The sequence below is a fragment of the Eublepharis macularius genome, chromosome 3 (assembly GCF_028583425.1).
Source record: "Eublepharis macularius isolate TG4126 chromosome 3, MPM_Emac_v1.0, whole genome shotgun sequence".
Taxonomy (NCBI): domain Eukaryota; kingdom Metazoa; phylum Chordata; class Lepidosauria; order Squamata; family Eublepharidae; genus Eublepharis; species Eublepharis macularius.
In genome coordinates, this window is record NC_072792.1 from 68,272,436 (window position 1) to 68,375,738 (window position 103,303).

Here is a 103,303-nt window from a genome sequence, read left to right on the forward strand (position 1 = left end):
TGACTGTATGGTGGCTTTTTAAAAACATGTTACAGGATATTGTGTCTTTTGGACTGTGAGGGCAATTTCATTTTGAGTTTTCACACATGTGCAGGTGTAATCCCCATGAGCTATTTGGTTTGGCCCAGTAGGGCAGAGGCAGAATCTGGAGTCAGGCAAGAGGCTGGTTGCTGGGGACCTTGATAACATTTTATGTTCTCATAACCTTGAATAAGGGCTGCAATTCCCAAGCTGAAGATAGGAGCCTGGGCTCCAGTTTGTGAAGCAAAGGATTCTGGCACTTGACGGGACTCAAAAAGTTGGACTTTGCTTACTCTGAAGTGGTTTCAACAGACAACTAGTTACTTGGCTGAACTCAAAGACATTCTTGACTGCAAGTTTCTGTTCTTTTTAGTATGTACCTGTTCTTTTGGTTAAAAAAAGTTATATTGTTCTGATTGTTGAAAGATTTGGTTTAGAGACATAGCACCCACACAGAAAGAGATTATACAGGCACATACATATGCAGCACTCATGAAGAGATAAAAGAAGGGAGAGAGAGCAGCTGCATGAGGGTCTTATCAACACAGGGAAATCTTTGATCCCATTAAAAGATGATGTCATAGCATGGGATGTATGCATAGGAAGACCATGCAAGCCAGCTAGTCTGAAATATCCCCCTTATCCCATGTTTGGATTCTAGTGTTCTGATCCAAACCCAGGAATAAAAGCACAAGACACACACAGGTTCTGGCACTTTGCAGCCTCAGGCATTGGAAAATACCTTTATTAAAAATTCATTTTGGGGAAGATGTGATATTGGTTAAAGATACTCAGACACGGAACAAAAAACTGGCATGAAACTGTTCAGTTAGACAAAGCCCACAAATTGGGGGGGGGGGTTCAACCTTCTCTTCACCAGGAAGGCCTATTTGCCCCAGTGCTAGAGACAGAGTTGCCAACTCCAGACTGGGAAATTTCTGGAGATTTTGGTGGGGGTAGAGCCTGGAGAGGGCAGGGTTTGGGGAGAAGAGGGACCTCAGCAGGATATAATACCCTGAACTAACTATGAACAATGCTGTGTTTCTCTCTTCATTACTAGAGTGATAACTAGAGGTGGGCACGAACCAGAAAAAAACCAAACCATGTGGTTCGTGGTTCATCAAATGTCATGAACTACAAACTTTCACGAACCTGCCCCTGGTTCGCGAACCGGTTCATGTGGTTCGTGACAACGTCACACCCAGGTCAGAAAATCATCACTTCCGGGCCAGCAGAAGTTCACTTCCAGGTCAGCAGAAGGTCTGCAGAAAATTCATCCCCTGTTGCCTAGGAAACTGATTGATTGGCACCAGGCTGTCTGCAGTGACGAACCAAAAAACGAACCAAATGAACCAGCCTAAAGTTCATGGCGGTTTGTCAGAAATGGGATCTGACGAACCGTGGTTTGCGAACCACAAACCGGCCTGGTTCGCACTTAATTTTGGTTCGTATTTCAGTTCGTTCGCATCTCTAGTAATAACTCATGTCCTGGTCCATAGGGATCTCCCACTCCCACCCTCCACCCCCTGCCTCCGCTCACCTGGTCAGCAGGGGGGGAAAGGTGTGAGAACAGGCCTCCCAGGCCCCAAATGGAAGTGCCATCACCAGAAGTGAAGTCATTGCGCAGGCATGGGAGCAAAGAGAAACTAAGTGCTGGGTCCCCCACTTCCTGCTGGGAAAGTAAGGGGAACTGGCAACCCTAATCCTGGAAGGGACACATCTAGCCCAAGGAAGGGGTAAACAGGCCCCCACAGCCCTTTTTACTGGCACAATCAACATAGGGTGGAAGCCTGAAGCCTCTTCTCCTAACTCACAGCATTTGGAACTGCATAGAGCAACACAATGCTTTCAAAGTGTGTTATATACTCATCCTGTGTGTGACAACATATAGTGTATTTTGGCCTCCAGAGGGGCTGACTTTTGCATAGGATTGGAATGGTGTACTTATTATCTTTGCAGAGGCATTGTAATCCATAAAATGTTTCAACAGTTGTACCTAGAAAATATATCTGCTACCTACCTTTGACTGTGTGATGCTAGTTTGCTTGATATTACTTTCTCCTTATTATAAAATCTCAAATTTTTGTTTTCTGCTGCCATAGATATAACATGGAGGTCTCTTAGAACATCCTATTCTATGCAGATTAGGAATCTTCCATGCAGCGTGCAAAGAGCAGAACAAATGAAGTGCTAGGGGATGAAGGAGCCAAAGCTCTATACAATGTTACTTAGGAGTTATTTAGAGAATAACAAAATTACTTTGACCAGTGATCTTCCATGAGAACCGGGACCCACTTTTAAACCCAGGTAGTAGCATGGGACTCCATAGGGTTGCCAACTCCAGGCTGGGAAATGCCTGGAGACTTGGGGGTGGAACCTTGGGAGGGCCCCCTTCCTTAATTTTTTTTTTAAACTAGGTACTTGATTTCAGTAGGATCCAAGGTGATACCCTGATAGTCCCCTCTTCCTCGCCTAGTATGTGTCTTTACACTTAGAGCTACATGGTTGTGTATGTTTTCTGAAGTGACAAAAGTAGCTGTAGGGTTGACAATCTCAAGCAGTGGCTGGAGATCTCCTAGAATAACAACTGATCTCTAGGCTACAGAGATCAGTTCCCCTGAAGAAAATGGCTGCTTTAGATGGTGGACTTTATAGCATTATACCCCGCTGAGGCCCCCCCCTTCTCCCAACTGCCCACTGTCCAAGCTCCATGGCTAAAATTCTGAGGAATTTCCCAGCCTGGAACTGGCAACCCTAAATGGTTGCATTGCACGCCCCACGTGTCTTAAAAAGAATGTGTTCAGACTTATTCTGTTCCTTGGAGAATATTACATATAAATCTAAAATATGAGATGAGAAAATGGTGATCAGAATACATACAAAATGATTGAGAGAAGGGGAATTATTTGTTTATACAATCAGGAAAGTGAATATTCTCTGGATAGTTATTTTTGTGTTTCTAATGTGCAGCATTTACATTTTTGATATTTCTGCATTACCTACGACTCCTGTGTTTGAAATAACACCTTTTTATAGACCTGCCCACCAACTTCAGGAGGTTCATTTGGCCTCAGATCTTGGCCTTCATAGGTAGAATGGTATACCTTTTGGCAAAATATGTTTTTTTGGTTTTACTGCATTGTTTTTTGATTTCTGTAATCCAGTTTTGTGTTTATACAGTTTTTATTGTTCTCTGACTTGGTGATCCAATCTTATTACAATGTTTTTACTGTTTTGGTTGCATTTAGCATCTATGACTACATAGTTGTTCAATATCAAGGGGACAAATTCTCAACATAAATCATGATCACAAGCCACAAGTTAATAAATGTGCAGCAAGGGTAGCACAAAAAGAATTAAGATTCAAATATTCTTTGTTTGAATATTCAGAATATTGGGGATAATACAAAGTTATGTCATAAATTGTCTATTGCCTTTAAAATGTGACAAAATTGTATTTCGTCCACAGGGAGAAATGGCATTGTACTGTTTCCTGTTGTCTTACTAGAACCAGTACTGAAAAACAAGAAATACAAAGTATTTAGACCCAAAACCATTTTGGGGACTCCTAAAGAAATTATTCTTTATTTCCTACAGTTAAGTCAGTATCTGAGGAAGTTGTTAATAAAACGAATGCTCTCATGATAAACAGTAGATGGAGCTATAGGACTATAAATGTTCTGTATAATTATTTTGTGGTGCCAAACGAAATGGAAAGGTTTATTGGCTACTTACAGTAGACCAATTTACTTCAAAGCAACATTAGTGAAAATGGGCAGTTAATTGCCCCTAAATCTAAAAGATTAGCATCTATATGGTGATATGTTGCAAGTTACTTCCTTTCTTTTACTGTAAAATATAATCCATTACCACTCTGGCATGAATTTAAGGTACCTAATGGCTGTAACATGAAAGCCATTTTTCAAATAGCATTTCCTCAGACTAGTTTATCTAAAGGGAGCCTTGTGGAGCAATATAACCATTTGGCTAAATGTCGAACCTCTTTATGAGGAATGCAGACCTAGCTCTTATTTACACTGAGGTCATTTTAAAAGGTGATTGAAAATAAGGACAAATATGATGGCTTTTTTGTTGTGAATTCAAAACTGGCAGTGGTGGAAAGGGCCATCAAGTCAAACTGACTTATGGTGACCCCTGCTGGGGTTTTCAGTACAAGAGACTAACAGAGGTGGTATGCCATTGCCTATTTCTGCATGCCAACCCTGGTCTTCTTTGGAGCTCTCCCACACGATGACCAAGATTGACCCTTGCTTTACTTCTGAGGAGATTGGGCTTGCCTGAGCTATCCAGGAATTCAAAACTCCCCTGTAAAACAGAATCTGACCCCGAGGAACAAAGATACAGTTACAGGATCATATCAGCAAATATACAGCAGTTCCAAATTCCACCCAATACAGTGAAAGTCGCTTAATTTAATGGCAAGTTTTGCTAATTCCCATTCCATGCTTTAATGCCCAGTGCAGTTCTTAAGTGTTTCTGGTCTGCCAGGAGCAAAATTTCAGGGAGTTCAGTATGCTACACTAGAAAGGGGAGTAGGTAAAGGTAAAGGTAGTCCCCTGTGCAAGCACCGAGTCATTACTGACCCATGGGGGGATGTCGCATCACGACATTTTCTTGGCAGACTTTTTATGGGGTGGTTTGCCATTGCCTTCCCCAGTCATCTACACTTTACCCCCAGGAAACTGGGTACTCATTTTACCGACCTCGGAAGTATGGAAGGCTGAGTCAACCTTGAGCCGGCTACCTGAACCCAGCTTCCACCGGGATCGAACTCAGGTCATGAGCAGAGCTTGGGCTGCAGTACTGCAGCTTACCACTCTGCGCCATGGGCCAGAGTGGTAAGGGGAGTAAGAGCAAAGAAATCTTGTTCTATGAATTTCACTTCATTCTCAGTACTTCACCTAGACCAGGAAGGCCCAGGCTAGCCTGATCTCATGAGATCTTAGGAACTCAGCAAAGTCAGCTGTGGTTAGTATAAGGATGGGAGTCCAATGATGAAGTCCAGAGTTCACAACACAGAAGCAGGCAATGACCAACCACCTCTTAAATATCTTGCCTTGAAAACCCTCTGGAGCTGCCATGAGTCAGCTGTGGCTTGATGCCACTTTATACTGTAGCATAGTGGTTAAGTGGTTGGGCTGTGAGTTAGCACTGTGTTGGTTCTCACTACTGCCATGAGTTCAGTAGGTGGCCTTGAGTAAGCCACTCCTAACAACCCCAGTTTCCCAGCTGTATTGTGGGGATAATAACAACACTGATTTTGTTCAATGCTCTGAGTAGGGCGCTAATCTGAAGAGCGGTATATTAGTGCAGTAGTTGTTGTTATACACACAGTAATTTGGATCTAACCCAGAACCAATCTATAGTCATGAGATGTCATTCAATATGATTTTCCTGAGGGAGAAAATGAGAGCTAGATATTTTTGTTTTTAATTGTAAAAATATGTCTGAACAGTGCAGAAAGTATGCCTTGCTGAATAGTTTTTCTAAAAATACGCCACAAGTTGTTTTATTGACATATGGACACAGTCTATAGATAGATAATTAGGTCTTCTATGGATTTGGGTTACACAAAGCTAAGCATGAGTTTTAGCAGATTCTCTCTGTTAATGAAGAGGTCTACCCACATAAGGAGGTACTTGGAGCAAAGGTTAACATATGGTAATACTAAGAGAGAAAGTAATACAGATTCTGCGCTGCAACCTTTGAAATATGTATGCCTCATTGGCTACAAATCACATCCTTTCCTCTTTCAGTACAAACCAGTTTTGATTCCTCAATTTAAGTCTTTTATTGATGTTTTCAGTGAATACTAATACAAGAGGCTGACATGTAAAATGGATGACAGGGCATCATTTGTAGATCCCATCTGTCTCGCCTGATGCTCTAAGTGGAGAGTACTTTGTAATAAGCCCAGAAGAATACCATTATCACCTTCCTGAAGTTAACAAAGATTGATAGTTCACTGTGTGGTTTGCATGCATTAATCCAAGCAGGCCTTGTAGGGACCACAGCAAAATTCATGTTTGATGTCAAAGCTATTAGACAAATAAAGTGTCACTGATTTAAACTGAATCGTTGTTCATTTATGCTGGCCACAGGAAAACATAAAATTCTAAATATTGAAAAGCTTGTCACTTTCAGTAGGTCAATTAAATTGGCTTGAGAACTAAAATTCATGAACTCTTTCATACAAACAATATTTTTGGATCAACAATTCCACTCAGTTTCACATACCTATTGGCAGAGCTGTTTAGCTCAGTTTGCATTGCAAAAAGGGAAAATTACTTTAGGAATAAAGTTCACCAGAAATAGAAGTTCAGAAGTGGGAGACCCTCAAGAACTTGTGGGGGCATCTCATTTTTCCCTCCCCTGCCATGTCCTCTTTCCCTTCCCTGCCCCCATAACTTCTCCTGTTTTCCTGTTCTCCTTCCCACCCACCTTTGTCTGCTGCTGCCTTCACCCTTCCTCCAGCAGCCTCTTCCCACGGCCCAGTTGCATGGTGCTAGCAGAACTAGGCCCAGTTGCATGGTGAGGAATCTGCAAAGACTTGCTGGAAGTACTTCACTTTTCCCTGTATCTCCTTCCCCACATTATTTCTTCTTTCCCTCCTCCCGGCAATCTCCATATGCTCACCATTCCGTATGTTCTTCTGCCCTTGAAACCCACTAAACAATTTACATTTTATTTGCACCCCATCTTCATCTTCATTTATTAATTGACTTCATTTATATACTGCCATTCTTGCAATGGGGACCTAAAGCAGCTTACATCATTCTGGCCTCAATATTAACCTCACAACAATCCTAAGAGGTAGGTTAGGCGGAATGTGTGTGATGGGATCAAAGTGGACAACCTTAAATAAGAAAATAGAAACATCACTAAAATAAACCATAATTTCTTGAAGAAGAGAGGGGAACAAAACTACTCTAAACATCTGATCCTTTGATTGTTTACTGTGTATAGGAACCACTTACTTGCTCTACCTGCTGAATAGGTAACGACACACTATGGCTTCACGCCAGTTAATAATCAGGTCCAAGCATTTTGCACCAGTTGAAAAAGCTACATTCAAAAGCAGCTGTACAGAGAGCCCAGAGATCAGAGAAGTGTCTAGGTCTGCTGATTTTAGAAGAGAGGAAATCTTCCTAATTTGATGGAAACAAGTGGAGAACCTGCATTTGTTCCCTTCCCTCATCGGGTCACCAGTTTACCTTTAGCCCTGCCCCTTATCTGTTCTTGGCCCCGTTCTCTGGGTGGTTTGATCCACAAAAGAGCGAGGTTCAGAATTAAGTGGTGATGATACAAAACTGCTCATAGAAACTGTACCAGCCAGAACATCAAAGACCAAGGCTGAGTCCAGGATTACTCCCCATCTCTCCTCTTAGTCTGGTAAAGATAATGGGGGCAGATCAGTGAACAGTTGCTAAAGTCATGTTACACTATCACTTGATAAAACCAAAGGAATGAGTTATCCACATATCTTACTTTCAGATCACTTCATATTATCTCAGACATAAAACTATTCAATGCAGTCAGTTCACCCCCTCAGGTGCTGTCATCAAGTGTACGGAAATCAAGGGATTTATATACATGTGTGAAGCTACCTATGTGGGCATGCAGGTGTACCATCAAGGCACAACTGACTTAAGGCAACCCCAGCAAGGGGTTTTCAAGGCAAATGAGAGGCAGAGGTAGTTTGCCATTGCCTTCCTCTGCATAGTCTTCCTTGGTGGTTGCCCATCCAAGTACTGACCCTGCTTTGGTTCCAAGATCTGACAAGACCAGGACAAGACTGTGCTGACTTCTCTCCTGAAGCTACCCGTAGCGGCACAGAAACATTAGGGCTTTTTGAATGCAGATCATTTACATTATGTTTATCCACATAACAGTAACTGCTAGAATCTTGCTTCTTTCTTTTTTAAAAGCTGAGAGAATAATTCAGCTGTGCCAAATAAGAAGTTTCTTTGTGGAGCTTCATGTGTATGTGTGATGGACTACACTTTTTAAAAGCCTGGCTGTACAAACAGCTGAAGGACTGTTAAGGGTTAATCTCTCACAGACACAGAGAGTGACAGGTTACTCCAAAGAACCTGATTGGGTAGCATGAGCTGGAATTAAGAGGCATTTTTCCCCATCCCTAGCTGAGAGGAATCAGTGTGAACAGCTGGGACATGGAGTCCTAAAAAGAAAGCAGTTTAACACCAACAGGAGAACTGGGGAAGAATTGGCAAGGAAGTTTGGGAAGTAGGTGTGGACTCCCATTCAGGCCAAAGAAAGGGAATAGATCTTGAGTTAAACAGGGAGGTAGCTTTGGGGAGTGGAGAGATCCCTGGTTGGGTGTGGTTGGAAACTGCCTTTTGGAGACCTTAAGATTCAGTCAAAAACTGAAGGAAAGCACTGGTGTTTGAAGAGAAGGGGTTTGGGGTACTAGAAAGTGGGTGCAACTATTCTTAAACCCAAAAGAGAAAGAGGATCCTAAAAGAAAGTGCACTAGAGTGTTTGGGGAAAACAGGGGAACAAAAGCCTCTAAACATAAAATAAAGGATCTGTGAAGAGCATAAAAACTAAAGTGAGTACATGTACTGATTTTACCTCAGATATTTCTGTTGAATTACTTCAGAAATTTTCAACCCGATTTCACCTGACCTTTCCTCTCTAAAACATATAAAATAGTTAGTTACTTTTGAATTTTTTAAAAAAATGCCTCTTGTGCCATTTCTGCAGTTTAAAGATGAAGAGAGAAAGAGGAGGAGGGAGCATTATAGTATAGGATGAACAATAAAACCTTACTGTAGTTTCTTCTCTGTGACTAAGATTGTATGTCAAATGATATATGGCAATATGCATTTATTAACAATCGTTGCTTTTATTTTCCTATATACATTTTAAATATGGAACATTAATGGACAGTAGTTCTACAATAAATCTAGATAATAAAAAACAGACAGTAGATCAAATAATTCAGTGCTGAACATATTAGGAATACAAACTATAGAAGTTTGCCCTAAAGAAATATGCTGAATAACATCTGCATGTTGATGATGTAGAACTATTTTCTTTTGCATTTTATAAATGCTGGACGATGAATGTCCTCCTGCAACAGCCATCCCCGTTTCTTCTCTGGCAGTCATGATGGATTTTGGTCTTTTGAACATCCCTTTGCAGAACAAGAATAATCTGTTGCAACAGACATCCAAAGCCAGGTGGAAATGTCCTTGCACACCCAGTCATCATCTTCATAATGAACACAGATTGGATTTTATTTTATTTTCACTGTCACCCATATCCCAGGATTATTATAGTTGAATAGCTTGTGGCAGACAGCTATTTTGCAAAGCAGAGTGTGCATGTTTTGTGCAAAGGATAACGAAAACTTGATCATGGGTTTTCTTTGCTTTGGGAACCATGAGTGTTTCTTCCCCCCCTGAGGCAGCGACAGTGCCTTGAACACACTGGCTTAGCCGTCGGGCACGTTCTGGCCTGGAATGGGCATTTGTCTTCACAACTGTTTAAGACAAAAGAGAAGAGGATACAGTAAGTAAACATTTCTGCATCACACAATAGGAGTTAGAAGCAATTGTTTAGAAACCATATAATCCAACTTGTTTCATAAAGCAGGGACACCTTCACACCAACCCTGCCACCCCCCGCATATCAGTACCTGTATGGTTCCCTTGAGCCATTTCACATTGGAAAAATGGTAGCGCAAAGAGGCTTAACTCCATGTTTTGGTCCTGATCTGAATTGGGACCTCCACACCCCTGATTTTTAGGTGGGAAATGACTGATAGCTCCATGCATGGAATTCCCAACATCACAGCTGTTTGAGCACCAAGTTTCTTCATGTGAATGTGGCTCCCTCAGAAAAAAAATGTTTGGGGACAACTTCCAGGAATGTTCTTCATCTTGCCTTCAAACTTTGTTCCCTTTTTCTTAAATATGACTTTACATATGTCCATTGGTTTACATTTGCATATGTCCATTTATTTGCCCTATATAGCTCACTATCCAGAAATTAGTAAGTGTAGGTGGCACAGGAAATGCATTAAAAGTTGCACCAGCTAAAAATTTTTTTTAAAAAAAAGTTGCACCAGGATGTTGAGAAAGAAACAGAAACATTAAGAACCAAGGGGATATTACTAATGTGAGCTAAGTATGTCAAAATCCTATTGGCCTATAGTAGGAACATGCGCACTGAATCATTCACAAGACCAGGAATCCTTTGGATGTCCAGAATGAGAGGACAAGCAAAAATTTTCTTAAGGTTTGAAGAAATGGTTGTGCTTGATTATCTGTAGGCACATATATCCTAACACCAGACCTATTACAGCAGGCAAAGCAAACTAAGTGAAAAGAGAGCCAGTTTAGTATAGTGGATAAGAGCGCAGGACTCTGATCTGGAAAACCGGGTCTGATTCCTCACTCCACCACTTCAAGTCATTTGGGTGACCTTGGGTCAGTCACAGTTTCTAGCAGCTCCCTCAAACCCACCCACCTCACAGGATGATTATTATTGTGGGGATAATAATGACATACTTTGTAAACCACTTTGAGTAGGTGTTAAGTCATCCTGAAGGGCGGTATACAAATCAAATGTTGTTATATTAATTCCAAAATGATATAAACTGATATTTTACTCTTGATACGTTTCAAGTTGAAGGCTCTGCTTTAGAGGAGTATGTTTTAACAAAGCTGTTAGCAAGACCATTTTACTCTCACTCAAACCTCATCATTCAGCATGAACTTCAAGCTTAGGGTAGGGGCAGATCCCTCAGGTACATTTGTAGGAACTGAACAGGCTGTTCTTGGAACTGGAATGCAAGGAGATGCTTACCTGCATGTTTCTGCATTAAACGTCTTGTGTTTCTGAAGGCAGCTGTCGTGATTCTCTGCACACAAGTAACAGCTACAATTCTCTTTGTTCTGAAATAAATTGCCAGTGCACTTCCATTTACAGACACATTCGCAGTTCTCTTCATCAAAGTCCATATTTGGTGCACACATAGCAAGTTCAGCAAGTGGAGGAAGTCCTGGCACAAAAGACGCATGTTTAGTAGTCTAGAGACAGGGTGATTTATAAAGCCTTTCCCCACTGAAAGCCCTTAAAATGTTGGCAACTTATCACTTTTCTAAAGGTTACAGAAACAAAGTGTAACTCATAGGTAATATCTTGCAGATTTACAAGTCATCTTCAACTTAACTTATAAAATGGTCCATCTACTCAAGATCTAGGACTCCCAGAGTTTGAATTTTCAGCAATAAATGACTAGAAGTGAGAAACCCATTGCTTGAAAATAACATAATATTGTGACATTATTATCCCAACAAGAATTAAATGCAGAGCCTGCACTATTCTGATGGCCAGATACCATGTTTTAAAATGATTAGTTCTGGTTAGTATTTGCTGGGATCCAAAGTACTATTTCAGGGATGTCCAAGGGCTCAGGCCTACCTAATGCATTTTTTTTTACTTAACAGCAAGCCCCTTCTGACATTGTCACAAACTATTCTATCATGTTTTTATTTTACTTTTCCTCCAAGGTGCTCATTCCAGTGTACATGCTTCTTCCCGCCTCAGTTGTATCCTAGCTCAGGCTAGCCTGATCTTACCAGATCTCAGAAGCTAAGCAGGGCCAGCTCTAGTTAGTAATCAGATAGGAGACCTCCAAAGAAGAAAAGGGTCACCATGTAGAGGCAGGCAACAGCAAACCACCGCTGGACATGGTTTCTTGCCTTGAAAACACTGGCAGGGGTCACTGTAAGTCTGTTATGACAGCAGTGGCCACCACCACAACTGAGAGAAAGTCAAAATCACTCAGTGAACTTTATGGCTGGGTGAAGATTAGATTGTGAGTGACTCCAGTCCTAGTCCAACACAGGAGCAGACTGGAAAGTGAAAACAGCAAGCACTGCAGGGCCACTCAGGTCAGTAGGGCAGACAATGAGCATTAGCTTATTAGCTCAGCCTCTGCATCGTCCCCAGATTGGAAGCAGTGCAGGAGGAGATGGCTGGTGAGCTGACATTACCTGCCACTAATCATGAGGGTCTGGGCCACGTGGCCCCTGAGGCTCAAGCAGAGTTGACGGGGCTTGGCTCTGGACACCAGAGGCCCCATAGGGCAGTGGCCAACTGGGAAATTTCCTTGTAAGTTAAATGGCCAGTCCATCCTGGTTCTGTACACTCTCTAATCACTATACCACATTCACACTTAAACTAATTTTGAATACTATCTCACAAACCTCTTGAAAGTTCCATCAATTTCAAAATGGGTTTGCTATTTACTACGGGGAGCTGTTTTTCATGAAATTGGTCCCCTTGAACATGCAGAACTAGATCTTGGTCATTAACAATGCAATCCTACGAAGAGTTACTCCATGAAATCAGTGGGCTTAGACTGGAGTAACTCTTCTTAGGATTGTACTGTAATTGTCTGAATTGTACCTGAAGAAGGGCATTCAATAGCATTTTAGACATTTAAGTCTTTAAAGTATATTGAATTGTACCAAGAAACACACTGAAAGCAAGTGAAGATCTTTAAGTACTGTACTTTAGAAATATGCTGCTTTAACTTCCTATAAGCAATCTGACCACTGTATTCTGGATCAGCTGCAATTTCCAAAGATTTTTTCAGTGGCAGAACAACATATAGTATAGTAACCAAGCATGAGCATTACTAAAACATGGACACCACAGCAACTTCATCCAAAAGTGACCACAGTTATCACACCAGCCAAGGCTGGTAGAGGCCAGGGCTCTTCAAACTACAGATATCACTGGTGAAGCTGCAGGATCTAATACTGCTCCCAAGCACCAACTCTGATCTTTTAGAGAAGTGCAATGCAGCATCAGTAGAATGCCACCTTTAAATTTATTATATTCAACCTATCCCACTACCAACGCCAAGCTCCTATTCAGAATGTCCACTACCTTAACGAGATTAAATGAAAAGGAGAAACAGCATTGATGATACTTCACCCTCTAGATGACAAGCAGGAGAAAATGAAGCCCTGCAAAATTCCATAGCATAAATAGCATGCATGCCACAGTCCTCTAGCACCACTGTCTGAAATACCCTTGTCATGTAAGAGTGGAGCTGCTGGAGCACAGTTCTTCCAACTACTAAACCCGCTATTCTAAGCGGTTATAATATCCAGGAAAACCAATGGGACTGCACACCACTCCCTTGTCTATCTTCTGAAACAGATCATGTCCCAATGTGAGCAAGGTAGTTTCAGTCCCAAAACTGGACCAGAAGCCAGGCTGAGATGGGTACAGATAATCCACATCAGAAGGCCTGGGGTTGCACCACCTACTTGAGTTCCCAAATAAGAATATTAGCAACTGGCTAACAGAAATACTGTGGATTCTAGGAGGATTTTTAAAATAATCTAGTTCCCCGGTAAGTACTGTTACTGAGTTGGCAGAGGAGCTCTCAGGTGTGGTGCTGGAGTCACCTAAACTAATTGTTCTGGATGACTTCAACATTCATGTTGAATGCTCCTCTCCTGGGCTGGCCTAGGATTTTATAGCTTCTTTGGCTGCCCTGGTCTCTCTCAAATAGTGACTGGCCACACCTTGGACTTAATGTTTTGCACTGACCTTTTAAGGGGAGGTCTTTGGGAATTGGGGATTTGGCATGAGCCATGATCTGACCATTATCTGCTGAAAGCAAGGGTGAAGATGGCCTCAAAACCCTGCATAAAGGGAGAACCCATTAAAATGGTCTGCCCACAGTGGCTCATGCACCCTTCTAGATTCCAAAATGCTCTGGGGTGTTTTAGAATTCCAGATACATTCTCTGTTGAGACCACAGTGAGGGCTTGGAATGTGAAGCTCCTTGAAGCTCCCTGAAGCCATTGACAAGATTGCTCCTCGTCAACCTCTCCCACCCTTAGAGGGGAAGCCAGGCCCATGGTTTACCACAGAGGTGGTGACCTAAAGAAAGCTGGAAGAGGTCTAGAAATATGCTGACAGAAATAGTGATTCTGATACAGTATGATATAGAGCCCGTTGGAAGGCCTATGAAGTGGCAGTGATAGTGGCAAAGATTTGCACCCAGGGCTCACTTTGAATTTCTAGACTTTACAATTATTTCTTTGATATTCTTTTATGCAGACTCCTATAACTATTGCTGTTTGGCTAGCCAAAGGCAGGGAGCCTAATCCCCTCTGCTGGCTCGAAGGCTGCCCTCTCCACTTTTCTCCTCTGCAACCAGCCATCCTTTTCCTTGGGACCTTCACAATCCCTGCCTGAGGTCCTCCTCAATCTGGACAATCAAAGCAAACCTTGTACTCTACCCAGTTCAGCAGACTGAGGAAAGGTAAACACCATCTCTGTTCACTCCTTTCCTCTGGATTCCGCACCCCCCCCCCTTTTCTTCAGATCTCTCTCTTTTCCTTGTGGCCATTCCCAGGTGTAGAATTCCCTCTCAGCCAGAGGCTTGGTTCTCTCTTAGTGTCACTTTTCTCTTGTAACTCTTCCTATGCATGTCCCTTTGAACACAACAATTGCACCTATATCTCCCTCAATAAATTCTAAACCTTGCTTTGGGGAAGATCTGGTTGTTTCATGGTTACTGGTAGCCTATTAGAGGCACTTTGAGCTTACCTGCTCGCTATCCAGGTGAAAGATCCCTAAATCATATGTGTGCCTCCCTCTGATTGGCGAGTGTGTCGTTTTTCCAAGCCAGCCAAGCTGTGGAAGCAGGAAGAGGTTTCCCCCTGGCACTGAGCTTAATTCCTCCAAATTGGTTGTGGTTCTGGGTCAGAGTCCCAGACCCAAGTTAGATTATTTTGCACAGTATTTCCACATGTCTAAGGAAGTATGTAAAAGGGAACACATGTGGTAACACAGGGCAAAGTAATCTATTGATTTAGAATTTAAATGTACATTTTTCACGGAGCTAAAATCACCTTGTTTTTCATGTGGAAATACTGTGCAAAGAAAGCCATATGTAATTGTCAAACATAGGGTTAAATTACATTTGGACTTCAAGTGCACAAGCCATTTGTCTTGTCAAAACTGCTCCCTCCAAGGTGCTTTTCATCCTATGGGGAAGATAGGAGTATTTCCACAGGGCAAAAAGGAGCTAGAAATAAAAAAAATGAACTTCAGGGAAAGAGATAAACATCCCCTCTTGCAGGTAAATTTCAGCTGACTTGCGTAAAAACAAATGCACTCATACTTCAATTAACGCATTCATGAGCCAAACATCCTAGTCCTTTACTTCACAGATAAAGGTAATGCTATGCTACCCTTATGAAATAAGTCTGTGCGATGAGGAAAGAATTCTAAAAAAACACTGGAAAGAATTCCAAAAAATTACACACAAAAGTAAAGATGGATACTATTCAGCTATTAGCAATATAGTACATATACCTTGTCTTCTGCCAGGATGTTCTTCATCTTCAACACATTCACATTTATTGATGTCCCATATCCAGCCTTTGTGACATAGTTTTTTAATATGAGAACAACTAGGAGGGGGGGAAATGTGGATTTAAAAAAAAAACCTTGAGAAAGTAAATCAAATATAAACATGGTAACAAATAAGATCCAACTCATTGGTGGCTGTTTAAAAGGAGAGGACTGATGGTCTGTTCTGTGAGTTTGTTGAGACACTTCTGTATTTAGGCACAACTTAAAAAAATGTCCAACTTTAAAATCATTCAACAAAATGTCTCATTCACATCAAAAGAGCAATTCAGGGAATTATATTTGCTAAGCCATTAAGCTCGTACCACAAATTATGTTCTTTCTGCCTGCTGTTTCTTAATTTGCCACAGCTGTCCATATCAAATTAGATTTCCCCCCTTTTTAAATATCATAGATGCCATGGTAATTAAAAACTGCTGTGAAACAAGCCTGTTCTTATAACATATTTTACATTGTCTAAGTAATCTTACCATTCTTCTTTGTTTTAAAAAATAAATACTACGTTCTACAATATTAAGGACCCAGTAGCCTTCAAATAATGTTTGGACAATCTTAGAAAAGCTTCACGGTTATTTGTTTTTTAAGAGATAGGGATATAAAGAGGGGGAGAGAGGGGGGGAAATAACTACGTTTCTTACCGATCTTCCTCTGGATACTGGACAGATCTTCGTATGATGGAATATGGTTGGTGCTGAACATTTGATAAACACTTACAAGCTGTGTGGTTTGCAATTTTAACTTGGATTGGGTCAGGCACATTTGTTAAAGGAACTGAAATCTCAAAGAGCTAGGAAGTTGAAACACAGTATTAATTATTATTATTATTAATTCACTTAATAGCTCACCCAGCTCCCCAAGACACACATTTTCTCTCTTTGGATAAGGAAAATTGGGGCTTGCTTCTCTTATTAAGTAGGAGTGTCCTTAGATACAACTGCTGAAGACATGCAATAGAGACTTGAGTCTCTGGGAAGCCACAATCAGCCATAGCTACCTTGTGTGCCTCTCCCACATATCCTTAACTGGGTGGAGACATGGGTCAGCCCTTCATATTTTACCTACAGTGCAATCCTAAGTATAGTCACTCCAGTTTAAGCCCACTGAAATCAATGGTCTTAGTCTGGAGTAACTCTGTTTAGGATTGCACTGCTAGCACTGCACACACTAGTGTACCTGTAGCTGATAAGCCTCCTTGTATTGTTTGAGCAAGTTACTATCTCCTAGCCTGATTTATCTAGATGAAATAATCCACTACAGAGGGGTGCTTGTGAGCTGAAATTGTATAAAAATGACACAATACTTGAAACAATAAAAAGTATAACAAAATAGCCATGTATCCTAGACTATCGGGCAAATCCAAATCCCCTTTGAGGCATGGTGAACTTCTCTGAGCCTCATTTTTCCTTTATGTCAAGGTGCTGCAATCACAGAAGAGTAGGAAAGGTCTGAATACCATTTTGGAAACATAAGATGTACTTGTGTTCATGCAGCTCAGGCTCTCTTCATTGCAGCAGCCTCCACATCTGTATACATTCACACAAGGGGGCTTGAAGAATTTGTTGGTGGTAGTACCCAGCTCCTTAGCCACTTCTACACAGGTCTCCCTTGGAACACACTGAGTTCTTTGCCACTCCTCATCTATAACTGGAAAATACACAGTGGTTCTAAAAGTGCAGTAGTCACAATTGAATTCACAGTTGTATCAGCAGCATGCCCCTGACCTTGCTTCAACTGTGATAGAAAGGACTGTGCAGCTACATGAACACTTCTATTAATAATACAAACAATATTGTTTTATGGCTTGCAAATCAGGCTCTATGGCCAATATAATCATATCATTTTTCCCTCTAACCTTTTTGTGCCTTACAGTGAAGTCTGTGGGACCCAGAGAGAATTAAAATTGGATCATCCAAGAAATTCTCTTATCAGGATTGCCAGCCCTCATGGAAGTACAGGATGGACGTAGGAATTTACCTTGTGAACTGCCAGGTACACAATTCCATCTTTTATTAAACAATGCTGATATGACAAGAGATCAGGGTTGACCACAAACCAAGAATAATACTGGCCTGACCTGTCTTTTGATATGCAGCAGTTGGCAGGTAAAGCTTTTCATGGCATGGATCTAAATCTTATCACCTTCTAATGTGACTTAATATCGAACTGCAGCTTCAAAGGCACCCCTAGGCCCAGTCAGAGGGAAGGAACTACCATATTCATTACTGATCTGTGAACTGGATCTGAGGGCCAAGCTACAAGTGATGCCTGACACAAGTTGGACACTTGTCAGCTTCCCTCAAGTTTTGATGGGAAATGTAGGCATCCTGGTCTTGCAGCTTGGCTCTCCAACTTCTCTCCAATGGACTTTTCAACTGTCACTTGTCCAACATTCCACCAAGCTGCCTACATTTCCCATCAAAACTTGAGGGAAGCTGACAAGTGTCCAACCTGTGTCATTTGTCACTTGTAGTTTGGCCCTGAGATATCATTCTTTTCATTATTCTTGACTCTACTTCCTTTAGGCACTACCCAGCAATGTCCAAGATAATGAGGTGTTTTATATCAGGACACACCTCATAAAAATAGGAATTTAAATGTTTGTTCTTCAGCTTATTTGTTTCTGGGCTGTTGGCAAGTTCTGTGTGTTTGCATACTGCTGTTGGCAGATAAGTCAACTACACTGAAATGTTACTGTATGTTTACTCCCTTTTTTAAGTGGAAAAATCCATTATTTAAAGCAAATATCCTTTGGACTGTGATCAGACAGACAGACAGACAGACGCTTTGACCATAAAATCCAATGATCTGACTCAGAAAGCTGCTTCCCATATTACAATTTTCAGATCTGGGATGGTCATCAGATTCTTCAAATCAAAATAGCTTCTCAGAATGTGTTTCACATACGCCTGACTCTCAGCAGAAATGTGAACTCAATAACTTCATCCCTGGCCAGCGTCCATTCAAAATCGATTTCATTTTTTTTTAAAAAAAACATCTCATGTGCTTATTCTCGTGAGACTTTCCAGATGAGCATTTTGCAGTGCCATCCTACACCGAGTTACACCCTTCTAATCCTATTGACTTTAATGGGCTTAGCAGGGTGTAACTTTGCTAAAGATGGTACTGCCATCTGTGCAATAAATGCACAGTTCTTCCTTTTTTGTGGCTGGGGTGTGTGTGTCATATGTTCTCATCAACACATTTAACCTTTTGATTTGCTGAACAAATGTCATTGCCCCCTACCCAATACAGCAGTTGTGAGACTGTGGATGCTATGTGGGCATCTATTGACTGGTGCCTGTAGCATCACTGTAATTGAGGATGCACTGGCTTCTACAATACCTGCACCATTTTTTACCATTTAAAAATACTCTTTTTTTTTTCTTTTAAAACACTCTTTAAAGTCTGAGAGCTACAGGCTGCTATCATTTAAGAGCACCATGTAATAAATAAATCAAGAAACAAGAAACAAAACTCAGCAACGTATATATTTCAGACCCAGAAATAATCCTGAAGCGTCATCTCAGGTATTTAAGATTAAAATAAAAAACAGCAGAGTGTATTTGAACACCCATCAGTATGCTTTCCACCTACTTTTTAGTATCTCTATATCATAAAAAGCAGCAGCAAATCTTGTGGAGCGATGTGACGCAGATCTGGAATCCAGTGCGGCCACACTCTTGAGTTTTAGACGGCACTTCCACAGCTTCCAGTCCTCAGAGTGAGTGATTCGAAGGAGTTCTTCCAGACTGGAAGCTTTCCTGATTTGCTGCTCTGACCATTCCAGTGCAGAAAGTGATCTCTAGGAGGAAGGAAAGCAATAGGGCAAAATGGGCAGAATGCCAGTCTTGTGCTTATCTAGATCTTCTGTTGAAAGTACCAGTGTGACAGATACAGTGCCAATGTGACTTTAATAAAAGGGAATGTTTCTTGGACATTAATACTTTTCAAGATTACAATCCTTAGGATTAGTTTTTTGAAAAACTGAAGGATCAAAACCCAGACCTAGATACGGCTCACCAGTGCACTTCTGCAGACCATCAACCCAGCCAGTAGGCTTGTATACGTGGGAAGGATTTCATGACATTTCAAGATATCATAAAATGTAATTGCCCGCTACTGCCCAAATCATAGCACATTTCATTCATATTTTCCGTCGCCCTGATAGGGTATTTCATCAGCATTATACCATGCACCTTTCTCAGATGTTCTCCTCTCTCTTTTTTCTCAGATAAAAATTATCTCAAATTACTTCTAGGATAAATTTGAGCACTGAATTTGCTTCATGTTGCAACATTCTGTCCTATAAGCTGTTCCTGTAGAGATCAGAAAATGAGTCTGTGGACCAGACATTTTAAAGAGCCATAATGCTGAATTCTGGATGTTAACTCATTCTGGATGATAATCAAACTATTTTTTTAAAAAGGTTCTCATCCAGAATGTATATTGTTTCAACACCAAATATATGAATGGCCAAGTCCAATAAATGTATCTGTACTGCATTCCATTCTCTGGGCAGAGTGATCCAAATGCATTCTTAGCCACAACATAAAACCACTTTGCTGTGAACTTTTCTTGGGCTTTTTCAGACTGTGCCAGTTCCTTTGAATCAGAACAAAATGGCTACTTTTCTAAGAATCAGAACTAAGCAGACACATGGGAGTTTCCTATTTTCCTACAGGGAGAAGAAATGTCTTTCCTCTTCCTTCAAGGAACCCACAGAGTTTACATTTGGGCAGAACCACTCGCTGAGGAGGGAGAGTGAATTGAAGTGACTGTTCAGGACTCTATACTCTGGGAGTTATTGACCTTCCCCAAACAAACCCCTGATTACTTGGGTGCTTTGATCTATTCAGGGCCTGCCATTGGCAGTGGGAGCTACCTAGGGGGACCAGGTCTCCCACTATAGCGAAAGATCTTCCACCTTCTGCTTCTGGCTGCCAGCTGCTGTCCAGGGCAGCAGGAGGAAAAACGGGAGGGAAGTGCTAACATGCAATATCACGATGTCACTTCCAGTTGTGTAATGAGAAGTGACAGCACGCGTCACTAGGACGCTCTATTAATCTCTCAAATCTTTCTTATAAAACCACAGAGTTTGGAGGGGGGGTTGCCAAAGTGTCCCAGTGATATGTGACATCATTTCCAGTTACACAACCAGGTTTTGTTGAGGTATTGCATGACACTGCACAATGCCCCACCCTGTCCTACCTCTCCCCCCAAGCTCCCTGGGTTGCCAGTCATTGGCTGGCAACTCTAGTACTACCTGATGTCAGGGTTGCCAGGTCCGTCCCCCAAGTTAAAACTAGGGGCATGGGGTACTTACCTGTGTGATTGAACCCACATCCACCAGCAATTACATCATTTCTGCTATGACCCAGGAGCAGCAGGCTATACCGGGGCTGATTCTTTAAAAACAGGCCCAAAGCATAGCCTTTTGTCTATGCTTTGGTCATGACCCATCATTCTAGGCTGTGCCAGAAATGATGTAATCGCCAGGGGACGTGGGCACATCTGTCAACTTTCTTCATTGTCCAACTTCCACATTTATACACAGCGCTGAAGAATGCCACTTTATGAATTATCTTGATTGTAGTCCCCAGTGACACATCATTAACCTTCAGTCCACTTACCCCCACAGATGCTGACAGAACTCCAATGTCTGTAAGGCCCATGACCTGCTCGTTGGACCCTGCCCCTCTTGGTTAGTTAAATCATGCCATGATATGGTGGCAAGCCTCTTGTAAGCAATTATTAACTGTTCTCTCATGTCGGGCCAATTTCCTAGTACCCTCAAGGGGGCGGTAGTGATACCTCTGTTGAAAAAGCCTTCCTTGGATAAAGGGGAGCTAGCCAATTACCTCCCAGTGTCGAATTTGCCTTTCCTGGGTAAGGGTCATTGAGAGGTTGGTGGCTGACTAGCTTCAGGTTTTTTTGAATGATACATCAGCACTTGATCCATTCAGGTCGGGCTTTGGGACTGAGACTGCTCTAATAGCTCTGGTTGTTGACATCTGGCTTCAGTTAGATAAGGGTGGTTATGTGCTGCTAATTTCATGAGATCTTTTGGCAATGTTTGATCCAGTTGACTATTTGGTCCTGGTCAACCGCCTAGCCTCACTGGGTTTGCCTCTTTTTTCCAAGGACACTTGATGAGTGTGGTTGTTGGGGATGAGGGTTCATCCCAATGGAAGCTACATTGTGGGGTCCCTCAGGGATCGATCCTGTCCCCAAAGCTTTTTAATATATATATGTGCTCTCTATGAGATGTTGTTAGGAGTTTTAGGGTTGGATGCCACTTGTATGCTGATGACACCTAACTCTACCTTCTAATCGATAAGTGAACAGAAGCAGGTATCTCTTCCCTGGCCTAATGCCTGGATGCTGTGGCTGAGAGGTAGCTGACTGAAATTAAATCCTTTGAAAACTGAGGTCTTGTGGGAAATTTGTCACTCCCATTACTTGACGGAACCCTGCTTTCTGCTGCAGACTCCGTGAAGAGTTTGGGGGTTTGACTTGTTTCTAAGCTTTCCATAGACAAACAGGTGTCCATGGTGGCTAGAACAGCATTTTTCCATCTTCGCCAGACCTGTCACCTTTTTCCATCTCTCTCTCAATCCAAACTTGCTTCATTAATTCATGCGACAGTCGCCTCTTATTTAGACTACTGCAACTCACTCTATGTAGGGCTACCCTTGAAGATGCTCTGGAGACTATTCCAGTGTGCTTTTGACATTTAGTACTCTTACTATGAGGTAGAGCTGATTGCTGTATATTATATCTACTTGCAGTATTACGTTATCTGCAGGGTTTTATACTCTGAGGTTGGGACCAGAACAGTTTAAGTATTTGTACTATGCTGTTGTTTTATTGTGATTTTATTGAATATATTATGCTTTGCATTGGTTTTTACTGAGGTAATTGTTGTAAACCGCTATGAGCTCTTAACTGAAGAAAAGTTTTTTAAAAATAAAATAAATAAAACCTTAAGGATCTTTTTTAGTTCCTTCATGGCTGCCATTCCAAGTATCAATCTCTTTCTGATTTCTTGGTTGGTCTCCGTTTGGGTTGATGAACCCAATGAACCAAGGAATAGAAAGTCTTTAACAATTTAAATTTCTTCATTGTCAGGCTTAAAATTGTGTAATTCTTTGCTATTCATTATGTTTTTCTTCTTAATGTGCAACTGTTATACTGCTTTGGCACTTTCTCCCTCCACCTTCATCAGTAGTCATTTCAAGTCTTCACGATTTTCTGCCAGTAATGTAGTGACATCTACATATCTCAAAACTGTTAATGTTCCTTCCACTAATTTTCACTCTGCCTTCACTTAAATCTCATCTAGCTTTCCTTATGATATGTTCAGCATACAGGTAGAATAGAGAATAAATATCCTTGTCCAGGGGCCATTTTGTAGAAAAAGAGCTGGAGGAACTCATTAGCATAACTCATTAGCATAACTCATCAGCATATGCCACACCCCTTGACAGCACCGTAAATGGTTCATTAGCATAACTGATTTGCATATGCCACACCTCCTGGCATCACCTATCCTGGCTGTTTTGGACCCAATCTTGAACATTCAGGGCCAAAATTGGGCCCCAAATGGTAAAAAGGGGCTGAAAATGGCCGAAAAGGGGACCCAAATGGTCAGGATCTGGCTGCTGCTGAGCAGGAGAGTGATCCACCACCCCTCAGAGGCCCAATCCAGGCCATTTCAGCCCCAATCCAGGACGAAACGGGCCCAAAATGGCTGAGAGTCAGGTGGGTGGGGCCACCTGACATGTGACCTCTTTGAGGAACTGCCGGAACTATGTTCCTGCGCATTCCCCCTCGAAATGAGCCCCGTCCTTGTCTGAACACCTTTTCCAATTGGAAACCATTCTGTTTCTTCATATTCCATCCTCTTGTCCAGTGTACAGGTTGCAGATCAAAGCAATCAGAAGTTGTGGCACACCCACTTCTTTTAATATCATCCATACCTTTTCATGACCCATACAATTGAAGGTTTTCATGTAATCTATAAAATACAATCTGATTTCTTCTGAAATTCTCTAGTACCTTCCAGTAACCACCATAAATTTGCAATAAGATCTAATGCCTCTTCCTTTTCTGAATCCAGCTTAAACATCTTGCATTTCTTCTTCCACATATGGTAAATTTTTGAGCTTCACTTTGCTTGCATGGGAAATTAATATAATTGTTAGTTGCTGCAATCCTTAGCATTTCCTTTTTTACAGAACTGGAATGTAGATTGAAAATTTCCAATCTGCGTGCCATTTTTTGGTTTCCTATATTGCTTGACTTATTTTTTAAGGTTTTGATGGACTCAGTTTCTGTAGCTTGAAATAGCTCTATTAATATCCCATCTTATTAACAGCCCATGTAAAAATGTCCATTCCTTATCCCATGCTCAATACTGTACAATAATTGGCTTACAATAATCAGCAATCAATAGAACAATTAAATATGGTTGCCAACAAAGCTGTTTTAAATGCAGACTTAGTATGCATGTGCTGCCCTATACCTAGAAGCAAGAAAGCAGTTGCATTTTTATTTTCACCCATTCTCATGGATTTGGTCTCAGGTGCTCCTGATCTAGTCCCTGATTTCATTTTTGAACTAACTGGCCGGAAACAGTAGCTAAAGCAGCTGCCTCTGATGGCTTCATTTTACATACCAGGCATGTTCCAGTGATGTACCATCAGGAAAACAAACCAAAAAAACTCTCAACAATGCAGAAAGTGTTCTTCAGTGTTAAAACTGCCATTCTTACCTCAGCTCAGAAGATATGTTCTCCAACCTGTTATTCCCTGTGATTATGCCAGTGTATTTATCATATGACACAACGTAAGAAGGATTTGCTGGATCAGACCAATGATACATCTAGTTTAATATCCAGTTTCCCACAGTGACCAACCAGATACCATTAGAAGACTACATTAGAAGACGCATAGGCCAAAGCCTCCCCCTTGTTACTACACCAGCAACTGGAATGTAGAAGCATGCTGCCTTTGAACATGGCTCCACTAAACCACCATCCCCTGTAAAGCCATATATTCTAGTAGCCATCACCATAAGCATCATCCTGGTGCAGTCATTCCACAAGTTGATGAATCACTATGTGAAGCAATACTTGGCTTGGCTTTAATTGATTACCTAGAAACTGCACTGTATGCCTCCAAATTTGTAATATTATGAGAGAATATTCTCTATCCACTTCCACCATGCATAATTTTATGTCCTTAACAATTATCATGCCCCCACCCCCAAAAACACTTGGTGTAGTGGTTAAGAGTGGCAGGACTCTAATCTGGAGAGCCAGTTTTGATCCCCTCCCCCCTTGAAGCCAGCTGAGTGACCTTAGGTCAGTCGCAGCTCTCTCAGCTCCACCCACCTCACAGGCTGACTACTGTGAGGATAACAACACACTTTGTAAACTGCTCTGCGTGGGCATTAAGTTGTCCTAAGGCGTGGTATATAAATTGAATGTTGTTGTTGTTATTAAAAAGCCCCAGACTCTTTAGGTCTTTCCTTAAGGTGAACGTGCTTCATCATATTGCTCATTTTGGTCTCCTTCTCCACATCTGTTCCAGCTCTACAACATTCTTTATGGTGACTGTAACTGTATAGTGTATTCCACATGAGGTCAGATGATAGACAAGGGTATTGGGATACTGGTGGGGGTTTGTCATTGTTGTTTTGTAATTATGGGTGTAAAAATTTCGACAGGGTTTCTCTGTGAACTTTCAAACACAACAGGACCCCAGTGTGGCAGAATCTTGCAAGTGCCTTAACATGACATCTGCATAGGCTATGAGCAGCATTGGTATCACTAAAATCCCTGAGATTAAAAACAAATATCCTAAATGTTAGTCTAGAGATAAAAGAACCTTGCTGATGATTAACATAAAGTATTTCAACTATTCATACATCCTTAGCTACTGTCTTGAGTATGTTTGCTAGGTCACAAGTTTGTCACATCATGAATGTCCAATACAAACAATTATATTCCTTGTGAGTATTGCATAGGCAAAAAGGGAGTGTTTTCTCTCTGCTCATTCTCATGAACCTTCTTTCCCCCTCAACTGACAAGGAATGCAGTCAAGGGCAGATGCGCTGTGGGAGAGTAATAATATGCTTTTATCTGCCTTTGCTATTTTTAAACAGAAGGCTGAAACAAACCGCCCTTCTTTCATGAGTTGCCAGAAAACAATTGCACTTTCCACGAGAATGATCAATTTCTAGAAATAGGGACCTTTATAAATTATTGCTAATCATTTCAGCCAGTGAAGCAAGAGACACAACAGGATTACAAAAAGGCAATAAATGTATTTATCGATAGTGTGTATACTTTACAAAGTTTGCTAACTCTTAAAGAAAGACAGGAACACACACTGAGTCATAATTGGGAAGACAGTTCTCAGCAGCCTTGGAACACTGTGTTGGCTTTATTCCCACTTGTTGTATTTATCTCTTGGAGAATGAAAAACAAATTCTATGACCTAGCAAGCTTGAAAGATAATTTTTTTCCTGACTAATCAGGAATCTGGATTGGGTTGGCAAAGCCAGCAGTTTGTTTGGACTGGGGCCTATTGGGCAGCCACATAAATGCACAGAGTTGGAATTCAGCCCTCAGAATTGGCACTGCTTTCTGTTCCTCTTCAGATGTAACTCTTTTGAGAATCTTTGGTACTCCTCCTTTCTCAGACAAGACTTTGACAGCTCCCCCTGCCACATCTGCCCCCATGGGTCCCAGACAATAGTCCTGCTACTGCTTCTTTGCTTTAGTGCTCTGCACCTGAGAGAAGTCCCTCCCCTTTTTTTAGTATTATGCCTTGGAGATGTACTGCAAAGTATGGCTTTGGTGAAAGGAAAACATGGGCTGTCATTCTTTTTGGGCCCAACCAGCTATAGAGCTGACAATGCAATTTCTGTTAACTTCAGTAGAACAGGATTTTGGTTTGTAGGGACACAATCATGCCATAAGAAACAGAAGCAGCTCCCCAACTAAGTGTGTTGTCTTCTCTGACTCCTGTGATGACCTGTGTGGTATAGTTGTTAGATAAGAGACTGGATTCAAACCACACTTGGCCATGAAGCTCACTAAGGGGCTTTGGGCCAATCACTCTTTCCCTTTGCCTGTTGTGATGATAAAACAGAAAGGGAGATTCACTGACACTGCCTTGAGTTCCTTAGAGGAAAGACGGGATAAAAACCATGATAAACTGATTCCTGAATGCACCGAGATGCTATGGAGAAGCAGGAAAAAACTGCTTCCCAACAGCACAGCACTGAGCTGGGCAAATAACCCATCCGTATATAGCCCCGGTAAAAAGTATTAAAGTGCAGTTGGAGAGGCCAGAAGCTCTGGATGTGGATTTTTACTGCAACAGGGCTCTCTCAGTGGTAGACCAGAGGGATCCCAGAGGAAGCTGAGAGTCACCCCTACTCTTAACTATATTGAACAATACTCCCCAACCTCCACAGCAAAGAATTTGATTGACCAGCAGTGTAATGAAAAAAAAATACTGTGTATTAACTAAGAGTTGCCAGAGTAGACTTGACACTGCATACCTAAATGTAGTTATATCCTTCTAAGTTCATTTAAGTCAATGAGCAGAGAAGGTTCTATCCAATGAAGTTACAGGGTGTAGAAGGATGATGCTCTGGCTAAGGATCATACTGTTAGTCTACTTGTTGTGCTCTCCAGGAAAGTGTTAAATCTCAGGGTGAGAAACTAGATGAAAGTGGGCAAAGAATACTCCACAGGGCCAATATTCTTCAGCCTTCTCCCTCAGCCATTCCAAAGGTCAAACTGTCCGGCTTTTCCTGCATGTCCTCCCAAACTCACCTTTCTTTCTGCAGGGAGGAGCAACCAATAGGTAGACAGATACCAATATAAGAATAACAGCTGTATATGAAGAACATAACAAGAGCCCTACTGCATCAGACCAGTGGTCCATCTAGTCCAGGATTCAATCTCACCAACCAATTGCTATGGAGGGCCAACAACAGGGCATAGAGGCTGAGGTCTTCTCATGATGTTGCCTCCTAGCACAGGTAATCAGAGGATCACTGCCTCAGATTGTGAAGATTCCCCTGAATCACCATGGCTAGTAACCCACTGATAGACCCATCCTCCATAAATCTGTCTAATCCCTTTTTAAACTATGCCTATGGCCATTGCTACATCCTCTGACAGCAAATTCCACATTCTCTGGTGGTCCTAAGGTCTGGCGGGAAGCAGCTCCTCCTCTCCTAGGCAGGGCCAGTTGATTCAATCGATCCCCAAGGAGAGGGGCTTTTCCCTGGCACACCAGTTTTTTCTGGCTCTGCACTGAGCAAGAGGTCAAATTTTTGCTCATGAGAGCAATGATCCCTAAACATCGGAGGAAGAAAGGGAGAAGAGAAACGTTTGCAGGGAAATAGGAAGGGCTTGCCCCCACCACCTGATCCATGAAGAAACGCAAGGCAAGTAGCAGAGCTGATGGATCTAGGTTTCCCTAGAACCCGGCATCTGCAAGGACACCCAAGGGGTTCCGCTAGCCTTCGTGCAAGAGTGATTTTAACCACTTTCACTCTAAAGAGTAGTTGAGTCTTTGATCCTAGGCATTAGCAACGCTGAGTCTTTTCAGCCACCAGGAGCTCAGCCTGGCCGAGCCGGTATCAGCAGAGGAGCCTACAACACCACACTGCCCCCCTGAACCCCAGTAAGCAGCACCTCAGGGGCACCAATGCCTAATGGGGTTTCTTGTGAGTATAGATGGGCCTGGGTTAAGCAATCCAACAATTCCTGGGAGTCCTTGTCTCTTTTGAAGCCAGCAAAGCTGCCATTCAGTTCCCCCTTTTTTGTTTTCTCTCTCATCTCTTCCCCCCCCCCCTTCCTTGTCTTTTAGGGAGAAAACCATTTTGGTGGGAATGGTGGCCAAGGCAGGCCTGGATTCATCTAGAAGTCCAGAGGGAGCCCTATGTAACTTGGATTTACCTAGCTCCCTTGTTTTCACTCAGTCACTTCAGTTCCCGGATGGGATGGGTAAGGAGACTAGTGAAGTAGATCTCTCAGGCCAGGATGCTACGTCCAACCTGCTCTCCTGGCTAAAATCAGAAGAAATAATTTAAAGAGGTCATTAATGAATTTAAAGGGCAGGACACAGTGTCTAGAAGGGGTGGAAAAAAGTAAGTTCTCATTAAGAACAAAAGAACTGAGACCTCTTCCCTCCCTCTCGAATCCAAAAGAAGGAGAATGGAGGAAACCCAGAGGCAGAGAGATTCCAGCCTCTCAGAGGACTTTCATTCTGAACTGGGTAACGCCTGGCCATTTAAAGGCCGCTTGCAACCAAAGTCCAGAAGTGAGAATCGACCATTCACCTTTCAGAAATCCGGAGAGCAAGCAAAAGGACCAAAGAAAGGACACTCAGCATGACTACAACCAACACGTGAAGGTCATACAAATAAGAGGATTACAGAACTTCTCCAAAAAATGGCAGCAGATGACTACAGACAAATGGGTACTGGAAACAATATTTATGAGATATTCTCTGGAATACCACCACAGCACCTCATCCAGCTTCCGAGAAACTCATCGGAACAAAGTGCTAGCAGGCTCAGAACACCCATTGCAGAAGTTCCATTAGAGACAACTATCCTTTGGATCTTATGTTATAAACCTATGCCATTAAACCCTAAAAATAGCATCTAAAGTTCACTTGGACTAGCCTAATCGCATGGAAAGTGCCATCTGTCCACTGTTGTGCACTACTCTGCCCCTAGATACAACCCACTGCATTGAACCATCCCACTGTTAATATCATGGATGCTTTCAAGACAATCTGGCTAACTCGTGAGAAGAATTTTACCAGTATTACACCTTCTCTTAGGAGTTCCTGTCAGGTATAAGCAGTGGCAACCATACTGTTCACATCACAGGAAGCAGGCCTTTGGAGATTATATAGAGTTTCAGAAGAGCCACATCACTCAGATAAAGAGCTTCCCTTGCCTCAGGGACTCTCATGTCTCCCAAACTGTGAACAGATCCAGTAGGGTTTCTGCAGTTGGTTCTAAAATGGGGCTTGGAGTCTCTGAGAGGATTAAACTCCCAATTTCTCTCTCTCTCAGTGTTAATTGATTGTTTTGCTAGTCCAATAAGGGGTGTATTAGTTATCCCTAGGACTCACCCTCTTAATGGCCCCCAGACTTCCTCTGCTGGCTCTGCCCCCACTGCTCAGGCATGTGGGAGGGTGTCAGCCTGAACTGGGCTAAGCCAGTAGCTATGGAATACACCTTGGCTCAGTTGTAGAGCTTCTGCTTTGCATGCAGGAGGTCTTGTCTTCAATCCTTGGCATATCCAGTTCAAAGGAAGGATCAGGTAGTGGCTGGTGTGAAAGATCACTACTTGAGACCCTGGTAATACAGACCTTGAGACACCAATGATCTGAATCAGCTTCGTGTGTTGAATTCTCACGGTCACGGTTCTCCTCTTTTGGTAATAAGCGCAGCATCCAGTCCTTTCTCAACAACACTGGAAGCTGCTAAACTAGTGATACTCACTCATGGCACCTGTGGCTCTTCTGAACACTGTTCTCCAACATGCTACCTGTCCCATATTTCAGGAAAGTGGGCATGGCCATTGTCCAGTGGAGCTTGTGGTTAGCAGGCTGTACCTACCTTGAGCCAATCTAAGGGGCAGGATTCATGTCAGGGATGGAAGTAAATGTGGCATAGTGGTTAAATGGTTAGGCTACAAATCAGCACTCTGTTGGTTCAAATCCCACTACTGCCAAGAGCTCTGCAGATAGCCTTGGGTAAGCCACTCCTCTCAACCCCAGCTGGATTGTGGGGATGATAATAACTCTGACTTTGTTCATTGCTCTGAGCAGGGTACTAACCTGTCTAGAAGAGCAATATATAAGTGCAGTTTTTATTGCTGAAGATAATTGTGAATGTGACATTAGAGTAAATACCACAGTACTAAACTCAGGGTTAGAACATGTCTGTACATTATATCCCTTCAGAGACCACTCCAGAGATCAACTCAATAGGCGCTACTGGACAAAGGCTTATACTGAACCCTACAACACCCTGGTCCAATTGCTACACTCTTTCATCTGTTTGCACACAGAGGCAGACTCTCTGTCTTTGCCTTGCTAAACACATGCCTGAACTTGTTATTATGAGAGAACATGCTGGGCTTCTGTAAGCTTTGCGAAGTTTTCCTGAACAGAGAATGTGTCCACTGATTTGTAATATGATTTGTAATACTGTGGGCACATTGTAAATGAGACAATAAAGGGTATATTCCACAAGGAGGCGCTCCAAGGTAACTGGCTGCACTACTGAAGAAGAATCAGCTAAGTATAGGATCTTCTCTATAACACAGCATAATTGCTAATTAATCCTATTCCGGGATCCATTATTCATAAAGTAGTAATAGCTGGATTTGAGAATAGCCTTCCACTTAGCTGACAGTGTCACAGTCTGAGAATGTATAACAAATTATGTGAAATAAGCAAACAATAGGCATGTTATAAATGAGTAATTTGAAAACCTAGAGAGATTTAACCAAATGCACAAAATAGCTTTTTCTTATTTCTTGGATGAAATTTCTTAACAGACCAATCATGTGCTGAAGGAAATCCCACTTTGTTTAGCAGGAATTAAGCACCCATAGGATTGTAACTTTAATCTTATTGCGCAAAGGTAAAGTAAGAGACCTTAGAATACCAAAAAAAGAAACGATTTGTGGGAGAACAAACAAAAGTTAAGGTCTGCTGTATTATGAAGAAATGAACTCAGGGAGTCTTTTTTTAGATTGACCAATCCTAAGCAGGTCTTCTCAAAAGTGAGACCCATTTTATTCAATGAGACTTACTCCCAGGAAAGTCCCATGTCTCCCTGCTGGTTCTGGAATACAATTGCCATTCTGTTCTTATGCTGCACTGGTGCCCTGGGGCCTGACTGCCTCACTCTGTAGCCAAATGCTAATCTAATTACACTTGTATTTTTTCTAGCACAGACAGAACAGGATGATCACATAAAAATACCTAGCACTTTAAAAAATGTAAATGTTGTACTTTCTTTGTAAGCACTTGGAAGTCATAGCAAGGAAACTGTTCATTCATTTTCCTATTTTATTAGCTATTTCAGAACTTTGATACGCAACGTTCTAGCTATCATAACAACATTCATTTATTCTCTAACATCTTGGATCACTGCTAAATTCATTTTTATGACTCATTGAAGTTTAAGGCCACCCAAAACCCTGGATTTTTCTCATAAGGAGTAAAGGAAATGCAGGAGTCAAACAAGACCTTTACATAACAAAGAAGCTAACAGAGCATTGAGTGGTCAGGATATAAATTAACTCTAGCAGGTACTTCCTTCCTATGTTGTATTTGAAGGCAAAGAATTAAAGCCAGATAACAGTTTAGTCATTATTCTATAGACTAGACAATGCCTGTTTCTCTAGAGGAAAAAAAGAATACATGTTAAGATCATGACATAAAATTTCGGAGATACAAGTTAAAAGCAGTAGAAAGGGAATCAAGTGCGGTGTAACAGTTAAAAGTGTTGGACTAGGATCTGGAAGACCTGGGTTCGAATCCCCACTATGCCATGGAAACTTGATGGCATCGTTGGACCAGTCTCAGCCTTTCAGCCTAACCTACCTTACAGGGTTGTTGTGAGGATAAATGGAGGCAAGGAGAACAATGTAAATTGCTTTAGGTCCACATTAGGGAGAAAGGCAGGGTATGAATGAAGTAAATAAACAAATAATAAAATAGTAGTAGAAAGAACAGCACTAATTGATTATTTGGAATAGAAAAGCTAAAAACTGTACTGATACTTTCCTAAGCAGATCAGTAAAAAAACCCTGTGCAACAAGACAGCAAAATCCTACATGGAACTTCAAAGTTCTTCTTCCAGAAAAAGAAAACTTACTAGTTAAATGCCACAATACAACATTTGCTGTTCAAGCAGATTAATGGAAGACTATATTAGAACTAAAAGTCTTATTGCATTGGGCTCTACAAAAGCATTTCCATTTTGTCATACATCAATCACCATGAAATACAGTAAATTTCTATTTAAAACCTTATAATTTGAAATTGGCAAAAAGGCAACAGCTGTACACATGGTTTCATTAAAAAAACACACAGGCAAAATTAAGCAAGATTTTAATGAGATAGCTAAATATTCCCATAATTTTTTACCCACTAAAATCAATGAAACTTAAACGTGCTTAACTTTAGATGAATCAAGCACAAATGGAAGTTGTCCTCTTTCTTCTTATCTATCTGATATACACAATCTAATGCATTGGATTATATGTTTAAGAAGTAACCAAGCCCCCAGGAGAGTTCAAAAGATATCTCATGTTAGCCCTACGGTCATTTATGGACAGGAGCATCCATAGTCTCAGAATACACGGAAACACTTCAACACAGAGTCCTAATAAATTAAAGGCAACCTACCTTTACAGACCCATACTGAGAACCTTGCAGCAGATGCAGAAAGGACACTATGAAAATGTTCACAGCTGTCCACAGCTTGTACATCCTTGTGTTTAAAATCCAAACTTCGCTACACAGTTGATACCAATACAGCTGGTGAAGAAATCTGTTTCAAAATGCATTTCTCTATGATCTGTTTATGAAAAAATGAGCACACGTCCAGAATTTTCCTCCGCTCTGTTGACAACTATGGCACAGGAATTTGTTAAAAGTAGAATTTACTGAAATGTTGGCATTTTATGTTCAGTTGATACTTTTAAGATCAAAAAATAGTTTTAAAAAACCCAGTATTCCCAGAAGCAAGAAAATAAAGGTTCCAGATCATAAACACAATCCATCTCCCACCTGGACACAACAGAAACTTGGTATTTATTTGTGGTTCCGGAAATGTTCAAATCTGCTGGGGCTTTGGTGCTCCATGTTACAGCTGCCTTTTAAGTCGGCAGTATAACAGCCAATGTTTTGAGCTCGAGAGAGCTGTAATCCAACTCTGTAGTGAAACTTTTTTTCCACAGGCTTCATGGAAGCCTGCAGAAGCATGTGTCTTAAATCAGATACAGACACTGGCAGAAATCAAATACAGTCACATTCTGGCGCTTATCCCATTTCACCCTACCAATAGCATAGCATTTACTAAACTAATTGATGCAATGTAGGCTGCCACTGCTTTAAGGACAATTATCTAAAACATCAAATTCCCACACACAATCTTATATAGCGAACATATTACAAATGCCCTAACAACACCACTCATCTAGCAGGTCTCTGTTCTCTCTCTGTGTGTCTGTCTGTCTCTCTCTCTCACACACACACAGTATTTTCTGCATTGCAAAACACTTTTCACCATTTTTCAGAGTGATGTTAATTTATTAAAAGCCTTTTAAAAAAACAATCTGTAAATGTAAAATGAACATGAGGAGAAACAGAAATCATTTTTTCATATTATAAAGAAAGTTACATATATGCCCAGTGTTGGCAGTCGTAATAGCCTATGGCTTTATACATATTGTAGCTTTATACTTGAGGACTCCACAAACCCACGTGATTAGCTCCAGCAAAGCCAATAGTGCTGCTCATGATGCAAGGCAAGATGGCTCAAGATATACAGCTGCATATATGAAGCAGGCCCATCTCACTTCTACCACTGCCATAGTTAGTTCCCGATCTTTGATTTCCAAGTGGTTGCTCTTTCAAATCCATTTCTAGCATTTCTGAAGTCGTCAATGGCTTGCAGAATTTCCTCCTGTGTGTTCATCACAAATGGACCTAGGACAGGAAAAATAATTTTGACTCCATTCTTCAGTTTAAAATACTATTTGTTATATTATTATAGTCTTCAGGCTTTACATTCAAATCAGATCTTGTCATCTTTCTCCCCCTTCTCCTTTTGGTCTCCAAAAGTCCATTTACAAAGCTCAGCTATATTGACTGTGTTGATATCAATATCACCTTCGCATAGGGAAAGAACATTATAAAACACAAATGTTCCTTTCACCCCTCCTATACAGTAGAGGATAGTCTCAGGGGATTTCTCTATCTCTCACACACACGCACACAAAAGAGTAGTTGGAGAAGGGGGATTTTCCATGCTGTCGATAAAAATAGTGAGGACCTTCAATCGTTTGCAGAGGGAGTATGATAGCAGGAGGTAGGTGGTCAGCTCCCACCCCCACCCCCACCCCCACCCCCAATCAGTCTTTACCTGCTGTTTAAAGGACAGGAGTTCTGTGTGACCTATCTCACTGGACCTACTGCAGAGTAGATCCATTAAAACCAAACAGAAATTCTCATACAAGTTTGCATTCACATCCTCTCTACAAAGTAAAACACTTACATATGGTCTGAGGATATGATCTAAAGGCATAATTCAGCAACCCTCCTGCACAGACTTTTGACCAGACGTACTGGGAGTTGTGTGCTTGGAATTTAGTTCCAAAGTGTACATAGGCCAATTCATATTGCAGTATACATTCACTGTTTTTGTAAAATGGCCCTGGAGAATTGCTGTTTGCGTCTTTAGAGAAACTCATGTGTAGCCCCCACTGGTACATATGTGAGAAAGGACACAGTGGGGAAGGCTTCTCTCTATGCACTACATTCCCAGTCTAAACTGGGAAGCACGGAACTCTCAACAGAACACGCCTGATCCCTCACGGACTTCATAATGCATGACAACTTCAGTTATTCCTCCTCCCCTTTTCTCTTATCAAATTCTATGCTATCCAGCAGCTTCTTGCAATGCTACTGGGACACTTCTAACAACAATGGTTGTTGCCATAATGGTAATACCAACCATCCAGAACCAGGCCTGCTTCTTGCCCAAAGTATATGCTAACCTAAGCCTGCTTGGCTATGACCGAAGAAGGATCCTAGGTAACTCAGTGAGACTTAACAAAAAGTAATTCCCAGAGAGATATGCCAAGACAAGTTTTGTGGAACACATGTGCAAGTGAGATCATGCAGGCACCAAGGCCAAGCAGCTAGATGAAGGATTGTTCTCTGCATTCCATCTTGTTAAGCTTATCCCAGGTTTGGGATAACTGCTCTAATGTGCAGCATGACTCAGCTGCAGAGAGACATGACTAGGGATTGTAATCCAGGTCTGGGATTCAGAGTAAAGGCCAGATTTTAGCCAATCCAGCTAAATTCGGCTTTCCTGGATCAAATCAGAGAATCCCAGATCTGATCTGGGCACCCAGATCAAGACCCCTGGGTAAATCTAGGTTAATCCAGGAATTGCAGCTTCAGTCTCTTGGCTGGCTGTTTCCTGTGGCATCTCCCATGTTTTTCCCAGGGGGAAGGCGTGAGACAGAGACAGGAGGGAGGGAGAGTAAGGGGAGTGAGTAGCTAATCCATGCAGGAGCTCTTGTTGTCTGCCTGGCTTCTGCGAGTGACACTAGTTCACTTGGACTAAGTGGCAGCAGGTGTCCCTTGCTTCAGTTTGGTTTGGGTGAAATTCTCTGCTTTGACATGACTCTCTGGTTTGATGTTGGTCTCCTTAATTCACTTAGGTTCTGGGAATATTTCATTCCCTTGCTTCAGTTTGGTTCTTTGGGCTTTCTCTGAGTTGAGCTCACATTTAGGAGTGTGCTTTTCTGGGCAGTGGCAGCCTTGCCCCTGTGATTTTTTGTCTGAGAGCCAGCTTGGAAATGTTTCCCCCATAGGAAACAACAGAGAGTTGCTGGGGGCACCCTTGTTCAGGGACCCATGGAGCTGGAGCCTGGGGTCCAAGCTTCCTGAAACCTGAGACGTCTTTAGACAACAGTCAGGAGTAGATTACCTGCAAATTTGGTGGTGTTTTCTTAGAAAACGACTCCCCCAACCCCCTGGATAGCCTCTGGATAGGTTTCCCTATACAGAATAATGGCTGGATAAATCTAGGATTCTCTAATCTGTTGGAAATAGATCAGAGAATTTTTCCCGGAATTCAAATCCAGATTTCCTGGTTGTTGTTTTTTTAGTACACACCCCTAGCCATGACCACGTGTTCTAGAACAGCCCTGATTGGTTCCTAGAGTCTGCCCATCTTGCTGGCCAACATGGGATAAAAATGAAGTTTTGTACAGTTCTTTGTTCCTGGAAAGGGTGTCAGTCTTTGACCATCATGTTTTGTTTGGAGCTTTGACGGTGATTGCAGCATAACTTCTACAAACTAAACTTCTTGCTAATTGGCAGAGGAGCCTGTCAAGTATGCTAGGACTTTTATTTTAAGTAGCCTTTACTATTTTACGTACCCTGTCTTGCACACTTTATAAATACATTATCTTTTATGCACAATTTTAATAAAAATTATTCTTTAACCCTATGTGGGGTTTCTGTGGTTTGGATTTCAATTAGAAACCAGCATCTTGGACCACTGGCCTAGCTAACCTATAATTGTTTTGTAGAACTCAGCAGGCAAGTGGGCTACCTTGCAGAGCTGATTTCTAGGTTAACACCCAACATGGCTCGAGACATTATTTCCTTTGAGCTAAGCTACAAGAGACAAATTACATGAGGAGGTGTATGTGAGGGAGTTGCAATGTTAGCCAGGAAGCTGAGTTTTAAAAGAGATCAGAAGGCTTTTTCAATTTCCCCTCTCTGGAGAGCCAGCACTCCTCAGAGCATTTGCTAGTTTCCTCTTTGCCTCTTGAAGGCTCTGTCAGTTTTACTCCCCTTCTAGGAGGCGAAGAGGAAATAAACAACCCCTCTGAGGAGCAATCTTTGCTGGCTATGTAGAGAGGGGAAATTGACAGAGCCGTCTGATCTCTTTTAAACCTCAGCTTCCTACCTGACATTGCAACTCCCTTCACGTGAGCATCCTCATGTAATTCGTCTCTTGTAGCTTAGCTCTCAGTCTCTGAACTCAAGAGTTAACTAGAGGAAATTGGTGGCAGTTCCCTACCCTAGTGTACATGGGCTTCCTCACCCCACTCCTGTTTTAACTATGTTGAACCTGGGTTAGGGGACCCAATGGTGACACCAACCCACACTGATGCCACCTGGTATTCAGAACTGACTTGTGATGGTACCACAGCACTCCAGATTGTAAGTATGGGCTAGTGTAGCAGTCAACTGTGCACCATCCTTGGCTCAAAGGACTCAGGTATTAGGCTTTCATATATAGTAGATGCTTTTAAAGTAGGGCATTTGCCAGCCAAGGCATTTGTTTTGACTTGCCTCTTTAGTATTCTGCTTGCTTGCAGCACAGTAATTCCAATGAACACTAACATGTCTTAATGAAAGCTGGTGTGCATGTTCAGCTTTCAACTCTGAAACTCCATTTCAGCTTCCACATTCATTTTTAAAAGGTCCTGGAAAACCCAGTACAATACGATTGGAATGAATGACATTCTGGAATGTCATTCCAGAACTACAAACTGGAATAAAAATCAGTGTACATATTTATACTGCCGTTCTATAGTTTGGTATCAAATTCATACCTCAGAACCCATTTTCAAGGGAATAGAAAATATGTATCATGCTCAACTATGCAATGTTTTACTTGAGAATCACAATATTATGAGAGATCAAAATAAAACGTAAGTTGATTGGCTCCGACATAACACAAAACCACGGTTTATTTTAACTATGGTTGGTTTGTGAAACCTAGCTTAATTTCACAATTGCTCATATACTGGTTTGCCTCAACAAACACTGGTTTCATTTCCTTTCTGTTGCCCGTGGGAGCACTGCAAGACATTAAGTCATCGTGTTTGCAATCAGAGATCTCATAAAAGTAACTGAAGAAGCCAATTACATATCATGGTTTGAGACAGTCACACAAACCATAGTTAGTTTAATTGAACCATTATTTCATGCAATGTCTCAACTGAGCCAGCATGTACACTTAAGATACAACTTCTCCAACTTGACCTCCCATACACGTGTTACTAGGAAGGGCAAGAGAAGAGATGCAAAATGCACTGAAATGTGGGTTAAAATGAGGCATCTCTAACACTACTTTGCCCTTCCGTTTTAAATGTAGCAATTGTTTTTGTAATGGAGAAGGCTGTACCTTAGTGGTAGAACACGCTGTTTGTATGCTTAAGGTCCCAGGTTCATTGCTTATCATCCCTGTTTAAGGTTTTGTTGTGTGTGGCTAGGAAGTACCTAAGTGCCTTGAGAGCTCCTGCCAGTCAGAGTTGGCTGGGGCCTGATTCAGTAGAATGCAATTTTGTGCACTAAGTTGAGGAAAGTGAACCATTTGGTCTAACTAATCTGACACTCCATGTTGGAGGGTGTGTATGTAAGTGTACCATGACAACTCTCTTGAAAGAGTAAAGAGTCCAGTAGCACCTTTAAGACTAACCAACTTTATTGTAGCATAAGCTTTCGAAAACCACAGTTCTCTTCGTTAGATGCAACTCTCTTGAGCACTGAGATATTGGAATGACACTTGATAGAATACTATGTTGGAATGAAACTTGATAATACCCTCAATATCACATTTCATATTTCAATACCAAGTTTACCTCCTCACTTATTTTCAAAATGGAAGGGAGGAATGCAAAATATACTGTAATACGGTATCTACCTTGAAGAATGAAATATAAAAATGAGTGTTTATACATTTAAGACACATTTGAATCTCACCTTCAGCCTGAACACCGCTTTAGGAAAGTTGTCTGAAATATGATACTTCTTAAAAGCATGGAGTCACTAGAATGTTATTTTTGTATATGTTCATGACATAACTCTCTGTTGGAACTTCAAATACTTTCTCAAACCCTGCACGTATTTTTAAGAGCAGAAATTAAGAAACAAAACTGAATACAATATGAGATCTGAACATCTATCTATCGTATCATGCTTCATTAGTTTTATGTATCTTACATAAAAATTTGCCTGACCTGGATAGCCCAGGTGAGCCTGATCTTGTCAGATCTCAGAAGCTAAGAAGGATCAGCCTTTGTTAATAATAGGATGGGAGACCTCCAATGAAGACCAGGGCTGCAAAGGGAGGCAATGGCTAACCACCTCTGTTAGTCTCTTGCCATGAAAACCCCACTGGGATCACCATAAGTCAGCTGTGACTTGACAGCAATCTCCACACCACATAAAAACTTGTAGAACACAACACCAGAAAAGGTACTGATATTCAACAATGAATTTAGCAATGGAGGAAGAAAAAGGGAGTCCAAGATAAATGTATGGTTGACGAACATGAGATACTGTGTATCGCCCAACTTGATTAAAAAGGAAGTGATTTAAGTAACAACTGCTTACCGTGTTGTACTACAGCTTCCTTAATCGGCTCACCAGCAACTAAGACAAAATGGCTTATTGTTGGACCCTAAATCAATGAATGGAATACATCAATCATCTGTGTATATATATGTTTTTTTTTACATCAAATTTTCTATATGATACAGATTTTTCATACTTCATTATTAAGACTCATTTGAGAGGAAAAAACATGTGCCTTTTTTAATTGTTAGAGTTAAGGATAGACTAATCACCTTAGCTTTCCCAAGAAAACCAGAAAGGAAAGATTAGAAATAAAATTGTAGTGTTTCAAAAAAGACATTCTCAAAGGCTTTATTTTGCCAACTATTAATCACAGGAGCAAGCCCACTAATGTCAGTGATCCGAGTATCTATTTGCTCATGGCTTTTACTTTATTTTAGCCAGACTTCAGGCTAAGTCAATAAAATATGAGCTCTACGTTGTGTTAATCTAAATAATATGACTTTCGCTACTTTAAAATCTTCAAGCTCTCAAGTTGTGGTCCAGAAATCTAAACAGCAAATTAATTTCAAGCTAAAATTACTAAGTATGTATTAGGTTATCCAATGACATATGGTAAATTAACACACTAATTTTCACAGAGTTATAATACAATATACACATTTTGCTTACATGATGAAAGATATCTGGTTTCTTACAGTGATCAAAATTAGATATTATAGGGTTGCCAGTCTCCAGGTGATGGCTGGAGATCAAGAATTACAAATGATCTCCAGCCACAGAGACTAGCTCCCTTCAAGAAAATAACTGCTTTAGAAGGTGAACTCTATGGCATTATTTGCTGCTGAGGCCCCTCCTCTCCCCAAACTCTACCCTCTCCAGGCTCTACCCGCCCAAATCTCCAAGAATTTCACAACCTTGAGCTGGCAACCCTATATGTGATACAGTAATTAAATTCTGAGTTTTGTCAATTTAAAAGATGCTAACAGTATTTTTATTTTATTTTTATTTATTTTTTATTTTATTCGATTTGTATTCCGCACTCCCCGCACCAGCAGGCTCAGGAGAGATTTAATTTTTAAGAGTTATTTCATAATTCTACTTTTACAGGGGATTGAATTACTAATTACAGTAACAGTTCCCAAAACTACTTTTGTAGAGGTGACACAATTGTACGAGAGAATCAGCAAAGGGAGAAAAGGGGATGGTTTAAGCCTTCCCAAATACATTTTTCCTCAGTAACCCACTTCCCTCAAGGCCATTTTTCCCCAGCCAGACTGAAAAATAAGTGAGGGAATTTTCAGGGGGAAATTTGGGAGCACGGGAAGGATTAAGCAACCCTTTTCATCTGCCAGATCCCCTTTGCAAATTTCTGCACCTGCCTAGTTCCCTAGCATTATAAGGCAAACACAAAGATGGGCATAACATGGGGCTCCACCCTCAGTAGTTACAGTAACCAGAAACAGCACTTTTGTGAATCTATGCCTGAGACAGGATCCAGATTTAAATACAATATTTTGGACCATATGAAAGTTGCTGTCAAATATACAACTATACATTAAAAATATGAACCAGCGGGGGAAATTGTGTATGTTTCACTCAATGACAGCTAGTAGCAAAATATAAATATGGAATGCAATTTGTTCATATTTTCTACATTGGTTTTCATAGAACTACAGAGTTGACTCATACTGCACAAAATCATTATCTTATACACATGGGGGGCATCGTGTCTCCAACCAACATATACAATGTACACTGTGACATTAATAACTGAATAAATTGACATACATTTCACATGAGCTTTACCCCTCAAACAAAGAAACAAACGTGTTTAGAGTGGGGTGAGGAACTGAACAAAGACAGACAGCATCAATTAGGCATACATGTAGATGCATGTATTATCCACGTGATGTGTGTTATGTGCCCACTGCCCCATAATGTGTAGAGAATTACTATTTGGTAGAATGTATGAACCAGTCTTCAGAGTTGAGAACGCTCAAAGTATCATGTACAGCAACGAGAGTCACTTAGCAGCTCAGAAGCCACATGTAGCTCTTTGGCATTCCTCTTGTGCCTCTTCTGAGTACTCTTCTGAACACTACACCTTCCCCAGTAAGGCCATTGCATGGAAGGCCTTGTGGCTGATAGGTGCTTTCCACCTTGGCAACAGCTGCCACCAGAAGAAAAAGTAAGCGGAAAGCCTACGTGAGGTGCAGACCTTATACCAGGGGTGGAAGAAGCTACGGCTCTTTTCAGTGAAGATGGTAAAATGAGCCAGATGTGTGATACCAGAAAGAGAAGTCGTCCCTGGCATAACTGTCAGAATGATGGGCCTTTATTATGTGGGGTTCACAAGAAGAATTCACTGGAGAATTTCTTCTGTTCTCCTGAAGACATGAAGGGCCTCTTACAGGCCACAGAGAAATCCAGTTCAGGACTTATGGCATGGGCTTAAGGACAACAAAGTGGGGTTGGCTCATCAGCAAAGGCTCACCACCACCAAAAGTTCTGGCTCACCACCACCAAAAGTTCTGGCTGTACTGAAAAAGCACAGCTAGATATTTAATAAGGAAAAAATTGCAACACAGTGTGATCTATTGCTGTGTTAGGGGCACACGTTGCTTAGTATTGCACAACTGTCTTGGGACATAAGGGTGTAACCCATACTAGAAAATAAACACAACTTTTGGATTATATTAGATACACTTTTCAAGGAAACGACAAGAACATGATTTTTTTTAACTTCACATGCATCTCAATGTGATTTCCCCCTTTTGCACTGAAGCACTCTTGCATAGCTAGAACGTACCATATTTTCTAGCCATCAAATCTTTACGATGAAAAAGAAAAAGGAGATTCAAATGAAACATAGAAGAAGCCAACATTGATCACACAATGTAGCAAAAATAGTAAAAATAATTTGGAAAAACTGGGGGCCTATTACAAATGGGAGTACAAGAGGCTGCCACAGGCATATGTCTCAAACATTTGCACATCACAACATTTCATGTTTTTTGTCCAAAACACCACTATTCAGTTTCTGTTTGCTCTGGTAAAGGACTTTGGTATATGTCTCAATGCGATTTGGAGACTACCTAAGAAACACACAACCCATCACCGTTTTAGAATCATTATGGAAAATGTGAAATGAGTAAGAATAAACAAAGCCTATGAAATGGTAAAGCTACGTACTTTACCATAGTTCAATAGGAGTCCAAAGCCTATGAAATGGTAAAGCTACGTACTTTACCATAGTTCAATAGGAGTCCATGACCTACTGAAGAGGAAGAGCTTCCAAAAAATACACCCAAGCAGTTTAATATCACCCATAAAACAGCAAAAGAAGGATTTAGATGGGAAGAGAAACATTCAGTTGCAGTTCTTCCTTTTATTTGCTTTTAGTTTCCTGTCATAGACTAGAGTTAGATGTAGGTGGAATGAAAATTGGTGGAAGGAACATCAACAATATGCTGATGACACCACATTACAGGCACAAAACAGTGACGATTGAAACATCTACTGATGAAGGTTAAGGAAGAAAGTGCCAAAGCAGGATTACAGCTGAATATCAAGAAGACAAAAGTAGTATCTACAGAAGAATCACACAATTTTAAGGTTGACGATGAAGAACTTGAAATTGTTAAAGATCTTCTATTCTTTGGCTCAATCATCAACCAAGAGGGAGACTGCGACCAAGTTATCAGAAGGAGACCAAGACTTGGAAAGGCAGCCGTGAAGGAACTAAAACAGATTCTGAAGGATAAGGATGTCTCTTTGGGGACCAAGATCAAGTTAATTCACACTATGGTATTCTCCATTACTATTTATGGTTGCAAAAGTTGGACAATGAAGAAAAATGAAAGGAAGCAAGCTGATTCATTTGAAATGTGGTGCTGGAGGAGAGTTTTACAGATACCATGGATGGCAAAAAAGACAAATATGCAGGTTCTAGTTCACATCAGGCCTGAATTCTCCCTAGAATCTAAAATGATATAACCGACACTATTGTACTTCAGTAACATTATGGGAAGACAAGACTCATTGGAAAATACAATTATGCTAGAAAAGGTGGAAGGCAGCAGGAAAAGAGGAAGACTCAATAAAGAAAGCCATAGCCTCCAGGTTGCAAGATCTAAGACAGGCTGCTAATGGTAGGACATTTTTGAGGGCATCAGTTCATGAGGTCGGAAGTGACTTGATGATACATAGCGCATATGCACGCGCGTACGTACGTGGCTCTTTATATTTGGTTTAGTAGTCTTAACACCAGGCTGGAATATTGGGGATAGATTTGGGGGTAGATCTTGGGAAAGGCAGAGATTGGGGAGGGGAGGAACCTTAGCAGGCAAAATCTCATATAGACTGCGCCCTCCAAAGACGTTTCTCTAGAGAAACTGATCTGTCATTGGAAGATCAGTTGTAATTCCAAATCTTCAGGCCCAAGCTGGAGACTGGCAACCTTAATTTTGATGCATTTCTGTCTATGAATATAGGTTAAATGCTACAAAGTCAACAAATGGATCAGTTGCAAATACCTTGTTTTCCACTTGCACACAGTCACCATCATCCAAAACAGCAGTGTGATGGGCTTCTACTTTTTGTTGATCATTACCAGGACCTTTGAAAATAACATATTTTAAATGTGTTAATAATCCCAGATAGTTAGTAGATCATTCTAAGATGTTTCTGTAACATATATATTTAATATCCAGTCTGTAAATTTGTCACACAATAATTTCACATGCATCACAAAGCAGAATTTTAAATATCTAAGGTATATTTATGGAGTTACTAATAATGCAATGATCATTTTACATAGAAAACAAATACACTTTAAAGTCATTGCTCGTTATAAGTTTTAAAAAGTATGAATTCTATTTTTATGAAAGCAAACAGAAAAATGTATACTTGCTTTTGGAAAAAAAACAGGTTTATAGACAGAATAAATTCTCTAAACTACTATGAGGATTCAACAAAAACTTACCAATGTATACATTACCAGAGAGAGTGTAAATAAATGCAGTCCAGCCTAAAATACGAGAAAATAAGTAGGATTTGGTTCACAGCATCCAATATTTGACTACATCAAACTATACATGTAAACCTACTGATATCACAAGTCAATCACAAAGCAGTATTTTGTGACCCAGAATGTCTCTGAGTTGGTCAGCACAGATCACAATTTAAATCCCAGCTTCCATAGATCTTCTAGCTGTGGTTAAAGGTCTGGTCACATGTGCACTAACCTCATGTGTGGTTTTAGGAAAGTAAACCACTCCTTTCAGCCCCAGCTCCTTAGCTGTATTGTGAGAATAATAACACTGACTTTGTTCACCACTCTGAGTGTGGCACTAATTTGCCCAGAAGGGCAGTGTATAAGCACAGTGTTGTTAACAACAACAACAAACTTCAATAGTTTGAAGACATTCATCAAGGTCACTTAGAACCTATATACTATGAGCAGAACTACAAGTGACAAAAGGCACAGATTGGACACTTGTCAGCTTCCCTCAAGTTTTGATGGGAAATGTAGGCAGCTTGGCGGAATGTTGGACAAGTGACAGTTGAAAAGTCCATTGGACAGCAGTCAGAGAGCCAAGCTGCAAGACTAGGATGCCTATATTTCCCATCAAAACTTGAGGGAAGCTGACAAGTGTCCAACCTGTGCCTTTTGTCACTTGTAGTTTTGCTCTATGTCTAGCTAGCACTTCCATTTGCAAGCCAAAGCGGGCACATTCCATTTCATATTTGGTAGCTGATGAAGTCTTCCTGTACTCTGATCCTAAACATGTTCACTTGGAAGTTCCTCTAAATTTAAATGTCAATTATTTGCCAATACATTTTTGGAGGCTGCAACCTCCAAAATGGTCACACAGATTCTGCTTTGCCAGATAGCACTACCAAGTTCACACTTTGATAGATCTCAGAGGGGTAGCCATGTTAATGCAGCCAAAACAACAGAGTCTTAAAGACACCTTAAAGACAAATTAATCTAAAAGCCTTTAGGAAGTCTCAGCACTCTTAATTATTTTGTCTTGATATATTGATTTCCATGGATGAAAAATACCACACAGAAACTCTGTAGGTGTCATCTACTTGTTAAAACAGTTTTTTAAAAATTATCTTCTAAAACAAGTCTACCTCAGAAACAACCACACGGATTTCAGAAACAGTAATTTTCCTTTCAAGGCTACAGCCTCTTCACTCTCTGGGCACCGATCCCAGAATAAGCAGATAGCCCTGTCATTTTGACAAGAAAATCCTGATAGGTAAAGCTCCTGAAGCAAGACCACCATCTTTCTCCATAAATAGACACATATACTATAGGAAGACATCTTAAAACAAACCAGCTGCCAAACAGCAGTCATAAAAAGGGTCAGAGCTGACTGTGACATACAGACAGATTATAAATGCACTATAGTGTTGATGCCCATTGAGGGCTCATGAAATTGTTCTGCACTGCCAGGTTAAATTCCAAATCTGTAAATGATCTCACTGGACCCAAAAAGAAGATAGTCCTGTGAATCTGACAGGAAAATTCTTATGAGGAAGTTTATTGATGTAAGACCACTATCTTTCTCAACAGATTGTTTTTGTGGTACAATCAGCAGAGTGTCAAAGAGTAAATTGGGAGACCTTTATAGTCTAGCTTCTTTTTCGTTTCTGCTTTTACAAATAAAAAGATATAAGAGATATGCTGTTTAGGTGTACAAATTAAGATTGCCAGGTCCCCCTGGCAACTGGTGGGGGAGGGGGGCAGTGGGGGCACCAGTTTCACTAAGTTTTGAGACAGCTCCTAAAGAATGAGCTCCTTTACAATGGCATTGCTTCCAGGTCACACCGGAAGTGATGCCATCAGCAGGTGCCATGAGTGTGTTCATGCCCATTTCCCCAGCTTGCCTCCCAGCCGTCACCAATGGTAGGAAATCTCCAGGCAGCCTGCCTCCTCCCACTGATTTCCAGCAATTGGCAAGCAAAGGCTACTGAGGGGACATTGCTAACCACTGCTGGGAACTTGGCTAGTACAGATGCATGCATAGAATTGTGCAAATCTGAGAGGAATAGTTGAGAGGAGGATTGTAGGGGGTCAGCCTCCAAAATGAAGGCCATATAGACATTGCTTTGCCTGACAGCACCTCCAACTTCATATTTTGATAAACCTCAGAGGGTAGTCATCTCAGTGGAGGATAGCTGGAAGTCAGCACCAGAAAGAGGATCACAATACAAGACTTTCATCTAGAACAGGGGTTCCCAACATGGTGTCTGTGGGTGAAATTGCATCCAACTCTTTTCCTGGAGTCCAACAAGTGTCTCTGGAAAGTTGGCAGGGCCAAATGGGGCTTTTACCCAGCTGGGCTTCTGACTGGAGACCTGATTGGCTGTGTAGATTTTTTTTAAATGTGGGTTTTGCAGCAATTTCAACCCCAGCACAAAGATCTTCACTATGTGACTGGCAGGTAAGCTGTGTGTATGGAAAAAAAGAGGCATTTTAAAAGAGCTTCTGCCTGAAATGTTGAAGAGTTACTATCAGAATCATGCATAATATCACTCCCTGACATTCTGTGGTTGGCTCTGCCTCCTACAGCAGCCATTCTATGGTTGCACCAACCACACTGTTTCAAAATTAGACTGGTGCCAATCAAAATGCACCCCCTCCAAGTGCTGTTGATTCTGCAAGGAAAATATTCATATTGATCATTGCTCTCCTATGTAATTTGACCATCTCTCCACAGAAGGCCAGCTGGCACCTGTGCTGGCAGGCCACTTCCCTGGCCTAGTGGCAGCACCGCACAACAACAGGAGGCTGGGCTCTGGGCTGGGCAACCAATAGGGAAGGGCCAGCCCAGGTGTCCAGTATTGGGGAATGTTTTCCAGGATAATCCCCCAATATATCGGACTGTCCTGCCCAAACCGGACACCTGGCAACCCTCTCAGTAGTTCTATATGCTTCCCACTGGACTATAATCCCACCAGTGATTCAACAAGTTCCTGTGGGTGATCATGCAGGATGAACTGACTATCTGATTTGAGCCTAGATACTGTATGTTTTGCTGTACATACCTACTAGCAGGGTTAGTCCAAGAATATTTGGGGTAAAACTTTTTAAAAAACGGAACAGCAACAGTTGTATTGCTATCAAGTATAACAGTGGTATGTGTGGTTTAGGTACAAAAAAATTTCTCTTAGACCTCTAATAAGAAAACTGTGAAAATGCTAAAATTCGAGTGAGTCATATTCAGGCTGAAGCAGAAAAGTTTCCATACTGACTGTATAAATTACCATATGAGAAATACGTGAAACTTATAGTTATAACCATTGCCCTGGACCTTTCACAAAATCTGGTCTCAAACTGTAGTATAGGTTTCCCTTCCAGCAGTGTTCACCACCATACTACTTATAAAAATTGTCCAAAGACAAGTGCAAATCTACTATGAACTACTGCACCACAATTTCTTTTTGTTCCTAGTGACTTGTGATATAAATGCTTACAAGACAGAACAAATTAATTTAAGTTCATAGAAGGAATTTAGGATTTCATTTCACTCATGTTTTGGAAGTTGAGATATGACAACAGTTACATGGGACAGAAACTCTTGTCAGTTTGAAGTACATAATTTTCTTTTATACACTTGTGGGAAAATCACTGCAACCTATAATATGAGAAGCATTCCCCACATGAACAATTCATCCGATGGCAATATACCATCAATGAGATTCAGATCCAGAAACTGCTTCAAATTCCTTATTGACTAGATGAAGGAGAAGTTTCCTACCTTTGGGAATTGCCTGTGTGTGCTTTGTTCCTTTGTCTAACTTGAAATCCAGATACAGTGTTGGAGTGCGAGTATACACCTTAGACTGAAGAGACAATAGCAAGAAAACCACAATTAAATTTACAAAGAAGTATATTCTCTGGCACTACACATCCCATCACAGCAAATAGGGATTTCACTAACAGTGCATTCTGATGATACGTTACATTTTTAATGAGCAGTAATCTTACCACCCTGCTTGCAGAGATGTTTATTATGAAAGGTTAAAATATATACTAAACAAACTCTTATGATCTATCTCAGCAAAACAGTGTTCAAAATAACATTTTGCAGTCTCTTTCAACCAAACCACAATTACTACAAATATTCTAAAAAGTTTCACAGAGTCAAAACAATAAACCAAGAGAATGGAGAATATTTATTTCCAAGATCTGGCAGAAGGAAAAACAGGGGGGAGGGGTTATGATGAAGGCCAATTCGGCTTTGAATGAAAGGGCTTTCAGATGACAGCAGCAGAACTTGGGCTCGGTTCTTATATTTCTTAGCATAGAGGAGCCACATTATGACACAAAGGGGGCTGGGTATACCACACCAACACCCCACCACATGGAGGGCCCCGTTCCCAAATTTCTCTTCTTCAACAATGACAGGAGAAGGGAGATGGAGGAAAATGGTATGAACAAGATCTCCAAGTAATCAAACATCTATAGCAGCAAGCTCACCTGTTATTTCTGTCACATAGCTATATTGACAAGAGAATTTTGCATGTATGAGCAGGGTGTGGTTTGAACCTAAAGAATTTTTGTCCGATGACTTAACTAGAAAGTTAAATAGCTAAGTATTATCTCATGAAAAAATGCTAACGCAAATGAATCCAGAAGGGAACCATGACTGATACAGATAAAATTTGAGTACAAATGCCTTAAATGCCAATAAATTTTTTCAGGATAGAAAATCCTTTGTGAGTCAAAGTCAGATATAAATAGAATGAAGATCTATCAGTCCTTATATCCAAGGGAGGTGTGTAACAAAGGGCTAGTTGAAGACAAGATGCAGAAGTACAATGAAAAATGTAATTCGCTTGATCAGAGCAAGGAGATACGCACTGAGGAGGGAAATATAGAAAATTAGCATCAAGAATGAGATAAGAACCCGATGTTCCCATACAGTCCTGGCGGGTGAATTTTCCTGAAGTTGTTAATGAATTCTAATTCAGCAAACTAACATTGTAATCTCTCTGGAACTGCCTACTGGGCCTTTGAATGGGTTTATAATTGAACATGGATGAAGCACATATAGACAGAAGTAGGTTTAAGGAAAACAGTATTGAAATGGCTTAAATCATTGCGTACAAAAGGCTGTAGCTGCAAATATGAAAACAGCCAAATGAGATTTGTCCTGTGTTACACCATAGGGCTCTATGTTAATCCCAATGCTTTTCTAATATCTACTAAATATTTAGTATCTACTAAACTTTGGAGAAGAGGAGGGAGAGACTGACTGTAACGTTGGACTAGGATGTCATCAGTATGCAGATAGCTCAGTAGCCGCTAGAGTTGGCCATCACTGTCTTTTGCCAGTATCCCCCTGAAATTCTGTTGAACCAGGAACTACTGGATACTGCTATGCAGAACCTGCTGAAAATGCATAGGCAAAATGCTCAGGGGTGCTTAACAGAACGGCGGCTGCTGTTGTTTTTGCTCCATCTCCGTCCTTGGCCAGTGCCTGAAAGGGAACAAATTTACAACATGGGAGTGATCCCTATCAGTAAGGCTACAGTGTACAGAGCTCCCTGCTTTGAATGGAGTAATGTTACCCATGCTTGAATCAAGGGTATGGAAGCAATGGTGGATGCAGCCCTCTTCATGGTCAAATGGGTTAATACAGTGGCCAAAAGCTCATTTTACCATCTGCCTATGGCATGAGAATTATCCTTGTATTTAACTCTGCTGACTTGGCCATGCTGTAGTAACCTCACAGCTGGACTACTGTAACACATTCTATGCAGCTGGTTTTGAAGATGACTCAAAATATGCAGTTAGTGCAGAATATGGAAGCTCATTTATTAGCAGGAGCTAGCTGTAATGTTCCTATTACACTTATTTTAAAAGCACTGCATTAGCTACTTCCTTGTATCTTGGCCCAATTCAAGATGCTGGCCATTTAATGCATAGGCCGTATCTACATACCCACCTCTCCCAAAATACTCCTATATGACAGCTCTGTTCTTCAGATCAAGCTTTGCCTGCCAATATGGATGCAGAAACACCTATCTGACAAGACAATAACCTTTAAAGCACCTCGATTTCATGTAATGACCTTTGCTCTTTGCTGTTATACTCATGTCACTTTACAACAGAATCATTCAGAAAAGCCTTTCAGATTAGCAGCTGTACTGATGACTAAATTAGGTGCATTTTGTTATCTATAGTTGCATAAAGCAGTTTTAGCATTGCATTTCTTGATTTTAGAGTTGCCAGGTCCCTTTACCCCCCACCTCACCAACGGGAAGCATGGGAACCTGGTATTCACCTTTTAGAAGACCTTTGCATGTGTGGGGCCCAAATCAGCCTCAAGTGAAGCGCGGAAGCATTCCTATAGCCAGCACAATGACATCATTCCAGGAAGTGACATCACTGCACCCCACTGGAAGCACACACATTGCGGGCTTGCCTGGGGGTATTCTTCCTCCCGGGGCCCATTCCTTGCACCTTTCCCTACTGCTGGCCAGGAGAGTGATAGAGGAGGCAGAGGGTGGGAGCAAGGGATCGCCTTCCTCCACCAGGGGACTAGCAGCTCTTGCTGATTTTAATTTTTTATATTCTGAATATATTTTAATTGACATCCATTAAGCAGAAAAGCAGGTCAAAATGCCTTAAATAAATTCTCTCAATGAAACACAAGTGTCCACACATTCTTTATCTCTTTACACACATACATACACTTCACTTTTTTTTTTTACCTGCAGAACAATATACTAAGCAAAGCATTTTAATATCTGTTGTGGAAATACCACCAGAATATCAATGTCAGCACTTCAGTCATACATAGGCCGTCGTCACACGGGCATTTACAGCATATAGCGTCCTACCTGTTATCGGCACAGTAACGTTTCTTTGGGTCACCTAACGGCTCTTCGCGCCACCAGTTGTCCACACTGAAGCACTCTGTTCTGTTCTCTCTAACCGCGCAGAAGCAGCTCCCCCCCCCTTTTTTCTTATTCGGGCGTTTAATTCCGCTATAACGGAATAACAGCATATAAACATTCCGTTAGAGCAAAACATTACGACCCTTTTGTTTTTCCAACTTTGAAATTATATAAATAGCCCTTTGCCCGCAGAAAACTCCCTGTCTGACGTGATCCCCATCGCTGAAGATTCTGCCATGGCAATTGAGTCATTTTTACTTCAGCAGAAAGTTTGCATTTTGTTATGTTGTTATGGCGTTATAAGGACATAATAAAATAAAAAAGGGGAGTCGCAGGAAGAAATGGATTCTGGGACTGAAGGGAGGGCACAGGACGTTGCAAGGCGAAATACATCGATGTGAGGCATTCACACTGAGGCACAAAATAGCGCGACTATCAAGCACAAAGCAGAAGAGAGAAAATCGCTAGTGTTGGAATAAGGTGGGTGTTTGCCAGGAAATAGCGCCATTTTAGCGCTAAATAAAAGCCCGTGTGACGACGGCCATAGGAAAGGCTGGTAAAAATAAATTGCCTCTTAAATAGATTTATTGGCAAAATGAGCATCACAACAAAAAAGTTAATTAAAAAAGAGGTTTCTTTTCTGTTTTTTGTCATTGCCAGCGCTTAGGTAACCTAATCCCTAAAAACCACACAGACTTCATTAGCCTCAGCAGGGAAGCCAGGGATTAATTTAGCTAAGAATAACCTCTCACCCTCAGAGGTGGTCGCTTCAGGAGAGAGAACTGTAATTCATTCACAACCTCAATGCAACGTGAGTGATTTTGGCGGCATGAAAACTGAACACAACATCAAACCTAGAAAAGTTTGCAATGATGGAATACGTGGCAATGGCAGAATTAACAAATAATCTAAATATAAGATAGAATAAAGAATTTGAAAAAAATGGGAACATTACTTTGTCTATTACAGATAAAGATGAGAAATAAAAGATATGAACTAACACTGTAAATTTGGACATGAGCCTTGACTAACAGAGGTTATATAAATGTTTATTTCAAGTTTCATATTTTCTGAAATAGAAACATATATTAATTAATCTGACTGATAATTAGCATAATTTGGTATATTAGGGTATAATATAGGTAATATTAAAAATGGTTAGATTATAATATGTTTTATATAATTAATTTGGAGGTAGAAAAGTATAACAATGAATATTGTTAAATACTTTAAAATACAATACTATATCTTTAATATTTACTAGCGAGATATAATAAAAGAGAGAGGAAATGTTTCCAAGAATGGTTGTAATAAACCTGCACATGATATTTATATGCTATATGGTTATTGTACTCTAGAAAATCTTTGTAATGGTACCTTGATTTTCCTTTAGTGTATTCCTGTTCCTTTTTTGTTTTGTATCCCTTTTATTGTTTAGAAAATAAAAATACATTTATTAAAAAAATAAAAACAAAGAAGCATATGCATAACATTCTTTACTCTTCATTTATCTTTCCATCAATCATTTCCATTTAACTTATACTAATATGTTGGGCTTCTGATCAACAATTGCCTTCTCACATGCCAAATCTTCCTGCACAATCATCACTTCCACACAGGAAACTGAACTAGTGTTGAATAGTTTACAAGTGCTGGCTAAGTTCATATTATCTTATGTGCAGCTATGACTTAATACATCAGATTAAAATTACATTGATGAAACAAATATTGCTTCAGTAATTTTTTGTTTCCAGTTATTCTATAGTGTTTCCTAAAAGTATACCATCCACCTATATTAAATCATAAATTGTACAACCCAAATCCATTTTGGTTTTCATATTAGAAAGATTACCTATTCCAAGAGGAACAAAACAAACTAAAATGGCAGTTACTTCTCAGTATGAAATATCAAGTTGTGCTTCAACCAATACACAAATTATAATGAACCACAAGTGTAAATCCACTGTGATGAATGAAAACTGTGCCCTCTGAAAAGAGAACATTAAATCACAAATGCATTTAAAAGAGTACTGCAAAGTATTTACGGAAATATTTGAAGCCATATGTTGAAAAAATTTATGACTGCTACGGTATGTACACCCTGCATTGTCTCATCTTACCTGTGTTATTTTTTCAGTTATGCATGGGGATAAAGCCCTAGCATTAACAGTTCAGTAAGGCACCTTCAACGTGCAGAAAATGAATTTATGTTGGCCTTGAAGAAATCTGTGTCTGTCACTCTTGCACCAGAAAAGGTAGCAGCTTCCCACTGGTATGAACACAATTTCATTAGGCCATGCAGTTTACATGTGGCATTGATTTCTCTTCCTAATGAATACCACGTTTACCAATAAATTTCAGAAAGGAATGTAACACAGTGATAAAATTAAAGACCTGCAATTGGAAACGTTTCTGAAAAGTATGCAACATTAAGTCATCCTTTGAATACATGAAATGCTTTTACAACTTCAAACACAGCCTTGTTTTTAAATGCTGAATATCTGCATATGGTTACATCCACTTGCTGCTTACTAATGGCTGGGCGGTATTAAAAACTATGCTATTATTTGCTAGTCTGCATTCCAAACAAAAGTGCTGTTTGAGCAGGAATTGTAATAAAAATGAGTAACTGTCTCAGAATGTGACCCTGTGATTTTATTTTACATCCTACTTTTGAACATATTTCTTGACATATCTGTATTTTAAATGTGCTAAGGGATTCTGAGCAGTAGCAACACTGGTGAATGAGTTTTTGATAATTATTAGCCATAATGCTATAGAAATTTCCCACCACTGAAGCATGAGAATTTGGAATAATGGGCAACTTTGGAGAGGTACAGATGCTACTGTGGCAAATAGTGTACACGTAACAAACAGCAGCCCAGATCTGGTAGAAGTCTTTCCTCAGTATATCAGAGTTACAGCACACTGACAGGCTGCAATGCAGTAGACCACTAGCCTGCTTGAGATCTTGGTGTAGCATTTCTGTAAAACCAATGCAGAATCACATTTTGTGAAACCACGCTGGCGTAGCTCTTGGCATATACCTTCAGAAGCACTTAAATCAAGTGAGAAGTGCAAGTTTCAGAACTGAGGGGGTTCAAAATACAAGTGAAGCCCATCTTTTTTAACTTTGCACATGCGTGATTGCATGCAGCTACTGTTGTAAGCAGGCTTCTGTAAGCTGAACGGAAATGTGAAGAAGGACAAGAGGTTTGGGGGAAGAACTGGACGGAGACTGACAGGAGGAGGTGGTTTCTTTAGAAATGATTTGAATTCATATGCCAGAAAATGCCCCACCCCCCAAAAACCAGAAACCGGCAACAAAAGAAAACATCAGAGCATGTGTGGTCCCGGTAAACACGCAGAAAACCTGGTAAAAAAACAATATGCACGTTTGGCAAATGATAATGTGTGCATGCTTGGGGAAAGCCACCACAGTTCCAAGGGTGAACCTTACCCCTAAGGACATGAGGAAATGGCCATAGATACCTATCATAATTTGAGCCCCATCTATCTGATATTAAAACTGAAAAGTAAAACTTAACTTTGACAAATTGGGCATGATAAGGCAAACAACCCTTGAGGATATTAATGATAATTCTGGCATGTTTTGAAGTGTTACAAAATAATTGTTCACTACCACCCCAGGAAAAATGGCATGACTTGCAGGTTAGGAATCTATTGACAGGAAACTTTGAGGTAGACACTTGTGCAATTTCATGGATTCCACCAAATGTAGTATTATTGCAAAACATTTCAAAACTACCCACAATTTAAATTTATTGTAGGTTTGCAGTAGGTAAAAATCTCTAGGGAAAAACAGAGAGGCTTTAAATAATATCAATGAAGCAATCCATTTGACACAAATTTAGAACTGATACAATTTATCCAAAAATTATGGTGGAAGTCTCAATATCTTGCAAACAGAAAACCAATTCACACATTAGCAAGCTAGAGATTCTTATTCTGAGAATATGCTAGGGCAGGGGTGGGCAAATTGCGGCCCGCAGGCCACATGCGGCCCGCTACAGAGTTTTTTGTGGCCCGCCAAGACAGTCAGAAAAATCCGCCTTTATATTTATTGATTTTTATGATACAATTTATACCTTTTCTGAAATGCAAACTTAACTAATGAATGCAATCATTTTAAAAGGTGCGTCCCTCCGCTAACCTCCGCTCCCACAAAGTGGCCCCCGAGCCAAAACAATTGCCCACCCCTGTGCTAGGGTCATGTCAGTTTGCTAATCCATTCCTGAAAGAGGCAACTAAATACATTAATGTGAATTTACAATAGCAATAAACCAACTCAAACTGGACCCTTAACAACTACCATAGCTAAATGTCAGATTTCAAGAATGTGGAAAGATCAAAATACATTTTCAATCCAGGCTTCATTCCAGGCTTTAAATAGAATATAAATTGTTTTCCACACTTTAAATCTGAGAGTCCCTGAGCCTTCGTATCATTATGAAACTTCTCTTCCACTTGGAAGAAGTTCAGCAACTGTTTAAACACTGAAGGATGCAGTGAAAATTATATATATCAAATATAGTAATGTTCCTCACCCTGGTACCACTAACTTGACAAATTATTTTTAAGCACCACACAGTTTGTAGTTCCAGGCCTGACCAAAGACAAGACTAGCACTAGGAAAACAGCATTTTTCTCCTGGAAACACCAGACAGCAGAGCTGGCTCTCAGGTTTGGGCACTATGGACAAAAAAAACAATTCAGCCCAGTGTGCTGCTTAAGCTCTTTAGAGTATTGCAAAGTTTAACAACCTAAAGCTGTTGTGTGGCTGGATTAATCTGTCTTGCTCATCAAATATAGACCTGAATCATTAGAAAAGATAACTACGCAGATTCCAGAGTGGGTACATCCAGTTTTAAATTGGATATATCAGAATGGAAGAAGAGCTGGATTATTTCTGCGATCCTACCTCACACTGCAGGAATACAGATCCTACTATAGCCATGTTTGCCACCCTTCTCATTAGTGAGAATCCTAAAGACCAAAATGTGAACAAGAATTAAGATGAAACAACCATTAAATTGACAATGGGCTTTGCAGGTCTTTTTATATAGGTTAATTAAAAAAAATAGAAGTGGAATGCAGAGGCAGAGCAGAGGTCAGGGTTCAGCTCTGAAAATGAGGGGTGGGCTTCAGCTTTCTGCACGGGGGCCATCTAGAACTAGCTTAGCAAGCTGAGCTGCTTGTTTTTCCTTTGTAACCTTTCTTGATTGGAAGTGGATGTAGGTTTCTCTGCAAGAACAAAGACCGCTGGCTTCTTTTGCAAGCCACATTCCAGTATATCACCAAGGCATGCCTCAACATTATATAGGAAGAGTCTCACTCACTTATTTTATGTGCTCCTCAATCAGCGTGAGGCAAACTAGCTTATAAAATACCCAATAAAAACGCTTGCTTTAAATACCAAGATTACAGTCCTTGATACTCAGCCTCTGCCTGTTTGCCATAAATACATACAATGACTTCATTATAAGCAGCTTTAAGTATTGTTTTAAAGAGTACAAATTGAAGAATACTCTGCCTGTGGTATCCATTCAACAGCAAAAACTATTTCCAGAACTATCCAGATGAAGGGAGAGCACACTTATTCCAATGTTACAATCTTAGACCCTGGGTAGGCAAATTTTTTAGCCCAAGTGCTAAAAAAATTACAATGTCTACCTTTGGCAAACAGAAGTGGGGAGACCCACTTTGACAGACACACCCGGAGCAAGCCAAGCCCCAGCAGATTTTTCAGCATCTCAGAGTATGACATAAATCCCACTCATTCCCCCACTGGAAGGCAAATTTTCCCTCCAAAACAGTTAAGATTGCTTCCTGTGGCTGGGTAGCCTCTGGTAGTGTTATCTGGGTATAATAAATGTTATAAAATATATATATATATATATATTTGGCTTATATGGCTGAGTAAAGTTTAAAAGGAAACAGCAGGTATATTAAACAGGCAGGGTTGGTATATAATAGGTAGGCAGGGCAAGAAAAGCTGAGGTAAATTTTGATTGTAGAACAGAATATTTCACAAGCATAATCTTTTAAAAGCTTAGTTTCAGTAGTTACAGAACTTAAAAGTGAGAGGTTGGTAGTTTCAGACTTAGGTTGTTTGCTTGGGCTAAGATATGGTCCTGGGTGCTGAGCAAAATTGTCTAGTGCGCAGTTGTCAGCTTACATGCCAGGATTTGCCTACACCTGGTCTCAGACTAAGTTTCATAGGTTATATTCTCTATAACTGGAATTTGTCAGAATGTCTAGTGTTTAGGCTTTGTCATTGTTCTAATCTATTATTGTATTTTGCTGAAACTATACTATAGAGACTGAAGAAATGTGACCAGGATCCCCAAGCCTGCTTGTCATGCTGAATGTCTTTTCCCTCTCCAGTGAGCTGCACATTCCTACCTCCGGTGAGCTAGCAATAAGCACACAAGCATTCTCACCTTTCATTCCCCAACATTCTTCAGATGGATGTAATGTTTAACATGAGAGGGTGCCCATTGTCTTCCACCAGCACAGACTTGGACAGATTGAGTGACACACTTTTGAGAGGTGCCTAGCGCACAAAATTTCAATGAAGAATAGGCAGTCGGTATGCTCAGAAGAGTAAGAGGAGAAAGCAGAAAGTGGATATGGATCTTCAATATGGTGTTCTGTCTTTTTTGTTATCTTGAGAAGGGGATGGAGGAAATTGCTTGCTATCAAAGTTTAGTGTGATGTCAGATACAAGACACATACTCATTTGAGGGAGATCCATGGTGATTCCAAAATTTTGACAAGATACAAAGGTTAACCAAAAGGTGTGGGTAGGACTAGAAAATCACCACAGACTGAGTGGGGGAAGCACACAACCAGACTACATTTCTTAAGAAGTCACAATTCTGAAAACACCAAAGCGTCTCACCAGTTGTTGTTCCCAGTTTATGACCTGTGAATTGCCGGTGACCCTGGTATTTTAACATGCCAGATTCCTTCATCAGGGTTCCTTTTCTGAAGTGTTTCACGGGAAGTGAGTGCCTTATTAATGAGGCTCTCATTTCCTTTACAATGCATATGAACCACCATTGTGAGCTACAGTGCTCCTTTCCAGCTAGCGAATCAATGCAAGACAGGAGGGTCTGACTTTCAATTCTCCACCCAACAGGCCACAGCCTTTTCTTCCAAACAGGCCTAGTGGGGATTGTCAGAGAGTAAGATACTGTTGTTCCCTGAAGGTAGATAGTCTTGTTTGGAAGAACTCCTGCCGCCACTCCCATCCCCATTATCACATTTGTTTGTAAGGACAGAAGGTTGGAATCCTTCCTCAACATCAAGCGTTTTTTTTTTTACAAAGTCTGTATGCATGTATTCCAAGACCACGGCAATACAGCCCGGAAAACCCACAACAACCATCTGTATGCATGCCTGCAAAGAGCAGCAGAGGAATTTACTGGAGCAAGGACAAACAACTCAAAATGGTTGCTTCTCCTTGTCCTGGAGAAGGATGCTTTAATTAAGAAAAGTATAATGATTTTTGAGGTCAAAAAGGCATATGGAAACCAAGAGTGTTAATTCTGTTACACCATAAAATGACCAGCACATACATAGAACGTTTTAAGACTCTGCTTTTTTACTGTGTCACGAAATGTTTTTACCTTTACATTCAAGGCCTCTCCTGAAATAACAGCCACTGTCACTCCATTCTGTGAAGGTTTAGGGATTTCTTCATTCTTCAGTTCTTGGTACTGAGGTTCCACCATTTTCTCAGAGCTTCTCAAATTGACCCAAAGCTGTAGGCCATGGGCTGGCTCTTCAGAGCAGGGCATCTCTGCATGTAAAATCCCACGACCAGCTGTCATCCACTAGACGAGAAAACGTAAGAGAAGGGGAAGAATCACATCATGTTATCTTCCAGAGGCCCTAGTGAAGCATAAGGCAAAATCACTTCGTGGCTATGAATTTCTACTCTTGCTCAAAGATGGCAACTTTGTCTAAAAATCATTTACGTAAAGCTCACAGAGACCATGGGATACAGCTATATTATTTCAATGCCATGGTAACAGAGCTGAAACTTACAAGAATTTTAAATCGCTATGAAACAGAATGGTGTCAGGTAGATCATAGGATGGTGGTATTTATTCAACACGTAAACACTGCATACCTCTGAAAATGTTTCATTCGTTGGTTTCAAATGAAATGAAAATCCCCAAGCTGAACAAGTGACCCACTTATTATACAATAGATACTGGTTCTTCTCTTCTTCTTTTATAGTTAACTGATACAAAAATGAGGGAGGATTTCTGTATATTAACGGTTGTATGGGAGCACTGGCAGGTGCCAGCTTATCTTGCAAAACTGTACCTTGCAGAAAAATTGGAAGGTTATTTATGGCCAGTTTTAATTTGTGATTTATTCTGGTTTGGGTTTTAGTGGTATTCTGGGCTGGCATTGATGTAATTATATAGCTGAATTCTGGACTGTTGTTCTTGGTGGGGTCCTAGTCAGTTTGTTGGTCACTTATACCCAGGTTAATTGCCTTGTCCTGGATGTTATTGAGAAGCAAGTTTTTCTCCTGCTTCTCCACAGCACCACGGTGCTTTCATGCACTGGGTTCTCTCCAACTTTCCTTCAAAGAAAGGGAGCTAAAGAGTTACCTTTTTAAACAATGAAAGCTGGGAATCTGGAGAATCTGATGTATATAATGAATTGATAGTAGTTGATTTTTTAAAAAAATGACCGCCACCATTCCAAGTGGTGCAGGAGGGTGGCTACCGTAGGTGACAGGGGCAGGGCAATGGCAGGAAAACCTGCCATGTGGAAACAACATTGCTGCTGTGCTGCATTTGCAGCCACAACAACCACCGAGAAACTACACAAAAGCCTGTCCCCATGAGGAAAGCTCCTTGGTGGTTGGTGTTTGACACATTGTCTGTGATTCTATCATTTTAAAATGATCACTTACTGTAAGTCATCCTATGTGCTTTTAGAGTAGCAACAGAGTATAAACTACATCTCTGATATAATTCAGAATTATTTGAAAGGACACTAAGAAATTACAATCTCTGGAGCTGTGATTTCTTGGGAAGGAACAGTGGGAAGGGGTGGGGAAATGATCTTTTTAATCCTTCCCTGTGATGCACCGTTAAAAGCCACCTCACTGCTATTGTACTCTCAATAGGGAAAAATAGAGTACCTATTTTTTTTCCTCCTAGGGATAAACATAGCTTGGAAATGACAATTTTCGGGGGTGGAATGAGATGAAAAGGAAGAGTTAAAAAGCCTTCCTCCATGGAAATTGTAGCTCTACAGATTACAACACGTAAAAGGGAAAAAAACCTCTTTAAAATGATCACAGAACTACAGTGTTTAGTTCTACCTTTTCAGACTGACCTACCTTTCAGGACTGTTGTGAAAAAAATGGGGATGGATGGGGGAGTAATGATCATCCTCAACTGTCTTAGGAAATAATACTCAACTATATAAAACAAAATATAAAAAGAAGAAAAGAGTAGAGAAATTATAAAGGAATTAATTAAAATAACCGTCTAATTTCTGTGCAGTTCAGTATACCTGTAAATCTCCTGGATTCAGTCTACCTGTGTGGCCACAGAAGTCTTCATGGGCCATGGATCCACCCTCCAGTAGATATGAGACCTGATGAAGAAAGTGGAAGGGTTTAGAGCATCCAACTCAAACTCACAGTTTTCTAATACAGCACGATTTGAGTCCAGAGGCACATTAGAGACCAACAAGATTTTCAGAGTGTAAGCTTTCAAGGGTCAGCACTCCCTTCTTCAGACACACTAGTACTAGTTTTCTAGTACAGAAAGGCAATAAGCAATGTAAGAAAAAAGGTAATCCCTCTTAGGTGAAATTATAAGAGAGGACAAAAAAAAGAGTAAGTTGCACAGCAGTTTGTAACTCTTTAATCTTATCTAATGCATGAGAAGACATTTACTGCCCCCATTTCCTTCCATCAAAAACATGGATGGTCAACAAATGGTACCAGTACCATGGAGTTTATGGCACTCTTGGCAAGAGCAACAAGGAAGTATGGAGCTGGGTACTACATAGCTCAACTTCACATTCCACCCACCCTTTCCAGTGTGGATCTGCTACCTGCTGACTGGATCAGTAGACTAGAAACAAAAACAGACCAATGTTGGAACAGTATGTGTATATCAAAACAGTACCCTCATGTTGGCAGGAATCCAGGCTAACTGTTCTGGTGAGAGGACATTTCCATCATGCTCATATCTGCACTCTCCCCTCGCTACCTCTCCTGCCTCCCAGGAAGCTGAAGCTAGACTGTAAGTCACCAGAATAACTGTTAGATTGGAAAGCATCTGGCTGTTCCCAAATGCTGGAGATCATTCTGTTTGGATTTGGAACATGTACAACATTTACAAATGAGTGCGGCTCAGGTTAGATCTTAGAACTTTCTATGGAACATCCCAAAAGACAAATAAGTTTATAAAAGAAACAAAGTGAGAGAGAAGTACTACACAGCTATAGTTAATATCACTGCAATCTCTAGACAAGTTGAGACAGCAATTTCTAACTCAAAGTCGTTCAAATTAAGCAGATTGCAAGTGTGTTTGTAATGAAAACTGTTAGTATTTGGTGTTAAATTCATGTAGTGTCACATACACGATAGCCATGTTGATATGTTTTCTCCAGCTCTGTCCTGCGTAAGTCTACTTCACTGCCAACCCACAACACCAGCATCATACTTTCCGCACTAAACTATCCCAACAGAATACAGTACTTTGGCCTACTTCATGTCTCTGACTTGGATCACCCACCATGTTTCAAATCAGGATCCAGGCTGCAAGTGCATTTTCTTTAAATATTTCAAGTATATCTATGATCTTTCACACCAAAGTTTTATTTTCAAAGAAGAAATGCAGCTGTTACATCTGTCAGCCATTGGCATTGCTGCAGACAAACCACTAGAAAGCAGAGATGTAAACTAAGCCTCACTTATAGCAAATGACTTACAATTACTGATAGAACACTGCAGGTGGGCCTTTTAACTGTTTCTGAAAGGCCATAACGGCTAAACTATCCAAACGCCAAAAAAACCCCCACTAGAACTGTCACACAATCTCTCCAAATATGCCACACTTGTTTATTGTAGAGTATTTCCAGTGCTTTGGTTATTTGCTATATCATCCCTCCCTCATAAACATCCAAGAGAAGCACACTCCTGTTCAGATAGAAAGAGATCTTGTCTCCTACTCTTCCCCTGAGGGGCCCCAAAATTTATGTAACTCAGAAGATTTCAACATGACTTCCAGAACATTCACAGACTTGCTGCCTTGGGTGAAGCTACATGCATTTGCTTTCCGTACAAAAGGTCCCAAGTTCAATTCCTGATATCTCCAGTTCAAAAGGGCTCAGCCAATAATTGTTGGTAAAGGTTTTCTCTGCCTAAGACCATGGAGAGCTGCCTCCAGCCACAGTCAATCCTGGGCTAGAAAGACTTATGTTCTGACCCAGTATAAAGAAATTTTGTGTGTTCACAGGCTGAGGCACAAGTTAATTAATTTGCTACTCCTTAATACTGAGGTTCTTATCTCTGAGGCTACAATATACCAGGCTTGAAACCATTAAAAAGGAAGCAAAAATAAACCCAGCTTACATAATATCCTGAGGATTTAGGAGTACTTAACATAAACACAGAGCTATTCCAGAAGCATAATCAACCTGTCAACTCAAGAAAACAAAAAAACCCCACAAGATGTAAATACAGGAAGAATATAGCTAGTCTGAAAATTAAATAGTCAACAAACAAAATTAGCAATCAGTCCCACACTTTTCCTGAACAACGAAAACAAACAAAAATCCAGAAAAACTACTTAGGATACAGGGAGTGTCATCTAGCTATGGTTAGAGTCCAAAGAACTTATACATGAGCAGAAAGCACTTCTCTTTTATAGGAGCCAGGGTTTGCCAATTTTCTTTTCAGTGCCTGTTGCACTGGCATCTTAATTGTTTTCAAGACAGAAGTAAGTACTGCATTTCTATCAGGACTCAGTAAAATAATTGAGAAGAAAACAAAAACAGCCAGTAAAAAGGTAGCATCAAAACATTAATAGAGGAAATACATATTAGACATGATCTAGGCACAGTTCAGTACTTTAAGTCCATACTCAAATCTTTCCCATCAAAAACAATGAGATTTAACTTTGGATCATTTCCTCATGAATCTTAATTATCTACTTACCTAAAGTCAGAGAAATTAAGATTTTTATTTAAACTAAGTGTGGTAGAATAATTTTTTTGAATCCTATGGGTTTACCATATAAACAAAGAACAGCAGGAGAAAAGATATACTGCAGTAAGAGACAATTACATTGTTACAGATAGAATGAATTAAAAACAGGCCCAAGGTTTACTGGGACCTGCAAATTAAGGCTGTTAAAATCCTACTGATTTCAACAGGATGTACCCAAGTTACTGTGTTAGTAATTTACAACTCTTGTGTTTTTAAATAAGACTATATTCCTATACACATTTACTGAGAAGAAAGTACCAATGACTTCAGTGGAATTTATTTCTAAAGAAGCATTCATATAGGCTTAAATATATTACAGTGAAATGAACTGCTGCATCATTACCCATTGAAGGAACTGGGAAAATGTCACATACACCAATACAGCATCATTCCCTCACCAACATAAGACTCTTTTCCTGAAAAGTTATATTGGTATGGACCAAGTCAGATTTCTCTGCTGAACAGTGCCATCTGCTGGCCTGTGCGAAATCCCAACATTTGTTAGCAAAACCAGTGAACCATCCAAACAACTCTTCAAATGGCACCATTCTCTCCTCAAGAATGGCTGCTGCATCAACAAGCATTCCTGAATTCATGAGAGTCCTTCAAAACAGCATTTATTATTATTCCAGAAATGTTTTTTCCAGCAAAAGATCACGCAGGAGTTGGAATACTGGGTGTGAGGAAATATGGGGTCTGCCAAAGGATTCAGTTACTTACAGAGAAGACAAATGTTAGCAAATGTGGAACAACTTTTAGAATCAATTTTCAAATGATTGCACAGATTATGTAAAACCCTGTAAATGAACTGCTAGTTCTTATGTTCTTAACGTTCCACTAAAACTTCACCCCTTAAAATTAGGTGAAAAGTAGTATGTTTCTTAAGATATTCACACAGGTAAAGATTCTGTGCAGCTGCCTGAGGTACAGCACTTATTTAGTGTTATACATTTGCTACTTTTAAAATATTTTTACATTCCTTATGTAATGATTGTATATTCATATCAATAACTATTCTGTTTATGTAGCTTTTGTTTGCCTTTGACCATAAATAAAATCTCTCTCTCTCGTACAACCTATTAATACAAATAACCTCTTGGTTTCATCTTCTCTGCAAGTATTCTCCAGGGCCATAACACTGCTCCCACTAATATTTTCAGTGGCTTCACCTGGCTAAATCATTTGGCTTCTTAGTGCTAATTCCACCAAATGCCCAAATACTTCCCGCAGTGTTGATATGAAGAACAAACTGCTCTAACATGCTAAGTATTCATGAGTTTGTCTCTCTCCTTCAGTTTCTCATCCACAGTAACACCACGGGAAGAAAATGTGGTGACTATAGCTGAAGTAGTAAATTGGTACCACACCAACACCACTATGGACAAAGCACGTCTGTATGATCCAATGCTCCGCCGTACAAATAAAATTCCCTGTAAATAGAAAACAAGCCCATCACTTAGATAATATGGAGAACGTAAATAAGGAATTTATGAAGCGGCAGACATATGTGGTAGTGCATGAATGATATACAGGAAAACCTGGAAGGCAGCGCCAGGGCTCCATGCTGCCTACAACTCTTTCTTCAGAGACCAGCTGCTACTTACAAAAGGAGTAAGGTATTCAGGACATTTGAGAGATAGGCATACATTTACTGTTTTGAACTGGTTATATACAAGCAGCTTTGTTTTCCATAGTTTAAAACCTACTTAAAGAAAACACATACGTATATACTAACCAGACTCCATGCAAACCCAGGAAGAGAGGGAGTAAGGGAGACCAAGCTTCGTGCTTTCAGTAAGAACTATTTTTCCATTTTTTTCCTATATAGAAAGTTGTATACGAGTTGTTGCAAGTCTAATGTAAACATGGATTACTTACAGTTTCAAAACCTCGGTGAGGATGGTCAGGAAAGCCAGCGGGCTTGCTTCCTTTGAATTCATCAAGCAGCAGAAACGGATCCAGATTTTTTAACTGAAAATTCAAGTTAAGAACAAAATTGTATAACTTCTTGCAAAATTTTGCTGCAAGGAGGTGACACAATCGTGAATGCTGAAAAGCAGTTAGTAGTGCAATTCTGTCCTTAAGCTGTGCCCACGCAACAACAAGAACATCATTACTAAACGTTCATTGGAATATGAAGATACACTGGCAAACCAGATTTATGCCTCCAGGAAAATGCTGCTGCACCATCATCAAGGGCAAAAAGAAGCAGAGAGTGGAAGGGGGTGTATGGATCTCGTCTGAAATATGTTTGCAAAAGATGTAGCCTAAGTCAAAAAATTCCCACTGAAGTAAGAGAGACCCTGCCAAATAACAGCCTTCCTCTCTCCTCCACAGCCCCACTGGAGGCTAGCTCATCTCTGCAGTCAACCATGGCACAGCACCAATCGCATTAACACCTGCCAGTGAATACGTTTAACACCTTAAGGCGTGCCTACTGAATATGACCCTATGGAGCACATTATGTAAGAAGGAAGCACTTTCCACAAGAGGGCAGGAATCTAAACAAATATGGGATGGGCAGATCATGACAACTTTTCTTATCAAAGCCCCTTAGAGTTTACTTGCCATTAGGAACCTTAACTCCAATCCCAGGAACTGGGACTGCAAGAACAAGATGCTATGCATGAAAAAGTGTGTGTGTATGCACACACACTCATGTGCTACAACTAAAAATAGGACTGCTGCACATATTCCATCTTCCTATATAACCCCCTGCCCCCCAAAACAGAGTTGACTGGGTAGAGCACCCGAGCACTCATGGCTACAGTTGCTCTCCCCCACAATTGTTTGGTGAATGCCAGGCCCTGCTACTCAAACAGTTGACATTTATTCTGCCTTGAAGCACTGGAGGCAGGCAACAAATTTTTAAAAAGGGCATGCAGAGTTCCACTGTTGCTCCCTACACTGGATGGGTAAGTCTTGTTTTAATGAGTACATGATTTCCCCAAAACAGGAGGAGAGAAAAGAGAAGAAGATCTGGCAGCAAGCTAACAGCAGCTGAGTTACATATAGACTAAGTTTGCCTATTTCTCTTTGCAGTTAGTTAAAGCCTGGGCAGTGGCAGAGGTGTGAGCCAAAGAGTAAGAGCCAAAAGGGCCCTTGAACCACAAAGATTTCTTTCAGGAACAGCTCAGAATATGCCTACTTCATTTCATTTTTTAATTTGCTGCTTATCTGTTATTTGGTTTCTGTCTGTGACCTACTTTGGGCGCCTTGCGGTGGGGGTGGGTGGGAAGCAACATACAAATGCCATAAAAAAATAAACTGAATCTCAAATGTTGATCCCTGGGGAGAGCATGGAGTTAGTATTATTATTTTATCATTGCTGTTGTTATTTATAGTCCACCTTTCTGAGACTCAAGGCAGATTACAGAGTTAGATCAGTGCATGTGAAACGGACACAGATTCAAATTCTCACTCACAAACACCTAAATACAGAAGTTATATATTATAGCTGCTTCCGAAGGTTCGTTTCTCCTGAGCTACAAGTGACTTTTTTCACATGGAGAACACTTGATTGTTTTCGCAAGTATTCCTGGGAACTGAAGTCCGAGTGTCCTTCCCCTCTCTGTTAGAATCGCTGCCTGAAGAGCCACAGAAAGCTGCCGCCAGCAGCAGCTTTTGCAAATCGTTCCTCCAGTCACAAGCCTGCTGGACAAGAGGGCTCTCAACAATCTTTGGGGGTGGGCTACCTTCTCCCTGGGCATCCTGCTCCCGGGGAGCTGCTCTAGAGAAAGCCACTGCGTCGGTGAAGCTCCACCTGCAGCGACAGCAGAAGAATCTGCTGCTGCTCTAACATGCCCTCATTCCAGCTTTTCTCCAGGAGCTCAGGAGCAGGGGAAGGGCATGTTAGAGCAGCAGCAGATTCTTCCACTGTCGCTGCGGCAGGAGCTTCACCAACACGGCGGCTTTCTCCAGAGCAGCTCCCCGGGAGCAGGACGCCCAGGGAGAAAGTAGCAGCTGCCCACCCCCAAAGATCATTGAGAGCCCTCTTGTCCAGCAGGCTTGTGACTGGATGAACAATTTGCAAAAGCTGCTGCTGCCGCCGGCTTTCTCTGGCTCTTCAGGCAGCAATTGTAACAGAGAGGGGAACGACACTCGGACTTCACTTCCCAAGAAAACTTGCGAGAACAATCAAGTGTTCTCCATGTGAAAAAAGCCACTTGTAGCTTGGCTCATAGAGAAGAGGATGTTCCACAGTCTCCATGCTGTGGAGGCAAGAGACCATGAAAGCAGATGCAGTCAATACACAGCTGGTCATCTCTGCAGGTTTGCTACCTTTTTTGGTCTGCAGAACTCCCTATGCCCTTCCAGAGCGCCTGGAGAACATGCAATGGACAGGTGGGGCTGTACCCTGCACGGAGATGTAGTTATGCCTGTTGCTTATCCTTCATGTAGCTTTCTCAAAAAACTCAAAAGGTTTGCAATCCCAGTTCTTGGTGTTGCTCAAAATTTGATACATAAACAAACTGTATTGTCTAAGGTTTTCACGGCTGGAGAACGATGGTTGTTGCGGATTTTCCGGGCTGTATAGCCGTGGTCTTGGCATTGTAGTTCCTGACGTTTCGCCAGCAGCTGTGATTGGCATCTTCAGAGGTGTAGCACCAAAAGACAGAGATCTCTCAGTGTCACAGTCTGACTAAGACACTGAGCGTCTGACTGTGACACTGAGAGATCTCTGTCTTTTGGTGCTACACCTCTGAAGATGCCAGCCACAGCTGCTGGCGAAACGTCAGGAACTACAATGCCAAGACCACGGCTATACAGCCCGGAAAACCCACAACAACCATCATAAACAAACTGTTTGGGCAGTTTCAGCCAGCTTGGCTCCAGACAGCGACTTTCTCCTACCCTGTTTACAATGTGTCATAGCTATCTTTGGAGTGAGATCTGCTCTGGGCCTACCTTATGTCAAGTGCTATGCCTGGTTGTCCAGAGCTGCAAAGCCTCTTGGGAGAAGTCGTTGGTCTGTGAGAAAAGACTATGTGCCATCTTGAGCCTTGTTAGCGTTACCAGTCCTGGGCACAGGGCTTCAATAAAACTGCTAAGGAAGGGAGTCAAGACACCAAGGTTGTCAGGGCCACATTCCATTCCATCCCGTTAGCTTGGTTTTCATAGAGGGAGGGGTGCTGGTGTGAGGACTTGGTTCTCCTGCAGAGAGTCAAGCCCTTATGTCACCATCATAGTCTGGTTTGTCAATTCCCCTTGCCCTGTTGCCAGGCTTTGGGGGGTAAAGGTTGGTTCGGTTAGCTACGCAATTGAGCTTGGACTGGCGTTCACCTTGAATGTCGGCTCTTGGCCATTCTGGGCTTTAGGTTTGGATCTGATGAGGCCTTCTGCCACTTTGATCTTGGAGCCTGGGATCTGGACCTGACTCCTTGTTTGAGGTTATAAGAATTTACATTCTTGCTTTGATGCCTGAAACCTTTGATGCTGAATTTGTTATTGCTAACCAACTATTCTGGCAAGAATGTTAGATGTAGGTTATTTAGCTTTCTTGTTTTCTCGTTCCTTTTATTCACACTTTCTATCATAATCATTTTATTTCTGTATTCATAAATTATTTATATTTTATACCTGCGTGGTGTCTCTTTGGTTCAACAGCTTCAATCTGAATGTGGTGTCTAGGCCAGTTTGACCGCGTGCTACCTTTGTAACTTCTGGCTGGGATTCAGCTTGCTGTCTCCAAGTACAGTCCAGTTAGGCCTGCAGTGTGGTTCCCACCCCAGCACTAGGACTTAGAAGGGAACCTGGTGGTCGGCTGCCATTTTGTTAGCAGGTGGACTGTGGAGTAGGCTCCCCCTGACCTTTGACCCCAATTGGGCTCTCCACAAACTTCAGGATGGGACACTCAACAAGAAAGGCACCTGGGAAGGTTCTCCAGTACAATAACCCACCTGAGAGCCTTGGATTCCTCCACAGCTGGACCACCAGCTAAGGTGAGGGACAAGTTCCAACAGCTCCTCCAAGCTCTCTCCAGATCCTCAGTTACCACTGCTATGATATATCATGCAGGAAGGGAGATTGGCAGGATGCAAACATTTATAAATATATATAAATAACAAAATATGAAAGGAAGTCAAATTAAGGAAGAGAGGGAAAGCTTAGATGAAGAAGACAGGGGGAAAGGCAGCAATCCCAGAAACCAATGAAGGGAGACCACTATCTGAATGAGGTCGGCTCACGCAGGCTACAATGGCACACTGCCTCACAGTCCACATGTCTCTCCTCCCTATCTTGAGTTACTCTGAAGTCTGCTTGTGATGACTTTGGTGTGGCTTCCATGCCTCATTTTCCAAATCACTTCCTTCCCTTTCCATTTCAAAAGGCCTGTTCGCCAAACAGAAGCCCATTGTGTACAATGTTATCAGTGATGGGTGTGAAACCTTTAGTTTGCAGGGCTACTCTAACCTTTCTCTTGGGTGAGCCATTGCTGCCAGGTTCCTCCCAGCCACTGAGCTATGGAGCCGGATGACTGTTGTGACTGTAACAGTAGTCCCTCCTTCTTTGGGGTGTTGGGTTTACTTTCCTAGCAAAAGAGATGTTCCATAAGGGCTGCCAAACACCTCTCTTGGGAGAGCTTGGTTGCTGCCATCCTAACCACTGGGTTTGCCATTAATTATGCTCTAAAAGAAGTTCTGAATATTTAGTGTGTGGGAAAGCTTGGACTCTTGTTGCCATTACCGTTGTATCACCATGTGTTGACTGGTGACTTCCTTGCAAAGTTAAAGCAAGGGGCATATCATGACAGACATTGTAACCGATGGATGGTGATGGAGTTGCTAGAGTGGCTATCACTGTTAACCACTCTGCTAGTTTTTAGAAAGCTCTGCAGAACAGAAAAATTTACACATTCTTAAACATGTCTGAACTTCTAGTACTGCAGTTTAGGTAGATGTTTGGCGTTTTTAGTAGCATTTATTGATTTTCTTTTAAGATCACTATCATGGTTTGTACCCTGACCTGGATAGCCCAGGAAAGCCTGATCTCATTAGATCTCGGAAGATAAGCAGGGTCAGCCTTGGTTAGTAATTGGATGGGAGACCTCCAAGGAAGACCAGGATTGCAGAGGCAGGCAATGGTAAAACACCTCTGTTAGTCTCTTGTTGTGAAAACCCCACCAAGGGTCACCATAAGTCAGCTATGACTTGATGGCACTCTCTGCCACCACATTATGGTTTGTAACTGGTTGCTTAACCCACCTTGGATCCCTTTAGAAGAAAAGTGGGCAAGAAAGTAAAATATGTCACTGCTTTTCTGCTATGATTCTGTTTTTTACATTTCTAGGAAACTTACTATACTGGTACAGCTCTCTTAGGTAAGTCTCTATCTTGTGCTTCTGTCTTGGAAGATTAGTCCTCAAATTTCTGAAATCCTACAAAGACACAATCTTTCCAGATGTGTGGCTAAGAAGAGAATACCTCAGCACTATGAGATAAGCACAAGTTAGTGCAGACCTACCTGCATATTTCACCCTTTCCAAAGAAAATTCAAAGAATATGGGGCTATTGTGCCTACTCTGTGCATCTTAATTGTATACTGGCGTCTACATTTTCCAACAGCACAAATCTGGAGTCTGAATGTGATATAAGCACATCTTACGTATGCAAAACATGCCATTAAATTCAATTAACATGCCAATTAAATGTGGGGGGGGGATGTGAGGCATATTTTCTGTAAAAATCATGATGTAAACATTTTCCTGCTATATTTTTTCCAAAGGAAGTTTTGCATTACTAGAGATTCATTATTCTATAAAATAAATTAGGAACGCAATGAGTAGATTAAATACTAATCAAACTGGTCAGTGGAAAGTTAAAGCCTGTTAGTTTGTCTACCAATCACAAACATCTTTTTGGCCATGCTAAAATTAACGTTAGCCATCTTTATGGCTTGATTTTTTTCTCTTTAAATGTAAAGAGTGTAAATGAGATATATGCTCTCATACCTTAAAATATTTAAAAGTATAACTTTGAATTTGTTTGAACAATACAGCACATGTATTCAAATGATCCTGCCCAATCAAGCATTATTGGGGGGAAATCTTCTGAGATGTCTACCTGCGAAACTGACACAGCATATGGTTTTTAGTTTTGTTTGCTATGTATAAGTCAGACACAATATTCTAGTAAATTCAGGGCATCAGAAAGCTTTATGGAAAGCATTTGGGTCATTTTTCAAAGTTTTCCAGAAAACCTACATCTGAAAGTTTCTTTACAGTTGCCTGTATGAGTCAAAACAGAGCTTTTGTGTATGTGTGACAATATTCACTGGTACTGACTGAGTAGTTAACATTTTTCATGGCTCTCCCAAGTCCTGAAGGGAGACCTGGAGAATGGTACAACCTTATACATGAATACTGGCACTTTTTATAAGAAAAAACAAAACGAGCACTGGATCGTAGTATCTGGGACAGTATACGCTTCAGAATCACCACCAAACAGTCCTGATAGAAGAGATGCAAGAAGCCTGGTGTAATCAGCTCTGGCAGCAACAGCAATTTTCACCTTACCTCAGGCCTCCCAATACTTCTGCGCACGCGAGCCCCAACCCCTTCCGACTGTTCCTTGCTGAGCACAGTTTTGATAACTTTCCTCGCTGCGGCCATTCTTCCTTAGGAAACGGGAAGCAAAGCCTGGAGCCTGCAACAATCTCCCACTGGTGGAGCGAACTGCAACAGCCTGGAAACAAAACCAGGCACTTCTTCAGTACACAACACAGGGAACAGAAGAAAGTATAAACAGCGAGGAGGGGCACCACCTAGCAACTAATGACATTTGCTTATAAACTTTCCAAAGAGAATCTAGTCGTCGTCGTCTCCCCCCCCCCCATGAATAACGTATGATCCCCTCTAGCTCGAGCTCCACCACAGCAGCCTACCTCTAACCGAGCAACACCTGCAAGAGCGCTGCTCTGACGCCCCGAAGAGAGAAACAGACTCATCATGACTCAGCAGAGTGTCAGCGCCTAGTGCTTTATCAAGTGTAAAGAAACGAGGACAGAGAAGAGAAGGCACAAAGCTAAGGGCACGAATGCAGTGGGCTTTACTTCTCAGTGAATGCATTTAGGATGACGCTGGAAAGACTGGAAGGAGGCTTGCGAAAAAGACGCTACAGCCATTCGATCCGCGCGAATGCAAAACCAAGAAACTGCAAAGCCTGGACTCCCACAGCAGACCAAGGCATCCCTACCCGAGCAGCCCCAAACAAGTCGAGTCACGTCACGACGAGAACGGGCATTTCAGCGGAAACGCAAGCCGCTCTCCCATTGGGTATGGCTCGAGGAAAAGCACGCGGGGCTGCTTCGAGGAGGCGGGATCTGTCGGGGAAGGCGAGGTGTGGTTCCGCTCCGTTTATGTAAGCGCCCGGTGCAGCTCTTGCGGTCGCTGCTGCTTCTCCTGGGGGGGTTTTTTGGTCGGTTTTGAGACACCCGGATCCTCTTTTGCTCAAAGCAAGACGCATAAAAAAAGCGCGGGCTGACCAAACATTCTTATGATTGTATGCCTTAGAAAAACAAACTCTGTGTCACGTGCTCTCAAGGCGATTCAGTTTTGGCGACCCTATGAATCAATGACTTCCAAACGTCCTATCATTCACAGCCTTGCTCAGTTGCAGGTGGATAGCCCTGTTAGTCTGCAGCCCAAGAGCAAGATCCGAGCATTGTAAAGACTAACTAGATTTTCAAGGTATAATCTTTCGAAAGTCAAAGCTCCCTTGCTCAGGTCTTGCAAACTGAAGCCTGTGGAGAAAGAAATCGAGGGAAAACTCCCATTTCTGGATACCTTGGTCATCCGCAAAGCAAACTTTCAGTTAGGTCACATGGTTTACAGGAAACCAACTCACACTGATGGGTACTTACACAAAAACTCCAATCACCACCCCTGACAGAAAAGAGGCATAATGAAAACATTAGTGGATCGCGCAAGACGGATATGTGAGCCGCACTTTCTCAATGAGGAAATTAATCATCTAAACCAAGCACTTCAGGCAAATGGCTACTCCAGAAATGAAATCTGAAGAGCAATCAAACCCAGGATGAATCAAACAACCAAGGAAAAACAGTCTCCTACAGGAAAAGTGTTTTTGCCATATATCAAAGGAATTACTGATCAGATGGGAAAGCTTATGAAAAAGCATAACCTTCAAGCAGTATTCAGACCCACCCGAAAAATACAACAGATGCTACGATCAGCAAAAGACAGTAGAGACCCCCTCACCTCTGCAGGAGTATACCGTATACCCTGCAGCTGTGGACAAGTTTACATCGGGACCACAAAGCGTAGCATCCAGACATGAATAAAAGAACATGAAAGACACTGCAGGCTTGGACAACCTGAAAAATCAGCAGTGGCTGAACATAGCCTAACTCAAACAGGGCACAGTATCTTATTCCAGGACACCAAAATACTGGACAACACTTCCAACTACTTTGTCAGACTGCACAGGGAAGCCATTGAAATTCACAAGCATAAGCAAAACTTCAACAGGAAGGAAGAGACCTTAAGAATGAACAGAGCATGGTTTCCAGTTCTGAAAAACATCAGGCTAACAAAACACTCTATACTCGACAATAGCCCTGCAGAGAAGATTAGCACATCAAGCACCAATCCATATGCAAAAGAACCTCCTCAGGATACAGTGAAGCCTCCCGCCATTAGCATTCCACACCCTGGGAAACTCTTACAGGATGACTCAGCTCAACCCCACCCCTCCTGAGTAGATACAAATGACCTGCCAACATCTTTTCCACACTGTGACACTGAGAGATCTCTGTCTTTTGGTGCTACACCTCTGAAGATGCCAGCCACAGCTGCTGGCGAAACGTCAGGAACTACAATGCCAAGACCACGGCAATACAGCCTGGAAAACCCACAACAACCATTGAAGCCTGTGGCTTCCTTTATTGATGGGGTTGCAAACTCCAGGTTGGGAAATTTTGGGGAGGGTGGGTTTTATACAGGGGAAGGACTTCAGCAGGAGATAATGCCATAGACTATCTGTAATCTGGAGATTGGTTGTAATTCTGAGAGATCTTCAGGCTGCACTTGGAGGTTGGCAACCCCAAACCAATCCATCTCATGTTAGGTCTTCCTCAGTTCCTACTCCCCTCAACTTTTCCTAGCATTATGTTCTTTTCTAGTGACCGTCTCATGATGTGACCAAAGTACAGTAGTCTCAGTTTAGTTCCCTAGGGGAGCTAGACTATGTAGAGCAATGGAACAGTGGGACATGGAAATCTGTTAAAAGTAACTTTGAAATGGAAATACAGTCACTCCAGGCGAGCAGGTGGAATTTTTAGTTTGGTGGGAAAATTTAGTATTGAAGTATTTCAATACAATATAGATATATAAAATCCACTGCATCTTGCTTTGATGGTTCATTCAAGGAAAACAAGGGCCTAACTTCACTTATTCAGGTTTTACTGCAAGCAACTGTGGAACAAGTTGGCAGCAACTAGAAGAGCCCTTCGCTCTCTGACCAGAAATTGCATTTCCAGTTCCTAGATACAGCCTTTGTTGTAGCGCCCTCTGTCCGTCAGGCTAGCTTTGGACATGAGAATACAAGTACTATAAAAACAAAACAAAAAATAATGCTTATACACTGAGGATACTTCCACTAAAACTTAAGTTGGCTGTACACAAGGTCAGCATTTTACATGGAAGGGAGCTAGGACTACCAACCCCCAGGTGAGGATGCCAGTTCACAAGTCAGGAATTAAAACTGATCTCCAGACTCCACAGATCACTTACCCTGGAGGAAATGGCAGCTTCTGGGGGCAGACTATGGCATCAAATCCCCGCTGAGCTCCCTCCCCTCCTCAGGCACCACTCCCAAATCTCCAGGAATTTGCTTCAGTATTTAGAAGAAGAAAATGCAGGAAAATATTACAACTGACAGAGAAAAACAATGGCGGCTTTTTCATGTAGTATCTTTGACTCAGCCAGGACAGTGACTCAGACTTCCAGTTTTAGAAACTTTTATTAGCTAGAACTACTGCAGACCCTCTTTTGCAAGACAAAACTTCTCTCACACAGTGTCATCCTAAACAGAAAAAAGTCCAGTAGCACTTTTAAGATTAACCAACTTTACTGTAACATAAGCTTTCGTGAACCACAGCTCTCATCGTCAGATGTTATGGTTCTCGAAAACTTATGCTACAATAAAGTTGGTTAGTCTTACTCTTAAAGGTGCTACTGGACTCTACTATTTTGCAACTACAGACTAACACAGCTAACTCTTCTGGATCCTAAACAGAGGTACACTTTCTAAACCCATTGACTTCAATGGACTAAGAAGAGTGTTTCTGCTGAAGATTGCTTTATCGATCTCCTCACATCTTGTTCCTCCTTCCCACTCTCATAGAATGATAGAGTTGGAAGGGGTCTTACAAACCATCTAGTCCAACCTCCTTCCAAATTCAGGAACAGCCTAAAGCATCCCTGACAAGTATTTGTCCAGCCACTCCTTGAAGACTGCCAGTGAGGGGGAACCCACCACATCCCTAGGCAGCTGAATTAGTCTTAACTTGAAGAAGTTTTTCCTAACATCCAGCCGGTAGTTTAAACTCATCGTTTTGAGTCCTCTCCTCTGTTGCCAACAGGCGCACTCTTTTCCATTGCTGATGCTGCCTCTATCTCTGACCACCATAGTCTCACAAGTAACGCATTTTGCAGAGAACCACCTTCCTGCTTCCAGCACTACTTTCAACCTAAGAACTAAAATAGGAGAGCAGTTTTCTTGGAATAAAATACAGGATTCAAAGGGTGAAAGTTTCTCTGTTTGTTTAAAATAGATTCACTAACACAAAGATGCATTATGACAGGAAAAGTGATGATGAGTATTATAAACAGCATGCAAATAATTTCTGATAGACGTTCCATATTTGCTCAATATGTAAAAGACAGTAACACAAGAAGGATACTTCCTCTTAAACCTACAATGAAGAATGTCTCTGTGGAAAGTAGAATAATTCCAGTAAGTTGCTTTTCTTTGAAAAAATATTATAAATATTGTAATGATTATTTTGTAAGAATTGTAGTATGTTCTATTCAGTTTCATTATTTCTATGTGCAAAATGATTCATCATGATCTTAGAACAAGACAGTAGAAATTTCCAGTTATATATGGATTAAGCCCAGGAGCATTCTTACGGACTACAAACCCTAGGTGACAAACAGTGATTTTGCTTGTTGTATTTGCTTAGAGATATTCTATCTCACCATTATTTTTTCACAGGTTGCACTCTTAAGCATGCTTACTTAAAAATAAACATCAATTGGAATGAGTGATAAAATTTTAAAAGATGTGACTTTCAGGTTAAGATGCTAACATTTTTATTTTTATTTCTTTTTTAAAAATTATAAAATAAGGTTTTACATTTAGGACACAAAACTGAAGATGTGTTATACATGGATTATAAATGGCCTCCTTTTTATCTTCTACCATCAGGGGTTCTAACAAGCAACATCTGCTAATTATTTTAGGGATAGCAAAAATGGAAACCATGGAGAACACATCCATTCTAGAAGAGCTGCTGGTAAAGAAGTCTCAGCAGAAGAAAAAGATATCCCCAAATAATTATAAAGAACGACTGTTTGTTCTGACAAAAACAAGCCTTTCATACTATGAGTATGACAAAGACGTGAGAAAGCAATTTCTACTTTTAGGGGGCTTTCTTGGGTCTCTTTTGAAACTCAAATGGAGTTTCAATTATAAAAAGTGTGTTTTTGTGAGTATTGGCAGCTTACTCTATGCTTCACTTTATATTCTTAGAAAAAAGGAAACAGAAAAGGTTCAATTGACATTAAGAAAATTCGATGTGTTGAGACTGTGAATCCTGAAGAACCAACCCTTCTGGAGAGGCAGTATCCCTTTCAGGTAATACCTAATAAAAGAATGTATAATAAAAGAATTTGGGTTCCTAGATGTTACCTGCTATTTGATTGGCATAGAATGACTTATGGTTCTGCAGAAGAACATGAAAGACTTCATTTGCTAGGGTATAACATTTTGGAAACTGTTCTTACTTTTGTGAATGATCTCTGAAATATTCTTGAATTTTACATAACAATATCATGCATTGTTTTTCCCTGCATTTTGTGGCCCTTTAACCCCGCTATTTATTTTTCCCCAAATAACTTTCTCTATCAAATCTGCCTGTGGAGGACTACAGTATTGCATCTGAACAGGTGGGCTTTAGTCCATGCAAGTTTATGCTGGGATCGAACCATTTTTATCTTTAAGGTGCTTTATTCTTCCTTTGAGTCTAGGGTGGTCTGGAACAGTGTGTGGAGGTCATGACAGAAGGTTATCAGGTTCAGTTCTCAGGAATTAAGATGAAGTTTGGCTGTGGCCATTTGTGGGAGAGAAGCTGACTGGCTGTCCTTGCCTTGCCACGCACTACCCCGCCCTAGTTCCAGAGTCCATCCACTGTACACTGTACAGTCTCTTCTCTCTTACTTTCACCATTGTTCCATTACTTTTTTTTGGTCTTTGAATATACTTTATATTTGGAAATAGTGCTGCACAGAAAAAGATCCTTTGATGGCTCTTAGATCAAATAATTTCATAAGTAACATCACTGCCATTGTTCTCAAATGGTTATTTGACCACGTTGAGCCCATGCCTTCATTGCAATGGACTGCAGCTAAGGACAAGAGAGGATGTGGGAAGAACGAGAATAGTGACTGACAGGAGGCAATTGGCTAAGAAATGGAATCTGGGATTCAGCTGTAATCCCCCAACTCAAGGGATTACGGATTTCTTTTGTGTTTATTTCCATCTAGGATTTTTTTTCTTTTGCAAATGTAACCTCCAGGATTGTTTTATCAAGGAAGAGAATGTGTTTTTTTGGTGGGGGAGGGGGGGACTTTAAACATTTTCTCTTCAGCCATTATCTCACTGGAAAAACCCACCCCTTGGCTGCTTTTGTTCCAGTTGCAGAAAAATATGGATATCTTTAAGTTTCTCTAGCAAGAGTAAAAGTACCTTGATGGTAGCGTTCTCTAGTAAACAAATGGCTGTAGGAAAACAAAGGTTAAAGTTTCCCCCTTTTCCTCACAAGCACATGAAGCTGCCTTATACTAAACCAGCCCATCAATCCGTAAGGTTGGTATTGTTTACCAAGACTGGCATCACCTGCTGCCTGGTCCTTTTTAACCAGAGATGCCAAGGATTGAAATGGGGCCTTCTGCATGTAAATCAGAGAGACTTCCACTGAGCCACAGCCCCTCATGCTACAGTCTCCTTTATAAAACTATTCCAGAGGCTAAACCTGGAAGAGGAAAAAAAACCTGTTCAAGTAAACTCAGACAACACCATACCCTGTAGCTGAGCCCTCAATATGAGTTCAGAGCTCTATACATGCTCAAACATGTCAATGTACATTGAATTATTTATCTTTTTATGTTTTTGTGTCTCTTCTCTATTCCATCTTTATAAATATGACATGATATACTTAATTTATAGCTATTTGTGTGGCAATAGCTTAAGCTACAGTTTGTATCATCTACATCAAGAGTTGCCAACCTCCAGATAGGGCCTGGAGATCTAATGGAATTACAGCTGATCTTCAGACTGCAGAAATCAGTTCCCATAGACTAAACAGCAGCTTTGTAGGGTGGACTTCATGGCATTATACCCCACGGAGGGCCCTCCCTACTTCAGCCTACCTCCCTAGGCTCCACCCCCAAATCTCCAGGAATTTCCATACCTGGAGCCCTGTCCACACCTCAGATGAGACATATATATATTTGCAACTGATGACTGCAGGCTAGTTTTCTTCTATGCTTAGGTTGTATACAAAGGTGGCCTCTTGTACATCTACACTGCAAATGAAGAGAGACGGAGACATTGGCTAGAAGCATTGCATAAAGGTATCACATGTTATATTTTGTTTGGCAAAAAAAAATCTCAACATAGATTATTGCCATTACAAATACTATAATAAAACTTGGTTGAACTAGCAAAATGATGATAATGCATTCTAGTACTAAACAATTTAATAAAATAATATATTGTTGTGAGGAAAGACTTTCTGATTTCAGCCTACCCATACTTCCTAGTAGTCTTCCTAGGAGCTCAGCCATTTTGAAGACAGAAATTAACTTTGTGTTATATATGGAATAATGATCTGAACTGTAAAATCACATGTAGAGGCAAACTGGTATATGTTGCAGTTGAGTTGTGCATCTGTTCTACATGTCCAGCTCCTCTACCTGTATTTCTTGAGAATGGAGGAGGGATATACGGGTAGACAGAGTTTCCCCTGATGCAAGGACTGATCCAGTGATTTCAGTGGTGGGGCCAACTTTCTGTGTGCAAAGGAGTGTGAGCACACAGAGCTGGGCTGTCAATTGAAACGAATTGGAAATCCCATTTGTGTCAGAATCATAGAGTGGCTAAAAAGCTCTCGATTAGTGGCTAAATCTGTTCATATTTTGTGGTGAAGCTTTCACTGCAGTGATCCTCTCAGTCCATATTTGCAGCATGACACACTGGCCATGTGAATTTACCCTAAATCTGGGTTTGTGTTGCTCTGTAGGATTATTGTTTTATTGCAGTATTTTTTCTTTCTGTTCCTTTTTCTAGAGATTAAAGGCAACCCAGATTTGCTAAACAAGTACCACAAAGGATTCTTTTCCAATGGGAAGTTCATGTGCTGCAATCAGACTTGCAAATCAGCACCTGGATGCACAATATGGGAGACATGTAATGTGTTCTTTTCTTTTTTTGAAAGTTCATGTAGTGTAAACTTGACCATTTTTATACCCTTTCCACAATACACAGTTTATTCTGCTTCAGGATCCCAATTTATACTGTGGAAGAAAACTCCCAGTGGTCCAGGTGCCTGCATTCAGACATCATGACAATTTGACTGAGGCCTCCCAGACCAGGAAGCTAAGCTTCCAGTTGCTCTCTGCACATGAAGAGGTAGCGGGATGGAGCACATGAACATGGCAGCAAATCGGGTTTGTTCATGTCACAAAAAGCAAAGGAGGTTTTTTCCAAGAATCCTGAATGCAACCTTGGAAATAAGTCAATAATCAACAACAGTTTAATGTTGTTAATAACACACACAATTTTTGTGGTGTTATGTTTGATTTTATTTAGAAGTTCACATCATATTATTTATATATTGATCTTCTCCCTTCAATGCTTACCATATATACTGGGGAGCCACGACAAAACTGCATGTTACATTGGCACACATGCGTCTGCTAGGAGCAGAGAGGTCCTTTTGTTATTTTTTTTTTTTCTCCCTGGTTTGAAAAGCAGGTAAACCAATGTGGGGAGGCATTTTCATTGGAGAATTGCAGGTATAGAGGAAGAATTACCCACCCATCCTCCCTGTCTCCTTGTGATTGCTTTGTAATGTGCAGTTTCACCTTGAATCATTAGTTACTGATCTCAATGGGGGTTAGTTCCAAGTAGAGTGCAATCCTAAACATGATTTTGAAGCAAGTAATGTACAGATATTAAATCAGAAAGATGGGGGGCCACAAAAAATTACAAGAGGGGAGACATTTGGAAATCCTACTCAGCCAGCATTCTCCGTCCATAAATGTATAAGCTGTCAGGGGCTGGAGATGACTGATTTCTCCTCCTCTTCCCCCATTTTATCTGACAGGAAACTTCTTTCAGTATTCTGTCTCTCCTGGAGAATATTTAGTTCTTATCAGGTCAGTTTTTTCCCTTTTGATAAATTTTAAAGGAATTTTGAGGAATCCCAGTGAGCAGAGACCACTGCCTTGTCTCTGGGTTGCTTGGTTTTGCTGCATTCATTATCCAGCCAGTTTATTATTAGCTATAGTGATTTTTGCCATCTATAATACACTGGGTTCAGTATGACACAGAAAAAATACAACAATATGAAAAAATATTAGTATTGGCATAAAGGCACAATACATTGGGAACAAAAGGTCCAAGCACGCATCTCATAGCTCTCCTTTTTACTCAGTAAAAGTTACATAAGCTCAGTTAGCTCGTAAGGTCTGGTTCTCACTGTGGTGGGAAACTTGGGTCAGGAATCATTTCAGACTTGCAAAAAATTCCCTCCACATTGGAAACAGTCTGAGGAACATTTTCTGACTTGACTCAGCTTTTCTCTGACATGCAAATTTTCTTTTTTCTTTTTTTAAAAAGAATTTTTATTGGATGGGTTTACAAACATACACATAGAGATCATTATCATTTTTCACCCCATTACATTTTCCCCATCCTTCCCCCCCTCCTTTTCTGGTGATTCCCAGCAGTTTTCCATACCCAACTTAATCTAAAAAGTATATCCTATAAATTCTTAAAGTCTAAAATAATAATGTAATAATGTAATATATATATCTATATTATACCTATCAAATCTCTTTAATTATCTTAACAATCTACACTAACTATATTGCTTATCTTAGTTAAAAATATAAAAATTATATAGGTAATAATAGGTACATATACTAACTAAAAAAGAAACTACATATATATGTAACATACTATTCCTCACATACCAATTAACTATATTATCTATATTTCACATATACTCCCTATAACCTTATTACTCATAATTATACTCCCCTGTAAATATACTATACTAATCCAATAAAATACAGTAAAATATACCCCTTTTAACCTTAAGTAAGTTTCTATCTCCCCTACTTCTCCAAAGACCACAATTTCCCCTTCATGTCCCACTTTTTCTCCACATATTTCTTAAATTTTTCCCAGCTTAATATATAGTCCAATTCTTCTTGTTCTTTCAATTTCCTTGTTAATTTGTCCATTTCTGTGATATTCAAGACTTTCAAAATCCAGTCTTCCATAGATGGTATCTCCTGAGTCTTCCACATCTGTGCATAACACATTCTGGCCGCCGTAATCATATAAAACACCATAACTCTGTCCATTTTATCAAAATCTTCTAGGTTCATACATAATAACAGCAATTCTGGGGTTTTATTTATATTCCTTTGTAAAATATCTGACATAACTTTAACTATATCCCCCCAGAACTGCTTAGCCTTATCATAAGTCCATCACATATGATAGAATGAACCTTCATGCTGTTTACATTTCCAACATTTATCAGACATCTGGCTATTACCATTGGCCAACTTCTTCGGTGTTAAATACCATCTATACAACATTTTGTATACATTTTCACGCACAGTGGTGCATGCTGAAATCTTAACTACATTTTTCCATACCTTTTCCCAAGCTTCCATTGAAATTTCCTTATTACAGTTTATTGCCCATTTGACTATCTGAACTTTAACCACTTCCTCTTCTGTAAACCATTTCAGTAATATCTTATATATTTTAGAAATTATTTTCTTCCCCCGCTGAAGCAAACAATTCTCAATCTCAGAGTTTTGTAGTCTAAAACCATTTTTCCTTTTGTCTTTCTCATATAGGTCTTTTATCTGCATATATTGAAACCATCCATATTGGAATGGCAATTCTTCATTACCTTTAAGCATATAGTTATTCTGTTGTATCTCAAGAATTTCTTTATATGTCAACCAGTCTTCCCCTGCATATTCTGTTCTTGGATTTACTACTTCCTCAGGGATAATCCACATTGGTATAGTCTCATCTATATATTTCTTATATTTAGTCCATACAGCAAACAAGCTTCTTCTTACATAGTGATGTAAAAACATAGAATCTGATTTTACTTTGTCATACCATAGATATGCATGCCATCCAAAGAGTTTATTATATCCTTCCAGTGCTAACAACTTCAAATTCTTCAATGTCATCCATTCCTTTATCCAGTCCAGACATATCGCTTCATGGTATAATTTAAAATTTGGTAATTGTAGTCCTCCTCTATCTTTCGCATCGTAGAGTACTTTCATTTTAACTCTGGGTTTCTTTCCAGCCCAAACAAAGTTTAACATCGTTCTCTGCCACTTCTCAAATTGTTTACTGTCTTTAACAATAGGTATTGTCTGTAGTAGAAACATTATTCTTGGAAGAACATTCATCTTAATTACTGCAATACGACCTAACCATGACAAGTTCATTTTATTCCATCTAATCATATCTTTATCTATTTGTTGCCATAACTTGTCATAGTTATTCTCATATAAGTCAATATTCTTCACTGTCACTTCCACTCCCAGATACTTAACCTTGTTCACTACTTCACATTCCACCTTATCCATCAACTCCTTTTGTTGTTGTTTAGTCATATTTTTGCACAATATTTTGGACTTCACCTTATTAATTACAAAACCCACTACGTCTCCAAAATCCTTCATTTTCTTCATCAATTTTGGCATGCACTCTATTGGATCTTCCACTATCACCATTATGTCATCAGCAAAAGCTCTTACTTTGTATTCAAATCCTTTAGTCCTCAATCCTCTTATTGAAGTGACATGCGAATTTTCTGTTTATGTGACAGAAGTTCTGCACATGTGTGCGTTTGTGTATGTGTGTGTGTGTGTGTGTGTGTGAGAGAGAGAGAGAGAGCACTGTGACTTAGTCTTTTACAGGGTTGCTATTTTTATATAGACATTGGAGTGACTATATATTTACTAAAGCAAACAATGGAGATACAAATACTGCTTTGGGGCTCTGTTCTTGACACAACAACACATGACTGTTTGGCTGTTAGTTAATTTATGCAACAAGTATGAGAGGAAGGAACTCTTTTTTTACTCTTTAAAGCAGTGATGGTGGCTTGGAAGCCAGATGTGTCTTTTTATAACATGCCACTTGTGGTTTCATCTGAACACCCAATGTGCTGCCTGCCCCATATTTCAGGAATGAGGGCAAGGGGTTCGCCGAGTGGGGCTTGTGGTGGCAGTTGATTCCCACCTTGAACCAGCTGCCATCAAAGGAATGGATAAGCTGCAATCCTTCCTGAGGAGTAGGCCACATGCCAGGCAGGTTAATAAATGTGACTCTTTTGATTGTTGTAATTGCAACTATGGCTGTCCACAAGCTGCAAAGTGAGTACCACTACTTTAAATCACAATATATTAGATAGAAATGCTGTTTAAACTATTTAAGACTAGCTTGATACCCATGCTTCACTATTTAACTACTTTAAATCCAGTTATAATACTTATGGTTATATAACTTTTTTCTTTAGTTGGTTTTGTAGTATAATAGCATGGTACCCAAGCTTCACAAAGGTGTTTGAATAAAGCAAAGCATGTTATCCTTATTCAGGAGTCTTGTGCCGTCTTTCTTCAACTGTCTGCATTTTCCTTTACCTGATTTTTACCTCAGAACACAAGAGTTCCACAACTGACCAATCAGAGGGGGGGGTGCAAGCAGGCAGGAGCCTGCCAGCCACACAGGAAAGTCAGGCCCCCACAGGGAGACTGGCAACCCTAGTGAACTTTTAGGGGAAGACTGGGAGTTGCATTTTACCTCAGGACACATTCAATCACTCCCAGTAGCAACTGCATACTGTTTAAAATGTGGGGGATGAGGAGCAATCAGACTGCATATGCAAATGACCTCTGTGTTCCAACTGTCTCTGGGGGTGGAGGAATGAGGTGTGGAATGTTATGAGCCTGAATCAGCCTGCATATGCAAATGACCTTGAAAGGCTGGCCCAATCAGGAAGAGTGGCCAAGCTGGCAGTAGATGGCGGCACAAGCAGGCAGCAGCCTGCCAGCCACACAGGGAAGCTGTATCCCTTTGGAAAAACACATTTTACCCCTTTTACCCCCTAAGGGGGCATATTTCTTAAAATCCCTTCTTAGTGAGTGTTTACATCATGAAAGGAATGTTCTTCCCAAATTTCATCTTTCTAGGCCCAGGGATTTGGGCTGAGCGTTGATGAGTCAGCCAGGACACTTGTCTTTATATATATAGATTTTTAAAATATATTTAAAATCCCTTGAATTTAAAAACAGACCAAGGAAGACATGGAGGTGTCCTGTGCTCAGGACTAGCTACATCACGTGGTTGGACCATGGACTGCAAATGAGTGAACTTGTGGGTCATGAATCCACAAATGGTGAGCCAGAACACTTTCCTCACACTGTAGTCAATTCTTTTTTCCATCATGATCAGTGCATGGTGAAGAAAAATATTAAAGACAAATGGTAACTATACACCCATAGTTAGCAAGTAAAGTAGTGCAGTTGGGGGGTGAGTTGCTAAAGAGCACTGGATCCCTCAAAGTGGGTTGTCCATAGTGGTGTTCACTATAGTCTGATGAGTTCACCTTTCACACTCATGTGCTCCTACCATAACCACCAGAGCTATCTCATCTGGTTGCCTAACAGCCACTTGCAGGTTAAAATCCATTTAATGCAGTATCCTTTTTCTGTTACTCTTGATTTAGATTCCAGCCTACTTGCTGCAAACACTGCAGTCAAACCACTCCCTCCTGTGCCAGGAAAACAGGTGAGTTACACCTTTCAGCAAATGAATTTAGATTGTTCTCAGGGCCAGATATTCTATTAAAAATGAAAATTACTGCCTGGCAAAAAGAGAGGCCATTGACTCAATATTCTTTCATGCGTGATAAACAGCATTATGAAAACCGTATGCTTTCATTATGTAAACAGTCACACTGTTGTCTCTGATGGATGGAGTTCATTTCCATAGAGACATGCAGTGAACTGTGAATGGCCCAAGCAGAGGGTGTGACTTTAATACTCTAGAATTCCTGCCTTGAATTGACAAGGGTAGCTTTGTCTTTGGCTCCCAATATATTGGGCACATCCAGACAGCTGAAGCTTTGCTTAAGGTTGATTCATCAAAGAAAGCCCAGCACAAGATAAAGGGCTGTGCACATCTGGATCCTGGAGATCAGGGACAAGGGCTCAGAACTGCCTAGAAGAAACAATGCTCTGTCTCTTTAACAAAGTTGTAATAGCACGTTAGCCAGTTTGGTTAAGAGCAGTGGGACTCTAATCTGGAGAACCGGGTTTGATTCCCCACTCCTTCACTTGAAGCCACTGGGTGACCTTGGGTCAGTCACAGCTTCTAAGAGCTCTCTCAGCCCCACGCACCTCACAGGGTGTTTTGTTGTGGAGATAATAATAACATACTTTGTAAACCGCTCTGAGTGGGTGTTAAGTCATCCTGAAGGGTGGTATATAAATCGAATATTATTATTATTACTTCACATTTTTCTCTAGACCTTTCAGCAGCCCTGCCACATAAACACATAAAATAGACTTATGGCTTTGTGAACAAGTGAACAAGGACACTATTTTAATTTGGGATGGTAGTGCTGTGATAACACATAGTCTGTATTCAAAATAGGTTTGTGCATAACTGCAGATGAGGTTGCAAGTAGCTGCGTGTGTCTTCTGAATATACAATCATTTGGGTTAAAGAGTTTAAGGATGAACTGTTGCTATTATTTCAAAAACTGTTCTTAAAAACTAGAGTGTGTGATCACACCACTCTAATTTAAGAAACTGGATCTTTGAATGAGGACTCCATTTAGATGTGAACAGGGCTCATTTCGAGGGGGAATGCACAGGAATGCAGTTCCCCAAAGAGGTCACATGTCAGGTAGCCCCGCCTACCTGACTCTTGGCCATTTTGGGCCCGTTTCATCCTGGATTGGGCCTCTGACAGGTGGTGAATCACTCTCCTGTTCAGCAGCAGCCCAATCCTGACCATTTGGGGCCCCTTTTCGGCCATTTTCAGCCCCTTTTTGCCATTTTGGGCCCAATTTCGGCCCTGAATGGCCAGGATTGGGTCCAAAGCAGCCAGGATAGGTGATGTCAGGGGTGTGTGGCATATGCAAATCAGTTATGCTAATGACACATTTCCGGTGATTGCAAGGGGCGTGGCATATGCTAATAAGTTCTGCTAATGAGTTCCTCCAGCTCTTTTTCTACGAAATGGCCCCTGGATGTGAATATTTTATCTTTGCTGACTTGAGTTGTCAGCATTGCTATAGCTGTTTTCAGTCATTATAGTTTTGGTGCTCAAGCTGCACATAAAGGGAGACTGTCCTCCTAATACATGCAGTTGGCGTTTTTTGGCTTTCCACCCTGTGAATACTGTCACCATATATTACCTGTGTGTTCTGTCTTCAAATGCATTTTATTCCTGCTCTGGATCAGGGCCATAGAGTGATGCCAAAGGAGATCTAGGCTGCCCTCTCCTGCTCTCTTATCCCATACAACGGTCTGGAGAACGAAGTATGTGATCTATTTTGATCTAATTGGTCACATGGTCTTCTGTAACAGGCCAATGAATTCCTCCTGGACCATTCCTATACTAGGTGCAGTGCCTGGTTTTAGGATGTGAAAATGGGAGGATAAAATCCCTACTTACTGAAAGCAAAAGTGTTTGGGCAGGAAGGACTGCAAGAGTTATATGGAACCAGAATGTTTCTCAGAGACACCATGACCATGATAATTCTCTTCATCCCTACTTTTAGCTGTCAATAAGTAGAGATTTTATCCTTCCCATTTTTAGATCCTAAAACTAGATTTACTCACTATGAACTGCCTGTGGCCACAAATTCCAGCCTTCGTTTATGCATCCTGGCCTAATTGGGGAATCCTTTTCATATTGATTCAGCTGCTGAAGAACAACTGCATTCCACACAGGATTCAAGGAATGGGGGAATTTCTACAGCTCACAATGCACAGGAAGTAAACTTCCACAATGCTGCCTTTGCAATTCAGCAACCCCCCAGGAATAATGCTGGGTACAGCATGGGGCGGGGGGCAGGATCTGTAGTGGGATGGGACAATCAGCAGAAGTCACTTCCCCTCCTCTGCCTGAACATTTTTCCAATGGCAGAAAACAGTCATTGGATGCAAGCCAAGGGTCTGAACATTTGCTGTGTGCTATAAACATATTTGCCACTGATTGTAATGATGCCGGCAATTGCAAGAATGTTTTTCTCTAATGTTTGCTGCACTTCCGTGTATCCCTGATCAGTATCAAGAGGCTGTGGTTCTAGCAGCTGACAAATCATTTCTGAAAGAAGCCCTGGCTGTTTATAATTATGAACCACAAGGAAACTCTGACATTCCTCTTGTCAGAGATAACAAATATTACGTTCTGAAGGATGATGATCCTGACTGGTGGCAAGTGCGGGATTTGGAAGGGTAAGTTTTGAACCATTCGTTTATTTCTGAGAGATAATTTTCAAGCCATATTAACTAACTTTTCTTGATGAATTGACAGCCTAATGAAGAATTTTGGATTGTTTTGATGGGGCTAAAGTCTAAAGAAAATTTTTAAAAAATTGTTAAAGAATATTCCTTGTTTTATTTTATCTTTCATCTTCTCTTTTCCTAGTGTTCTGAGTTTTTTTTTTAATTAGGGTGTACAAATTAATTTATTACTTTTCATTTGCAGAAATGAAGGCTTTGCTCCTCGTGCCTGTTTGAAGGAGATAGCTCAGACAAGTGATGAACTAGGGTAAATTAATACCTATCTGTTTTGGTCTATTAGAATTCAGCAAAGGTAAAATTGAAGAGAAAGCCATTATATTGCTTCCATGAGATGGGGCTAAAAGACAGACTAAACCATGAAACTGTTCTTCAAACTTTTAATAGCAGCCTAATGACATATTTCTGGAAGCAAATCTTTAATAGTTATCAAAGTTTGTCTTTGTAACATATTGGAGGGCTTGATCCAATCCACCAGAAATACAATACCTGTATTTAGAGGGACCTCATATAGCACAGCTTTATTCCCACACAGGCACAATCAGCTCACTATTTTGTATGGGAAGTCTGCATATCTCCCATATCAAGATATTCAAGCTCCGGGTGGAGAGAAGTTTGCTGTATTGTACTTTATGGTGATTTTTCCAAATATGACCCATAGAAGACTACATCAGTCTCAAACTGCCTTCTGAAAATCTGAAATCTAGGGGCCAGCAGGAGAAAGAATTGTTTTTTAAAAAGTGGTGTTGGAGATGGCGTGATGTCACTTACAGGAAAACTGTTGCTAACAGTTGCCCCCCCCCCCCCGCTGATGTCCCCACCCCACCCAGTCTCCCACTGGTTTCCAGGTTGGGCCTGGCAACCCTTATACAGACATGGTATAATCTGAAAACTGAATGGGTTAAAATGTTCATTATCTTAGTAGAAAATACATGGGACCAAAGAGGGATACTGCAGCTCAAGCTGCAGATTTTTCATCAGTGTTGTAAGGATAACGACTAAGGCCTGGATCCTATGAATGTGTTCTGAGCATGCTATATATCCTTTGCTGCAGAGTAAATTTCTTCTTGTGTGAGCATTTCCATTTGTGCCAGATCATTGATTCTGAATGAGCCCTTGCCAAACAGAAATGCTTTGCTGTGGAGACTATCTAGTGGACAATGGAACTTGTTCATAGGATCCAAGCCTAAGAAATTAAACCAATTGGTTGAGGATACTCATTAGAACTCATAATAGCTTTTTTCTTTCAGAGGTATCACAGAAATTGATGATGTGTCATCTGAAGAAGAGGAAAGCATTGATAGATACGAGTGAGAACATTTGGTGTAACTGATTCTTGGGACTTAATCACCAACCATTATTGCTGTATTTGAATTCTCAGAGTATCACTAAGAGAAAAGGATAGAGCAGACATAGCAGAGAATTGAATTTTGATTGGCCCATAGATTCCCAAAGAGGCATGTATTAGATTTCAGACTTGGACACTGCAATGTCATCTTTCCTAAACAGCAGGAGGAATTTCCACTGTTCATGTTTCAATCTTTTTTTTTTAAATCTTCCATTGTATAACATCCTCCTATTTAGCACTTGCAATGAAAAAACAGACACGTTTGGAGAAATAAACCATCCACCATGTGCGGAAATAATGTCGCTTCATATATTTCTTCCCAGGCAAATGATTGTACAATTTCTATAGACTGAAATGTTTCTTGTTGTTTTGGAAAGAAAATGAATTATTTATTTGAGAGTACTGCTTGGGATTTTTGATAGCTCTAAAAAATGAATGACATAACTGAAAATTACCCAGTGTATGGATTCCTAACCCATTGTAGGGGTCCAGGATACTGTGGTACTCATCTTGGTAAGGTTCACATCATATTTGATGCAGCGTAGCTGTGACTTGTGAGCTGAAAGTCCCAGTTTCAGATCTCAGGATGTGATCGTTGTGGTTAGCCTTCAGCAAACCATCATTTCTCAGGTTACCTGCAATGTATGGGGTCATAATGCCATTCAGGATTTTTAGGATAATGTATGAGAAGTGCTACACAAATAATAAGTACTATTATGATTGCATTTTGTATATGCAATGTTTTCATTAAATAAATCCTCTATTGCTGTTGTGTTGATTGAGAATTATGCTTCAGATGATTTTATTAACTGTATTTTAAGTTTCATGCTTTCATTTAAATATGCTGTCATTGAAAACACATGCCATTTTCAAACATAAGCAGTTACTTATCAGATACATAGTATTATATTTTAAAGCAAGTTTCAAAATTTTAAACTGTCTCATGGGATATTAATCCCATGAATAGATTCCTTAACATAATGTAATTCGGATAATGTTCTTCCTAAATAGCTGTGTAATGAATGTAATATGTAATATAATAATACTTTCATTACAGTTGGTATGCTGGTAATATCTCAAGGGGCCAGGCAGAACAACTGCTGCAGCGGAAGGTAGTGTTTAAACATTCCCATACTTATGACAGGTTTCTGCACTTGCAATTTATTTCCAAACCAAACCAGCTTGCTTTAGATAGTGAGACATCTTGCTTCTTGGAATTATAAATCGCTATAGTAGAAAAGATAACAATTTAAAAATACTTATCAGTCAGCATTCATTTTAAAATTAGCAAAGGCTTCGCTGCTTTGTAGATTGAGTTATCCAATGATACAATAAATTTCTGTGTAGTCCCTGCAAGTAGACAGCTTCAAGATGGGTTCCTCAGTGTAGATGGAACCTGTCACCAGAACAGCAAATGGGATTCCTCCAGTCTGGGGATGTAGTTGGAGAGAGGCAAGAAGCTGTGTGCTTTTCAGTGAGTTCAGTTCTCAGACTGGGTTGGCTGCCAGTAATGATGTGCAGAGAAATCCAGCACTGAGAATATGCTCTCTGTCCTCTTGGGTACGATTTGCTCCATTTAGTGTTGAATGCCAAGAAGCTGTGCTTAGAATGCGTGTAGCTTGGTGGAATAAAAGAGGCCCTGCATTTTACGAATGTGATGTAGTGTCAATACTTAGACTTACTGGAAAGGCTTTCCTTCGGTATCTGTCTACTTTTTATTAAAAGGGGAAAGAAGGTGCTTTCATGGTTCGGAATTCCAGTCATGTGGGGAAGTACACGGTATCAGTGCTCTGCATGGCCAGTAGGTGAGTGAGTACATATAATACTTCCGGCATTTGCTTTATTGTGACATTATCTACTGTATGATTGTCCTCTCATCAGACATGAACTGAACTATAGAATTTTTTAGTCCCTAATTATACCTGTTTGCAAATGGGGCAGACAAAAGCTCCCTATATTGAAGACCAATTTCAGTGTTATTTTCCCACACGTGTCTTCAAGAAAGTTGCGAAGGTTGTTTGTCTTTGTAGACTGGGAATAAGGGAACAGACAGATGAAATTGTCTTAAGGTGATTGGCACTGAATATTGCTGCTTTAGGATGTCCTCCCAATATTAAAGCATAGTGCTGGCAGTTTCTCCTCTATTTTCTTAAATTCATGAGGATCCTCTGAAATGTAACATTGCTTGCAATATTTTTCAGAGAAAGAAAAGGAACCGTGAAACATTATCATGTCCATTTAAACAACACAAACCAGTTTTACCTGGCTGAGAATCACTGTTTCAGTTCCATTTCCAAACTTATTCACTATCATCAACACAACTCAGCAGGTAATTTGATGGAGTAGCTAGTGATTCACCTGGTGTTTGCAGACCTTCTCTTAACTGTGGTAGTCGCAGTTCTGTGTGTGAGCAATCAGGGCTGTGAGCAGGAAATCATTTCAAGCCTTACCTCACCACAAACTCATAGGCGGCTGTTGGCTGCTAAGGCTCTCATTTCAGCACTGGCAGTATTGTTTCCTGTTATAATGCATATGGAACGCTACAAAATATTACACAGTTTCTGTTTTATTATTCCAAGCTGGGTTAGAGGGGAAATGTTGATCAAGATTTATTTACTCTGATTTTTTTTGGTTCTCTACTGTAATGCTAGAATGAACAAATACTTGCAAAGACCATAGTTTCTCAGCTGTTTCAAATGCTTACAAAGACCAGCTGGTACAATGAGGATTCTTGTTCAACAAACTTTAATAATTCAAGTCTGCTGTTTTCCCAATGAAATCCATTGTCTTTTTGCTCCTAAACAAATACCGTCTGATTTGTTACAACTTCCAGTTATTGAATATATTGGATTCAGTAGATAAGTCTTTCCCCTGTATGCTTATTTATATAAATAATAATACATCGTTCCAGTTTTATACCATTACAATGTAAGCCATTATGTCCTGTGCATGCAGAGCCTTTCTGTGGACTGCACAGAAAGGGACGGTGCCCCCAGACAGTCCAATTTTTTTTATTGGACTGTCTGAGGGAAATGCTGTTAAAATACCAGGGATATAAATGTCTGATACTTTTGTGCAAGGTGGAGGAGCAGCTGGCTGCTGGCATGCAAGAGCTGGCAGCAGTGCCAGCAGGCCTTCCTGCACTACCTCTGCCTCCTCCCCCTGTCCCCTGCTTGAAGCAGTCCTGGGAGAGTGGCCAGGAGGCCCACCCAGGCTCCTGCACAGCCTCCACTTTCTTCTCCCTGCTTTGAGCCTGCCTGGCCTTATGCACACTGGGGAAGCGGCTAGCCAGCCGGCCAGCTCACCCAGCTCCTTGTGTGCCAGCTATGACATCACTAGTGGAAGTGATGTCATCACACTGGAGTAGGGAAGAAGACCAGTTTGGTGAGTGTTGGAGCCCCTGTCTGTTTTGTGGGGGGGAAGCCATCTGGCAATCCTAACTGCAACCTTATGGGCATTTCCTGATAACGTGCTCTGGATTTTCAAAAACATCAAGTTCTCTTACTGGTAGGCGAGGCAGTGGTAGCATGATTATGAGGGCCACTGAATCATACTCATTTAAACTTAGAGAAATCCATGTTACATTTCTTTGTTTAAAAATTATCTTAATAATTCTTTAACCAAGAATTAGTTTTTGATAATTTTTCTGGGGCAAATGAGAAACCCATTATATCTGTAATGGTGAACCCTGAAAAGTCATGTTCAGTGCTGGATTAAGACACACTGAGGACATTAGTTATGGCAACTTTGAGAAGCCCCATAGCATTACCCCCCCATGGTAATTTAGGATTTTTTTTTAGTTAGGGTTTTGTTCTATTTGACATCACTCTAGGTATCATCAGAAACTCTATGATCAAACCATAATGCACAATGCTGGCATGTTTTTTAAAAGTTCTCCTGACACCCCTTGGAAAGGTGATGGGCAATGAAGGTTGCTGGCAAGAGATCTCTCACCAGAGCGAAAGACCTGGCAACCCTAATTTAGAGACATCTCATAATCTCAGGGCCAAACTATAGTGCACAAATCCAGATGTGGGTCTATGAAGCCCTGCTGAACTAAGTGCCTGTAACAAAGTATTGGAACTTGCCTTCTAGGTGTGGTGACAAGGCTTCGCCATGCAGTGTCGACAAAAACAAACAAAGTTCCATCCACAGCAATGTTGGGAAATGGTATGAAAGTTTTGGGTTTTTTGCTTTTCAAACGTTTTGTGTTTGACAAGGAATTATTTCTAGTAACCTTCCTCTCAATTTTGTCTATCTCATTAGGACCCTGGGAGCTAAAACGTGAGGATATTGTCTTACTGAAAGAAATTGGGAGTGGTCAATTTGGAGTGGTACAGAAGGGGAAATGGAAAGAAAAATATGACATTGCTGTTAAAATGATCAAGGAAGGATCAATGTCTGAAGATGAATTTATAGAAGAAGCTGAAACTATGATGTAAGCCAGGGCCGGCGCGTCCATGGAGGCGGGTCCAGCAGCCTCCTCGAGTGCTGAGGCGCCCGAGTGGGCACTGGGGGCGGGGGGGGGTGCATCACAGAGCTGGCAGTGGCAGCGCTGGCAGCTGAACAGGAGGGCTGGGAAGCCGCCCGCATGCTGCCCCAGCTGCCTGCTGCACCTGGCCCGCAGCTGCTGCACCTGGCCGGGAGCGCGTTCTGGTGGCGGCAGCATTGGGCAGTCTTAGCGGGCAGCCTCCCAGCCCTCCCTCTCAGTTGCCCCATGCTGCCGCCGCTGCCTGCACACAGCTGCAGGACAGGCGTGGCAGGCGGCCAGGGTGGCACAGGGCAACTGAGCGGGAGGGCTGGGAGGGCACCCACGCACCGTCCCAGCTGCCTGCCATGCCTGTCCTGCAGCTGTGTGCAGTGATGTCATCACGCAGTCCGGGTGCGCGCGTGGGGGCGGCAACAGCCCTGAAGCTGCCCCTGGCCTCCAGCGCCAGAAACTCTGGCACTGGCCCTGATGTAAGCAACAATTTTGACCAAGTGACACTACAAAGGCAGGGAGAAGCAATGTATGGCTCTCAGGTTCTTTCCCCAAACACTTAATTTTAAGTTGATTTGGAGGTCAAGGACATTATTTGAACTTTTGAACAAATCTAGACAGACTAGGGGCGTGGCTTCAGCTCCAAGGGAGAAAGAAGCTTGGAAAGTTAGCTCCATCCTCCCCACCCTAAAGCCTCAAAATAAAACGTCATAACAGAACTTAAAAGTGAATAAAGAAAGAAGTGTGAGCAAACAAAACCTTGAGAAGGAAAAAATGAAGGCAAACACTTCAAAAAAGCTTCAGGAATTCTTCCCAGCCTTGCAGCAAGCAACAGAGAAGTGCAACATCCAGAATGGTTGCTGAAAACTGCAAGGGTAAGAATAAACTACCCAATTTATCTGCTCAGCAGACCCAATACTAGCCAGAATGCTTGCTGAATTGGAGCAAAAAATTGTGAATAAAGTCTCAACTATTCTTCAACCCTTTGAGGAACAGCTTGCTGAAATAAAATCGGCTATAGACAAAGTAGCACAAAAGGCTAATCGTGCTCTTATATTAAGCAATTCACTGTGATCTGAAATAGCCATTTTACAACAAGAAAATAAACAGCTACAAGAAAGACTATTACAATTGGAAATCCAGACACAACAATCTAACCTTAAATTCAGAAATTTTGATGAGAAGATATCTGATAATGCAGATCTACCCTCCTTTTTAGAAACATGGCTGTCACAGCATTTACAACTTGAAAAGGGAGCAACTCCTATAATCACCAAGGCTTTTCGCCTGGGGTCACAAAATAATCCAAAGTATAATAAACCAAGAGATATATTAGCCACAATCCCAGACTGGAAGACAAGGAGCAAAATACTAGAAATAGCAAGAAATAAAGGATCAATCCCCTACAAAGGGACAAATATTCAAATACTTACAGACTTGCCATCCACAATATTAAAGAACTCAGATCTACAACAGAAGCATTGAGAAAAGCCCAAATAAAATATAAATGGACTAATTATACAAATCTTCATGTCAAAATATAAGATACAATCTACCAAGTTTTAGATCAGGAAGCTGGAAAGACATTAATGCAAGATCTTGGCATTGAGACTTTTTCAATCAGAGATAGCACATCACAGAAAAGAAAAATGCTCAGTGCGTTATCACCCTTTAAGGAAAACAAGACCCAAGCAAGACACATTTAACAAGAAAGAAAAAACAGACTGAAATGTTAAAATCCAAGTTGATAGCAAACTAAAATATTCTGTAAAATGTTATGACTGTAAAATGCATATATGTAATATCAGATTAGAGGCATGGTGGGGAGGGAATGGAGCTCACAGACAGGGGCCTCCAGTTATTTACAGTTCTCCAAGTTGGTAGTAGTTGGCCAAATAGTCTATAGGGGGTTACTCTTGGGTTATAGAGAACTGTTATTAAGCAACTTAATTAATCCAGTTTAAATAGCACTATTTAGTAAAGAGGGGACAGAGGGAGAGGGGAGGGGAAAGGGGGTTAATTTAGCAAGGTTTATAAGGGTTACAATAATGAGTATATATTATCGTTGTTAGTTCCTCTATTAATATCTGTAATGGGTAAAAGGTTTGACTTCATAATAATACTTATTTAATCATTATTATATATATTGAAAATATCTTCCTTAAACAGTATTTTTATTAATAATCTAATCATTATCAAAGTAGTTCAATCATCTCTGTTTATGATATAAATCCTCTATAATAAGGTTAAGATTTGTTATCATTTAGTATATCAACCTTTAATGGAAATCCAAGTTGAAATACTCATTTGTAAGAAAATTCATGGTTACAAGGGCATGTAAATTATTATTAATATGTAACAGAAGATTTCTTAGTTATCAGTGTTCAATGACTTTCTCTCAGTATTGCAACTATTAATGTGCATAATTAAATAAAAACTTTTTAAAAAATCTAGACAGACTATTAGAGAGTCAGTGTTAAGATGGCTGCTAATATCCATAGTGATGCAATAATTGCTGTTACATGTAACATAGACAGGTTTGGTTTGCATTATCAGCATAGGCAGCATTTTATTAGCACAACAAAAACAGGCTCTGTCATGAAGTTTGTAATATCTGATTGATTTCCTGTGGAAGAGAAAGTGGAGGAGAAGCATTAGTAAATGTGACTGAACATTGGACCCAATGTGAGTTTTAAGTGCATTGAAGCAGAAGCTACTTTAAGCATTGTCTAAAAAGTCTATCTGACTTTTCTTTTGATCTATGTAATTAATTAGTATTGTTTGTTGAAAACAACTGTGTTATTATGTAGTTCCACAAGCTTCTGAAAATGCAATAATTACATGTATGAGTATTTTTTTAAAAAAACCAAACCAGCTGCTATTTTATTTTAGGAAGCTAAATCATCCCAAACTTGTTAAACTGTATGGTGTATGCACAAAGACATATCCTATCTACCTAGTGGCTGAATACATGGCTAATGGCTGCTTACTTAGCTATCTGAAAAGCCATGGAAAAGAACTACATCCTTTTCAGCTTGTGGAGATGTGTTGCCATGTTTGTGAAGCCATGGCTTTCCTTGAGAAGCATCAGTTCATTCACCGAGATTTGGTAAGTAGGACTGGAGACAGATTCTTTATTGTGAAAAGTGGTCATTGCAGCTCACAGCTGGCCTATCTGCCGGTGGGCAAAGTGTCTTTGTGAGAGCACTCAAGACAGGTGTTCTAATATCTGAGGTGGTGATCCTTTTCTTAAAATATAAAACACAGATTAAGACCATGATTAGGACTGATTCAGATTAGGACCATGATATGAAGGGGGCAGAGGGTTAAGGCTTGCACACACAATTTCCCAACCTGAAGTGAGCCAAAAGAGTGATATTTGTAAGCATATAATTGCCCGTTTCTGTATCTGTTTTCCCAACGGAACAAATTGCTCCCTGGAGCCATTTCAGATTGGAGAAAATGGAACATAAGGCTTAACTACACCTCCAGCACCATGGTCCCTATCTTTATTGGTTATTGTGTATCTGATATTTAGAGTGGGGTGGGAGGGAAACCAGGAACTCCATTCAGAGAACTTGCAGCAGCATGTCTGTCTCATCTCTGAGATCTTCAACATAATATGATCGACTGTCTCAGTTTCTGAACAGTTTTGTCGTCTGAGTTTTGGTCAGGCTATGCCCAATCAAGAAGTAGCTAATGGAAGGATCTATGTTTGTTAGCCTTTCAGGAGAGAAGGTAGTATAAAATAAATCCATTTCTACAAAGAACAACAAAAGGCATTGGTGGTGGAAGAAAGTGCCATCAAGTCATAGCTGACTTATGGTGACCTCTGCTGGGATTTTCAAGGCAAGAGATTAACATACTTGCTACACAGTTAGATGCGCTTATGCATCCCACGCACAGGTAGATATACTTGAGAATCAGTGGTTTTAAGCGTGCTTAAGTGTGGCCTGGATTTCTTCCCATCAATGAAATCTGTGTGCTTAAAACCTAGACGCATCATTCTGCTTTTTAAGCACACAGATTTCACTACTGATTTGTCATGAATACAAATAGTGGAAAATAACCTATCTCTGATGCATGTCTTTTGAAATTAATTCTGTTTCTTGTGTCTCTCCTTCCACCCACCTACAAGGCTGCTAGAAATTGCTTGGTTGATAGTGATCTAACAGTGAAGGTATCTGACTTTGGAATGGCACGGTAAGCCTCAGTGGAAATCTTTTAAAAACATGTAGCCAGTCTTTAAATACTGAAAAAGCTCTGAATACTACCTTCAGTTTCACCCTGATCCTGGCCATTGGGGCATATAGACAATAACTCATGTTGGGCTACTGATGGAATTGGTACTGAGAAAACTGATTTTTTTTAAAAAAAGGTTACAATAGGCAGAAAGCAATTATAATGGAGACAAGAGCCAGTGCTGGCTTGGTTGCACTTGAACTGGCTTCCTTTGGACTGAGACCCAAGATCAGCCGTGTATTCTCTGTGTCCTGTAGAGTAACTTACTTTCTCTCGAGCTCTGGGTTGGTCTATGCACTACAGTCATCATTAACTGGGTGCATGGCATTTAACAAAGGAACAACTGCTCCCTATTAAGACTATAATATTATGTAAAGCAGCTTAGCACATCTTGTGAAGAGTCTCCACCCCACCTTTAGACTTCCTACCAAGTCCTAGGAAGCAAGTAAATTCTATGTGAAACCCAGCTTCCTCTAGACATACTTCAAAATTCCCATTTAATGTACAGTAGTTAGATATTAAAGTTACCTGTCTAGGCAAACCTGAGAATAGTTAGTGGAATAGTTTCAAAACTGATTCTTGCCTCGTAGATACGTGCTGGATGACCAGTATGTCAGCTCCTTAGGAACTAAGTTTCCAGTAAAGTGGTCTGCACCGGAGGTTTTTCATTATACCAAGTTCAGCAGCAAGTCTGATGTGTGGGCCTTTGGTGAGTATGTAAGTGAATATGCATGTAAGATAGTGATTAGAAAAATGCAGGGTAAAGCAATAAAAATAACACTAATGACGTACGTCTGAGAAGGTACAGCAAATGGTCAGACATAAAGGCTCGTTGGGTACAGACAGAGCAGACAATTTACTGGGAAATGCACTGAAACCATCTTCATTTTAAAAGATCAATCTTATGCAGGAGACATTCTTGATGAATTGTGTCTTGATGAATTGTGTTGAAATTTCTCCTATAGCAGAATTGTTGTTCATGGCCACCCATGTTTCAAGAGGTGCAGAAGAAATGCCACCTCTGGGCTGTGTCCTGGAGGTACTCCACAGTTAGCATAAGGCTCTTGTTACACCAAAGGGCTGTTAGTTGCTGGGATTTTTATGCAGAATATATTTGCTGCAGAACATGCATCTCTGCTCCCCACAGAGGAAGTGATACAAAAGGGCATGAATTGATGCGGACCGAGGATCAGAATTTAGAGAGGAGGACAGGTCTATATAGCATGGACTAATACATTTCTGAATTTTATTTTTAACAACAGACTGGCATTTCCTTTGTCCCTATTACTCTTATTTGCAATTGTTTCCTAAATAAATAGCTCTTTCGCACTGGTAAAGCTTATGTTGACCCCCTTACTTAAATAACAGTGTGAATTAAAAACTATCCATTCATTGCTCTGTACTGTGATGAACACTTTAAAAATACAGGAATTCTAAAGGATGTAGCCATTTTATTTCTTTAAGATGCTTGTAGAAAGCAACTGTTCCTCCCAGCAGAGAGAAAAGCAGCCTGCATGATTTTGTTTCAGCTGCTGGTTTGTATTCTGCCAGCCATGCAGAGCCTGTCACAGGTCCTTTGTGGGTATCAGTGTGCCTGATGGCAGAACTGCACATTATTACCTGTGGGAGACGGTTTATTTAACGGTTTCCTTTCACCCTGTTTTTTTAATGAAAATAGCTACACCCACTGCTGTGAAGCTACCCTCACTGGGGAAAATTTTCATAGACAGCCAGGGGAGCGACTCGATGTTGCCAAAATGCATCAATAACCTGAGCAGAATTAATACATTTTTCTTAAGCAGGTTTTTTGTGGGGAAAGAAACAATTGTGAGAAACAGGCAAATCAACACAGTAAACTTGTCAGATATGCTTTAAAGCAGTGAGCTCTTGTAATATGTTCCCTTGCCCAGAGAAAAATCTAATATAGATCATTCTAAAATATCTTTCATTCTTGGTGTGTGTGTGTTTTAAAGGATTGGCACAACTTCATTGCACTGGAATGCTTACACAGTTATTTAACGTCTTGTCTTTCACCACTTGTGTGGGTGTATCTACAGGAATTTTAATGTGGGAGGTGTTCTCTTTGGGGAAGCAACCCTATGAGCGGTGTGATAATATGCAAGTGATCGAGAAGATTACCCATGGTTATCGACTTTATCGTCCACAGTTGGCTTCTGAGGCCATTTACCAGATAATGTACAGCTGCTGGCATGAGGTGTGTGTTCTAGTTAATGTAAGCCTAAAAATGACCCATTGCTCTGACACAGCAAATTCTTTCAGGTGAACATACAAAGAGCGCATGAAGCTACGTTATACTGAGTCAGACATGGTCCATGTAGCTCAGTATTGTCTACCATGATAGGCAGTGGCTCTTTATGGTCTCTGGGAGAGAAAAGCCTTTCCTACCATCTGCTGTCTGAGACCTTTTAACTGGCAGTACCAGCTTTTGAACCTGGGACCTCTCTGCATGCAAAGCCTCTGCTCTGTCAGGCTGAGGTTCAGCCTCTCTTGTTAGGGATGTAGGGATTTTAACATACATACAGAACTAACTCCCTTGTTCATTCATTTCAATGGAAGGAGAAACTCCACATGCAAGCTACGAAATATCTGTACAGGGCAGCCCCCTTCTGTTCTGGAAGAGAAGCCTCAAGTGGAGGTATTTCATAAATACATTGCAACACAATAATGGCTCTGAACTGAGGTATTCCAGCTTTACTGAAATCTCTGATATTTAAACCTGAATCTTTGCTGGTTAAAGATCTTCACACCACACTCATACTCATAAACTATAAAATACAATGCCTATATTAGTCACTGTGTACAGTAATTGTACTTCTGAGGGCTGTAACTAGAGCACACACGTGTTGCAGGCAAAATGTCTAGATTTGTTCCTTAGCACCTACAATTAAGGGATTTGATGGTGCTAGGATTGGGAAAGACTTTTCTCTGTGAAGAACCAGTGCCTGTCAGAGCAGATCATGTTGGACTAGATGGACCAGTGGTCTGAAGCAACCCTGTGAGCAGCTTCATATTTTCATATGGAACTCTTTCACAGCAAAATTGTCAGAATATAAAACAGCTCCTTCTATGGCACATAATATCCCTCACGTATAAGCAGCAAACTGATCTTTTTGGTTTCTCTGTTTCATGCAGTTGCCTGAAAAACGTCCCACATTTCATCATCTGCTCTCACTATTTGAACCACACAAAGAAGATGACCACCCTTGAAGAATAAGCAGTAGTGAGAATAAACTGATGAGCCTTCCTCTTTCTTGTAAGAGCCTTAATTCTAATGTTGCCTCTAAAACTTTTTGATAAATAGCTCTAAAACCTTTGATCAATTTAGATCATAACCTAAATATAGACGGTACAATAAAGAATAAATAAAGCTTTTAAAATTTTGATCATGTGTATAGCTTCTAATACATTACTTTGCTTTATAAACACAGAGATATTTTAGTAGAAATACAAACCAATAAATAGTGGTATCATCACATCAGCAAATGATCTTAAAATTTCCAAATGGATGTGTTATTTGTGCAATCTGATTATGGTACTAGAATAGAACTAGGGTTTAGGCAATGTTCTTTTTGCACAACATATAGGTTTGGTTCACATGGAACTATGATTTGGATAGTTATGCCCAAGACTAAGGTTTGTGCACTCTTCCCTCCCTTTCCCTCTTGGATTTCCTCCCTTGGGTCCTCTTTCTTGGCAAATCACAATGTGCCATAGAATGTGGACCAGGCAAACCACGGTGTGCACAAATCAAAGTCTGACTGGAAACCTAATACAGATAACTTTTAAAAATATGTTGCACAGGCCTGTGGGTAGGTAACCGCTGTCCTAGTGAGCTATAACCCTTCCATACCAGACAGATTGTTTCCAAATATTTGGGCCAAAAAAGGAAGCTGGAGCTGTCATTCTGCTCTTCTAAATGTATTTGAAGCACGTGAGTGGCCCCGTCTGAGATAGAAACCTGAGGGAGCTGGATTATTGGTTTGACACAGTGGAAATGATGTTTTCATCCTATGTCATTTGTGTTCCTTGGTGTAATGACTGGATTACAAAATACTCTTATTTTATCTGATTTGTAGAATAGGTGGCCAGTTAATACTAGCACATGTTTAGACAACCATGAGCACAGCAAATGGTTGTGTTGTGTTCACAATTGCCCTTATATTTGGAGTAATCAGAAGTTCCAAACCAGTCCAGGTAGGGAATGATATGGGGAAAGGAACCATTATTTCCAAAT

At 40.7% G+C, this 103,303-nt stretch overlaps 3 protein-coding genes across 5 annotated transcripts; 1 reads left to right on the top strand and 2 right to left on the bottom strand.

Annotated features, from left to right (window-relative positions):
• Positions 1-8,900: 8,900 nt before the first annotated feature.
• VEGFD (vascular endothelial growth factor D) lies at positions 8,901-33,586 on the bottom strand. The gene is made up of 7 exons (XM_054974286.1): positions 32,952-33,586; positions 19,075-19,282; positions 16,934-17,124; positions 16,119-16,267; positions 15,424-15,521; positions 10,879-11,074; positions 8,901-9,550 (listed from the first exon to the last, which is right to left on the bottom strand). The coding sequence occupies exons 1-7, from the start codon at positions 33,033-33,035 to the stop codon at positions 9,424-9,426; spliced, it is 1,053 nt and encodes a 350-aa protein (XP_054830261.1). The 5' UTR covers positions 33,036-33,586; the 3' UTR covers positions 8,901-9,423.
• A 250-nt stretch (positions 33,587-33,836) lies between these two features.
• Positions 33,837-73,145, bottom strand: PIR (pirin). Of its 3 annotated transcripts, none has more exons than XM_054974287.1 (10): positions 73,059-73,145; positions 72,380-72,548; positions 65,743-65,835; positions 61,155-61,238; positions 59,240-59,446; positions 48,437-48,521; positions 44,647-44,691; positions 44,198-44,280; positions 39,699-39,765; positions 33,837-34,256 (listed from the first exon to the last, which is right to left on the bottom strand). In XM_054974287.1, exons 2-10 carry the CDS (start codon positions 72,473-72,475, stop codon positions 34,144-34,146), a joined length of 873 nt encoding a protein of 290 aa, XP_054830262.1. In that variant the 5' UTR covers positions 72,476-72,548; positions 73,059-73,145; the 3' UTR covers positions 33,837-34,143. The 3 variants fall into 3 exon arrangements, with proteins under 3 accessions (XP_054830262.1, XP_054830264.1, XP_054830263.1); XM_054974289.1 differs by lacking the exon at positions 73,059-73,145 and adding an exon at positions 72,916-72,997; XM_054974288.1 differs by lacking the exon at positions 73,059-73,145 and adding an exon at positions 72,748-72,853.
• Positions 73,146-76,742: 3,597 nt separating this feature from the next.
• BMX (BMX non-receptor tyrosine kinase) lies at positions 76,743-102,406 on the top strand. The gene is made up of 19 exons (XM_054973192.1): positions 76,743-76,841; positions 77,351-77,508; positions 77,640-77,744; positions 79,660-79,741; positions 80,457-80,576; positions 86,170-86,231; positions 88,743-88,912; positions 89,166-89,228; positions 90,229-90,288; positions 91,384-91,438; positions 92,052-92,131; positions 92,528-92,655; positions 94,422-94,496; positions 94,593-94,764; positions 97,699-97,915; positions 98,945-99,009; positions 99,639-99,757; positions 101,106-101,263; positions 102,202-102,406. Exons 2-19 carry the CDS (start codon positions 77,362-77,364, stop codon positions 102,274-102,276), a joined length of 1,953 nt encoding a protein of 650 aa, XP_054829167.1. The 5' UTR covers positions 76,743-76,841; positions 77,351-77,361; the 3' UTR covers positions 102,277-102,406.
• Positions 102,407-103,303: the final 897 nt, after the last annotated feature.

What these genes read in the sequence shown, in the direction of transcription:
- VEGFD (XM_054974286.1), bottom strand. Translation starts at nt 33,035, where the DNA reads ATGTACAAGCTGTGGACAGCTGTGAACATTTTCATAGTGTCCTTTCTG. An exon ending in TGATATAGAGATACTAAAAA is followed by an intron (nt 17,125 to 19,074) that starts GTAGGTGGAAAG and finishes TGTATTTTCCAG; the next exon opens with TTATAGATGAGGAGTGGCAA. An exon ending in CAGTATCCAGAGGAAGATCG is followed by an intron (nt 15,522 to 16,118) that starts GTAAGAAACGTA and finishes CCCCCCTCCTAG; the next exon opens with TTGTTCTCATATTAAAAAAC.
- PIR (XM_054974287.1), bottom strand. Translation starts at nt 72,475, where the DNA reads ATGGCCGCAGCGAGGAAAGTTATCAAAACTGTGCTCAGCAAGGAACAG. An exon ending in CTCTGGTAATGTATACATTG is followed by an intron (nt 44,281 to 44,646) that starts GTAAGTTTTTGT and finishes TTATTTTCAAAG; the next exon opens with GTCCTGGTAATGATCAACAA. An exon ending in GGAAGCTGTAGTACAACACG is followed by an intron (nt 34,257 to 39,698) that starts GTAAGCAGTTGT and finishes TTCCTGTCCTAG; the next exon opens with GTCCATTTGTGATGAACACA.
- BMX (XM_054973192.1), top strand. Translation starts at nt 77,362, where the DNA reads ATGGAAACCATGGAGAACACATCCATTCTAGAAGAGCTGCTGGTAAAG. An exon ending in CTCCTGTGCCAGGAAAACAG is followed by an intron (nt 86,232 to 88,742) that starts GTGAGTTACACC and finishes ATCCCTGATCAG; the next exon opens with TATCAAGAGGCTGTGGTTCT. An exon ending in GTCTGATGTGTGGGCCTTTG is followed by an intron (nt 99,758 to 101,105) that starts GTGAGTATGTAA and finishes GTGTATCTACAG; the next exon opens with GAATTTTAATGTGGGAGGTG.